This window comes from Rhipicephalus microplus, chromosome 2, assembly GCF_043290135.1.
Source record: "Rhipicephalus microplus isolate Deutch F79 chromosome 2, USDA_Rmic, whole genome shotgun sequence".
NCBI lineage: Eukaryota > Metazoa > Arthropoda > Arachnida > Ixodida > Ixodidae > Rhipicephalus > Rhipicephalus microplus.
In genome coordinates, this window is record NC_134701.1 from 161,386,468 (window position 1) to 161,509,249 (window position 122,782).

General features: G+C 46.2%; 2 protein-coding genes and 4 non-coding genes across 6 annotated transcripts; 5 read left to right on the forward strand and 1 right to left on the reverse strand.

The window, feature by feature from the left end:
- Positions 1–2,027: 2,027 nt before the first annotated feature.
- On the reverse strand, positions 2,028–59,301 carry OstDelta (oligosaccharide transferase delta subunit). Its single transcript, XM_075886994.1, has 18 exons — positions 59,146–59,301; positions 56,896–57,095; positions 55,251–55,343; positions 53,826–53,934; positions 52,134–52,197; positions 50,874–50,988; positions 49,283–49,372; positions 48,238–48,345; positions 47,129–47,325; positions 43,427–43,544; positions 41,269–41,360; positions 40,261–40,465; positions 40,045–40,149; positions 39,158–39,241; positions 37,855–37,950; positions 11,709–11,784; positions 4,818–4,957; positions 2,028–2,432 (listed from the first exon to the last, which is right to left on the reverse strand). Exons 1-17 carry the CDS (start codon positions 59,165–59,167, stop codon positions 4,824–4,826), a joined length of 1,908 nt encoding a protein of 635 aa, XP_075743109.1. The 5' UTR covers positions 59,168–59,301; the 3' UTR covers positions 2,028–2,432; positions 4,818–4,823.
- A 130-nt stretch (positions 59,302–59,431) lies between these two features.
- On the forward strand, positions 59,432–92,492 carry LOC119170632 (protein N-lysine methyltransferase METTL21D). The gene is made up of 4 exons (XM_075886995.1): positions 59,432–59,782; positions 82,286–82,469; positions 86,379–86,498; positions 92,349–92,492. The coding sequence occupies exons 1-4, from the start codon at positions 59,553–59,555 to the stop codon at positions 92,451–92,453; spliced, it is 639 nt and encodes a 212-aa protein (XP_075743110.1). The 5' UTR covers positions 59,432–59,552; the 3' UTR covers positions 92,454–92,492.
- On the forward strand, positions 59,832–59,903 carry TRNAD-GUC (transfer RNA aspartic acid (anticodon GUC)). The gene has a single exon. It is a non-coding gene; the product is annotated as a tRNA-Asp (tRNA).
- On the forward strand, positions 60,552–60,623 carry TRNAD-GUC (transfer RNA aspartic acid (anticodon GUC)). The gene has a single exon. It is a non-coding gene; the product is annotated as a tRNA-Asp (tRNA).
- Positions 61,095–61,166, forward strand: TRNAD-GUC (transfer RNA aspartic acid (anticodon GUC)). The gene has a single exon. It is a non-coding gene; the product is annotated as a tRNA-Asp (tRNA).
- Positions 73,860–73,931, forward strand: TRNAD-GUC (transfer RNA aspartic acid (anticodon GUC)). Its single transcript has one exon. It is a non-coding gene; the product is annotated as a tRNA-Asp (tRNA).
- Positions 92,493–122,782: the final 30,290 nt, after the last annotated feature.

Genomic DNA, 122,782 nt, shown 5'->3' on the forward strand with positions numbered 1-122,782 from the left:
CCGTATCAGATTTATTCCGTGCAGTATGCCCGAAGTACACCCAGCTCGTTAAAACTGTAAAAAACTTGTCGACTACAGTTGTTTAGAACTTTATAGATGGACTACCGATAACTCTTTGTGGTGCCTTTCACGTAGAGGTACAATGGTTGGCAGCGAGCTGTCTCTTACAATGACCACTAAGGCGCACATGAAGATGCTCTTTTTTTTTATATACATAGCGAAACTAGTTCGTGGAGCACGTGTTCTTAACTACTTGCCTGTTTCAAGTAGAGCTGGTTATCGAATTTAGATCGCTCAAGATTTGCGTTAATCATGCTTCAGCTACATGGCGTCAATTTCTTCCGCCTGAAAACGTATTTTATTCGGACAATTGTATGCGCTTGCTAGACAAATGGCAGGGCTGCGTGCGCCAGGTTAGAGCAATCAATGTTTCAGAAAAGTAGTACGTCTTGTTGAATGTATCGCAGCTTTATTTTTTGTCCCAACACTTCACCGATTCCCATCCTCCCAGAGCACACGCCGTTTATAGATTAGGAGTTTCCCAAGCGGCTTGCAATGCTACATGTTACAGCAGTTTATTTCCAAAGTGTTATCCTCTTCGTGGTATTAATTCCTGCTCCAGTGTTCCTTGAAATTACCTAGGGAATGCCACACATTTAGCCTAGACTCAGTGTACTATCATCACTAGCATCAAGAAAGACAAAGAAAATACTTGCCTTTTTCCAAGGAGGTTTAAAAAAAAATTGCTAGACTGGAAGCTCCCACAATGCTTTGCCAGCAATAGTGAAGCCGGCTTTTACCCTTCGAAAACCTCGAAAGCATGCTACTTTCTGGTGGTGCTCAAATAGACATCAAGTGGCCTTCACCTGTTAGCCTAAAGGCTATGTTAATTATAAATTAAAAGATGTTTGTTTCTAATATAGTAACCCACAGAGACAAGCCCCGTGACTTAATATCTAATATAATTTGCCCTAAATTCAAGGCATACAAAAGAAAACTAGTAATACAAGTAAGCACTTTGAGCAGTATTTGCCCAAAAAATGTTGCCATGTTAAACTCATTGGGCGTGTGAGGAAAATGCTCCTTCTCAATCGTTGAACACCATCAGCTCATCATGCCCCTAGTAAGATGGCTGTTGCAGCTGCCATCTAATGGTGCGTATGGCTTCACTCGAGGGCGATAATTTCCTCTCTTCCGGTTTTTGTTAAATCTTCTTGCCTTTCCTAACGTAGAGCGCCAGGTGCAGGAGAGTCTTCCAACTCAACAAGTGGCATGGTTTCTGCTCATCTTTTGTGTAGTGCATTCAGTTCAGTATGTCTGTGAACATTGCCAGCCCATTTTATTTGCAACAGAGCCACAGTACATGCATTTTATGGCAATGTCATTCCATGACGATATTCCGACAGCAAAGTGGTGCCCTTATGCCTATCTGGTATGACGGCACATTGTCTGGGTGCTGTCAACGCAAACCAATGTGCACTTTGACTCTGTTCTAAAAGTAATAGTCAATTTTCTTTTCCTTTTTTTTTATTGAAATAGAGGAACGACTGTCCGCATCACTTTTGTGAGAGTGTTATGTTTTTTTTGCACGTGGTTCACCAAATGGCCCTTCAGCATGTATTAAAAAAAGAACATATCCCAGTGAAATAACGTTTTTCGTTGCCCATGACTTATTTCAGAGCATTACAAGTGAGAAATCTGGGTGCGACTCTGTTCACTTGGTCAGCTATTTCCATGATGGCTATAAGGCAGTACTTCATTAAGACTCCCTCCACCCGACAGTGTTATACATCATGTATTGTTTTCAAAGCATGCTGCAGCAGAACACCTACACTTGAAAACTGGACATTGTAAGAATATCACCACAAGCTATTTATTTGTTCACTGGAAAGCTTACGTGTGTTATGCCAAAGAGGCAAACATAGTTGAAAAGTTTGTTAAAAAACTCAGTTTGCTGTCGACTAGTCAGTGACAAGCGATGCACTATTGAAGCTACAGACACTTGAACAAAAAAAAAAAGGCAGAGGTTGTATTGTCTGAAAAAACTTTTTATTACAGGTCTTCAACATGGCAGACAGATAGTGTGAGTGAAAAAAAAATTTAGAAAAAAAAAACCATGAGCTTTCTAAATCAGTTTACTAAGCGGCCACAGAGGCATGAAATAAAACAGGAAAAACAACCAAATACAAAGTAACAAAAACATTTGCAAGAGTGTTCCAGCGATGAAGCGCACTGTCACTCACCGTACTACTATACAAGCTCATAAAGAAATGGCACAGCCATACACTCATGAAAACAGAGACCCATGGAATGAAAAATGTCCTTGCACGCGACACATGCAGCTCCCCACCTGCACACTATAAAGTAAGAAAAAAAAAAAGGAATGATGCCTTCCCTGTCCCTTGCTTCCGATGACTTCCATTTATTATGATCTGCAAAGAGAAAAAGAAAGCGAGAAAAAGTGAAATGAGAAGCCGACGCAACTTTTGAATGGCGATACATTTTGACCCAAGTTGCAACAACTGCTGCTGCCCTTTGACAGAGCCGCTGCGGTGCTTTCGTAGACCACTCAGAGTTTCTCTTTGTAGCATCATCACAATTTCTCAAAGTGGTACTGCCACGAAAATTTGAGCAGTTTTTTTTCCGGCATGAAATGAAAAAAAAAAAAAATCAAGGGCTAAATGTGTGAGTGCGCCCTTAACAAGTAATTACAGTGCGATTTCGAAAGCTAGTTTCGGTTCCTACAGTACCCCGCCGTGACAACATAGTATGAGCTTCTCATGCACTCACATAAAATATCGAGACGTTTCCACAGCTGCTCCGCACTGTGGCTCCGCTGGTGGCACACAAGTGGCCATTTTGAAAGTTTTGGTGCCTGACATCACCACAACTAGCCAGAGTGCAGCGTGAAGTGACCACTATTCGTACTGTAGCCCGACGTCAAGCTATTCTCAACGTTGGTGTGTCTCGAGAAAATAAACTTGAAAATACCAAAATAAAATATCTCACCAGCATGTGCTCAGAATCACATTACTAAATTCCTAAATCATGACTACATGATTAGTAAGCCAGTGCACAACAACGCATCGGCACGTTGCTGCTTAACTGAAATTGTCTCGAAATGAACCTCTGTGCATGAAGATTCTTATGTGCTAGATTTAGAATAATGAGGTATTGGATTGGTTCAGTACTCGATGAATGGCTGGCACTTAGCAATATTATTACAAATTTAAAGTTCGAATGCAAATAGTGCATTCACAAGCTGCCAACACTTCACTGTAACTCATACCAGCATGTGCTCCATGAAAAGTGTTCAAAAGCATGGCATTGAGAACCATTCTTTTGAATATATCACATAGAGAGGTCAGGTAATTAAATTCTTTTCATTTATAGAATTTGATATTGTTACATTCTGCATGTTTCAGCCGAGAGCAATTAACATCAAAGGACACAGCGTTGTGCTGACACAAAGCAGCTGGTTTAATGCCTCGTACAGATTATTAACGCAGAATACATTTTCAATTTTGTGGATTGGATATGGTTACAAAAAGATTCATGCAACTTTCCTTTTTCTTTTTTTTTTTTTAATTTAGGCAAGACAACAGTGACCAGTATATAGATTTACAGCTATAAGAGATGGAAATGGTCCATTTTGAGATAAGAAATGGAAATGATCCAATACACGTCACAAAAAGTGACCTATATTTGGTACATAGTTTCTGAATTCACGATATTCACGACAGCACTAATCTGTGTACCACTGGCTAAGCTTGCTGCTCGAGTGAACGTGTGCTACCGGAAGCATGGCAAAGTGCAGCTAAAAAGCAATCTTGCACGAGGAAGCATGATAAAAAAACGAGTACAGCCAATGTTTTAGGTCGCTTTAACTAGAAATGTGTGAGGGAGCCCAGCTGGCATGGCACAGAGGCAATCAACTTTCCTCCAAACAACTGTTTGCCGAGTTGGAACCGAAAACTCAATTTGGTTAATAGCATGTCATGCTCTTCATAATAATACCATTGCTGTTGCAAGTTTTGATAGTATAAAGAATGAAGTCGCTACAAGCAGTGGCACGCTTCAGTAGAGATAGAGAACGAAAGGAAGACAGGGAGGCTAACTAAGATTTGTCTGATTTACTACCCTACATGAGGGAAAGGGTGAAAGAAAAAGCGCAAGTGTCGACGCATTCAATGTATTTTGATGGATGTACAGCGCTTGAGTGTATTAGAAAAAAATATGTATGCCCACACAGAAAGAAAGAATGCTATTACACAGGCGGAGCAGGTTTTTATACACTTAAAACACGTGAAAGGACATCGCAACAGGGAATGTGGCACATGCAGAGTGCCACCGAACAGTGATAGAAAGTAGATAAGTTTTCAAAAACATAATGAATTTATTTATTCACTTATTTATCTGCAAGAACATGACACAGGCAGCACTCATGCAGTTCTCACTTCCATTTGTAATGCAAAAGCCCCAGGAAACAGATAGCATTTTTCATCGACCGCAAAAAAAAGTGACAGTATTTGTACTGCCCCTTTTGCTTTCTGTGTCTGCGCGTCCCCGTACCCCCCTCTCCCCTACCTACTTCCCTTAACTAAGCACTGGAAATGCATCAAAGTTCAGTGTTCCAGCTAGTCTTGCAATCTACCTAAAGTCCAGCATCCTATAGCTAAAGACAACCACCGAGTCACTTTTCTACAATAACTGCAGAAGGACTCGCATTAGCTTTCCCAGCTAATGAGCTGCGAGGCCATCTTCCCGGCACACACCACCAGTAATACAGTGCACATAAATCGCAGAGGCGTCCTCACCTAGCTCTACTTCTTCTGCGTGAGCTGTGTGAGCATGCCATGGCCCGAGATGAAGGTGACTGTGCCCAGCCCGGCCAGGTACTTGAGTGTTGTGAACATGTTGAGCCGTAGCCAGAAGCAACAAAACAGGCCGAAGATGGCTGTGGAGCAAGAAAGAAGACAAGTCGTACAACAGCATCGTATCCACAGAGGAGAGGCACTCCAAGAATGTCTCACCTACAACTCAAATATTTAAACACTAACATTAGGGTGTTGAACAAAGTGAATTGCTCTCAGTCTAACTCTAAACAGTAGGCTTGGGTGAATATTCGAGCACTTTGAATATTCAAACAAATACTACAGTATTCGAATTCGCTTCAATTGAAATTTATAGGATTGCAAATTTGTAAGCATTCCAAATTAACGAATAAACAAAAATAAACCACATGTAACCTCCTGTAAAGATTTCACTACAGTGAATGAGTGATACACCGTGATTACACCCATCCAGGAGAAATCAGCACTACCGCAAAGCCTTACTTCTAGGTTAAACAAGCATGCTACCCTTGCGTCTATGCATCAATTCTTAAGTTTAAAGACTTGTTATACCGGCTTATATGCTCTAAGTATAGTAAATTTTAAACAGTAACATATTTTACAGGTTATCACTTGCGTTCTACTGAAAGTCAAACCCTGCTACTATTCAAAGTTGCTTCCACTTACTTTCCTTGGCCCATCATTTGCACACGCCTCGTTTGATATATATTGTTATGGTTAGATTGAGTTTAACTATGTTTATTTACAGGAGAGATCAGGCGACGATCGGCGATGATGGCGAACATAGGCCGAACCAAGTAACTTCCTCTTCCTCTACTTTTGTCCCCAAAACATGGCCCGGCTCATACCGTATCATTCTCCGGTTCGCAGACGAAGCCCGCTGGGTGAGCCGAATCATTGGCGTAGTGTGGGATGGAACTGCTTGAGACGAGCTACATGCGCCAACTGTGTTTGACTTGACCGACGACCAGCTGACGTCAAGCGTGCCACCACATAGGTCAAGTCACTCAGGCGATTTACGATAACGAATGGACCGACATAGTGGGCTAAAAATTTCTGGCATAAGCCACGTTTCCGCTGAGAGGTCCACAACCCCACGAGGTCCCCTTTTTCGAATGAAACGGTGTCGTGGCGTTGATCATACCTCTCCTTGGAGCGATCTTGCGATGCCAGTGTACGAATATGGGCAAGTTGGTGGGCTTCTTCAGCTCGGCACAGTGTATGAGCAACTGAATCGTCCGTATGGAGCTCGAATGGAAGTATCGTATCGAGGCAGCTGCACGATGGTTGAGCGTAGAGTAGGTAGAACGGAGTGAAGTCCGTGGTTTCGTGCTTCGCTGTATTATAAGCATAGGTGATGAATGGCAAAATGTCATCCCAGTTCCTGTGATTTGAGAATACATACATAGCCAGCATATTAGTAAGCGTGCGGTTTGTGCGTTCCACAAGGCCATTCGTCTGGGATGATATGACGTTGAATGGCAAAACTGCGAAGTGCAGAGACGAAGCAATTCCTCTACAGTGTCGGCGACGAACTGGCGACCGCGACCACTGATGATGACACGAGGTGGACCATGGCGAAGAACGATGGATCGTAACAGGAAGGAGGCGACGGAATCCACTGTGGAAGATGATATCGCGGCAGTTTCTGCATATCTGGTAAGGTGATTGACGCAGACTATGATCCAGCGATTGTTTTTGCAAGACCGCGGAAATGGTCCTAGCAGGTCGATACCAACTTATTCGAAAGGTGTTGTGGGCGGCGTTATCAGGTGAAGGAGGCCATGCGGACTGCTTGTAGGACGTTTGTGGCGCTGGCATTTGTCGCAACTGGAGACATATTGCTTCGTACATTGTCGCATTTTAGGCCAGTAGAAGCGCTCTTGAGTTCGATGCAAAGTGCGGATGAATCTAAGATGGCCAGACGTCGGGTCATCATGAAATGAAGGACGTCGTACCGCAGGCTTTGGGGAACCACTAGCAAATACCGCGCTCCATTTGCCGAGAAATTCACTTTGTACAACAGTTCATCGCGAAGACAAAAGCGACCACTGCCCTTGGGGCTTCTGACAGTGGCGAATAAAGAGTCTAAAGTCAAGTCATTGCGCTGTTTCCGCTGGAACATGGTGACATCAGGAAATGCGCGTGAAACAGTTGCAAAGCATATGCTAAACGTGTGTATTGTCATCAGTCATAGACAAAGGAAGGCGAGAAAGACAATCTGCGTCGGTATGATGCCGTCCACTTTTGTATGCAACATAAAGTCGAATTCCTGGAGGCGTAGAGCCCAGCGTGCAAGGCGTCCAGAAGGGTCTCGGAGAGTAACGAGCCAGCATAGGGAATGATGGTCTGTTACAATCGTGAAAGGACGCCCATACAGGTAACAACGAAACTTCTGAATAGCAAATACGGCTGCCAAGCATTCTTGTTCGGTCACAGTGTAATTTTTTTCAGCCTTGCTGAGGGAGCGACTTGTATAGGCAACGACATGCTCTCTGTCATTATGATGCTGAACAAGAACGCCTCCAATGCCAATACCGCTTGCGTCGCTGTGTACTTCCGTAGGAGCAGGTGGGTCAAAATGACGGAGAATCGGCTCTGATGTCACCAGAAATTTGAGTTGACATAACGCAGCGTCACATTCAGATGTCCACTTGAATGCACTGTCTTTTTGCAAGAGGCTGGTCGATGGGTACATGGTGTCTGCAAATTTAGGCACAAAGTGGCGAAAATAAGAACATAACCCGAGAAAGCTGAGAAGTTCTTTTACAGACGTAGGTGGCTTACAGGCGCTGACCGCTTCAATTTTCCGGGGGTCAGGCCTGACCCCATCTTTGTCTACCAAATGGCCAAGTATCAAGGCCTGCCGTTCACCAAACGACACTTCTTGGAGTTCAAGACCAAGCCAGCCTTTCCCACACAGTCCAGGATTGGGCCCAAACGAACGTTATGTTCTTCGAATGTGCGGCCAAAGATGACGTCGTCCAGATAGCACAAACAGATCTCCCATTACAGTACGCGAAGAATCGAGTCCATAAACCTTTCAAAAGTTGCGGGGGCATTGCATAGCCCAAATGGCATCACATTGAACTGATATAGTCCATCCGGTGTTACAAATGCAGTTTTCTCTTTGTCAGCAGGGTGTATGGGGATCTGCCAATATCCTGATTGTAGATCCAGTGAAGAAAAGTATGCAGCAGAATTTAGACAGTCAATTACGTTGTTGATCCGAGGCAGGGGATATACATCCTTTTTAGTCAAGGCATTCAATCGTCTATAATCAACGCAAAACCTCCAGGAACCATCTTTTTTGCGAACCAAAATCACAGGTGCTGCCCACGGGCTGCATAACTCTTCAATAACGCCCTTCTGCAACATGTCCTGAACTTGTTAAGCTATAACTTTCCGCTCGGATGACGAGACCCTGTAAGGCTTTTGCCGAACCGGATGAGCAAAGCCTGTGTCGATGGCATGCTGTGGTCGAGAGCATGGTAAAGACAGTCGCTTACCCTTTTTGCCGAAGTCAAACACTGACCCGTGTCGTTGTAATAGTTGGACCAATTGTTGTTGTTCATGTGACCATAGCGTCTTGCTAACCATGCTCAAAATGTGGGACTCGGGGAAGGTACTTCGTTTAGAGGTGCCCACGCGTTTCTCACTTTCCTCGTCGTTGATGGCGACAATAGAATTTTCCGTGACACCATGAAACAGTGCGAGCTTCATTCCTCGAGGAAGGATAATCAGTGCAGATGAAGAATTAAGTGCCCACAAAAACGCGCAGCCATTAGTAATTGAAATAATCGAATGAGGCACTATTACATCTTTCTTTGCACACTGAACCATGAGAGGTTGAACAACGGCATCAGACTGATACTGCAGCTATTGGAGTAGATACGGCTACTGAACTCATAGACCATGGTGGTAATGTCAGCTCTCAGGAAACAATCAGTAAGTCTTCCGGGGACAGCTGCTGCTTAACTAAGGCGGGAAGGGCATCACCACCGCTAACAGAAACTTCACCCGTGCCGCAGTCGACGAAAGCGCCACGCTCCTGGAAGAAGTCAATGCCGAGAATAACATCATGTGTGCACTGCTTCAGAATCTCGAACTCAGTTGGGAACGTTTTTCCCGCCAAAAACACATTAACGGCACATACTCCTACGGGTTGAAGTATGTCCCCGCCCACGCCACGAAATCTACCAGAATCCTGATAGGAAAACATAACTTTGCGGCCTAAGCTATCTTTAAACGAACTGCTCATAACAGAAACTATGGCACCAGTATTCACTAAAGCCGTTGCACACAATCCGTCTATTGACACACATATCCGGCTTTTGTCCATCGTAACTGGCGGAGGTATACGAGGTGAATCCTGTTGTGCGACCTCACCTCCATTGGCTGCGCTGGCTAGTTTCCCGGCGGTGGTGGTGGGGACCGCCGCCGTAAAGGTGAAGGAGAGCGATGCGTTTGGCCAGGCGGAGGTGTCAAGCTACGGTCAGAAGCGGGGGAGGTTCCACGCCAGCTCCCTTGTCGTAGGGTGCTATTGGGATACGTGGACCACCAAGGATCGTCACAATAATTGTGGCCACTGCGAGGAGGTCTTGACAATGGCTCGTATCTCGATGTCATCTCTCTGCCGACGGCAGAACCGAGTAATGTGTCCCGGACCACCACAGCTGTGGCACACAGGAGGTTGACGATATGCATTTTGGAAAGTATCGCGAGGGCGTGGTGACAAAGGAGCGTATTCGTTCGGGTTCTGATAGTCGGCGGCCAGCTGTCGAGGGTAACTGAAGCGGCGCTGCTGCCTTGTGTCTTGGTAGTGACTGCGCTGCGGCCTCGGTGGTGTGCCAGAAACGTAGTCGTACTCCTCGATGCCTGCTGCAGCAATGGCAACAGGATGCTGATGCTGGTCTGGAACCGGCAAGGGTGTGGCTTCACAAGGCATCGCGCGAGTGTGTCGACTGAGTTCTTCACGCATGATCTCGCGTATTGTAGATGCAAGATCAGAAGGTGCGTAGTTAGTTGTCAAGACTCGCTACCGTGGTCACATTAGGTAATCGACCAAATTTAGGAGCAATACGCCTCATCTTCAGCGTCTCAAACGTGCGACAGTGCCATATGACATCAGCTACTGTACCAATGCTGTCTTTGCCGATAAGAAAGTGATAAACATCCTCTGTGATGCCCTTCAACAGGTGGCCGACTCTGTCCTCCTCGGACATGCAAGAGTTAGCGGTCTTGCATAGTTTTAAGATCGCTTCGATGTACATTGCGCACGTTTCGCCTGGGACCTGGGCTGTTTGCAGCAGCGTTTGTTCGGCTTGCTTCCTGTTTGCCACGGTGTCCCCGAAACACTCCTTGATTTCGGACACGAAGCGTTCCCACGTTGTGAGGGCGTCCTCATGGTTCTCATACCATGTGAGCGCAGTGTCCCTCAAGAAAAACACCACGTTAGTCAACTGAGTTGGCGCGTCTCAAGAGTAGTAGTTGCTCACACGCTTGTAATGTTTGATCCACTCGTCCACGTCCTCGCCAGATTTGCCCCCGAAAGGACGGGGCTCAATCAGATGCTGACACTGCCAAAGACCAGCCGCGGATGAGGTCAGTAGTAAAGGTGTCGCTGGAACTAGTGGTGCAGTGCCGTCAGCTGCGGGGTTCAGGGTTCCGTCTTCACCGTGAAACATTTCAACCACCAGCGGTAACGGGGGCAGCCCAGCAATGCGGCGATTTCGGCGTAGCTCAGGTTGTTGCAGAACCGTGTTGCTTGGTTAGGTACCCTGCACCTCCACCATAAAACTGTTACGGTTAGATTGAGTTTAACTATGTTTATTTACAAAAGAGATCAGGCGACGATTGGCGATAATGGCGAACATAGGCCGAACCAAGTAACTTCCTCTTCCCCAAAACGTGGCCCAGCTCATACTGTATCAATGTGTATATATATATATATATATATATATATATATATATATATATATATATATATATATATATATATATATATATATATATTGTGCAGGGGTTAGTTGGGTCATCACAAATACTTTCATTATCTTAAGCATACATTTCAAATTCTATTCGAAATTATTAACCAAAGCCACCATCCGCTTTGAAACTAAAATTTGTTATTGGCACAAGCCTACTAAAAACAGCAATGTTGACGGAATTCAGGCACCTGCCACATATTTATCGCAACATGAACAGTTGAACTGATGTGATGTCTAATGCCATCAGAAGGAATAGAATGGTTTATAAAAACTAGGTACGGTAACACACTACTATGCTTATAGTCTGCATTACCACGTGATAACTTTACTGCACAGTACAGGCACACACAAGTGGCATCGTAATTTTAGCTTGAGGTGCAATTAGACAAGGTTACAATTCAAACGTTGGAGGTTCAGCCCCAGCTGGGGCAAGTTATCTTTCCGTCCACACAACTTTCTTCACATTTACACTACAACTACTTCTAATAATGCCCCCTATACTTTGCTTGGCATTATATTGCCTGTTGGTTCTCATTATTATTGTACCAAATAGCAATGTAGAATTTGCACCTTAAAAGCAAGGTTTGGGCAGTTGCATTAAAGCAACGCTACTTCTCCAGTGAGGTTGCACTAAAAAAGATTCGCACGTTCTTATATGCGGTAATACGCACAGGTAATGCGCGCACACATTCTTTTCTTTCTTTCTAAGGGATGTAAATGCGGATGCAAGCAAAACACGAGGGGCAGGTCCTGACACAAAAGCACTGCACGAATTATTAATCATATGTCTTGCATGTGGGACACAGTCATAGCCTAATTCCATGCAGCAAAAGCTGGCCTTCTATGTAAATGATAGAACACTCACCTGCCAAACCCAGGTGAAACACGATGGTGCTCAGACTGAAGGGGAAGTTGGACAAGTTCACTCCGATGCGTATCCACTGCGCAAGGAATGGGAGAGGAAATGAACACATAGGAACACACTGTGTAATGCGGTGTCAGTTACAGGCACACTGTGACACAAAGCTAACAAGTCCTCTGTGCTGTAGTCTACTGGGGATCAGGTCGAAAAGCTGCGGTAGCTCGTTGCCCAGCAGTCTCTGCAGTTCACTTTGTTCTCGCAAATAAGAAAATCCTGAACGTGGATCATACGAAGAGCATCTCACAAGATATTTTTTTTTATGCATAACTATCCTAATAAAGCTTGCTGCATAAACTGGGCTCCGACTACAGCATTTTCCTTTGGAACAGGTTACCAGTTAAAACAGACCAGAGTTGACTACAAGCTTATAGCGTATGATTATGTGCACCATGTTACAAACCACAGTTTAATAAAAGTCACCACAGCATGAGTTTTGGCCAATCACACAACTTTTTCTATAATTAGAAAAACAAAACAGGAACATTGATACAAACATGTCTTCTGTGCTTCATTGAGTGCTGTATTAGTGTGAGCATGACAAGCGAATGACTCTTCATTCTCTTTAGATATTATCATCACCTTTACATCTTCATCATCTGTAAATATCATCACCAGTGTGATTTAGCTCGAGCCTGGCTGAACAAACCGGTTCCTCACAAGTGGTGCACGGTGCTTCTCGTTCCCCAAGTCCTCTCGCCCATTCTCGCTGAAGCTCCGCTCGGGTCGTTGCGTACGACTCCCTGCCATGGCCGCCCAAGAAAATCCTGGCCCATTCAACGTCGCCGTACTACTTCAGCCACCGCCACCCGCTCTGCCCAACAACATTTGCCTCTGTAATCCACCTGCATTTACCGGTCTCCGAGATGACGATGTAGAAAACTGTATCAACTACGACCTCGTCAGCGATTTGAACAGGTGGGACAATCCACATAAGTTGCGCAGCATCCCATTTTACTTGTCCGATGTTGCCAAAACTTGGTTCTGGAACCGCCACCGGATCTCCCCGGCTGGGACACTTTCGCGCAGCAACTTCGTCAAGATTTCGGTGCTCCTACAGTTCGCGCTGAGGCAGCAAGGAAGAAGCTCGCTGAGCCCACGCAGCTGCCAGGTGAATCTTACACCTCGTATATTGAGGATGTACTTGCACTGTGCAAGTGTGTTAACTCCATCATGTCTCAGAACGACCAAATACGCCGCATTATTAAAGGCATCAACAACGTCGCCTTGAACGCCCTCACCACGCAAAATCCTACCACCACCCAGGACGTGATAACCATCTTCCAGGGACTTAACGAGCTTCAGTCTCTTCGCCTCTGCTACGATGCCACCGACATTCGTTTCCCTGTACCCCTCGACTTGCGTGCGCTTATTCCCGGCATCGTTCGTAAAAAGCTTCAAGGGCGCTGCTCTTCCTGAGCTGCGGAAGTTACTCTCCATTTTGCAAAAGATGGCTTGCGAGACCTGATTAGGCAAGAGATCGCGTTCGCATCGCGTCCGACCTTTTCCAACGGTCCTTGCATGTGCCAGACGCCCACGCACGCCGAAATTGTTGCGCTCTCTGCCGCATCCACCATTTCTGTGCCTACACCAGGAGACCATACCCCTGTGGCTTTGTTGTCACCCCAGTGTGTGCACCGCCTTACTACGCCCCTCAGCGCCCTCCTCGGCCTATCTGTTACATCTCGTCATCACATCTTCGCATTTTTTCGTGAGTGCATGAGATGGAATTTCTTGTCTTTTGCACTTGCTTCAATATCTTGTCATATTTGCAAGATGTTTCAGCGCGCGAACAAAGGAAAAAGCACAGGGTAGACAGAAAGAGCGCTGACTTCCAACTAACTTTATTTCACAGAGTGGCAAGAATATATACTGCTAAAAAAGGATGATAACAGAGCATGAAGGTAAAATGCACCCTAATCTACACATCAGTAACAAAACACGTGTGACAGGTCCTCTATTGCCTCAAAGCCGAGCTAGGTAATCACGTTCAGCCTGTGATAAAGAAATCGATGATGTGCTTACACATTTATCTCCTAGCAAGTGTATTTTTTCGGCTTCAATAATTTCTCGGGTAAGCTGATCCCAGTGCCTTGCCAATATGGAGCACTGATCAAAGAGAGGGGTGCACCCACAATCTCGGCAATGAATGCCAAGATGCCCTTGTACCACATTATGCACATTGTTTCGGTGTTCTCGGAGGCGGTCATTTATGCACCTGCCGGTTTGCCCGACAAAGATGCACCCACACGTCAGTGGAATCAAGTAAACGACTCCCACTGCGCATGGGACGTAGCGTGTCCTGTGCGCGACAGAGCACGAGGCAGAATTTGCACGAGGTGCATTGACCCGTTTGCAAAGCCTCTGCAATTTTTCCGGGGCAGAAAAAACCACAAAAACGTTGGCGTCTCGAGCAATCTTTTTTAGCCTGTGTGATACGTCGTGCACGTAAGGCAGTACGACAGGCCGGCTCTTTTTGCCACTGTTTCGCTTATCCGGTTTGTCGCCTCGCTTCAAGACAGTGACCAGCTTTTCCGCCACCGAAACGAGAACATGCGCGGGGTAACCAGCTTTGGTAAGCCGCTCTACTTGTAGAGCAAAGCTGTGGTGTACCATGTGGGGGCATGACTTCTTTAAGGGGAGACGCGGGTCGAAAAGTCGCGTTTTTTTTCCAAATTTCACCTTTTCTGTTTTTTTGTTGCTTTATCATCTTTATACATTATATTTTGACATCTGAAAATATCACAGCGAAATAAGCATCAGAAGTCAGTGAAAAACGCGTCTGAGTGAGCGGCAGTGACGCGCGGCATCACGAAATTTACACAAAACGGGCTGCTGTTCGCGTGCTCGCGGGGCCGCGAAGAGAGCTGTCCGCCATATTGCGGCCGCTGGCTCGTGTAGAGTTGTCCTTACCATGACCTACTACACTCCTGACCTGCCCAGAGAGCACCTCTTCCAGCGCCCACGTTCTAGTTCATACCTTCTGCCGCTAGGGCCGTCACCTACGAGCGGCGTGGCGCTAGGCAGCACCTGTTCGCTGTCGTCTGCTTCAGCCATCGCTGTGGCAGTGCAAATCGTTCTTATTGTGCATGAATTGTGTATGAATGTGTAAAATATGGCAAATAAAGCGATATGATTCCTCGTCAGAGTTGGCTGCATTCGTGTGGACGTTTGAAGCAGAAATAGAACCGTAAAAAAAGCACACAAAGGGTCACAGTGGCAAGCAGACGGGAACTTTTCTACAAATGAAGGAAAATTTATTATGAAAATATTTCTTGAATGAAAACGTAGTCCAACGAGATAAAAAAACTATTGTTAGGCATTCATTGTTCACACTGAATCACGATGGTTCCAGACGATACGCATACACAAATTGCAGAAGATACGCAGAAACACAGTAGGTCGTGTGCAGAAACTTGCAGACGGCAGATAGCTGCAGTAGTCAGCTCTAATAGTGGCCGCGTGCAGTTTTTTTTTTTTAGATGAGCTGACACCTCAAATGTAAGTATGGTGTATTGCTGCGTGCCATATTGCAAATCGGAACAAGGCAAACAAAGTAAAGTAAGTTTTCACGAGTTTCCTGCCACAGACATACGGGAAGAATGGATCGAGGCAATTGGAAGAAAAGGTGAGTCTTGTGTTTTTGAGAGTCGTTTCAATTCAGAACGAGTTGCAAGCTAGCAAGAAGCACCAGGGTGCTTTAGTAAACTTTATTTCCGTGTGTTATGCTAATTCACTGAGCTAAAAAACATGAAAGCTTTTTTAAAGTACCGCGGCTAATATGGCAGGCTCCACAAATAGTGCCAAGAAATTTAAATATAGCACACAAGAAAAAAGTAAATATACGAAATCTGTAAATTATGTAAAAATGCGTAGCGGTGGGTTGCGAGGGGTTCGAGCACCCTTCCCGAAGGCTGCCTCAACAAATGCCGCCGAAATCCATAAAAAAATTAATGATATGAAATATTTACGTGCTGCCTCCACAGTTTGTCTCTCTGTGTGTGTGTGTGTGTGTGTGTGTGTGTGTGTGTGTGTGTGTGTGTGTGTGTGTGTGTGTGTGTGTGTGTGTGTTTAGCGATGGACAACTCTTGAACACTGGGTGTCACTGAAGTTAGCGACCGAATTTGGTCAAATGTATTTCTCATCTCAAACCTCTATCTTCCCATACAGCTTTGTTCGTTTCTGTATAAGCTTACTTAAGGTAATTAGAAACGTTACGCCGGTAACGAAATGTGGCGATTAACTGTTCACTCTATATAGGGCTGGCAGGCGGTCGGGTATAATGACATAATTGAAGTCCTTCGTGCAATGAGCCCATCGGCTCTGTGAGGGTTAAGAGACCCAGCCGGTGAAACCGAAATGAGGAACCTGGAATAATCAGCGACAGATACTCTATTTATGTGCGTGCTGCATCTGAGATTACATCATGCATGACAAAGATTCGTTTTGGAGAATGCAAAAGAACAAAAACCACTGAAGTCATCGTCGTCAACGGCGGAGTCATTGTACAGGTTAGAGGTTTGCGCTCTAAACCAAGACCAAGGCGCTCAAGTGCGCCTCGGTTTCGGCTCTGTCGTATTGGGTCGCGCTTCGTTACTGAGCAGCCATTAGGAAATTCAGCTTTGTTATGAAACCTTGTATAGCCAATGAGCTCTTCGAATAAAGGGCTTCAAGTATGCCACTGGACTCGACCACGTACCATCACTAAACATCAATCGACGAATGTAGTCATCTAAAAAGACATTTACAAAGGCTGCGAGAAAATATGAAAATGCACTAAATGGGTATACAGGTACTTCCCCAGAATAAAATCGTGGCTATGCTTTTTCTTAACCTCCCCATTTGGCTTGTTACATTTTGGAAAAATTAATTACAAAAAAGGTGTTATGGACTGTTATTTTGCAATCTTGCTAGCCATGCGTATACGCCTTTACCTTTGATGAAGGTTCAGGAAAGCATCGCTGGGAGCCCAGCGACCGGTCGAAGGTATGCAGCCTGCATTTTACCGCTGAAGATTACAGAACAGTGACGAAAAGGAAGATGTTGAAGCCCACAGCCGTGCCTTCCTTATTTCCCGCTTCTCCTGATCCACGTGGGCAAGATCCAATGCCGCGGAAAAAGCGGCTAAAACGAACGCAGGGGGAAACAACGCTGGCACCCATACAAGTAAAAATACTGTAAGTAAAACTTGAAGTCTAACACAACAACGGATAAGAATAATGTTAGCAGTATTCCCTTATGCGTTTAGCGGGACAATATATCTGTCATGCTTCGCTATTTTTTCGGCTTAACAGGGGAACGTCCAACGCAGATTCTTCTCAAGAAGAGCGAGCATCAGCGGAGCCTGGGGAAGTATATAGTTCTGAAAACCCAATTGAAACTGCACAAGAGGCCGAGTGGTTGCATTTTCCATCAAGTCAGGACAACATGGAGGACTGTAGTTCAGTTATACAAGGGGAACACCAGAAGAGGCCAGTGCGGCGCTCCATGACGTCGCAAACGTCGATCGGTTTGAAGAAGATGCGCTCCCTGGTCGCGGCAACTAAGACGTTGCGGCGGAAGTGCAGCAGGCTGAAAGAAATGAACAGTAATTTGCATTCACAGCTAGAGAAGCTAAAGAAAGATTTTTTCGAGATGAAAGCCCTCGCCGAGGCGAATGGCGCTCTAACGCTGCAGGTACGCAGTTACGTCAGTGGACGAATGTTATATTAATCCTTTTATATTCGCACTTAATTTTAAATGACTCTGAACATAATAACAATTTAGGAGTAAGTCAATTCTATCAACATCACCCGTACTACGAGAGGACGTCCGGTGAGCGAAGGAATTCTCGAAACTATAAGAGATTGTAAAGGTGGCGATGCTACCCTTAAGTTCTCGCGCATCGGCTAGCAGTGACGTCATACTTTGACGGCCTCAGGTAATGTCTAAGACTGCTGTGTTAGTAGATGCAAGGTCTGAAGTAGCAAGTTTCAAAGAAATGTTCTCAGCCAATGCGGCCAAGTACACAAGGAGCGACGCAACATAAAGCGACGTGCACGTGTCGAAGATTGTTCGCCAAACTCAGAACATTAAACCTAGTCTTAATTTTTTCTGTTCTAATAGTCGTATGATCGGAACAGGAACGATAGAGAATTATCAGGTACTCATTTATCAGTCTATTAACTTAGTGTCCCTATACTTTTTTGTAAGAAACGTCAGAAAGGGGAGGATGGAAGCTTGCAGTAAAAAACCTGTGAACAGGGGTTGTTCCCATTCTTTAATCGCTGTTTACACACACACAAACACTGAAAATAATCATGAACCAACTCGCTTAATCAGTAGTTTTAGCAAAGTTGTTTCGAGGCGGCGTTTCGACAAGCAGGCTTGTTTTCTGAAAGACTGAAATACAATTATAGCCTTAAGGATGACAAGTCCGCTGTCATGATGTCTGCTCGAGAGAAACTCTGTTTATAGATTTTCTTCTTCATATAAATTTACGTGACATTTTAGTGTACGCCGATGCTGGCAATCTTTCTGGTCATACGAAGGTGTAGGCCTGACATAAGGACACGGAATAAAAGAAGGTTGGTGGGTAAGCGCGCACATGAGCAAGTGTTTAAGATACGAAGGTCGGTGTGTACCCCCTTGCGTGATTGGCGCACCCCGAGTTTATTCCTTTATCCTGCGAACAACGAGTTCAAATTTCTGTCGTCGCAAACAATTAGGGACATTGGACTGACAACTGGAAAGACAGTAATTTGCAAGCTGTGTTGTGTTGGTGCTATGGGCCGATCGGTTTATGCTCGTACAGGAAGCCACGCTTGACGCACATGTGATGTCTGCCTTATAAACTTGAGCGAGCAGCATTGCATTCAAAAAGGAAGGAATGGTTTGGAAAGTGTAAGTGAACAGTTTCCGCTAGTCCGTATGTGTGAGTCGGTGGCCGGTTACTGAACATGACGCAAGTCTGAAGTTGCGCAATTCATTAATGTAGCATAGCTGCAATTGAATGTCCACGTGGTGACATGAAACATCTATTATTGTCTTAAGAGTAAACGCATATCTTTTCTCGCGATTATGAATTGTTGAATAAGGAATGATGCCAAATGCAAGGTTTCGACAATCAGGTGCACTATTCTTTGTCAGGACAGCAACAGCCTCCTTTAGTAGCGTGTGTGTGAACGTTTGCTCACTCTCCCACAACATCTAAACTTGTCTTGACAAGGGCAAGTCCAGTACGTAAATGTCGAATTGTTGGATGCGCCGGCATTCCCTGCTCTACGATGTTTCAGCGGGTCAAGCTTCCATTCTCCCCTGCACTTCCGCTTTCTTCCAGTATGTTATCTTGCGCGTGATTTACGCATTTCAACTGCCCTTTCATCATCAGGAAATGCTGGACGAGAACGACAAGAAGGCTGAATTTTTGAAGGAGCAATTGCAATGCCTGCGTGAGAAAAATCACCGTTGGAAAGAGGTGACCATCAGGCAGGCCATAATGTGGCAAGCTAAATCACCCTGCGGGTACGAAATGTTGCGGAGGTCTGGGTGCCTCACCCTTCCAAGTCGCATGACACTGAAGCGTTACATTGGCTACTGTACTGGAGCAGTTGTTTCGTCGCTAATGAAGCAAAGGCTGCACACGGAAAGCACACACTTGTCCGAACGGGTACGTTACTTCGATCAGAATTATTTACAATATGCACGCGAATAACGAAGGAAGCAGCGCACGCGGCAGTGTTTGACTGATCAAAATACATGCTAGTATAGCCGAATGAAAAGTGATTTAAAGTGAATAAACAGGGACCAGACCTGTGGCAAGGATTACTCGAACGTAAGATGTATTGTTTAAGAGTATACGGCAGTGCGCTATGTTTGCTCTAAACCCTAATCATTTCTGTTAAATTATGGGTCATGTACGGAACAACAAAGAAGGTTATTTATATAATTAACTGTCTCCGCCGATATATAACGCATGTCTGTTAACAGTGAATTCCCCCCCCCCCCCATTTTTTTTGTTAGGAAAAAATGGGCTCTTTGATTGTGGATGAAATGTCTTTAAAGCAAGCACTGACGTACGAAAAAAAAGGAGACAAAGTCCATGGCCTAGTCGAAATGGGAGGCCTAGAAAAAGAAGTGGGCATTCAGAACGAGCTGGCCACACACCTTCTCGCCTTTGTATTTGTAGGCTTATCAACGCACTACACGTAAGTGAATCATCACTTTGTCTATCACTATACGTTTCGCTGTGACTGAAAGACTAACCCCACCTATAGATATAAAAAGAAAACGTTGTCTTTAATTAACCAATGATGTGCTATTCCGCGACCAGGGCTGAAAGTCTGGGGAGGGGCAGGGGGAGTCGTCTTCTATTTTTTAAGGAGGGCTCCCCCCCCCCTTTCCCCCGGCAAGTCAACTTTAGCATTGTGCACTTATTTGACAAGCACTCGAGATGAGCAATTGGCTCTCCTCCTCTCTCCAACGGAGTGAGATTTTAAGCCCAGCTGACACCGACGCTACAGAATACTGCTAATTTTTATCTTTTTCAGGCTACCCGTGGGATATTATTTCACGCAGTCAGTAAAAGGAGACCACCTGCATCAACTAACACTTGAAGTAATTAAGTCCATCGAAGAAGCAGGATTCCAAGTGGTCCGACTTGTAGCTGACAACCACGCTTCGAACAAAAAGATGTTCACCATGTTAGGGAATGGTCGTATGATGCCAGTTGTGCCGTAAGTTGCTAAGTATATATTTTTGCTCTCAGCTCGCATTAAGCTGTGCGCAATGCCTAGTGTAAATATTTTTTTATATGTATTCGCAGTGTGCCCTCAATGTATGCATGGATCGAATCCCAGCTGCGGCTGCTGCTTTTCCGATGGAGGCGGAAATGTTGTAGGCCCGCGTTCTCAGATTTGGGTGCACGTTAAAGAACCCCAGGTGGTCGAAATTTCCGGAGCCCTCCACTACGGCGTCTCTCAAAATCATATGGTGGTTTTGGGACGTTAAACCCCACATATCTATCAATCAATGTATGCACGCGCATGCATGCCGTGTTTGAGTGAAAAAAAAAACAAAAGACTTGGTCGCACAAAAAAAAAAGCCTGTATCAGCATCAGAGCCCCCCCCCCCCCCTTCTTTTTTTTTAATCAGCGCTGCCATATAAGAAAGCCGTGTCCATAACAAGATTGCTATCAACAGTACAATCGCTGTAAATAGCCCGTCTTTACAAATCAATTGACGTTACGCGTTTGCGTAATGTATGCGCACCTGCATGCGACTGTATGAATGGGTGAGTATACTTAAAGTTTCGGAAGATTTAAGGTGTAGGTAATCTCAATAAAACACACACACAGACCTGCAGGATCATGGCATGAGTGGAGAAATTTTATAATAAGGTAATAATTAACAACGCACACGTCCTTCGAATGGCTAACATTTACATTACTTTGGTAAAAAACAGAAAACCGTATATGCAACTAATTATTCACACCGCAAACGCCGCCTTTCTCCAATTTATTTATTCATTTTTTTTTGTTGTTGTTGCAGACATCCAATGGATATGAATCGGAGGCTCTTCCTTTCTTTTGACCACTGCCACATCCTGAAAAATCTCCGCAACCAGATGTTGTCCACCAAACGCGTTCTGTTCAACAATGGGCATTACTACAGCCCCAGGTATTTGAGAAAGTTGCTGGACATAACAGAAAAACAGTCGTCGTTCAAGCTTGTTCGGAACCTTACGCAGAAGCACGTTTACCCGACGAACTTCGAGAAATTAAGCGTGAAGAGGGCCGTTGAAGTGTTCTCTCCACAGGCATGTATAAGAAAAGGTGTAAACCCATTTAGCGTTAGTGTCACACACTCCCAGATTCTCTGTATTCCTTGTAGACATCACAATGCGTGACGCACACAGGTCATGCAGGAAATGCCTTTTCGTTAGCTGTAAATTATGTATGCTTCCTGCAACCTGTATTACACAAAAAAATACATCTAATTGAGCTAGAATCATGCTCGCAGTTTTCTATCAGTAGTGACGTTTATACTTCTCAAATTCTTTGGCGCGCTCGGGCAAACTTTTATGCGCTAATATTACGCCACAACTCATTTTACATCATATTACGTCAAGTGAATGTTCATGCAGAAGCAGAAAAAATTTTGCAGCTTTTCGTTCAAATGAAGCAGTACAAAAACTGCCTTTTAATAGTAATTCACCGCAAACGATACGTGAATATTCATGTTAGTTTCTGGTTTATTTGTTTGTAGAACCCAAACGGAAGCAAATGGTGAAAATGTAATTCAATACGTATATAACTGCTAACATATTTATCAGTATGGTCACATAAAAACATGCACATGAGCTGCTGCTACTGCTGCTGCTAACAGCGCATGGTTATCTGAACATACAATTTCCCTTTCTTAACGAATGTACCTGCGCGTATTGCTTACCACACAATAATTACGTATCATTAGAGCTTCTATAAATATATGTTCACTAACACAAACTCACTTAAAAGTGCACGTTATTGATGACTGCAGTGCCACTTGTAACTCGTCTCACTTGCTGTATACGAACGTCCAAGCTTAGAAACCTCTCTCTAAATAATTCCGATCATTTTTAATATGTCGCGTCTCCTTGGTTTCTAGGTGACATCGGCCTTACGATACCTCTTACAATACGGCCGCAGATTTGGCATTTTCGGGTTTGAAGACTGCCTGCCAACCATCGAGCTGATGGAAATGATATTTAAATGGTTCACCATACACAACATAAGAAATACAACCTTCCACGTAGTAAGCCGGGACCAAAACAGGATGCCGTTCAGTTCCCCAGATGATGACAGGTACATTCCATTTATCCCGCTAGGTTTCATATTTTCTACAATAAACTGCTTTATTTTCAGGTTGATATGGCTGGAGCAGGAATTTCTGCCCTTTTTCGCAGCATGGAAAGCCGCGGCACCACATAAGAGGGCATTCATATCTCTTGAAACATACGAAGCTCTCCAACTGACCACAATGTCCACAGTACAGTGCACACAATTTCTCATCCGTTCAGGTTTCCTATACGTGTTGACTGCCAAATTCTCCAGTGACCCTGTCGAAGCACTTTTTTCCACCATCAGACAGCTTCAAGGAAGCAACGATCAGACAGACGCCCGTGCTGCGCTTTCATCACTGCAGAAAGTCCTCGTGATGGGAATGATGCACTCATCACCAAGCGGCAGTACAGAGCAAACAACGTCTCCTCTTGGATCGCCCAGTGCAAGGCAGGCGTCGTGCTCCACAGCAGTAAAGCAAGCCGGACAACCTCTGGAAATGCACTCGCTAGTAAACCAGAATCAAGGGTCGTCAGGCGAGTGCGCGGCATCGACATCTGCTACTATAACCCAGACGATGCGGCCACATCTAGAAGCCCTGCAGACTTGCCGTGGTGCGCTTTTCATATCTCGTTGATTCCGTGTAATGGAATGATTTACATTATTTAAAAATTATTACACACCGTCCAACAATTCCCCACTATACGATATTATGCATATATTATAAACTCTGCGCTGCTTACTGTGTTACATGCAAGCCGCGTGAGGCAGCGTTTGCGTCAGTGCACGATGTAGATGAAAACATGCTTCTCAATCAGTTATACTGTGTATGTATGTAACGATAAGTCCATGGTACAAGCAGGTACTATGGCTTACATTTAAAAATATAACATGCTTTCACCAGGCGCCCACACAACTCGACTAACCGACGTCCCTTTCCCGCAATCGGGGAAGAAATTTTCGGCGGTTTTGAATCGCTGTCATAACTGGCACACAGATGATGGCATGGCTCGTTTGCGTTCGCCTTACTCTCTTGAGATGCTGTCCCTTCCTAATCCCGTCGTCTTTCTCTTGCTTCTTCTCCTAGATTTTTTTTTATTTTTAAACATTTCTCCCTCAGTTTTTTTTATGTTGTTGTTTATACTATTCTCCGGACTTCTTCCCTCCTGTCGTGACAAGCTATAAATCGACGCGGAAAATGTGTAAATATTATTATACCTTGAAAAAGACGGGGCTCTCCCGACGCAAACGTCGGCTGAATGAACAGTTATCTTGATGATATGTGGGGTTTAACGTTCCAAAACCACCATATTATTATGAGAGACACCGTAGTGAAGGGCTCCAGAAATTTCGACCACCTGGGGTTCTTTAACGTGCGCCCAAATCTGAGAACGCGGGCCTACGGCATTTTCACCTCCATCGAAAGTGCAGCCGCCGAAGCCGGGATTCGGTCCCGCGACCTGCGGGTCAGCAGCCGAGTACCTTAGCCACTAGACCACCGCGGTGGGGCAACAGTTGTTATCTGAAAGCGCATTAACATCCATATATATATATATATATATATATATATATATATATATATACATATATATATATATATATATATATATATATTTCTCATATTTTGTATACGGACACGTGTCGGTTTAATCATGCATGCTTATCTATATACTGATAAAATTCTTGCACACTTTTCATTTCTACCTTCCCACAGGTGCCCCACAGCCAGGCATAAGGGCCAGCACGCTTGGCCTTATAGCGGGCTTCCTGGTGAAAGCAGCTGAGGATTGCATTACTTGCGACGACTGCATCGGCAAAATCAAGGCTCCCAGCTCATCTGGACCAGCTACTGCTGTGATATTTAATTTAGACAGGGGAGGGCTTTCATACCCAACGATCTCATTTCTTTCCTTTGTGAGCACTCTAGAAAGGGCCGCGGAAGCATTTGCGCCATTGGCCATTTCCAAAAAGAGGCCGATGGCACTTTTTGTGCAAACTGTGCTACCTGCAGTGGCCTTGAACCCTCTTTTCAGCCATAAAGGCGCTACTAGCGAGCACCGAGAAGCCATGGCGCGGCTAGTGTTGCAAAAATTTAGCCGTCCTTTCTTCTCAAACTACGTGCGGGACAAAACAGCCAAAGAAGGAAAGAGAAAGAGAATAGCCGAAAAGCCAAAATCTCGCAAGATTTTAAAAGTTTAGTTGCATGCCTCCATTGTATCATGTACGCGCCCAGAACCTTGCTAGCACATTTTATTGAACTATGACCCAAATGCACGCAGCTCTGTACGCGTACATATGTTTTTCTTTATTGCAGACACAAGCCGTCACTGTGTGCCAGCAAGTAGGATATTCTTCGAAAGTGCAGAAACTTTGTTTGAAACATCAGCTTTAACTGGCATATTGTGGCACGCATAAGTAAAGCGACAAATGTGTTTTGTTTCATTTTGAAGTGCTGTAACATTGCTCGAATCACACGCATACACTCGCCAAATTCTTTTAGCAGAAACCTTGATATCACTTTGAGGGATCTGCTTTTCATTGACAAACGAGTATAATGGCACATTTTCAGCATGTGTACGCGCCCCAACTGCGGGTGTCGCCCTTGGGCGCTATCAATCAAACATAACCACTAGTACAACAAAGGCGGTACTATTCCGCCCTAAAAATAAGTCTGTTAATGAAAACATACATTTCAAGTATGGCGATACTATTATTGAGTTAGTAAATTGTATAAAAATTCTTGGAGTTACATTTTCGAGCAATATGCTTTGAAACGATCGCATTTACAGTGTGCTGGGTCAGTTATCTCGCGTAGAGGGCACGGTGTACAGTGGCAAAACTGTTCTACTATACAAGGTAAAATTCTTACTTTATAAATGACTGTTCTGTTGGCATCTTGCTTATTGTTTCTTGGTATGAAGGACTACGACTAACACGCGCTTACAAAAACTGTACCTGATGCAAAAGACGTATATTAGAATAATTTTTTACTGGTCGTATGATGCTCGCAGAAGTGAATTGTTTCAACAGGCTGGAATACCACCCCTACATCGTCTCTACGATTTTAAGTTAGCATTGGTGGTCAGGCGTCAATTTCAAGAAAGTCGACATTATTTGTACGACCTCTCGAAACTGCAGCCAAATAATTTGTTCGAAACATGACATAAAGAAACATGGAAAATAAAAACTTCGAGAACAAACTACTCCACAGATAGGTTGTTCTACACAGTTTCTACGTTAATTGATAAATATGTGAAAGCTGGCATAGATTTCTTACTCTGTACCCGAACTCAATTGCACGATATACACATGTATAGTTTTCAAGATTTCTTTGCAGTTGCTACATTGTTATCATGGTTGCTATTTTTATTTTTAGAATTTGAACTTGATATTTTTGTAATTGTTGCTTAGATAACATTGCTAACTGTTTGCCAGTGCTGTCGTGCTAAAGGCGTCTGTGGGCCTATGTCAAGCTGCCTCTTTCGAAGAGCAGCTTTTACCTGCCGCTGTCCTTCATCAAACTATTGATGAAAAATAAAACATTATTATTATTATTATTATTATTATTATTATTATTATTATTATTATTATTATTAACTATGCTCGACAAGATGATGATAATGATGACGATAAAAACTTTATTGGGGTCGCAATGTGTTGCCCTCGATAGGCACATCACTGCCTTTACCATATCGTCTCATCGCACGGACATATAAAATCATAGAAACGCGCATCGGCCAGCGCTCCCCGTTCCAGCAGACAAACTCCCGTAGCGAAATTTGACGCACAATTTTTGTTGTGTAGGTCACAGTAAGAGTTAAAGCTTCAATTCCTGTGTCTCTCCTTGATATGCGTCCGTGGGCGTATGTGCATTATTCTCTTCTATCAATTGACTACAAGTGTAACACCTGTCCAGGGCGAGTGTCCAAGGTAAGTGCTCAACAGGGGCACTGCGTTTCACCTGACGCGTCCTAAACAACCTAAAATCAGTTTGATATTCTATTACCAATGAGTACATTATTAGTCAAAAGCTTTATGAATACTAAATTGAAGTTTTTTTAGGCTGGAATGGCAAAAACAACCATGCAGCAAGACATTTCTACGCAAATATACAGCTTTAGAAGTCAATCAACCAGTATAGCCTAACTACTAAAATGTAACACATAGCACACGTTAGCCTTTTCAGCAAAAAACAATCACACGTATAGGCAGTTTGTCACAGAAGCAGACGCATGGTATCAGTCCGTCGCCCTCCTGCCGGCCGCACAGTAGCAGACGAACAGGTTATAGGTAGCGCCACCTACGGCGAGCGATTGAACGAGAGCGGGGACACGCGCTCCCATAGGAACCCCGCTATCTGAACAGGTCAGGAGTGTAGTAGGTCATGGTCCTTACTCTCCACGATCCCGGGGGGTTCGCCGCTAGGGGGCCAACGTGAGCGGATGCCTGCAACGTCGGCTCCGGCAAACGGTACGTGCTACTCTTTACCAACCTTTCCTGCGGTCACTAGCCTGTTCGAACAGCGACATAAGGGTCTGAGGAAGACAGAGACGACGCCCATTCCGGGCAAGCTCCGACGTTCTGTGTGCAACAATTAGTGAACCGAGACGCTGAGCATCCGAGCTAAGCCTCTCTGAGACTCCGCTCCTTCGTCGACACTGGCAGCAACGCCTCCCGTTATTATGGAAGTAACGGTTGAGGGCCACACCATCTCCGCTGAAGAGCTCCAGGCAGGCAATTGGACACCAGTTCTCTACAAAGCCTATGCGTCTCGACCAGCCTGTTCACAGAAACCACTTTCGCAACCCAACGCTACCGTCAAGGAGACCAACCCGAACGCCATGCGCGTCGAAGCAGCTGCAACTGGAAGAGGCAAGACGCCAACCCACCTACCACCTGCTACCAAGGAGACGCGCATCATTGTAAAACGCAGCAAGCAACTGCCGCCACTCCCACCGAACGCTATTCGCGTCGTTGTTCGTCCGCGAGGTCAACTGCGACTCCTAGATGTCCCAACGCCTCGACTTATGAAGGCAGTGCAGGCCGCACTTCAAACCACTCTGCCCGATGATTTCTGCCTGCGCATACACCCCACTAATAATACATTCACGGCAGCTACAACACACTCCGCCGCAGCCGAGCTCCTAAAGACGCTGACTTCACTCACCATTGGTGGCCATGCTTACCCCTGCATGGCTTACGTGGCACCCCCACCAGGAGCTACAAGAGGGGTCATCTCAAACGCCTTTGACGACGAGACGCCAACCCAGCTGTACGAAGACCTGGTCAAACGGAATCCTGAATACTCTATACTCGCAGCCCGACGAATGGGGAAGACGCACTCCATTCTCATCACCTTCGACGCCAATGAGGTGCCACATTCCATTAAATACATGGGAGCCATTCACCGCTGTACTCCATACCGCGGAAGTCCGGATGCTTGTACGAACTGCAGACTACCGGGCCATCGTCACGACGTATGCCCAAGCCCCAAGACTAATCTTTGCCCACGCTGTGGCAGCCAACACTCACCCCAGGAACCTCCTTGCACGCCTAAGTGCATTCTGTGCGAGGGCCCTCATCTTACCGGCACTGGTTCATGCAAAGGACGCAACCTTCACCAGCCACGCAAAACGACAAAGCAACCTCAAACGCAGCGACAAGAACCGGTTCCACACGGGGACAACTTCCCCCAGTTGTCAGCGGGACCCACTCAGCCCAGCCAACTCAGCCAACCCAAGCAAGCCTGGACCGAGCCGCTTAAACAAGATTGGGGCCCTCCCCGTTCGCCCTGCAAGAACGCACTATCATCAACAGTGACTTCCAGTCTGCAAGACGCTCTGGCCAAGTCTCGGGAGGAGGCAGCGGCAGCCAAAGCAGAAGCTCAAGCAGCCCGAGCTGAAGCCGCTGCCCTTCGAGAACACATCGCGAAGCTGGAGACCCAGATAAGTACTCTCGCCACAAGCCATGCCACTCCACCTACCCCAACTCCTACTACATCCCAAACTCCTGCGCACAACCCACCCAACACCTCTAGCATGTCTTTCCCACCCAGCCATGTCAACGCGACATCCTGCTCTGATTCGCTTGAGTTAGATATCGACACGGCCTTTCCTCGGCACACAAATCAGGACATTACCCCGCGTCCCTCAACACACAGCTCACTAGCCGATATTCCAACCACGCTTGAGTCTTTTACTGCTCGTTTTGAGGCAAAATTGCAGGAAGGTATCACCAGCATCAATCAGGAATGCACAACGCTCCAAGATGCGGTAATCCGTGTAACAACAGACAATGCAGCACTTAATCATCGTCTTGATGCTTTAGCTCAAACATTAACTGACCGCTACAACAATCTTGAATCACAGCTCAATTTGTTCGCAACATGCCTTGCAAAACGGGATCTCACCCCAAGTAAACGCAAGAAGCCCAAAGCAACTGAAGGGCAAGACAATCCACTCCCTGACGTCACTAACGACTCCCAACCTTGCGCGGCGGCTACGCCCCTTCTCAATTCTCATGATGGCAGCTCTAAACCGTAATCTGACACTCTGGCAGTGGAACTGCCGAGGTTTTGGCCAGAAGCGTCATGTTGTCCACCAACTGCTATCTTGCGCTGCGGGACCCGATATCCTTGCCCTACAAGAACCCTCCAACCCCCTAACCTTACCCGGCTATACTTCTATTACACCCACATCCCCTACACCCTCTCGGGTGGCGTTTCTAATTAATCGCTCAATCACCACCATCTCCCACTGTTTAGCAGTCCAAGACATTGATCACCTCTTAATTGAGCTTGTGCCGCAACATGCCAGAGCTAAAAGCCTCTTCATCCTGAATGTATACAGCAGCCCTAAGTGCTTACAGGGCAACTTCCAGCGCCTCTTTACGCTCGCGAAACGCATAGCCAATAAGTGCCCCCTACTCGTCGTGGGAGATTTCAATGCCCCACATACAGCCTGGGGTTATCCGCGCGACACACCAAAAGGACGTCGGGTGTGGTTAGCAGCGCAGCAAGCCGGCCTCTCACTGCTCACCGATTCTGCCTTTCCGACACGCATAGGGAATAGTGTCTGCAAGGACACTACACCAGATCTCTCGTTCGCACATCGCCTCCCTCATGCCACATGGTGCAACACACAAGAGAATTTGGGTAGTGACCATTACATTATCGAAATTCTCTTAAATATGCAACTACCCCGCAGGGTTCTCAGAGGTTCCACTTTTACCAACTGGGATTTTTTCCGCACTTATAGGGCAACACGCACCCACGCGAGGGCACACCGTCGCAGTGCAGCCAAGAGGGCCCGGGTGGAAGAGTCCTGCCGCACCAGCCGGGAAGGGAAAACCTACGGTGCTGGAGAGTTTTAGACAACTGATATTCCCTCTGGACATGTGTGTATGTGTTCAGCACAAGTTTCGTGCTACTGCGTTTTTCATTTTTGTAAATACAGACTTTCAAACTTTCAAACGCGTTTTTCTCATTTCGCAATTTTGGCCAATTTGCATTTTTTGCGGGAAGTGTTTCGGGCACTTAGAATGGTCATACGACGACGAAATTTGGCACACACATTGAGGAGAGTGCGTAGGGTGCCGATATCTACTTGAATCAGCACAACCTATCAGCTGTAAATATCTATTAATAAATTTAATGGTGGTCGAGTGGAAAAAAAAGGGTAGTTTGCTACACAGATGTTTTTTTCATAGTTTCAAAGTTGGAGCACAATTTCTAGCTAGATATCGGCACTCTATGGCTAATAGGGAGCAAAAGGAGCCATTGAACAACTCTCTGCATGAACATTTAGTATGCGTGAAAGTTCCCGGAAAACTTATCAAGTTTCACCATTACTTGAAACACAACTCCCAAACTATTGCACTTATGTAAAAACTGATTACAGATTTGGAATCAGGAGGAAAAACTGCATCAGTGGTCCAATTTCTGAAGCTCTAAGTTGAATAACAAAAAAAAAGTGCTTTCGAGGAGCGTCTCCCCTTAAGGCATTGACAAGGCAGAGGTTAGCGATGCCCCGCTTGACCAATTTAGAGTGAGCTGAGCTGAAAGGCAGAAGAGGCTTGCCGCTCCTTGGCTCATACATCCAGCAAACATGTCGGGAGTCTAATAAAAGCTTCAAATCTAGAAACTTCAGGTTGTTATCAGTGGGTGATTCATGGGTTAGAACTAGTGGTTTCAGGCACTCTCGGAAAACAGTCAACACGTCAGAGGAAACGGTCTGAAAGTTTTGACTATCGCATTTCAACAACACTAAGTAATCATCAACAAAACGGCAAACTTTAAAAACTACAGAGTCGTCAAGCTTGTTTGACAAGACACGATCATGATGTGCTAGAAATATGTCACTAAGAATGGGTGCCAAACATGAACCAATACATATTCCACTTTTTTGTAAGTAGTTTTTGTCCTCCCATGATACAAAGGTGGCCTTCAAATAAAAACCGAGTAATTCTAATAAGCTGCTGTTGTGAATTCCAGTACGCGTTTGAAACGCTGATGATCCTAACCTGTCTATGGATTCCTCTACACATTTAAGTAGTTGGTCATGCGGCAAAGAGTAATACAAGTCCTTAATATCCACAGACATTGCCTGGAGTCCTGTGTTAGTTCGTCCAATAATGTTAATAACAGCGTCAGAGTTCTTGACCAAAAAAGGATCGTCTATTGTTATGTGTTTTAGCTTTTCCTGCAAGAAAAGTGCTACAGACTTTTGCCAGGTCCCCTTTTCTGTTACAATGACCCGCAATGGGCAGTCAATTTTGTGAGTTTTCGCAGAAAAGAACAGGTCAAGGCTAAGCTTTTTGCAACTATCTATCGCCTTCGAAAGCTTCTGAAACCCCAGGGCCCCGGTAAGAGTTTTTGCACGCTTCTTAAGCTTATCCAGACCAATCTCATCATTCTCGTTGAAAAGAGACTGCATTGCATGCATAGCTTTCACTTTAAACATTGAACGAGGAAGAACCGCAAAACCACCCTCCTTGTCAGCCGGCAGAAGTGACAAGGAATGTGCCTTTAGGTACGCGACAGTGCTTCCTGTATTGACAAATTTGTTCGAAGGCTTACATCTCGAGAGCATCTGCACGCCTTGGGCAACACATCTAACACATTCAGAGTCAGGAGCACGACGGGCGACTTGCCTGACAAGAGTGAGGAGCTCGTGCGGTGTTCTTGAAGGTGCCACCGCGTACTTTGGTCCGAGGCATAGGGTGTGCTCCTGACTCTGAATGTGATAGATGTGTTGCCCAAGGCGTACAGGTGCTATCGAGATGTAAGCCTTCGAACAAATTTGTCAATACAGGAAGCACTGTCGCGTACCTAAAGGCACATTCCTTGTCACTTCTGCCGGCTGACAAGGAGGGTGGTTTTGCGGTTCTTCCTCGTTCAATGTTTAAAGTGAAAGCTATGCATGCAATGCAGTCTCTTTTCAACGAGAATGATGAGATTGGTCTGGATAAGCTTAAGAAGCGTGCAAAAACTCTTACCGGGGCCCTGGGGTTTCAGAAGCTTTCGAAGGCGATAGATAGTTGCAAAAAGCTTAGCCTTGACCTGTTCTTTTCTGCGAAAACTCACAAAATTGACTGCCCATTGCGGGTCATTGTAACAAAAAGGGGGACCTGGCAAAAGTCTGTAGCACTTTTCTTGCAGGAAAAGCTAAAACACATAACAATAGACGATCCTTTTTTGGTCAAGAACTCTGACGCTGTTATTAACATTATTGGACGAACTAACACAGGACTCCAGGCAATGTCTGTGGATATTAAGGACTTGTATTACTCTTTGCCGCATGACCAACTACTTAAATGTGTAGAGGAATCCATAGACAGGTTAGGATCATCAGCGTTTCAAACGCGTACTGGAATTCACAACAGCAGCTTATTAGAATTACTCGGTTTTTATTTGAAGGCCACCTTTGTATCATGGGAGGACAAAAACTACTTACAAAAAAGTGGAATATGTATTGGTTCATGTTTGGCACCCATCCTTAGTGACATATTTCTAGCACATCATGATCGTGTCTTGTCAAACAAGCTTGACGACTCTGTAGTTTTTAAAGTTTGCCGTTTTGTTGATGATTACTTAGTGTTGTTGAAATGCGATAGTCAAAACTTTCAGACCGTTTCCTCTGACGTGTTGACTGTTTTCCGAGAGTGCCTGAAACCACTAGTTCTAACCCATGAATCACCCACTGATAACAACCTGAAGTTTCTAGATTTGAAGCTTTTATTAGACTCCCGACATGTTTGCTGGATGTATGAGCCAAGGAGCGGCAAGCCTCTTCTACCTTTCAGCTCAGCTCACTCTAAATTGGTCAAGCGGGGCATCGCTAACCTCTGCCTTGTCAATGCCTTAAAGAAGTCATGCCCCCACATGGTACACCACAGCTTTGCTCTACAAGTAGAGCGGCTTACCAAAGCTGGTTACCCCGCGCATGTTCTCGTTTCGGTGGCGGAAAAGCTGGTCACTGTCTTCAAGCGAGGCGACAAACCGGATAAGCGAAACAGTGGCAAAAAGAGCCGGCCTGTCGTACTGCCTTACGTGCACGACGTATCACACAGGCTAAAAAAGATTGCTCGAGACGCCAACGTTTTTGTGGTTTTTTCTGCCCTGGAAAAATTGCAGAGGCTTTGCAAACGGGTCAATGCACCTTGTGCAAATTCTGCCTCGTGCTCTGTCGCGCACAGGACACGCTACGTCCCATGCGCAGTGGGAGTCGTTTACTTTATTCCACTGACGTGTGGGTGCATCTATGTCGGGCAAACCGGCAGGTGCATAAATGACCGCCTCCGAGAACACCGAAACAATGTGCACAATGTGGTACAAGGGCATTTTGGCATTCATTGCCGAGATTGTGGGTGCACCCCTCTCTTTGATCAGTGCTCCATATTGGCAAGGCACAGGGATCAGCTTACCCGAGAAATTATTGAAGCCGAAAAAATACACTTGCTAGGAGATAAATGTGTAAGCACATCATCGATTTCTTTATCACAGGCTGAACGTGATTACCTAGCTCGGCTTTGAGGCAATAGAGGACCTGTCACACGTGTTTTGTTACTGATGTGTAGATTAGGGTGCATTTTACCTTCATGCTCTGTTATCATCCTTTTTTAGCAGTATATATTCTTGCCACTCTGTGAAATAAAGTTAGTTGGAAGTCAGCGCTCTTTCTGTCTACCCTGTCCTTTTTCCTTTGTTCGCGCGCTGAAACATCTTGCAAATATGACTACGCACCAACTAGCCCAAGTTTCCACTCTTGTCAATATCTTGTCATCAGCGCCTCCTGCATCTAAACGTCACCGAGCTTGAACACGATGAACGCATCCGCCTTGTCACCACGTCAGATTATGTACTTCGGCCATACATCGAAGAAATTGTAAGTGTTAATTGCACTGACATTGTGGATGGTGACGTACTTATTCTCCCTTACGGCCATACCATAATAGGTGCGTTGTGATCACACCAGGGGTTATTCGCTTTTTAAGTGGGTTTACCTACCTTGCCGCCTTAAATCAAACCCCCGAATCTGTACTGCTTCCTTGTGGCTCAACAGTATCCTGCGCGGTCAACAGTGAGCCTGTTGCGATTGTTACTATTCAGAACAACAACACTAACAATGTCCTAAAGTCACCATCACTGCCATTTAATGCCTCTTCCACACCTGTGTCAGCAACGATAAACACTCACTTAACACCTGCTCAAACTGAAGATTTGCTCGTCCTGTTGAATAGATGCCATTCTCTATTTGACGTGAATGCGCCCATTCTCAGCATGACTACCACCACTACTCACAGGATCCAGACTGATGGCTCTTATATTGTACATCGGCATCCATATCGCGTGTCTCAGGCAGAATGCAAGATCATCAAGGAAAACATATCAGACATGCTACGACGCGACATCATACGTCCTTCCTCGAGTCCCTGGTCATCCCCAGTTGTTCTCGTTCAAAATAAAGGTGGAACAGTTAGTTTCTGCATCGATTACCATGCGTTAAACAAAAAAACGCGCAAGGATGTTTATCCTCTCCCTCGGATCGACGACGGACGGGATTTATTACATGGCGCCGATAATTTTTCTAGCCTCGACCTTAGGTCAGGCTACTGACAGATATCAATGTCAGAGTCGGATAAAGAGAAGACCGCCTTTTCAACGCCAGATGGGTTGTACGAGTAATGTGATGCCTTTTGGACTCTGTAATGCACCCGCCACTTTATAACGCATGATAGACGGAGCTTTGCGTCGTTTGAAACGGAGAATGTGTTTGTGCTATCTCGATAACATAGTAGTGTTTTCATCCACATTCTCGCAGCATCTACAGCACCTTAACGAAGTCTTCACATGCCTTGAAAAAGCCGGCCGGCCTACAGCTTAACACCAAGAAATGTACCTTTGCTAGCAAGACAATCAAGGTTCTCAGCAACCTTGTCAGCAAAGAAGGAATTCGGCCGGACCTTGAGAAGCTTGTCGCCATCCTCGACTTTCCTCGTCCTCTACGTCAAAAGGAACTGCGCAGCTTTCTTGGGTTAGCTTCTTACTTCCGGCGCTTCATACGCGGCACTGCGGAACTTTCGTCTCCGCTCCATCAACTCATCGCAAGTAACGTCACTTTTGTTTGGTCCGAACACAGAGAAAGGGCTTTTACGGCATTGAAGCAAGCCCTTTAGTTGGATCCGGTACTGTGCCACTTGGATCCAAGCGCACCCACCATCCTCCACACCGACGCTAGTAGTTATGGCCTAGGTGTGGCACTCTTGCAGAGCGACAACCACTCACGCGAACGCGTTGTTGCTTACGCAAGTCGTGTTCTTACCGCTGCAAAAAATAATTACACTATCAGCGAGCAGGAGTGCCTTGCTGTTGTTTGGACAGTGCAAAAATTTTGACCATATCTTCACGGCCGTCACTTTATCAACTTTACCGACCATAACCCCCTATGCTGGCTTTCATCGTTGAAAAACTTATCGGGTCGCCACGATCGCTGGGTGCTTCACTTGCAGGAGTAAAATTTCGATGTCGCCTACAGATCTGAAAAAAAAAAAAAAAAAAAAGCATCAAGATGCTGATGCTCTATCGCGCTGTCCTTCGCCCAGCGGAGGCCACTCACCATCACTACAAAACGGCACCACCTCTCCAATCGCAGTGCTAAGTTCACCACCCGGCACCCAATCCGTCCTTGTTTCACCACCTGTCGACCCATACTGCCGCACTATTGTTGACCGCATGATCGGCTCTACTTCTCCTCTAAACACTCGACTCCGTCGACAACTTAAACAATTTAAGGTTGTCGGGGGCGCTTTATACCGCTACATTTACCACATCAATGGCAACAAATGGGTACCCGTCATCACATGTTCTCTGCAACGTGAAGTTCTGGAACCTTTCATGATGAGCCAATAGCCGGTCATCTAGGCTATCACAAGAATTACGACAAAATAAGAAGTCCATGTTTTTGGCCTGGTCTCTCTTCAGCCGTTGCCAAGTACGTCGCCTCCTGTGTCCATTGCGAACGGCAAAAACGACCAACAACTGCTTCGGCTGGCTTAATGCATCCTCTTCCTTGTCCAGCCTTGCCTTTTGAAGTCATCGGAATCGCCTTGTATGGCCCTCTTCCTATATCATCGAATGAAAATCGTTGGATTGTCACTACCGTCGAACACCTTACCAGCTAAGCAGAAACAGCTTCTATACAATCTGGAACCGCCACTGAGGACGCCGATTTTTTTCCTTTGCCACATCCTTTTGCGCCATGGAGCCCCATGCGTTCTCCTGAATGATCGTGGCAGTCTTTCTCTCTTCTATTGTCAACGAAGTTTTGCGTGCCTCTAACACTGTTCACAAGACCATTTTTAGTTACCACCCGCAGACCAACGGATTGACTGAACGCTTTCATCGGACCATCTCAAATATGATCGCGATGTACATTCACTCTAACCACACGAACTAGGATGCAATCTTACACTTCGTGAGATTCGCTTAAAATATGGTTGCTCAACGAACTACTGGTTTTTCTCCATTTTTTTTTCTCGCCCATGGTCGCTCGCCGAGCTTCGCTTTGGACGTCTCTTTCCTTTCGGTCCCTGCACCCTCGACAGCTCCTTTCTCTGAAGTATTTTTATCTCGTCTCGCAAACTGCCGTCACCTGGCCCCCATTAACACAAGCCTTTTTCAAGACACTTGAAAGTCTCACTACGACTTGTTTCGCCATGTTGTGACTTTTATTTCCCTGGTGACGAAGATCTTCTATGGACTCCACTGTGCATCCCCGGCCTATGCGAAAAATTCATCAGTCGCTTTATTGGGCCGTACACGGTGTTCGAACAGACATCTCCTGTCAATTACCACGTTTCTCCTCTTAGCACTAATCCTGATCATCGTTGCCGAAGGACAGAGATAGTGCGGGTATCTCGTTTAAAGCCTTATACGCGCCGCATTTCACAATACTCTCAGGCGACCAAGTGGCCGCTTCCACCGCGCGGGGGAGTTAGTGTGAGCGCGACAAGCGAATGACTCTTCATTCTATTTACATATCATCACCTGTACATCTACGTCATCTGTAAATACCACCAGTGTGATTTGGCTCGAGCCTGGCTGAATAAACCGGTTCCTCGCAATATACGTATATGAATGTGTATTTCTGCAAATAAACCAGCTGTAAGTGGCACTCTGCCTTTTGTTCTCTCTTGCGATTCTTTTCTTTGGTGCCTTTAAAATCAATTATAGCATGACTTGGTGCAGACTATGAAGCATGAACACGAAAGATGATTTTGCTCTCAAAAGGCCTTTTTTGTTAATGCCGGTGCCCATGCTGAATAGTTACCTTGTGGAGGTGCTCATAGTCCCTGCAAAGTCACTCTGGCATCATGGCACTCATGTGTCAAAGTTAGTTTAAACGCCGCAGAGTGAGAATTGATGCTGTTCGTGTTATATTGTTTGTGTGCAATATGTTCTCTGTATGTTTTATGGGCATTAAATTCTATACTTGGCATTTTAGCACAGTTATTTGTTCAATTTGGCTGGCAAGCTTGTCATTATGTAGAAGCTGTTAATGTTCATGTTCATTGTACAACAGCATTAACTCCATTTGTTTCAAGAGCGAGTCTCGTGAGACCCCCTCCTCCTAACTTCTTGCTGTTTGTAATGGTCAGAGCTATGAATCATTGCATTCTTGAATCCTTAAATTGCAAACAAGAAAGGCAATGGGCTTTCACTAGTACTGCTACTAGATGCTTGTAATGGAGAGTCTTGATGGTGAGGAAGGCCGCAAAAAAAAGGACAGGCTTACCAGCACAATCAGCAGCAGTAGGGGAACCAGGACCAGGCCGCAAAATGCGTTCGAGAGTAACACCGGCGGACGCTTCTCCTGCTCCCTGAACAGATGCTGCGCGAGAAAAGAAGGACGATGAAACACGCAGGCTCACCATGCTAAAAAAAAGGTGCACCGCTAAGGGATCACCTGGTGCCCCGACAATCATCATTCATCTTCAAGCAATTCCCAACCCTCTTTATTTCTTTTATCCCAACAGATATGGGTCTTCCATGCCACGAATGGCATGCGCTTAAAGAGACACTACAGAAAAACAATGAACTAGTTCAGACTGACAAACATAGCTCTCAAAATTGTGCTGCTGTTAATTTTACCACCACAAGTAGAAAAGAAAATCCAGGCAAACCCTCACTTTTAAATCTTGCACCAATATAAATTATTTCATGCAACGTTGCTTCAACAGAACTTAAGTCTCTGGTCCCCTCAAAGGTCAATGCACCTCATTTTTGCTGATTGGGAATGACACAGGCCCTAGCAGATCCCATCAAAATAAATGACACCACCACAGCGATTGGTGCATGACCTCCAATGTGGCACTGCCACCCGCATTTTCTCGTTTACATGAAACAAGTGCTGCGATACTCGTACTATGAAAGATTCATTTAAACACACAAGACAAATGGTTTTCTTCTTTAGTGCCCTGTCAACATGCTCCAAATAGAGACGCACAAGTGCTTTCGTATTTCATCTCCGTAAAGATACAGCCACTGGGGCTGTCAACTGGACACGCAAGCTTGAGCTCATCAGCTGAACACCGCAGCAACCGAGCGAACATGGCAGGTAGAATTGTAAAAACGCATGCAGTATTAGCTCTCATCGTTTATTAGGTACAGCGCTCGCAAAACGAAATGCAACACCATAGGACTAAGCTTAACAAGTGGTACGCAAAAATTGCTCAAGGTAACTACATCATGTCACTTTGAATGCAGCTGCTGAAGATGACGTTGTGTGACATAATAATAGGCTAACACAACACAAACTGATTATAGAGGAAATGAATATAGATGCAACACTTAATCTTAAACTCACGTGCTTTAGTCTGGCATTTGTTCAGTTTACTCTTATACTATTTGCAGTCAGCCATATTTTTAAACCCTGAAGACGAAATAGTGATAAAAATAAAAGTACATCTCACAACCATCATAACTGCATGTCCCATAACGAGCACAGCGAGCGCTCATGCAGGAAAAAAAGTGGCGATGGCCAGACAAGACACAGGAGTGCGCAACAAGAGAAGCCAGATGCGAAAAGCTTTACCAACCTTGATTTCTGGCTTTGGAGCATACACGTCAACAGTAGGTTTCGGGGGCGATGGGTTTGGCGGCAGGGTTAGCTGCAAGGAAGCCTGGAGAAAAAGAGAAGACGCTGCAATGCGACCATAATGCCACTGCTGGCAAAAATTTTGCTATTGCTATCAATCGCTGAGGCCTGAAGACGCTAAACCACTTCGCAAACATGAATAGAGTACACACAAAAGCCCACATAAGTGCACTTAGCCTAATAATAAGCCGACGTGACCTAACGACAAATTTTGCCTGTGAGCAAAGCTTGTATGACTTACGGACCCGGACACACAGTTTGCGCAATATGGAAGCCAGAGAGGCCTAATCAGAGTGGTTTGGGGGTCCGACAAACCACAGTACTGACCACACACCACCGGAGTACAAGTTATTGTGACTCGAATCAGTGCAAATCCTACGACACTGTGACATCTTAGTATTGTTTAAAATACCTGCTTATCCCCACAGAGGACACATTAAAAAAGGACTTTCCAACCATCCTTGCTTGTCACTTGCACTTAAAAAACTGGTCAAATAGTCTTGGTTTTTATTCTTCTGTCTCTCGCAAAAAATTGTCATAACGCAAGAAAAGCTTCATATAACGGCTAAAGCAGGCTTCTACATGTAATATACAATGTACCATCTCAGGCTGCTAATTACCACAAAAATGCATGCTACATTCAAGAATTTATGTTCTACTGATGAAACACAACTTCTAATGCCATGTTACATCACTTTGCTGCAAAGGAAACGCACTATCGTTTAAGAAAAAAGAAACAGTTTTCATTTTTTTCGAGTAAAGATGGCAACACACAGCTGGTGATGAAATTAACTCACACAGTTAAACAATGACCACTCTGCAACTCACCAGGTGCCATTTGAAAGGGTTGGCAATCACTGCATCACCAATGATAAGTGATAAGTCGTACTTTCCAGAGAGGTAGCCCATGTCCTTCGCCTTCTGGAACAAGTCCTGAAAGAGGGCAAGGAACAGGGGCACTTGAGCAAGCAGCGGCGCTCCTACTGACGCAAGCTATGTCGCAGATCATTAGCCAGACAGGCTTGCACAGATGACCGCCCCTACCAGGTCAAAGCGGTAGACAACGCTCGTGTCTGGCTCGGCCAGGAAGACAATCTCGCGCTTGGTCTCTACATGGTAGAGGTGCACGAAGACCTGGTGCGCCGACATGATGTCCCCGTTGGAGACATCCTTGAGCGAAAACTTCATCACCAGCTTCTGGTGGTGGTCCGCCTCCACGACCTGGCCCATCTTGCTACGGAAAGCCACCCTGCGTGTACACGTATAACGAAATGGTCTTCACGCTCTCCGATCACAATGTCAGAAAAGAATGGGGGGCGAATGGTAGTCAATGCTTTTCTTGTTGACCCTCTGTGTACTGCTGAAGATGCGGATGCTTGATAATCAAACCAGTGTACTTATTGGCCCTAGATTAGCCGCACATCCTACTGCTGTACGCAATGTTTCAGAAAGCATCGCATGGCATTTTTGCGGGTTGTCTAGCACAGGATTCTCCACAGTAGTCGAGAAGTGCATCGGAAAGTGCTCTTTATCTGTTCATGGCACACATGGCCCGACATGACAAGGTGCCAAACTATGCCGGTAGCTAAAAAAATTCATTCTGGCTTGCACTGTCCTGAACAAGAAGACTACTCAACAACAGCAGCATAGCCATGTAGGAGTACAATGTCCTAGAGCTTCCCACATTGCCTTCCATTCATTTTTGCACCCCTTTACACATATATACTTACATGGAGTAGCAAACTGGTCTTTTAATGCAACAGAAGAACCCAAGGAAGGTAAGGCAATGATAAGGGATCTCTACGCAACATACACATACATTGGAGTATAAAGCTGCCATCATTAAAAAAATTGAACGAAACTGTTAGATTGATCGCAGAGTAAGAAACAAAACCCATAACAATGGCCAAAAGTTTAAGCACACTAACCAGCCTGCCAGTGCATTACTGTTTCATTACCAAACCGCGCTATAAGCCGATGTTCTTCAGTGCAGCGAGGACAAGTGCACAGCATTGAACTGAAAAACAAACAGTACATCCAATTGCTACTCACGGAGTCATCTGAGGAGCAGCTGTCTGGTCCCGGTCAGCAGTGCCAAGCTCGAGTCCAACCACTTCCACATCAGTCAGCACTTTCACGCCGAGCTGAGAGAAGACGTACAAGAGATCGTTCAGCTTTTACGAAACACTAGTGCTAAAGCAGCACAATTGTCAAAAAGTTTGTCGGTGCAGTCCACAATGCCCAAATACAGTCATTGCCTGTGGGGGACAAAACACTCAGTTTATGAAAAAAGCGTGTATTTGACATTCTGAGGATAATAAACACTCTGCATTATTGATACCACAGTCAAACATAGCTGTGGTAAAGTTGTATTCGATAAAAAAAAAACCTCTTTATTATAATCAGATGATAATGTAGTTGTTACACACACCAATATTGGGAAAATAAAATAGGAATTTTTAAATTTACAAATTTCACTTTCCGTATATCTAGTTACCTTTAAGGCAAAAATGTAGCAAGAAAATAGCATGGCTATTGGGTAAAGTTTGCTGAGCCAGAAGTTGACCTCGAAACATCAACTGTTGCAAGATCCAGGTCTGACTTCATCAGTGAATTTAGCCCTTGTGGCATATCTAAGTAAACAAGGTTAATCTGCAATGAGCATATATATATATTACAGTAGAACCCCTTTATAAGAGACACTGAGAGAAATAAGGATGAGAGACACCAGTGTGCCTAAAGTAAAATACAGGTTGATATGAAAGTGCATACGAGGTACACTGCTTATAAGAGACATCTCATATAAAAGACAAGAACTGCTGCCCAGGGCGTGCCTCTCATTCAGGGGTGTAATTGTAAAAGGATGACAAAAAACTGGCAGAAATTAGGGAAAAGACAGAAGTTTAAAGAGATGAATAATTTATCAACACGGGGCATCACTGGAGCAGATGTTTCGACAAACGACTTGCCTTCTTCAAAGCTTGAAGTCCCCTTGTTGAAACGCCAGCTCCAGCATGTGTTCACGAATTCTCTACTGAAACACTCAACATGCTGTCTTTCAGTTATGCATAACTGGCTTGCAGGCTGCAGGTCGCAGGATCGAATCCCGGCTGCGGTGGCTGCATTTCCGATGGAGGCGGAAATGTTGTAGGCACGTGCACTCAGATTTGGGTGCACGTTAAAGAACCCCAGGTGGTCGAAATTTCCGGAGCCCTCTACTACGGCGTCTCTCATAGTCATATGGTGGTTTTGGCACGTTAAACCACGCATGCCTATCTATCTGGCTTGCAAGCTTATGTGTCTGTCTGAAAGCATCTTAGATGGCAAAAAAAGTGACAGATGCAATTGCTTTGATGCACACTAGTACATTACCATATTTACACGATTGTAAGTCGGCTCGAATGTAGGTCAACCACAGAAAATGGCACAACATAAAAAAAAAGAGAGGAGCACGAGCACATTTTACATATAAAAAAATATTTTGACACATCGTCAAGCCACCGATGTGTGAAGATGGCTTCACGCCAGTAGTTGGAAACTGTGCAGGAAAGCTAGCTTTGCAAAAATACGCGGAGATTATTTATAGAAAGACTTCACAAACAGAACTCATTCTTGACTCTAGGTCGATCCCCCAACATTGAACGATCAAATTAAAAAAAAAAATCAAAGGTTCGACCTACATACATGTAAACACGGTATTTTTCAGTCTATTGAATGAGCACGGTTATGAAGTTTCGTAGCAGAATGACCAATGACCACTATCTATACTTGTCCTGAACAAAAATTGGTCTCACCTCGAACCAATAACGACTAAACTCGTCAAAGTTGTGTTTTTCGACACTAGATGGCCACACTTTTACATGTATTGCAAGTTGTGTCTAAGCTCTCGTTTAATTGCAATCTTTCGTTGCATTTCCATGCAGTGAAGCCATCTTGGAGCCACCTTTTGTATTCAATTAGTAAAATAAAGAAACCTCATTAAATAAAAAAGAATCGTATTCTTTTATAATATTAAGAAAAAAGCTTTAAAATTTGAGTGAGAAATGTTCTAGTAAGTTTGGTACAGTTATCTTTTTTTTTTACGGGAGCACAAGGTTAAAATACAACACTGTAGACATTTGTGACATAAATTAATAATCGACAGCAAACTACGAACGAAGAGTTCCCTTTAACAGTGGTCAACACTTCAAAGCAAACAAACGCCGCTCACCTCAGCATCAGTGTTTCCAACAAGACGACTGTCAGCCTTGACAGGAACAGCGTTAATAGATAGCTGGTAGAAGCCCCGACGTGGCTTGTTCGACACAAAGTTGAACACATAGAGAGACCTGGAAAAAAGATGAACAGTGCTTTCTTGCAGGTACTGTGTCACATAAACTCAAAACATACGCAGGTATCTCACAAATGAACGTAATGTATTTTTCGCATGGGCTTTTAGAACAGGCCTTTGCTTTGCAGTGGGCGTAGTCAGGCTGCTTCTGCTGCTAATGATAATGTAATCTGAGGAAAATGCTTTCCATGTGGGAACGTAGACGTGATCGTTTCCTACAGGAAGCCTATTCATCCCAAGACAGTGGTCGGTCGCATGGTAAAACAACAACACACATTTTACAACTCGTTGAAAAACTGCCAGTACATTCACTATGGCAGGAATAGGCTCATAATCCAGAGCTGGGCACTGGAGATTGGACTGAAGGGTTTACACTAAATGTTTACACAAATTGGTATGTTGAGCAACAGTTCAGTCTAGTGGAGGCTTGTTCAGCTGGACGGCATGGAAAATACTGCTGATAGACATCTTCTGTCTCTCTCCTCAAATTCTGTTTAACATGTACAAAAAGGAAGAAATGATTCAGCAGCCTATGTACACATTTGCACCAAACAAAGCATAAAAGTTCCGCTTGTCAGTTTATTGGCTTAAAAAGTCAAGTCCAACTACGTTGAATTCGGCTTAATTGAACTATCCTTTTCAAACAACTATTTTTTAACACAAAAATGCTTTGACATCAGTGCATAAGAAATTTTAAGGTTACATCAAACAAAAAAAAGCCGGTACAAGATGTATCTGTACGAAATGCCCCGAGAAGTTGGCTTTCCCTCACTAAGCGGTACTTTCTCCGTGCATTTGAAAGAGTGAGCAGTGTGCGATCAGGACAGCCGTATCGACACTACATTTTCTCAACTACAGCCCACCCCTGCATATAAAATTCTCCGTCAACTACAAGCAACACAAAAGTTAATAAAAAATTATCTCCACGTATGCTTTCCCCACATCATTGTAAAATAGTTCCGTGAATCAAACTTGTACACTGCAATATGCATCAAAAATATGGGGAATTCTTTGAAAGTTTTATATAGAATTATGACACACCTAATCAATTTGGTGAGTTGATTTATTGGTGAGTTCAATACAGTTGAACCCCTTTATAAAAGACATGCACTGAAGAAGAATTCTTATCTTTTATAATACTTATGGCTATCACAAGCAGGGTATCCTGTTTACGTCTTCTCGTGAACACCTATTTCTATGTAGGCCCACTGGGGCCTCTCATATCCAGTTGTTCCCTTCATCAGCGTCTCCTATGGAGGAGTTTGACTTTACAAGGGGGTTTCACTGTACAATCTTTAAAATCTCAGCTATTGAATGGCAGGCTCGTAGCCAGCAATTCTTCCGGGGAGGGGGGGGGGGGAGAATAGCTGAAGGCTTTCACTATATTTGAGAAAAACACCTTTTTTCATTATTTCTTTTCCGAAAAATACCCCCGGAGGCGAGGGGGGGGGGGGGGCTAAGGCAATCCCTTGGCTACAGGCTTGAAAGATGGTGTCAAGACCCTTTTTCTCATACGGCCAAAGCACCATCTGGCCACAACTGGTCGTAAAGTGGAACCCTGATTATACAGCTTTTAGGGGACCCCACAAAAGTCGTATAACCCGGGCGTCGTGTAATCTAAAAGCTAAGATTACAGACCGCGACACTCAGCCTTGCCCGAAAAACGGGTACAGACTGCCTGAATAAGTTAACGGCACGACCTTCTGCCCCTGCAATGAGAGTAGATTAAATTATTGTTGCCAGTGGTAGCTAACGGCAGCAATAATTAGTTGAAAGAAGTGCGAGCAAATCTTTCTTCTCAGCCTTAAAGGGCCACTCACCAGACCCCATACCGAATTTCAGTTGAACAGTGGGAGTTGTTGGGTGTCCAATGAGGCAGTGGGAGTTGTTGGGTGTCCAATGAGGAACATTTTGCCACAAAATTTTTCGAATCAGATCATCACGTGCGGAGAAAACAAGATTCTTGAAGCGGCGCGAAACGAGGATGAGAGGAGACGAGCTCGAAACCCTTGCCACTCCTTTGCATAGCCTTCGCAAGCCAAATCTCTTCCCCACCCTCTCCGGCATCCGACCATGAGGTGACGTGCGCATGACCTGCCCAAACAAGTCCAACCCCAGAGCACACGAGAAGCGTTGCTTTGTTGACCAGCGTTATTTTGTGGTCTTCTGCCCGTTTCTGCGGGATGATTTGGAAACGCTGGCTTAGACGCGGTAGAGTAGATGAGCACAATGAGTGCACGAACGCGTAGGAGCGTTCCACGGCGGTCGTCTGCTGAATGCGCTGACCGCGGGGACCCAAACGCATGCGAAACGCTGGCACATTAGCCCCGCATCTAGTAGCATTTCAGGGGAAAAAATTAAAGAAAACGCGCACAGTTTTTTATTGCGTCTCGTAATTTTTTCAAGTTTTATTAATCTCTTAAAGCAACAAATACATAAACTATGCATGTTGTGTTAAATAATTTTCGCCATATCACGTGCCACTGTTTGCAACGTCGGAGCAGAGTCGTCTACGTAGAGGACCAACGTCATTGCATTGCCGTGTATGTAGGGCCATTCATACGCCCTCGCCATGCCCTCATTCTCTAGAAGTGCGCCGGCAGAGGGGATGGGGAGCAGCATTTATCTTGAAATTTGACCCATTTCCGCAGCGCATAGCGTAGCAAATTTTGGCAGGCGTGATCATGAACGCCTTGTCTACGCATTGCGCTTGTCAGCTCAAAATTGTTAGAACCTGGTGAGTGGCCCCTTAAAAACAATCAAATCCAACACACGTCTTTCTACCAAAAAATAGAGTCTGAAAATTGCCTGCGCGTGAAAACGAAACCGAAACAGTGTTCCCGTGAGCCTCCCATCAGACGAGTCGGACGCAATGCCATCGCTATCGCGTAGTGGCGACGGATAACGAGTTTATGCACGATGCAATCATGTGCAACTGAGCTGTGCATGTTGTAATTTGTTGCCTTGTGAAGCGCAACTGGTGGTTTCCCGCTGTTGTTGTGAACGTTGACGTCAAGTGAAAGTAATTTTGCATCGCGTGCCCTTATTGCCCTTACGGGTGCGCAAACGAGTGACTGCAAGTGTGACAGAAGCAGAGAATCAGTTATATGTCAACCAGGAAATGTTTCCACGAACCGAAAATGTGAAAATATTAGCTTTTTGATCAGCTGAACCTACTCTACGTGGACAGAGCTTGACTAGGTAACGACCCTGGATACGTATGCACACAACTGAGGCGTATGTAAAAGTGCATGAACTTCCGGGAGAATAAATTTTCCATTCGATGAAGATGACTACTTATCCTGTAGTCCTCATTGGGGTACGCAAGCTCATATTTTGCACTCGTGGATATTTGGTCAACATGCGATTCGAGTAAAGGTAGTTTTTTCTTTCCGACGAAATCTGAAAGTCTTCGTAAGATGTGCGGTCGGTGTAAAACTGCATCTTATAACTAAGGTTTTTATATACATTGTTTCTATGGGAATTTCGCGGGACCAAACCAGTTCGTCATAAAATGCAGATCATTGTGAAACTGGGGGACGTATAATCGAAGTTCCACTATAGTGACAATGCACTACTTACGGGTCCTCCTTGGCCGGGGCGAACGGTTTCCTCTCCATCACAACTTGGCTGTCAAGCAGACGAACGGCCTTGTTTAGCAGCACAGAGAGGGGACCCAGAGGCGAGCCCAGGACGTCCGTCACTTGCACAACAACGGTGGGCGAGGCCTTGCTCAGGGCGCCAGAGCCAGACAGGCTGGTTGCCACGGGAACGTGGTACTGAAATATGCAAGAAGCACATGCAGGCAACCACTTGCATAGTATTTGAAATTAACAGCTATCACAAACGAGCGGTGTCCCATAATACCTAGTCTTGTACGATTTGTAGGCTTACACGGGACAACAGACCTTCTTTCATGCGGCACAGTTGCTATGTAATAATGATGAACGCACACATTTTGGGTACCTGCAGTGGTATTCTCAAACAGTCCATTTGGCAGACTGTCCACTTCAACTGCTGTTGATTGGCCGAAGCTTGACGAGCTGCATGCCCTCTCTCTGTTAGTCTTCCGCAATGTCGTTGTGACTTGATCGAACTTTCACAACTCTCCGCACTAACGAGAGGCACAGAAGGTGTTTCAATGTGGTGAACACAGCCTCCAGAGATCCGAGCATGGCCTTGTGAATCTTGGAAGGTGTACGTTAACTCACAATTCCATGATCACATTAGCCCTCAAATTCGATTTAACGCAAGTTCCCATTCAGTGCACCCACGCTATTAAGTCATGGTCTTTAAGACTTTCTGCAGCATCAGGTGAGATAGGCACACTCACTAGGAAAACTATTCCAGAGTAGCTGCTCTTCTTTTAGGATGAAACCTCGAATGTAATGGCTCATTTCTGTGGACACCACATGAACACAACTAGGCCGAAGATAGCTACTTTAAATTGGAATATGCATATCTTACTTGGTAAGCAGCCACACATCTAAAAGAATACACAAAATCATTTATTAATGCATGCGTTGCTTCAATGGAGAGGGGCATTTATCACTTGGATTATTTGAGTAAAGTTTTCTGTAAACACGTTCGAAAACATCCCGAGATCCAAGTCATGCACAGGTTCGCTGCAAAATGGCAAGACAAGACGATGCATTGAACTTTTATGTTTTCTTAATGAGATCATCAGTTACCGAGTTTGTTGCGAGGAGCTTGAGCACGTCGTACAGAAGGGCCGCTCCCTTGACCGGCTGGACGTTTTTGCGGGACAGCAGGTAGTTGGCAAACTTCAGCACTTGCTCCTGGATATGGAAAAAAAATTAAACAGCTGGGCTGCAACACCAGGGGATTCACAACATACCATAAGGCAACCGTGCTACCATGCAAACACTACCTTAGCAATGATTCAAAAATGAAACGGTAGTTCTCTTCAAGAAATGCGTCTGCATAACTGTTGTGTGATCTAGAGATATGATCCCAAGTGATAACTTTCAGAAGTGTGAATGAATGTGCATATTTGGACGTTGTGGTAAATCAGAAAAAAAGGGGAGGAGAAACTGGGAAAGCAAACTTTTCGCTAAGTTGATACTCAGTCTGTTAAAATGCTGTGACAGCAGATGCTCACATATATTACAGCTAGACATGCACTGCACTGATCATTGCGTTACCGAAAAAGAGTTGCTAAATGTGACTGACCGTGAAAACAGATGCAACGCATCAATACCCTGCTGTACAAAAACCTTAGTCTTTAATTGAAATGCTGACTTTCCTTCGTTTTTGAAATTTACGTAGTAGTGGTGAAAAACCTTTCAACATTTGTACCTTTAGGTACTTCTATCGTACCTAACACACTTAACAGAGTAAAATTAAACAATAATAATAAATTTAGAATCAAAACAGCACCAGACATTCAACGTGTCAGCCTTGTTAAGTTATGCACCAACTCCCCCTCCCTCACTTAGTGTCTTAACCCAGGATGCAACTTGCAAATCTCCTCTGGTTGCCAGATTTGTGCACATGCTACCTAGCTTCTGCCACAAAAGCCTGCAACACAGCATTGAAGTCTCCAAACACTGCTTGGTCAGACAGCACAGTATTTAAATAGACACAGCTGGCCATGACAGTATGATACCGCAACAAAAGCAGTCTGGATTGCTCGGCCTCAGCTGAAGGCATTAGGAAGCACAGCAAATCAATCGCTTCAATACTATCATATCAAAAAACACTAGAAATACCCACCTTGGTGACGGTCGGAGCCTTCTTGGCAGCTTCGGCAAGACGATAAACGCCGCTCAGGATTGTAGCAGTGACACTGAGGCCTCCCTCAAACTGCGCACACAAAAAGAGCGCAAAAGTCAAGCCTCAAAACAAAAATGAGCAAGTTCATCAAGTGAAAGCAGCACAATGGGCCCCTGCACGGAAACATGGGCAGTTAATTTTGTTTCATGCACCCCGTAGAAAATTTATCACTAAAATAAACACCTATCGCTATAAAATTTATACACACACAGAACTTATTGCTTGCTCTTGCACATAAATCCTACCTTTAGGTAATCCAGCCATATGTAATTTCAACTTTGCCAATCATTTTCTCTTAGTCTGTTGCCTTGCGTGTACAGTAACCACAAATATGTACATGACAGCAGATAAACCAAGCATTGCACTGCACAGCTTCTTCACGACCTCGAATGCATTACACTGCAGCGTGTCCCCATTATGGCATACAACGGACCACTGCATGCATGCTGGGCGGACAAACTTAGGGCATACTTGTCCATTGGACAAGAATGGTACACTTGGCACAGTGTTTGATTGGTCAACGTTGTTGACAGCAGCCCACTTCAGTCCCTGAGCTTTGCAGCATATAGTCTCAATGATTTCCCCCTCCTTTCAGAGTAAGCTAACAAATCAACCTCTCAGACACTTTGCCTTGAAGGCAACATGAGGGTTGTTACAACTACTAGAGCCATTGCAAGTGGTGGCCACTGATCAGTTGCATTCCGATGTTCAAGCCTGTCAATTGTCTTAAATTGTATAATGAGGAGAGTGGAGAAGCGAGGAAAGAGAGCATTTATCCAGTAATACATGTCATCCACATAATGTTTAACACATTTTATTTTCTTCACCGTAATCAATGAAAATAATAGTAAAATCCCTCTATAAGATACACAATATTAATGAGAACTAACAGACAATAATGCCAGGAAAGGTATAGGGGCTGTTAGTAGAAGTACTTGTAATGTAAATGTGAAAAAATGAAAATGGACGTAAAGACAACTTGCCACCAGTTGGATTCAAACGTGCATCCTCTGAATAAAGCTTCTGATGCTCTACCACTCAGCTATGGTGGCGGTCGTCCCTCCGTCCACATATACTTTATAAAGTGGACGGATGCATGACCACCACCATAGGTCAGTGTTAGAGCATCGGAAGCGTTAGTATTCGAAGGACGCAGGTTCGAATGCAGCCGGTAGAAAGTTGTCTTTTCGTGCACTTTTGTTTCTTCACAATTACATTACAATAACGTCTACAGTCGAGCCCGCTTACAAAAAACCTGAGCGTGATGCGGGATACGTTCGCTGTATCTCGAAGTTCATAGTAAATGAAACACAGGTTTAAAAAAATTTGAGTGAAAACACACATCTTTCCTTCAAAAAAAGTCTGTTATGCATGTGTTTCGAAGAGCAGGAGGAGTAAGAATGGTCTTGAGTTTATTTAAAGCGGCGGCGTGCTCTTCGCCGAAGCCCGTAGCTGCCTGAAGCTATTAATGCATCCAATTGCTACAAGCATGCTTGTGGGCACTGACATCCTCGTGAGTAGGCGTGCTAACCTGAAGGAGGTCGCTGCCCACTTCGTCAGCTTGCACAATGGCATCCTCGATGCGGTCCGTGAATGGGGTGAGGTTTCCACCCAAGACTGAAGCCACGTGGAATGCATAGCCCAGGCTGCATACGTAGAATGTAAATGCAATAAGGAAATGCAAAGCATTTCAAAGAGGAGAATACCATATACACTTAACTAAGGGCCACACTCGTGTAATGGCAGCTCACCCCCCAACTTGGCAGTTCATATTAAAAAAAGAAAAAAAAAATCTCGCCAGTATATGGCAGCGACGTGGGCTCGTCGAGTCTCGCGTACTGTGCACATCATGGGAGCCACGAAATGGCAATAGCTGTCCTGCGGCTTTGTCATGCGGTGCTATTTGTGGGCTTTGGGCGTGCGACACTACCTGGGAGATCTTGTCGCTTTTCTTGCCAGCACCACCAATCCGTAGTGCCACCGTTCTTTTTGATGACTGCCAAATAGCACAACCGCTTGTGATGTCGAAGAAGAGAATGTTTAACCATGTTTAAGCACCTTTCTTTTTACCTGAATCGAAAATTGAACAAAAATTTTGCGCTTCCATGGAAAAGCGGCACCCCTTCGAAATTGTGGAAAAAAAAGTGCAACCCTTACACGAGCATATGCAGTGCATCTTGTTGTACTAAAACGCAGTGGTTTGGTATGCATTGTTGGGTTTGATTGTGAAGAATGATTGTAATCTCCAGTTCTCTTAAGCCCTGCGCTCTGTTTTCCATACTGCCCACTCTCCGTACCTCAGTTGACAGGTTCCTATTCTGCCTCGTTTCAGGTCTTTTATAAATTATCTGTCTTAAGACAAGATCAAACCAGAATCACTTCCAGAAAAGCCTGGTCGGCTAGTGTTGCAAGCACCTACACTACATATGATGACAAAGCAGTTCCAATGGTCTTTTGCTATTTTGACAAGTAACACTCGGAACAATTTCAGATCTCAAAAAAGTGAACAGATAAAAATAAAAAACTAAATGCCCATAATGGTGCCATTTTCGGCATCACAAGGACGTATAAGCACATCTTGTATAAAAAAATGTGTCTAAACCAGCTGTTGCTGGCCTTTGTGAACAATGAACAAGCTCTTCTATCTGTTTAACCGAGAGATCACTAGGAGTCTGTCAATTGATGGTCGAGTGTCTTAGTTACAACGAAAACATGTCCATATGATCGGTACTTTAAAGGCACCGAACGGCACACACGTTACTGCATAAGGCGAGCCAGGAGCATCACTTACTTGACCATGTTGTCGTCTTTCTTGAGGGCGGAAAGCAGAAGCTGGCTGACCTTCGAAGAGTCCACTTTAAAGAACGGAAAGATATATCAGCATGAACAGGTAGTCAGTAAGGTGTCTCGTACATTACTGTACACGTGAGCAGAATTTGCCACGGTGCCTTTCATATGCAGTCTCAAATGCCTTCCATTAGACTTGAGCATTTCAATGACTGAGCAAGTTTGTGAACTTATACTTAGCAAAGAATCTAGAAAGCTAAATTACAATTTGTAATTTTTCTGCAAGTGCACATCAGCTAACCTGCTTAGTTGAAACGGTACTTGCAATTAGTAATAAAGCTTGACAACACAAATAAATTTTACTTTGTCTTTTTCTTTTAGTAAGTGCTCCTAAAAATATATACAAGTTTCGCAGAAATTGCCAGTTTCCTACCAGCTCGTGCTCTGCGGAAAGGAGATTTTTTTATTTAAGAAATTTGTACCGAGACCAGCACCAGCTTTCATTTTATCACAAATGCTTTCCCAAAAGTGCCACTTGCATTCGCTGTGTCTAACTAGGATATCACCGACTCCACATTGTCCTGCTTTTTGAAGGAAATATTATTTGAAGGAAAACTGTATTATCCCTTTTATTGAGTCACGATTGAGCCACTGCGTACAAAAATCCCCAATGTCGCCACTAACCGCACAGTGAAGGGTCTTAAATGAAACAGTATGCACCAGATAAACAGTGCTGTATATTATTCAACTAGAATAAATATTCGAACCCTTTGAATATTTGAATAAGTAGTAACATATTCAAATTCACCTATATTCAAATTTATATTACTGGAAATACCGAAGTATTCTTAATGAGTGAATCACTACGCATTGATCCACATTTAATTCCCCTGTAAAGATGGTTTCACTGCAGTACAGGGGTGCTATCCTACAAATACACGTTTTCAAAAAAAAAAAAAAAATCTGCACTGCCGCAAAGCTTAATTGCAAAGTTAAAAGGAATACATTACCCTCCCCCATTAATTAATCTCTTTTTAAGCTTAAATGCTTGTTATACTGGCTTATATGTTATAATTATAATGAATTTTAGAAAACAATGTATTTTGGAGATTATCACTTACATTCTACCTGAATTGTAATTTTGCTCCTTTTTAAATGTCATTTTCACAAGCCTGCCTTCAATATAAAAAAAGATATTGCGTAGGTTAGTTGGACCATGACAAATATGCCTATTTTTCTTTATAATGCGTGATATATACTATTAGAATTTAATTAAAAGTGATTCAACCAAAACGACTATTTGCTACGAATTTGCTTCTAGCCTAAAATTTATCATTTGCACGAGCCTACATATTTTCAATTGTGTGCGAACACCAGAGATCTTTCTCAAATGTACTGTGACATGAGCACAAATATCAGATAGACTGGACACATCCTATTCAGACTATGACACTTGAAGTGCCACTATCGCCAAGTTTTTAAGTATATTACTTTTTTTTTTTTGTTGGTTGATGATGAGATTGCTAGATGAAAAAGCAACTCATTATTTCATGCTTTTGGAAGTATTGCACCTGTCCTTACAGCGTAACAGCACTGCTGGTGTCACATGAGAAATATGCAATTCCGTGCTCAACCTCGTAGCATGCAAGTGACACTGTACTATGACTATGCAACTTCGGATGGATCTAGGACTGACCTGATACACCGAGAGCTTTCAGTGCCAAAACTGCGTGATAAAGCTGCACTACGGAGGAGTCCTCCTTCAATGCAGCCTGCAGCGTTGCCTTGCCCTCTGGAATGTCCAGCTGTAACAGTGAACGAGAAAAACGTACTTTAACTGGCATCATGAGAAACAAATGGCATGATTCAACATATTTCAATCAATCAATCAATAAGTCAATCAAATGTTTATTTAATTAGAACAGTATAATTACAGTGTGAAGGAAATGCATCAGAGAATCCCAAGAGGACCATACCAGAAACCTCTGAACGTATTTATTAGATACAAGTTATAAAATATTCACGCAAGAATATAAAAACCTACAAAAGAAATTGGTACAAGAGTTCATTACACACAAAAAAAATGTAGAAGACATAAATTATCAAACTTTACAAGTATGTACATAAAACCGATTTGTAATGGCACAAATATCCGATAAATAAATACAAACTGTCCCCACGTGGGAGCCGCTCGCAGTGTCGCCTTAAGAGGTGGCTCTTCTCTAGATGTTTAAATATAGTTCTTTGTACTGTACAACACCATGATTCCGATTGAGAGTGGAAATATGAAAGGAAAGCCACCATGAAGAGTGACAATGCATTGCTATTAAATATTCATTACAAAAATAAATTAAGAAAAAAAGGAACGACAGCCCCTTATGCCCCCTATTTGCAGTCATTCATGTTAACTATTTAATGTGCAATCACGGCCCTTCTCCAGGAAGAGGTTGCATTAGATGCACCGATGAGTACTTCCACGTGTCAGATACTGCAAGCTATAGTATGAAAATGCCAACATCATTCGAGCAAGCGCCATGCAAAAAATTAAGCTGAGCTGTGCTGCCAAGGAAGCTGGTTTATACGACAAAGGAAGCAAACAGGACACTAATGTAATTACACAGGGCTTTACTCGCCAAAATTGCATTACATTTATAAGGCACACCTTATTGGTAGGACTTCGAATTAATTTTGGTCCATCTGGTGTTCTGTCGCGTGCACCTAAATCGAGGTTCTTGCATTTCATTCTTAAAGAAATGTTCACACCATGGCCAGTACCGAATCCATGTCCTCTAGCGTAGCTAAGGAACACCTTGAGTTGTCACAATGGGTCAACACGAGCACTATAGCAGGAACTGTTGTGATAAGGCATTCGAAAACAATCAATTGAAAATGCTAGCTAGTCACAAAATTTCTTCTCCCTTGTGATTTTATATGATTTCCCATATCGAACAATAAAATACATTTGCCAGTATGAGCTGGTCTGTCCTCAGTCCAGTGGCTTAGCTCAACACTGCACTGCTTAGTAGTACTTTGAATTGATCCAATCCACTATTCACATAATTTATTGTATTTGACCATCAAGTGAAATACCTACGAAACTTTCATCAGCGAGAAAACTTACGGGGCAGTTGCCAACAACTTTGCTGCCAGATGCCGCATGGTAGAGGGCCTCAAGGTTCTTTTGATCAACAGTTTTCAAGACTTTGCAGTAATCCTGCAACACAAAAGACAAAAAGATGGAGCAGCGCCATTTGCTTCCTGTAAAATTAAAAACATTTACAGGATGCTCTTCGATGTATTGACAACTGGTGTGAAAAATGGGACATGAAAATTAATTTTGATAAAACTGTTTGTATGACAATTTCAAATAAAAAACCCCCTTTAACTATAAATACACAATAAACAATAGAGAAATTAAGAGTTCTAATGAGTTTAAATACTTAGGTGTTACTATATCCAGCAGTTTAAAGTGGGACAATCATATTGACAACATTACAGGACTGGCGAAGCGAAAGCTGGGTTTTCTGAGAAGGAAACTCCGTAATGCAACGCCCTCTGTTAAATTGTTGGCGTATAAGACTATTGTTAGACCAACGCTGGAGTACGCAGCTATCATCTGGGATCCGCATACTAAAACTGAAATCAACAAACTTGAACGAGTACAAAGATTGGCCGCGAGGTTTATTTATTCAAATTACATGAGAACACAGTCTGTATCACTTTTGCTTGCTAGGGCTGACCTTTAATCGTTAGCTACACGTAGAAAAATAGCTCGCTTAAAATTTATTTATGACCTGTATCATAAGAACTACAAGCTGGATCCCAGTGCATACCTGCGCCCCCCCAGGACGAGTGTCAGCTCGTACCAATCACTCATTTTCTGTCCAAGCTTATGTACCGCGGGTGGATGTATTTAAGTTTTCGTTTCTGGTGCGATCTATTGTTGACTGGAATGCGCTTCCTCCCGAGGTACTTACAGGATGTAGATCCTCACAGGATTTTCAACGACGGCTGGACTTGTTTTTTGCCTAACATTGTTTGTGTATTGTTCACCTGTTCACCTCCCACCCCTGCTACAGCCGGCAAGGGCTAGCAATATTGTAAATAAATAAACATTTACAGCGATGTGACCAGCGAGAACAAGAGCCATAATTCAATTGAGGCTATGTCTTTGGATTGATAAGGCTCAGTCAAATAATGAACAGCCAGAAGTTCAGTTCTTTTCATACACTTGTACCAAAGTCCAGCTTCTATACCTGCGACAGTGATGCTTCCTATAGCAACGAATAAAAGTTAGCATGAGCAATTATATTAGTCCAATCTTTTCTGAAAAAGCATTAAAAATGAAAAAGGAGGGTTCCTCATTTGTACAGCTGTACGAAATGGCAAACAAGCTTTCATTGCTTGCCTGGTTTAAACTGCATCATAATATGCAAATTAGCACGTACAGCAAAGAAAATAAAAGACAGGCAACGTGCCTTCCAGGAGTCCATGTACAAGAGGCTTTCACGTGAGCAGTACATAACAATAAAGCATCAGGATGAAGTTACGAGGTTGGAAGCTGTCCGATTTTCTTGTCAACTGTTAAAATGTCACCCAAGCAGACAACATGGGCATCCGGTGTCTACACATACGATGCAAATCCCTTACAAAAATTCCAAAAAGGCAATACACCTTCGCTAATTTTTCTCCCTGGTTCAGCTTCTAGCAGACAAATATCACGCCGCCGCATTATGTAACACAGCGCATTCCCAAGGTTAACTTGCCTGAGGGTTTGTAATCTTTTCACCCAGAAGGCTCAATCCATACGCTGCATAGTGCGCCGATGGCAAGTCTGCCAGGGCCTTGGGCGACGTGAAGAGGCTCTTGAGGCGGGCTTTGTCTTCGGGACCAAAATATGTAGAGAGCGACAGGGCACTGCATAGCTGGGCCCCCAGCACAGCTGCCAGGAGAAGCCTAAGTAATGCTGCAACAGGAAAAGGGGCACAGTATGCACAGGAACCAGTCGCAAGCTGTACTGGTTAATGCTCATTGCAGCTTCACTGAGCGGCTGCAATGACACTGAGAAAAATAATACGGAAACCTTTTATGCCGTAATCGAGTGCTACTGTTATTGCCCTGGATATCTAATCGAATTTGCCGGGATTCAACATTTCCCCTTTTTTAATAATTAACAAAGACAGCGCTGCATGTTGCAGTAGCATAGCCTGCTGTTTTGTAGTAATTACTACTGCTCAATCCTATTCTAGTTTTATCTATTATTTCTCTCGAAAAGCTGATCTCGATGATAACTTCTATGAAACGTCGCTCTGTCTAAGCACGAGAAGTCATGGCTACAAAGCATCACTTCTAGTAGTTAACAAAGTAGTTGTTGAACCGCTGGAAATTCTCATTACCAAGGATCGCCAGAGAGATGCCGATATTACGAATGCCAAATAAGCCAAATGATTCCACTTGCACAAAATATTGCTCACAAACATAAGCATGTGTAAAGCTTTTCTATCACTAAACTGAACAAAGCAAAGTCTGCGAATCTGATAGTGTGGTGAGAAACAACCACAGTCTAAAGGTAAAATATTTATAATATGGCTCAATTATGTCCCTGTGGTCGTCACGTTTGAGCACAATTAGAAACTGTGAATGTGACATTGTACGAGAAGTATCAGTATGCACGCTTATTATGAGACATTACACTGATAAGTACTCAAGGCACTACTGTTGCACTGTTATGGCATTATTGTTTGCAAGTGTAGAACTGAAAAGGTCATCATACAAAATGCAGGCTGTAAGAAATGCCACAATAGTTTTTTTTTTTTCATATTTCCTTCCATAGAGCACCACAGTCCAGATCCAGGAATTGGTTATCAGGCACTGCACTGTTAGCTGCTCAAGACACTAAAACTACACTGTTATGATCAGAGAAATTCTGGTAAAACTGCTAAGACAACAGCCAATGTGCATAAGTGAAATTGGGCCACCACTTTTTTTTCATGTAGGTAGCAACCATGACCTTAAAGTCAAGACCGGGATAGAAACGAGCATATCGAAAGTCACAGCTGAACGCATGCATACAATTGAAGGTTTCATAGGCCCCGAAAGGCTAAGCGCTAGATGCAGGTGGGACGACGTGTAAGAAATTCTTTAAATGGCGAGTCACTACTCGCACGTATGCAAGGCATGCACCAGAACATTCACTACAAAACATGAGTCCGGATAATGACTCGTGCAACTTTAGTTTAGTGTTTGCGCAGGTGAGAAAGTAAAACAATCCGTAACAACGCGATAGACTCATTCGCGCAATCTTATCAATCTCAGTTCTGCGTAACGCTTTCAAGTTTAGCGAAATCCAAGTGCCTTTAGGCTGGTTCTCTTGTGAACTGCAGCCTTCACTCATCATATACTTTCAGTAAGAAATCGAACTATTAACGCCGTTTTACGGTTTTCGTACCCCGAACGGCGACGTAAACGTACTTGCACTCGCAAGACGCAGACGCCCGACACTGCGCTGTGATTTAACCGGCTTGATAGGTAAAGTTTGAACGTTCTGTCTAGAGCATTACAAATGTGTGGGGTATGACATAACGATATAGTTAACGTGCTCGACAAACGCGTAGCGCCAACATGTCAGGATATTCAGTGCCGGTTATCTAGTATCAGGAACGAGTACCTAAGCTAAAGAAGAGCTTAACCGCCAGGCGCTGAAGATCTCGCAACAGATTTCGTTAAATCCAGTAAATGATGAAAGACAGTTTGACCAAATGAAAGTGGTTACTAGAAACGGTGAAGTTGTGAAGGAGGGAGGGGGGGGGGGGGGGACACGACACACACCGGCAAGTGATTCTCGCGATGCATAACGCCACGTGTCAATACCGGCGAAAAATAGTTTATCGCCGACCGGCGCGACGCCGAAACAAGTGCATTACGGATCCGCGATCTTTCACGATGCCTGCCGCAAACGCGGGACCCAACGTAAGGCACTTTTCGGGCACGAAAGTAGAAGTTTCAAACAAACTTACACGCACACTCGCCTCGCCTCATCGTCGTCTGAAAACCGAAGAGACCCCTCGCGTTAGTTTATGTTGACACAGCAAGCGGCTCTCAGCCGTTAGCCGCAGCACACGTAGTTTACACGTCAGCTGCTTCGGCCTCAGCCGCGAAACAGTAGCCAACGCTTTTTTGCGAGCCACGCTTTACCGCAGCACATCGAAAATTTCGAGAACTGCGACAAAGTTTCTTCGTGATAAACCTTCTAATAAACGTACGGGTTTGTTTCAAAGAAAACCGGTTACTAGGGCTCTTTGTTACCGCGGATACCCGTATGGCCTAAGTACGTGCGCGCCAAGTTTCAGGTCATCTGAGTGATATAAGCGACATCAAACACGGTGTTGCATGATTTTGTTCGTTTATTTCTTCGTTGTACCCGATGAACGCGTCCACGTTCGTACGCACTGTGCATTTAGACTCAACGGATGTCGAGCTCGCCATACATCAGTGGATGGAAGGAGACGTGGGTTGCGTCGTGTGGGACGGCGCGCTCGTGCTGGGTAAATACATCGACCACAAGAACTGTGTTGGCGAGTGGGATGCGAAGAAAAATGTTCTGGAGTTGGGCTCGGGAACAGGCATCGTCGGCATCGTTAGTGCTAGCTTTGGGTGAGTGTGTATGTAGTTCTTAAAAGACTTAAAAGACCGAATCCGTCAGTCCTCGTTAGTATAGTGGTCAGTATCCCCGCCTGTCACGCGGGAGACCGGGGTTCGATTCCCCGACGGGGAGGATTTTTTTTACAGCCAATCATAGGTTTTGTATGGTATTAGGTTGTACGGTGTTGGAATTCGTTTTGAACTACTACTGCAGTATGGAAGCTTGGGCTAGTTGGTATGACATGACGATAGTTATAGCGCGAGAACAAAACGACGACACAGAGACGTGTCCTTCTTGTCTCTAGAACAAAACGACGACACAGAGACGTGTCCTTCTTGTCTCTGTCGTCGTTTTGTTCTCGCGCTATAACTATCGTCATACTACTGCAGATTACGACATGTGCAGCTTCAAGATTATACGCAAGAAGCATACAGCGTCTGAAACGTCATATTTGTGAATATTTATGTCAGGCCCTACAGGTTACAAGTGCCTACGAATTGCTATATCTGAAAAAAAAAAAAAATGCGGTTTGGCGTCAGAATGCCAAACCGCATCTTTCTTCGTTTCCCCTTCTTTCGTTTCACCTGGCTAGACTTTGTGTTACGGAGCGTAGCGTCAAGCATCCCAAGTCTGTTCTGCATATTGCTTTAAGATACCTCCTATTGGGAAAGCTTGTTCAGCACGGTGTGATGAACCCATTTTTTGCTTATTCTCTGTAAAGAAAAAAAAAAACGCTCTGGTGGCCTGATGAGATTTTCAGTAATTGATCTGAAGCTGTAGTCCTCGTTAGTATAGTGGTCAGTATCCCCGCCTGTCACGCGGGAGACCGGGGTTCGATTCCCCGACGGGAAGAACTTTTTTTTTTTTTTTTACAGCCAATCATAGGTTTTGTATGGTATTAGGTTGTACGATGTTGGAATTCGTTTTGAACTACTACTGCAGATTACGACATGTGCAGCTTCAAGATTATGCGCAAGAAACATACAGCGTCTGAAACGTCATATTTGTGAATATTTATGGCAGGCCCTACAGGTTACAAGTGCCTACAAATTGCTATATCTGAAAAAAAAAAAAAAAAAATGCGGTTTGGCGTCAGAATGCGAAGAACACCCCCTTCTTTCGTTTCACCTGGGTAGACTTTGTGTTACGGAGCGTAGCGTCAAGCATCCCAAGTCTGTTCTACATATTGCTTTAGGGTACCTGCTATTGGGAAAGCTTGTTCAGCATGGTGTAATGAGCCCATTTTTTGCTTATTCGCTGTAAAGAAAAAAAAAACGCTCTGGTGGCTTGATGAAATTTTCAGTAATTGAGTTGAAGCTGTAGTCCTCGTTAGTATAGTGGTCAGTATCCCCGCCTGTCACGCGGGAGACCGGGGTTCGATTCCCCGACGGGGAGGTTTTTTTTTTTTTCTTTTTCTTTTTTTTTTTTTTGATCGCGACATTATTGTGAGACACGTAGTGTGGTTGCATCGCTACGCGGCCTGCCTTAGCAGAGCTTCCATCACATCTCCTAAAACTTAGCTTCGCGACACGCTACTTGCTACGCAGCCAAGGCCGGTCACTTCTTTCTCTACGTAGACAACTCTGCTCTGACTTCAGTGGCACGTGACATAGCGAAACTTATTTAACACAGCATGCGTAGTTTATGTAATTTGTTGCTTGAAATATTAATAAAGCTTTATAAATAATGAGACGCAGTAAGGGAATGTGAGCAAGAACCGTCACCGCGCGATCGTAGCATTCGATGCGGGTCAATTGAGCTGGAGTCTGACAGTTGAGCGTTCTCGGAATGTGAACGCGTCCTTGTTTTCTCGTTGGCAGGCCCACACGTAAGAAATGCATTCCTCATAATTTCGTTCCCCTTAATTTCATTCTTCATTCATCGAATCACCGAAGTCTAGTTTACCTGTACGTGTTCGTATTAAAAGTTCTTGTGAACGTCTGTAGCACTACGATCGCTTGTAACTGAAGTGCATACCAGGGGCGTAGTCAAAGGAAACAAGTGTATACTTAAGGGCTCGTTTTTTCGTGTTCAGACACAATATTGCTACGTAGCTAACATATCAGCGTTCGATGCTCTACTACTGAGCTACCGCAACAGCTGTCCCCCCAGTCACTTTATTGGGTGTCTATGTGAATTTAAACGTGGGAGTAGAGCATCGAACGCGTTATTCGGATCCTGCCTACGGCAAGTTATCTTTTCACCCAGTTTTCTTTCTTAATCTTTCTTAACATTTACATTCAATTGGCCTAATAACATCCCCTATATATATTCGTGCGCTATATATATATATATATATATATATATATATATATATATATATATATATATATATATATATATATATATATATATATATATATATATATATATATATATATATATATATATTGTGAGGAGGTGAGGAGGTTTATTAGCCGTTATAGACAGCGACGATACAGCGTCAAGAACCGTCCAGCGATCGGCACAGCAACGAACCGAAGCACGAGCCGAGAGAGCCAGGCGTTGCCGATGCTGCTCGCTGCAGGCACATCTTCTTCCTCACAATCGCCCCCGCTGAAAAAGGAGCCATCCTGGCGACTTAAGAAGTTTCAGGCAAAGGCTCATGGTAAGGTTTCATCACTACAAAACTGCGCGAAAAATCGACAAGAAACAGAGAAGGCACACACACAAGCGCAGACTAGCAACTGACAGTTTATTGAAAGAAAACACTTATATACCTAAAGAAAAACTATGACGTGAAAGATTAGAAGTTGGCAGTGAGATAATCAATCTCTAGTTGGTGCAAAGTCACCGAAGGCCTCGCAACACACGTGTCGCACCAACTAGAGATTGATTATCTCACTGCCAACTTCTAATCTTTCACGTCATAGTTTTTCTTTAGGTATATAAGTGTTTTCTTTCAATAAACTGTCAGTTGCTAGTCTGCGCTTGTGTGTGTGCCTTCTCTGTTTCTTGTCGATTTTTTCGCGCAGTTTTGTAGTGATGATTTACCAACTCGCCCAGCGTTCAGTACTCGTAAGGTTTCAGTCGGGAAACATGGACGATGTCACGTGCACGCCGGCGCATGTCGTCCGATCGGGAAACTGGTTCAATTAGGAAATTAACCGGAGAGGTTTTCTCCAAAACGGTGTAAGGCCCCTCGTACCGCGGGACAAGTTTCGAGGAGAGTCCCGGTGTTTGGTATGGGATGGCAAGCCACACAAGAGACCCTGGGGCATAGTTGGGATCCGGAAGAGAGGTGCTACAAGTTTCTTTCTGGCGTTGTTGTTCTTCCGAGGTGAACGCACGGGCGAGCTGGCGGCACTCTTCGGCTTGTCTAGCAGCATCGGAGATAGGTGGACACTCGGAAGCATCAGGACGGTACGGAAGTAGGGTATCAATTGTATGGGAAGGCTCACGTCCGTAAAGAAGAAAGAAAGGTGAGAATCCCGTGGTGGATTGTATTGCGGTGTTATATGCGAACGTGACGTATGGGAGAACACGGTCCCAGTTGCTGTGATCAGATGCCACGTACATTGAGAGCATATCACCTAGCGTGCGGTTGAACCGTTCCGTTAGTCCGTTAGTCTGCGGGTGGTATGCTGTCGTTTTCCGATGAATGACGTGGCATTCCGAAAGCAGAGTTTTGACGACCTCGGAAAGAAAAGCGCGGCCTCTGTCACTAAGGAGCTCTCGAGGTGCACCATGTCGAAGAATAAAGCGTTGCAAAATGAAAGAGGCGACATCCTGAGCTGTAGCGCTCGGCAAAGCGGCTGTTTCGGCGTAGCGTGTCAGGTGGTCGACCGCCACTATAATCCACCGATTACCATCTGGTGTCAATGGAAGGGGACCGTAGAGGTCAACGCCGACGCGATCAAATGGCTTGGCAGGGCATGGAAGTGGCTGCAATGCGCCAGTCGCACGTGGCAGTGTTGATTTACGTCGCTGGCAGTCAGGACAGCACTGCACAAATTTACGTACAAAATTGTACATGCCGCGCCAGTAATAGCGATGGCGAAGGCGTTCATATGTTTTGAACACTCCGGCGTGGCCACATTGCGGATCGTCGTGAAGGGAGGCGCATACTTGCGATCGTAAAGTGCGTGGAATGACCAGCAACCACCGGCGGCCATCGGGAGCGTAGTTGCGTCGATGAAGAAGTTGATCACGGATGGCGAAATGGAGAGCTTGACGTCGGAGGGATCGAGATACTGGAAAGTGGGGCGTGTCAGATAAATATTCGATAAGAGAGGCGATCCACGGGTCACGACGTTGTTCGGTGGCAATTGATTCAAGATTTAACGATGACAAGTACTGGAGGCACGTGTTTGCGCACGTTGGATCTGGTGGCAAAGGTGAGCGGGACAGGGCATCAGCGTCAGAGTGTTTGCGTCCGCAGCGGCATACGACGCGAATGTCGTACTCCTGGATGCGGAGTGCCCATCGCGCAAGGCGGCCAGAAGGGTCTTTCAATGTGGAGAGCCAGCAAAGCGCGTGGTGATCAGTCACTAGATCGAACGGGCGGCCGTATAAGTACGGCCGGAACTTTCCAAGCGCCCACACCAGAGCCAAACACTCTTTTTCTGTCACGCTGTAATTAGTTTCGGCTTTCGTCAGAGTGCGGCTAGCGTAGGCTACAACGTATTCTGAATAGCCGGGCTTTCGTTGAGCGAGCACCGCGCCTAGCCCGACGCCGCTGGCGTCGGTGTGCACTTCGGTAGGAGCCGTCGGGTCGAAGTGGCGAAGAATAGGTGGGGAAGTAAGCAGACGGCGCAGAGTAGCGAAGGCAACGTCACATGCAGGGGACCAGGAGGTGAGGTTCACGTCACCGCGAAGAAGCTGGGTTAACGGTGACATGATAGATGCAAAATTGCGAACAAAGCGCCGGAAATAGGAGCATAGGCCTACAAAACTGCGAAGTTCTTTCATGGTCGTCGGCTTGGGAAATTCTGCGACTGCTCGAAGTTTTGCTGGGTCTGGTAATACGCCGTGCTTGGACACGATGTGGCCTAGGATGACGAGCTCCCGTGCAGCGAAGCGGCATTTTTTTAGGTTAAGCTGCAGACCAGCGTTGGTCAGACAACTCAAAACGTGCCTGAGGCGAAGGAGGTGCGTAGGAAAGTCATGGGAGAAAACCACGACATCGTCGAGGTAACACAGGCACATATTCCATTTGAGGCCACGTAGCGTATTATCCATAAGACGTTCAAACGTGGCAGGCGCGTTACAAAGCCCAAAGGGCATGACGTTAAATTCATATAGTCCGTCTGGTGTAATAAATGCCGTTTTTTTGGCGATCGGCTTCTGCCATTGGGACCTGCCAGTAGCCAGACCGCAAATCTAGCGACGAGAAAAATTCCGCTCCGTGAAGGGTGTCAATGGCGTCATCAATGCGCGGCAAAGGATAGACGTCCTTGCGGGTTATCTTGTTCAAACGACGATAGTCCACGCAAAATCGGATAGATCCGTCTTTCTTACGCACCAGGACGACGGGAGACGCCCAGGGACTGTGAGATGGTCGAATGACGTCCCTACGAAGCATATCTTCGACTTGATCGTTGATGACGCGGCGCTCTTCAGCGGAGACACGGTATGGTCTTTGACGCAGTGGCTGGTGTAGGCCGGTGTCAACATGATGTTTGACTTGTGATGTGCGGCCCAGTTGAGGTTGCGACACATCGAACGAACTCCTGAACTCATGGAGAAGATCCAGCAGGTCGGCATGTTCGGTGGGAGTGAGAGTGTCGGCGATGGCGCTGGAAAACGTATCATTGGACGACTCCCCAAGTGCTGACAGTGCTTTTGGGTGGTCGCAGTAGTCGTCCGGGACATCAAACAAAAACGAAGGGTCGAGATCCTGCACGCGGCCGAGACATTCCCCCGCAAGCAATGTGACAGGTGTGGAAAGCGGATTGCTTACGAACATGTTGCTTCTTCCGGCGGCAAGGTCAATTGTTGCGAAAGGCAGCGGCAAAGCTCGACGACATTTGAAGATATCAGAAGGCATAAAAAGAACTGTAGCGTCAGTGTAGGCGTTGCATGAAACGGGAACAAGGGCGAAATTTTCAGGCGGAATATCGGTATCTTCAAAAACGAGCAACTTCGGCGGCTGATGAGGAGCGTCCAGTAATGGGACATCACACAAGGGCGAAAACTCAACTTCGGCGCGTGCGCAGTCAATGACGGCATTATGGCGGGATAGGAAGTCCCACCCGAGGATGACGTCATGCGAACAGACAGGAAGAACAATAAACTCCACGATGTAAAGAATGCCTTCAATGGAGACTCTTGCAGTGCAGGCTGCGAGAGGCGTTACTTGCTGTGCGCTTGCGGTGTGAAGCGACAGTCCCGAAAGCGGCGTCGTTACTTTGCGTAATAAACGGCAGAAATTAGCGGCAATAACAGAAACAGCGGCGCCAGTGTCCACAAGGGCGAAAGTACAATAACTTTCAACAGTTACTGCGACCACGTTAGCAGGAGAGGAGCGAGGGCTTAGACAGTTCGAAAACGGCGCAGTTCTTGCCTCTTGAACTGCGTTGCTTAGTTTTCCTGGTCGGAGGGTCCGGGCCGGCGACGCATGGGGGAGGGCGATCGCCGACGAGGAGAGGGTGCGCGTTGCGGCTGAAAGTCTAGGTGGTCAGTAGGCGCATGGCGAGGTGGCGAGACAGGCCCGTATTGGACGAAGGGTTGGCTGCCGGGATGCGATGACCGGGCATAGTTGCCGAACGTCTGAGGTCGACGGCGGCAGTAGCGAGCAACGTGTCCGGGAGTGAAGCAAGCGTAGCAAATCGGTCGGTTATCGGGCGTCCTCCAGGGATTGGCGACTGGTGCTGCCGCCCAAGGTGCCGTATAAGCAGCCGGGTGTGCAGGCTGTGAGCGCGTGGTGTAGGGTGGTTGCGGGAGCCTACGTACAGCGTCTGCATATGTGAGCGGCGCGGCTACGGGGTGCATCTCTTGCGAAAAGGCGACAGGCGGAGCCACAGGCTGCGTTGCATATGTTAGGGGCGCGGCCACAGGCTGAACGGCTGGCGGATAGGCGACAGGAGCGCCTACCGGCTGTGCGACACCCGGGCAGTGACCACGGCTTGATAGAGGTGGCTCGTAGTGCGCACGAGGAACAGCTTGTGCAACCTCTTCCGATATAGCCGTGCGAAGCGGGGCAGGTAGACGGGTGGTGGTCTCGTGAGTAAAGGGCACTAGGGAAAGTTGGCGGGCGACTTCCTCACGGACGAAGACTCGGACTTGCTGAAGCAATGGTGAATTGTCGGGCATGGAGTCAAAGCTGGACAGCGACTCACCACCAGGCTGAGGCTGCCTAGTCAGAGCGCGTTGCTTTTTCAACTCGTCGTAGCTCTGACACAAGCTGACGACTTCAGAAACTGTGCTTGGATTCCTTGCCAAAAGCATTTGAAATGCGCCGTCGTCGATGCCCTTCAGTATGTTTCTGACCTTGTCAGATTCGGGCATGGTGTCATTCACACGTCGACAAAGGTCGACGACGTCCTCAATATAACTGGTAAAGGTCTCGCCAGTCTGCTGAGAGCGGACGCGCAAGCGCTGTTCTGCCCTCTGCTTGCGGACAGCCGGGCGACCGAACACTTCAGCACATGACGTCTTGAAGACGCTCCATGTGGGGATGTTGTGTTTGTGGTTATTAAACCACAATTCGGCGACGCCAGTGAGATAAAATATCACGTGGCCCAGCTTGTCGGCTTCATCCCACTTATTGTTGGCGCTCACCAGTTCATAGTGCTCGAGCCAGTCTTCGACGTCGGTCCCATCCGCACCGCTGAAGACCTTCGGCTCCCGTAGTTTAGGATGGCCAGGGCAGTTGAACTGGAGCGAAGGCGTCGATGTAGTGGCGTTGGCAGTCATGACAGGTGGTAGCGTGCGGCTTCGCAGCTCCAGGGTGTAGCAACGGGGATTAACAGCACCTCCACCAAATGTGAGGAGGTTTATTAGCCGTTATAGACAGCGACGATACAGCGTCAAGAACCGTCCAGCGATCGGCACAGCAACGAACCGAAGCACGAGCCGAGAGAGCCAGGCGTTGCCGATGCTGCTCGCTGCAGGCACATCTTCTTCCTCACAATATATATATATATATATATATATATATATATATATATATATATATATATATATATATATATATATATATATATATTGAAAAAGGGTTTATTGGCGACTGTTGCGATGGTGGTCCTACGATGAAACACGATCGGACAAGAGCAACGGTCGAGCAGATGCCGGCGATGATCAGCACGAGCCGAGCGAGCGAAGCCAAGCACCCAGTACCCAAGCGGTGGCGATGTTGTTTGCCAACGATGCGTTTTCTTCTTCACAATTTGCCCCCGCCGAAAAAGAGCCATCCTGGCGACCTAAGAGTCTGGAGGCAGAGGGCTATGATATGGCTTAAGGCGGGCGATGTGGACGATGTCACGTCCACGCCGGCGCATGTCGTCAGATGGGGAAAGTGGCTCGATGAGAAAATTCACCGGCGAGGTTTGCTCCAAAACGCGGTATGGGCCCTCGTACTTTGGAACGAGTTTTGAGGATATGCCGGGGCTTTGGTAAGGAACAGCCAGCCATACAAGTGATCCCGAGGAATAGCTGGGGCTTTGTGAAGAGTCGGCGTTGTTTTCTTTCTGGCGCTGTTGTTCTTGCGACGTAAAGGTGCGTGCGAGTTCACGGCACTCTTCCGCATTACGGGCAGCTTCGGACACAGATGGGCATTCGGATGCGTCAGGATGGTATGGAAGGAGAGTGTCGATGGTGTGGGATGGTTCGCGTCCATAAAGAAGAAAGAAAGGTGAAAATCCAGTGGTAGACTGTGCCGCGGTGTTATATGCGAACGTGATGAATGGAAGAATGCGATCCCAGTTAGTATGATCGGATGTCACATACATGGCGAGCATATCGCCAAGGGTGCGGTTAAATCTTTCCGTGAGCCCGTTAGTTTGCGGGTGGTATGCAGTGGTCTTGCGATGAACAACATGGCATTGAGAAAGCAGAGACGTGACGACTTCTGATAGGAAGGCTCGACCTCGGTCGCTTAGTAGCTCTCGAGGTGCACCATGTCTTAGTATGAAGCGATGAAGGATGAAGGATGCTACGTCCCGCGCAGTGGCACTTGGAAGGGCGGCGGTCTCAGCGTAGCGTGTTAAATGGTCCACAGCGACTATGATCCACCGATTTTCATCTGATGTTGTCGGTAGAGGGCCATAGAGATCAATTCCGATCCGATCGAAAGGTTTGGCAGGGCACGGGAGCGGTTGAAGCGCACCGGACGAGTGGAAAGGCGGTGATTTGCGGCGTTGACAGTCAGGGCAGCCCATAACGAATTTTCGAACGAAATTATACATTCCGCGCCAGTAGAAGCGATGGCGAATGCGTTCGTAAGTTTTGAAAACTCCGGCATGACCACATTGGGGATCGTCGTGAAAGGAGGCGCAGATTTGTGATCGCAAGCTGCGCGGGACAACCAAGAGCCACTTACGACCTTCGGGGGCGTAGTTGCGTCGGTGTAGCAGCCGATCACGAATCGCGAAATGAGCAGCTTGACGTCGGAGAGATCGTGGTACCGCAGTGGTTGACGATCCAGAGAGACAGTTAAAAAGGGAAGCGATCCACGGGTCCTTGTGTTGTTCACCGGTAAAAGAGTCGAGGTCGAGAGATGCGACGGAGTTGGTACCAGTGGTTTCGCAGGCCGAGTCGGGAGGTAAAGGCGAACGCGACAGGGCGTCGGCGTCAGAATGCTTGCGTCCGCTGCGATAGATGACACGAATGTCGTACTCCTGAATTTGCAGTGCCCACCGAGCTAGGCGGCCAGAAGGATCTTTCAATGTGGCGAGCCAACAAAGTGCATGGTGGTCCGTTACCAGGTCGAATGGGCGACCGTACAAATAAGGGCGGAACTTGCGAAGCGCCCACACTAGCGCCAAGCACTCTTTTTCAGTGACGCTGTAATTGGCCTCAGCTTTAGTAAGTGTGCGACTCGCATAAGCGACGACGTATTCGGAGTACCCCGGCTTGCGTTGGGCGAGGACGGCGCCTAGACCAACCCCACTAGCGTCTGTGTGAACTTCCGTTGCAGCTGTTGGGTCGAAATGCCGAAGAATTGGAGGAGATGTTAGCAGACTACGGAGCGTGGCAAACGCGACGTCGCAGTCAGAAGACCAGGATGAAAGGTCTGCATCACCGCGTAGGAGGTTGGTCAGTGGTGACATGATCGACGCAAAATTTCGCACGAAGCGCCGGAAGTACGAGCATAGTCCGACAAAACTGCGTAATTCTTTCAGTGTAGTAGGTTTCGGGAACTCAGCGACTGCTCGCAGTTTTGCAGGGTCGGGTCGAACACCATCCTTGGACACGATGTGCCCTAAGATGGACAGCTCTCGCGCGGCGAAGCGGCACTTTTTAAGGTTCAGTTGGAGCCCAGCGTTGGTTAAACACGTCAGCACCAGTTGGAGCCGACGCAGATGTGTAGGAAAATCGGGAGAGAAAACGACAATGTCGTCGAGGTAGCATAGACACACAGACCACTTCAGTCCACGCAGTGTGTTGTCCATGAGTCGTTCAAACGTGGCAGGAGCATTACAAAGCCCAAATGGCATTACGTTAAATTCGTACAGGCCATCTGGTGTAATGAACGCAGTTTTCTGGCGATCAGCTTCTGCCATAGGAACCTGCCAGTATCCAGATCGTAAGTCTAAGGAGGAGAAGAATTCGGCTCCTTGGAGGCTGTCAAGGGCGTCGTCGATGCGCGGTAATGGATAGACGTCTTTCCGCGTCACCTTGTTTAATCGCCGGTAGTCGACGCAAAATCGAATCGATCCATCCTTCTTTCGAACTAGAACGACAGGAGATGCCCAAGGACTGTGCGATGGTTGAATAACGCGACGGCGTAGCATCTCTTCGACCTGGTCGTTGATGACGTGACGTTCTGCTGCAGAGACACGGTACGGTCTTTGACGCAATGGCTGGTGCGAACCGGTGTCAATGTAGTGGTGCACTGCGGAAGTCCGACCCAATTGCGGCTGAGAAACGTCGAATGAATTCGCGAAGTGCTGGAGAAGATTAAGAAGCTCGGCGCGTTCATGGGCACTTAAGGTGTCGGCGATGGAACTCGAGAAGGTGTCACTCGATGAGCATTCCAGTGGGGAAAGGGCATGAAGTTCGGTCGAGGCGCTACTGCACGATTCGTCTGGCATGTTAAGGAATAAAGAGGAATCGAGGTACTCCACTCGACCGAGACATTCGCCGGCAAGTAGCGTAAGCGGTGCAGAAAGGGGGTTGTGGACGAAAATATTGCTTCGGCCCCCAGTGACGTCGAGTGTAGCGAAAGGCAAGGAAACGGCTCTGCGGCTCATGAAAATGTCGGAAGGTGTAAACATTACTGTAGCGTCGTTATGGTCATCGCAGCAAACAGGGACAACGGCAAGAGAGGCTGGCGGAATTTCAGTGTCTTCACGTACGACGAGTTTTGGAGACCGCTCAAGGGTTTCGTGCAAAGGTTCGTCATACAGGTGCGAAAATTGAACTTCAGCGCGTGCGCAGTCGATGACGGCATGATGTTGTGACAGGAAGTCCCACCCGAGGATAACGTCATGCGAGCACACCGAAAGGACGATGAACTCGACAACGTACATAGAGCCTTGGATGAAAATGCGGGCTGTACAGGTGCCGAGAGGTCTGACTGGCTGTGCGCTAGCCGTACGAAGCGATAGTCCAGAGAGCGGCGTGGTCACTTTGCGGAGGGAGCGGCAGAGCTGGGCGGCTATAACAGAAACGGCAGCACCTGTGTCGATGAGGGCAAATGTAGAAACACCATCGACAGATATGGCGACGACGTTAGCAGGTGAAGTGCGAGGACTTGGGCATTTCGATGACGGCGCAGTTCTTGCCTCTGGAACTGCGGCGTTCAGTTTTCCCGGTTGGAGGAAGCGGGTCGGGGACGCATTGGGGACAGAGATCGCCTGCGAGGAGACGGCGAGCGGGAAGAGTGAGTCGGAGCTGGGCGCTGGGGTGACTGAGACCCGGGAAGATTAGTGTAGCCATACTGCGGTGAAGGATAGGGAGCAGGTAGGTGCGTGGGCGGCGGGTCATACGGTAACGGCCAAGTAGCGTTGTGTTGCGATTGGAAACGACGACGACAATATCGTGCCACGTGTCCTGGAGTACCGCAGGCGTAGCAGATTGGTCGATTGTCAGCAGTGCGCCAGGAATTGCTGACTCGCGGTGCAGCCCAAGGTGTCGAAAGAGGGGTAGAGTGGGGAGCAACTGCAGGCATGGGTGGCAAAAGCTGCTGGCGGGGTCTGCTGCGTACCACCTGGGCATAAGTAAGAGGCGCGGCCACGGGCTGCATAGCCGGCGCATGGGGAACAGTCACGGCCACAGGCTGCTGGTGGGCAGCGACGGGAACAGCCTGAGCTACCTCTTCGGCAATAACGTCGCGGAGTGGTGAGGGCAGACGAGAGGACGGCGGCTGCTGCGTGAAGGGAATCAACGACAGTTGCCGAGCTACTTCTTCACGCACGAAGTCTTTAATCTCTTGCAGGGTTGGTGCGTGGTCTGGAACGGAAGTGAGACTGGAGAGCGAGTCGGCGTGTGAGGAAAATGGCCGAGTCAGGGCGCGCTGCTTGCTCAACTCCTCGAAACTTTGACACAAAGTAACAAGTTCCGCAACGGTGGCAGGATTACGGGCGAGGAGCAGCTGATATGCACCGTCATTTATCCCTTTGAGGATGTGTTGAATCTTCTCCGACTCGGGCATGGTGGTGTTCAGTCGGTTGCAAAGTCCAATGATGTCTTCAATGTAGCTTGTGAAAGATTCCGTTGGTTTTTGTGCGCGAGTCCGCAAGCGTTGTTCGGCTCTGGACTTGCGGACAGCGGGTCGGCCAAAAACGTCAGCGAACAACGTTTTGAAGATGGACCACGTCGTAATGTCGTTTTTGTGGTTGTTATACCACATTTCGGCTACGTCAGTGAGGTAAAAGATGACGTAAGTCAATTTGTCCGCGTCATCCCACTTGTTGTTTGCGCTTACCAGTTCGTAGTTAGCGAACCAGTCTTCCACGTCAGTCTCATCAGCTCCGCTAAAGACTTTGGGCTCTCGCAAACGAAGAACGCCGGGGTTGCTGGGGGATGGAGTGGAAGAGCCAGGTTGCGCGTTGTTGGTAGCCATGATGGTAGGTAGCGTTCGGTTGCGCAGCTCCAGGTTGAGGCGACGGCGAATGGCAGCACCCAGGTTCAGGCGACGGGGAATGTCAGCACCCTCCACCAATTGAAAAAGGGTTTATTGGCGACTGTTGCGATGGTGGTCCTACGATGAAACACGATCGGACAAGAGCAACGGTCGAGCAGATGCCGGCGATGATCAGCACGAGCCGAGCGAGCGAAGCCAAGCACCCAGTACCCAAGCGGTGGCGATGTTGTTTGCCAACGATGCGTTTTCTTCTTCACAATATATATATATATATATATATATATATATATATATATATATATATATATATATATATATATATTCGTGCGCTACATGCAGAACGTCTGTTCACGTAAACTCCAGTAACTCGTAAATCGCGGACTGTCGTAAAACGTGGGGGTCGAGAGCACGTCATATACGAGGGCAAAATGTGGGATTTGGGTGCAAGTACATTTTGACTACCTATGGTACTCAACTGTGTGGTACTCAACAGACTCAGCTGTGTAGTGCGATCCATGATCAAATCGTGAAATTTACGGGTCAAACCGCGTGAAAACGCGTAGTGTCACTTATGCGACGACTTAATGGCGTAAGTCGTATTCTTATAATAATAATAATAATAATAATAATAATAATAATAATAATAATAATAATAATAATAATAATAATAATAATGTCCAAGAAATACGGAGGTGCACGACAACAAGCCTGTCGCACTCTCGCAAGAACTACGGCTTTCAGAAAGATTTTATACGGCGCACCCATATGCTCATTCTCTTCAACTGATATCCAAAATTTAGAATGCTTTCATTATTATTATTTTAGTTATTATTAATCTTTTACTTTTGACTGAGACCAGTGTGTCAGTAATTATGTTGGTAATTGCCGTAAATCGGCGGTCCTCGTTAGTATAGTGGTCAGTATCCCCGCCTGTCACGCGGGAGACCGGGGTTCGATTCCCCGACGGGGAGTAATTTTTTTTTTATTCTAGTTCATTTTCGTTTTAGTTATGTAATGCGTAGTCTACCTCGGGTTTCCATAGGCTTACTGACGGCGAATAATAAGTACTACGCAACTACAGAATAGGCCCAAGAGCAGTAGCAACGTCGCCTCCAGATGTTCTTTTTTTTGTCTCACTGCATCGTCACTAATGCAGGCAGCCCCAAATTAACGCACCGGTCATGTCCGTGAGAAAACAAGCTTGGACGAAAAAAAAAAAGAAGGAAATGAATAAATAAAAAGCGATGGTGTGCTTCCCACAACCGTGGGTAGGCAGGCATATCGCTTGTACGCAGAATGTGAGAGAGCACTGCAATCGTGGTGCGGCAAGCGGGCATGTCTGTCGTAACTTTGTACTTCGCGGGATCTGCAGTGAGTAGAAATTAGGGCTCTAATAATGAACAGATACAAAGTTACAAACTGTCTAATCATATGTTCTGCAAGGGTGCACGTTAAAGAACCCCAGGTGGTCGAAATTCCCGGAGCCCTCCACTACGGAGTCCTCCACTACATAATCATATGGCGGTCTTGGGACGTTAAACCCCACATATCAATCAATCAATATATTCTGCAAACCGAGCTACAATAGTTCTCTATGGAAGTTTTGGATAGTCTCGCTGCTTCAAAAGTTAGTTACCTAATCATGTGTAAATAGGCTTTTAGGATGAAAAAAAAAAGAATAATGACAATGTGACTTGCTCCCTTCGATAGTAAGCAACATGTATTTCATCGCGTGGTCACCGAGCGCGTCGGCATATTTTTCAGCCCTGACTATTAGGTAGCCAGGGAAACCAGTATATACAATTATTACACCACGAATCAAAATACTCCCCAATTTCACAGTATTCACGAACTTTCTTATGTACGTCGCCCCATGGCCGCAGTTATTATATATGCCTTCAAACACTTCTCCACCTCGAAAACTCGTGGCGACGCTATAGTTTGAGCCATGCAATCCCTACCTCTGACCCTCATATACCGGCTAAACAGGAAACTTGAGCCAAGGCCGTACCCAGAAATTTGTTTCGGGGGGGGGGGGGCAATTTCATTGTTGCGGGGAGAGCACCCCCTTAAAATGGTCATTTCCTGCTCTGTATGCCATGGCGGAAAAAATTGGGGGGGGGGGGGGGGGGGCACGGGCCCGGTGGCGTATTTGGAATTGCTGGCCCCGCATCGCACGAAAGAGGGAAAAGAAAGGGTGCGAGGAGGATGCCAGTGCCAGTCTCAGGATTCCTCGCGCGCTATTGGTTCGCCTCTGCAGGTGACGTGCTGGTGACGCGCGCGCTGGTAACGCAGCGACACCGACTAAACTTGCACACCTGCACCTCATTTTCCCTACCGCTGAGGATAACGCAGCGACACCGACTAAACTTGCACACCTGCACCTCATTTTCCCTACCGCTGAGGATGGGGCCCTTGCCACCCCTACCCTTGCTTCTGGACTGCTGCTTCTGTTGATGACGACCGTGCCACTGCTCAATTAATCTTTCCTCTTCTTTCCACTTTTCTCCCTTTTCCCTTCCCCGCAGGCACTGCGCCGTGCTCCCGACCGGGTTGCAGAAATTAGGTGCCTTTTCTCATCTTCTAACCACTACCACCACCACCACCTCATTTTCAGCCATGCTCCCCGCTCTGCCATAGACCTTCTCCGGCTAAGCGGCGCAGCCCCCGCCATAATCCGTAATAACGAGGGACGGGGTCTGGGTAACACAATAAGGAAGCGAAGAAAAGACTTCAGTTGCATGGGTGGTTGAGCTGCCTATTCAGACGCCGCGGAAGCCTCGGAGAGGGCATTGTTAACTCCCCCAAGATTGTCCGCTTCGTGGTCATTTGAAGCAAAGACATGGGGTGAATTGAAGCACCCTCGCCCCTGAGGACCACTGAGGACGGGCCCCTTGCCACCCCTACCCTTGCTTCAAGGCACTGCGCCGTGCTCCCGACTGGGTTGCAGAAATTAGGTGCCTTTTCTCATCTTCTAACCACTACGGGATCGCTCGCAGGATTTCAAGCTGGACGGTTGTGCCCTCGCGATCTCCGATGTCAGCGTAGCTCCCGCCGACTGGTTCGCCCTCCGCGGTCTCCTGACGCCGTGCAGCTCTCGCATTGTGGCGCCCCGCCCTTGGACTGCTTCGACCGGATCCCTACTTTCCTATCTCCTTCTTTTCCCGTCGCTTGCCTGTCTTCTTCTCCATCTATTTTCCTTCTATTCTTTTTATCCCTCCTTCCCCCCACCCCCATAAGGCACTGCGCTGTGTCGCCTGAAGGCAGACAGAAATTAGGTGCCTTTTTCCTCTTCATTCTAACCACTACCACCACCACCACTACCACCGCCACCCTTGCTTCCAGAAGGCTGTTCGTGCTGATGACGACCGTGCCACTGCTCACTTAATCTTTTTCTCTTCTTTCCACTCTTCTCCCTTTTCCCTTCCCCGCAGGCACTGCGCCGTGCTCCCGACCGGGTTGCAGAAATTAGGCGCCTTTTCTCATCTTCTAACCACTACCACCACCCCTTCGGTGCCTTGGATGGATCGCTACCATGCGGCGAGGGCGCGAGCGAGTGAATTTCGATAAGATGGCGATAGCACGGTGATGGTTTCAATGAGCGAAGAGGTTCCGACTGTCAACGGGAAGTGCCTCCGCTACGCCTTCAGCACAGACAGCAGCAATGCAATTAATACGACGTGGATCGTCGTACTAGCTGCCTTGCTGTAGCCGGCGAGACACTCGTGCGCATCCGTCCGTGCAGAGGTCGACGAGGAGGCACTTCACGTCAGATGGGCCGGCCGAACTGGCGTCTTATTCCGCACGTAAATGTGCGCGAGGCTTCCATGTCATTCGGAACTGCGTCGTTCACTGAAACACGCTTCACGTCTGATGTGTTGGCGTCTAATTCAGACGTGAGAGTCTGGGCGTCTGCCATTACAGTCGGAATCGCGTTTCTGCAGGGGCAGTTGGAATCGGTATGGTGTGTGACAGAAGTGCGATGCATGTGATTGAACGTTAGATGATAATTTCGAACTTTAATTCGCACATGAGCGTCGACCATGCCAGCAGTGGCGCGTACGATGCAGTGGTTGATTGAATAAAACAAAACAAAAAAGTCATTTTCTACAACTCTTGCGGGTAGCATGGTTTGGCTCAGCTCTTACAAGGAGAGGGATGCAGAAAGGGAAGCACGTCCCCTACAGAGAGGAACCAATAGCGCGCGAGCAATCCTGATGCTGGCGCTGGCGCCTCTTCGCACTCTTTCTTCCAAATACGCGGCTTGGTGTGCCATCCCCTGGCTACGCTCCTGCTCTGAGCGAATAAAGTAGACAGCATAACTTCATCACCTTTGTTCATATTTGCCTGTGCGATCAATATGTGCTAGTTAAAATAAGGAAACGTTTTCTTCTAATATATATGCCACCTTGAACCATAAACCTTATTGCACTCATCAGCATTTCTTCGATCACCTTTCGGGTAGGGTTCGGAATAGCTAATGGACTTAGCTAGCCTACATGTATTTCAGAGTGTGAGAAATGTCAAAATATTTACATATTCTACTGGAACACGACATTAGTGCACATTTTAATATAAGTTGTTTATTGCATGAGGGTACCGAAAAAGAAAACGAACGTTGAAATTGTGATAAACTGATTTTACGGTGGCAGTTAATGCTCTTAATTTTGTTGTTTTTGTTCTTGGGATGTGTCGGGACATTAGCAACGGCCAATAAAAGTCTATGTTCTTCACTCACCAGAAACTAAAATGCGTGTGGTTATTTGACTCTTTCATGTGAACTCAATGCTAAATGACATTATCCATTGCATGCCTAATGGATGTCTGATCACCCATTAGGAGTGCAATAAGTCGCCATTAAACACTCAAGGTTCACTTTCATAAGAGCGATTCCCTCCCCCAAGTTCCCGGTTTTCAAGGCGTAAATAAGGCTGGAATAAACAGTTTATGGAACGCATCATCAGGGATTCTGGGCAGCCGTTATTAAAGGAAACTTGGAGGGCGCTTCATTTTCGCGATCAAGAGCAAAACGCGATGGCGTAATCGGGCTCATTGCGCATCGCTTTTTCAACTGCTATTGGACGCGAGGGCCTCCAATAGAGAGGCCAGCGTTGCGATCATATTGACGTCACAGATGGGATGCGTGCGCTCGCCTTGCATTGTCTCCCCATGGCTGCACCGGTTCTTAGTCGCTATTTTACTATTTACTATGCTGATTAGATGCGAGAGTGCCACTGGGGGCACCGATTCGTACTTGGTGCACCCAAATCTGAGCACACGGGCCTACAACATTTCCGCCTCCATCGGAAAACCCCAGGTTGTCGAAATTTCCGGAGCACTCCACTACGGCGTCTGTCGTAATCATGCGGTGGTTTTGGGATGTTAAACCCCACAAATCAATCAATCAATCAGTTAGCTTGCTCGTATTATCAGGTCTTACCGCTTCATTAAGCACTGGGCTTCAAAACAAAGGGAAGCACACCTGGTGTCCACAGCAAAAGCGCAGGAAGTGCGGTGTTCTAGCAAAACACACAACGCGGCATCCTGTGAGTGTGTCATCACGTAGGTGGCGCCACAGTATGTCCTCGAGGCCAATAGCCTAGCTTCGGTACTCGGTGCATGCCTCAACGGTGCCGCAAGGAAACGCGAGCGAATGTGTAACATTGGCCGTTATTAGCTATCCTAGATTTTTTTTTTCTTTTGCGAATAATTGAAGGGTCCATACGCATCCGTGAGGCAGCACGCGTACCTATACGTCAGCTGCTCCTTTTGTTGGTGCTTTTTGCAGAAGATGATGATCAGACAAGTCTGAGCGCTTTGTAAATGGATGGGTCATTGAACTACCCACTCGTTGCTTTGAGGTCTGGCGCGTTCATACACGAAGAACTGTAAATTTTAGTGTTTGTTTTTGTTTGTTGGACGCAATTTAATGAAATAGAGAGGTAAAATTTATTAATTTCCGGCAGATTGTTTGGCTGGGCTCCTAGCTAGTACACTAAGCTAGGAGCTAACAGAGACAGCGTCTCCCGGCAGCTTCATTCGCCTGCTTAATCGCCCAGAGTTGCTTGTCCAGACTCAAACTGAGCAGCTCAGTCTGCCAGTGCGCCTGAACTAACAGAAAATGTTGCCAAGGAAAGTATAGGTGATGTTATCAAAGGTAAATTTAAAGGGGCACTGACACAAAATATCGCGGCCGAGATAGCCTGTGGGGTCGATTCCCAGGAACATTCGTTTATCATCTGCAAAATATCAACAGCGAATATCGCTGGGAAGGTATTTTGAAATAATTTTGAAGTTTGCGTGAGCCTTCGATTCTATCGTGCCATTGACATCCTCGAAGGTGACTCTTAGAGGACCTGACGATACTTAAAGCGCGAGAACAGGACGACGACAAAGAGACAAGAAGGACACGAAAGACAAGAGGTGTCCTTCGTGTCCTCCTTGTCTCTTTGTCGTCGTTCTGTTCTCGCGCTATAACTATCGGCATGTCATACCAACTAGCCCAAGCTGCCACACTTAGAAGACCCCCTACTTCCCATTCGTCACCACGCTGCAATCAACAAAACAAGTTATGATGACGTCATAGCTGCCATTTTTCTTTCCCCACGTTTGTTCCCGCAGTTTATATTTCTCGGCGACTGGTTGCGAGTGCATGGTCGTGACGCACGCTTAGAAAGTTTTGTGTTTGGTGACATTGCAGTCTCGTTTCCTATTCGAAAGTGATTCTTGATGCGGAGTGAGCGGAAGTGTGTCACAGTTCTGTGTGCTGACGTGGTCAAGAGCTGCACACGCTAGGTGGCGACAGTTGCACCCAGTTTTTGGAGCTCTCTCAAATTGAACGGAAATTGGTTGATAACGATGGTCCTGTTATTATGCACCTGTCGCGTGCTGCATCAAACGATGTGTCGTGTCATGACTGACAGGCCCCCAGAAACACATCCCATCAGCAATACGCGAGGCCAATGCTTTTGTGTCAGTATTCCTTTAATGCGAATGCGAAGAAAGAAAAGTGGACAAATAGATTAGTTGCCGCCGGCTGTGGCCGAACCTGCGACATTCGAAGAACACGTCCGATGCTCTACCTCTGAAGTGTGGTAGTTTGGGCTATAGTTGGTATGACGACCCTTCTTGTCTCTGTCGTCGTTCTCTTCTCGCGCTACAACTATCGTCTGCTGACGATGTGTCCTTCGTCTCCTTCTTGGCTCTTTGTCGTAGTTCTGTTCTCGCGCTATACCTATCGTCATGTCATACCAACTAGCCCAAGCTCCACACTCCTACCTCTGAGCTACGGCGGCGGACATCCCCCTGTCCATCTTGAATATAAACGTGGGAGCGTCAGTCAGCGCCGCCAGTAGCCATTACTGTTATTTTACGCTTTTATTTTTGCTTGTTGGCGTAACGTAACGCGTGATCTTATTACAATCTGGTAGCTGACAAATCATGAATGAAGGAATAAACTTTCCTTCCTCCATGTGACCAATAATCTCTCGCATACCACCCGAAGGCATCAAGGCTGCCGGAATGAGACCCTCGCTATAAGTGGAGGAAAGAATTACGTGTAAAATTAAAGCTCGTTTTCTTTGTTAGACAAAATATTAGTGATAATTAACAGACGCTGACGCAAACGAAGTATTGCGGATGTTATTGGGTGTTTTTAGTCTGTCCGGTATTTCGGTAACAAAAAAGGCGGGCGTACTACCAAATAATGTGCCCCATGGCTGTAACCACGTCACGTGGCGCCATCTATGTAACAACGAAGACAACTAAAAACAAGAAAACACGCATTTTACTTAGAAGTGTGGCAGCTTGGGCTAGTTGGTATGGCATAACGATAGTTATAGCGCGAGAACAAAACGACGACACACCTTCTTGTCTCTGTGTTGTCGTTTTGTTCTCGCGCTATAACTATCGTCACGCATTTTACGACTCCTGAGATTCCAACAGCGTAACTGACTAACCCTACAGCATTGATTACCTGAGTAAATCTCTCGAAAACATTGCCGAATCGACACAAACAATTTGCTGTCGAAGGTTAAGACCATGAATCTCAAGCAAATGAAAGCATTTATTCGAAGCTAGCGAGCTACAGAGAGCGCGACGGCCACTCGATGAATTCGAGGTGGACGGCAATCGATTTCAGCGGCGCGGCCATGTTTTACAGGCGCGTGCATGCGCAGTTCACGCCCGGTATTCCATTCGGGTACACGCTAAGTTTGATTAGACAGGCTGAAAACTTCTATTATAAAAACCACGACTTCGCGTACGTGTTTTTGACGTCCATTACATGACGTTCATGTGCGCTCCCCCCCAATGAGGAAAGTTGGGGGGAGCTAAGCCCCCAACTTATATATATATATATATATATATATATATATATATATATATATATATATATATATATATATATATATATATATATATATATATATATATATATATATATATATATATACTCACGCTGGAATATATATGTATATATCCTGGCGCACGAGTGAGGTTGTTTGTCCCTCCCCCACTCGCCAAAGAGTTGGAATGGAAGTCTGTTTTTGTTTTGTTTTATTTTACTACATCACTTTCATAGAGTTCTTTTTTTTTTCAGAAGCAGTTACAGGCGTAGTGTGGCTTTGTAGTAGAATGCCTGCTTGCCACGCAAACGGCCAGGGTTCGATTCTCATTCGAAGCGCGCGCTTTTATCATTTATTTTATTTCCATCTTCCTCGATGTTATGGTTACTGACTAGGTGGTGATGTTTCGCTGAGAACCAATGACACCGACGCCAGAATTTCTGCGTAACGAGCTTTATCGCATTAAACCGTGCATGTGAAAATGCCGCCCTACAAACAATGACGCCACATATCCGACTGGATAGATATACAAGGCAGACTTGACGGCCCGTTTATGTGACAGAAGCCGGTGTCCCCGTTTCCCCCCGGCTGCAAACCTTGATTGATATGTGGGGTTTAACGTCCCAAAACCACTATATAATTGTGAGAGACGCCGTAGTGGAGGGCTCCGGAAATTTAGACCACCTGGGGTTCTTTAACGTGCACCCAAATCTGAGCACACGGGCCTACAACATTTCCGCCTTTATCGGAAATGCAGCCGCCGCAGCCGGGATTCGAACCCGCGCCCTGCGGGTCAGCAGCCGAGTACCTTAGCCACTAGAACACCGCGGCGGGGCCCGGCTGCAAACCCTGTGCGCGCAACTATGTACATAATGCCCACGAGAATTCTCTCTCATCGCGCCAACAAATACTATACATCTCTCTCCCCAGTGTTTATTCGGTGCTCCAAAAAATATTCTGTGCTTGATTTCGGTTCGCAGGAACGACGTCCTGCTCACCGATCTCCCGCAGTTCGTGCCGCTGCTGGAGAAGAACCTCGAGGAAAACCGTGACCGCCTCAGGGGAAAGGCTTCCGTCCGTACGCTAGAGTGGGGCGCCCCATATCACAATGACATGGTGGCCCCCGACGTCATGCTGATAAGCGAATGCGTCTACTACGAAAAGGTAACGAGTGGCAGAAATGCATGATCTCACACGCTTCCCGATAGCGGGGCAAGCAAAGTTAATTTACTACCTTTCCTCCTCTCTCTCTTAGGTTACCTTTCTTTATATTTCTTCTCTGCGAAATCAGGGCGTCGATGAAGTATATATAAACATCCTGGAAGAAATCTACAGGGGATCAACTGCTACCATAGTGCTTCATAAAGAGCAACACAATACCAATCAGGAAGGGTGTAAGGCAGGGGGACACAATCTCCCCATTGCTATTTACCGCGTGCTTACAGGAGGTTTTCAGAAGCCTAGAATGGGAACAGTTAGGGATAAGAGTTAATGGAGAGTACCTTAGTAACCTGCGCTTCGCCGATGACATTGCATTGCTGAGTAACTCAGGAGACGAATTGCAACTCACGATTACGGAATTAGAGAAGGAGAGCAGAAAGGTGGGTCTTAAAATTAATCTGCAGAAAACGAAAGTAATGTGCAACGACCTCGGAAAAGAGCAGCGCTTCGAGATAGGTAATAGTGCACTTCAAGTTGTAAAAGACTGTCTACTTAGGGCAGGTAATAACCGCGGAGCCGAACCACGAAATTGAAGTGACTAGAAGAATGAGAATGGGGTGGAGCACATTTGGCAAGCACTCTTAAAGTATGACAGGTAGATTGCCACTATCCCTCAAGAGGAAGGCATATAACAGCGGTATTTTGCCGGTACTTAGCTACGGAGCAGAAACCTGGAGACTTACAAAGAGGGTTCAGCTTAAATTGAGGACGACGCAGCGAGCAATGGAAAGAAAAATGGTAGGTGTAACCTTAAGAGACAAGAAGAGAGCAGAGTGGATTAGGGAACAAACGGGGGTTAAGTGTATCATAGTTGAAATCAAGAAGAAGAAATGGACATGGGCCGGGCATGTAGCGCGTAGACAGGATAGCCCCTGGTCTTTAAGGGTAACTGACTGAATTCCCAGAGAAGGCAAGCGGGTTAGGGGGAGACAGAAGGTTAGGTGGGCAGACGATATTAAGAAGTTTGCGGGCATAAATTGGCAGCAGCAAACACAGGGCCGGGTTAACTGGCGGAACATGGGAGAGGCCTTTGTCCTCTCCCACGTATTCGTGAAATCATTTTACCCTTCCGTACTAATTTTGGTTTACCCCAAGGGGGATCACGAGAGCACCGAGACGTAGGCGGCTAGCTAGCTGGCTAGAGTTGCGATCGGCGAACCACCTTTTGCCGCGGGCGCCGGGACGGAAGAGAGGCTCACCATGTAGGAGCTCGAAGGCGTCCGGCTGTTTTTCATGTTGTGGGAGGTGCGTAGTTGCAATTACTCGACGGAGCACTGCTGTCACAGAGGCCAGCGCGGAAATGCGACTTGTGGCGCCTTTGTGCCCCAGGAAAGACCACAACGCGGAGTTCCCGCCGAAGACGGATGTCGGACCACCACGCCGTGCGTCTCTGGCTGTTAGGCCGCCGGCACTCAAATCAACGCCAGATGTACAGGCACATGCCATTGTAGTTGCCATAGAAGTGCGGCAGCTTGGGCTAGTTGGTATGACATGACGATAGTTTTAGCGCGAGAACAGAACGACGACAAAGAGACAAGAAGGACATGAAGGACACGAACGCTAATGCAGAAGGTAAAGGTGCGCGCACGGCAAATGGAGACTGCGATGAGGGTTATGAGGACTGATTGATGAAGAGAAACACACGAAAAAAAGCCCGAATAACTAGAAATTTAACTTGGAAGTGTGGCAGCTTGGGCTAGTTGGTATGACATGACGATAGTTATAGCTCGAGAACAGAACGACGACAAAGGGACAAGAAGGACACGAGCGCTAATGCAGAAGGTAAAGGTGCACGCACGGCAAATAGGCCTGCGACCGCCGTCAGATAGCAGGAGTCGCCGGGCTGAGCATCGAGATGACGAATTCATCACATCACATACTTGTTGGGAGCGTGATTCGCCGGATGAGACAGCGTCGCCGGAACCATACATGTGTTTGGGTTATGTATGTTGGGGGCGGTGCCGGCATAATGACCCTCGGAAGTGCGGTAGGACCTATTATTGTACAGTGCGGTCCAGACCCATTTCCCCAATCTAGAGATATGGGGAGAGAGTACTCTTATAATGAGCCACCGAGCGCCTTCAAGAGAGCTCTCGCCATATACATCTGTAAATAAATCCTCTGTTAAGTTCACCTTCCTGCGGCCTCGGCGTCTTCATCCCGGATATCTGGTGCCTGCAAAGGCCGATCGCAACACTAGCTACATACCCGGAAGCGGGTATGTGCCACTGGTATGCGGGTGTGTACCACAAGGGTGCCAATGAATCACTGCGACTGTTCCATTTGCTTACAATGGTGCACGATCGTTCTTGAGCTTTAGCAGCTAGACGAGGGGTGGTGCAAAATGTGCAATTTTCTTCCTAAAGCAACACCAGCAGGCGCGCCCTCTCTCTGAGCTACACCAACGCTACTTCACTCCCCCCTCCCACCTCCACCACGCGCCGTATTGCATGACGGTTTTGCACTCCCAAGGCAAAACCTGCCGACGTCCATGCGATCGTTCGCAGCTACCCAAGATACGGCGAGCGAACAATATTTTGTGTTGCTTGTTATGAACTTATAAATTAGGAGTCCACCTGAAATAGTTGTAAGCGCCGTACATAAGAAGGCGTCCGAGCTTTTATTTATATTTACTTTTCTAAGAAAGAAGGCGACGCCTCACTGTTGAGGAAGTGTTACGTATAAAACGTGCTTCCGCTGCACGATTTTTTCGACTACACTCGTGTGAGGTAGGCTAAGGAGATACCCGGCCCACATGTCTCTTCATGTTGTGAAGCAGAGCAATACTTGAGACAAAGAATGAGTCGCATTCAAGCACACACTGTCGTCTGTTGCGTCTCAACATGAGCCAACCGGCCTCAAGTTTCCACGCTTCTTTTGATGTTGGACAGCCACTCCGGTGGCATTTTGGTTGGCACACGACCAGCCCTTGCCCACTTCTTCTACTCGCTGCGAATAGTACGCAATCGCAACGCATCGTGAGAGCCGACGTTAACTTTGACGTCATGCGCTCTCTCACGACTGACGCCGACTCTCAAGATGCTTCGCCGCATTACAACCCTTTGTACAGGGAAGCTAGCTTCTCGTCGACGCTGTCGACCTTTTTTTAATGTGTGCGCGCTCAAGTGTGTGTGTGTGTGTGTGTGTGTGTGTGTGTGTGTGTGTGTGTGTGTGTGTGTTCGACATTGATGGGTAGTGCCCAACAGTGTGGAAAAAAGGGATGCGCATTTCGCGGTTTTGCTTACCCAGGCTTAAGTTTTCTGCTGTATTCATTTAGGCTTCGTCTTTTCTTGCTTTGCGTCACTGTGTCTATTGTTCCTCGAGTGCTAGGCAACCCACAAGAATTAGCAAACCTCGCCATTTTTTGCGCTGCCGACGCTGATTGATTTGTTGTTTACGTCGTGTTGTCTCTTTTTTGCCTTATTGTTATTTGTCTCATTGTTCTTTCTTGTTAATGCTGTTTTGTTTCTCTGTAAGCCGGGGGGGGGAGGTAAGCAGAAATTTTGGGGGGGTGGAGGGGCGCCCCCTCTATCTGATGTGGGGGGCCCAGATCGGCAGATGTGGTGCAGTGTCATTTCGTGGTCTCTATGCCATGGGAAAAAGGGTGGGGGAAAGGGGCGAGGGGCAGTGGCCAGGTGTACCGGCCCCTGAATAGAGCCCAGCTGTGAGAGCGCGTGTGTCGTTTTTTTATACTTTTGGGCCGCTTGTATAACTCAGACCCACACTCTAGTTCAGTCTTTGATCTTCTCCTTGTAAAGAGATACTAAGCCTGCACCTCATCGGAGCAACATAAGCTAAAACAAATGGCCTTAATACCGTCGTGAGTATATATTGTTTTTGTTTTTTTCGCAGGCTGTTGACCCGCTGCTGAAGACCATGACAGAGTTGTGCGGCCCGACCACGGAGATACTCGTGTCTTACGAGGACAGGGACAACGAAGCCAACTCGGCGGCAGTCGCCCGCTTCCTGCGGGTGCGTGTTGGCTATCGTCACCAAGTCCTTATGCTCTTTTTTTCTCGGTGGTATCAGGCTACACGCAGCTGACCGGAGTTAGATTTAAACGCTGCTTCGGTTAGCTAACTAGTGCAGAATGGGAATAACAACGTACGCACGTTGCATGACGCGTTTATGCGTACACCCTTGCAGCAGCGCGGGATGTGGTAGCTTTTAATATTCTCGTAAGATATGCCGACGATGCGCAAGCGCGCAGAACATCTTGAACTGCGAATGCCGTCTAATAAATAGAGAGTTTTGAATTTAGCGCGCGCAACGGCCGTGTGCACGCAAATGGCGAGAGAGAGAGCAAGACTGCGCATGCGCTGAACCTATAGAGAGATGCGTGCGTTCAAGCGCTCAAGAGATGCGCACGCTAGATGTCGCCGCTTACGTTGCGCCCGCTGCGGCCGTTGCGTACCTCACCGGCGGCTGTCTCGCGATATGTCGACGGCTGCGAACGTCAAAAACATGGTTACTGCGAGGAAAAAAAAAAAAAACGCGTCTAACAGTTATTGCAGTTCATTTCTTTGCTTATAGATGGCGCTAAGCAGCACTCCAATTCAAGGCTGTTTACGCCGAAGCACATTCCGCGTTTGGGTTGTTGCGTACGGTGAACTAAAGTGCCAACCACTGGCACGCGTATGCTCGCGTATACGCGTCAAAAGCGTCAAATGCGCCTCTCGGCGTCGGCTTCGGAGGGGCATACGCGAGCAGGCGCGAGGGATCAAGACGGGCTTGATATTTCGCCTCGCGTACGCTACGTCACCACGCGTACAGCGGCGCCAACCAACCAGAGGCCGCTATGACTCCGAATGCTGTGCCAAATGGCCGCCGCTTCAAAGGCACAGCCGAGTGCTGAAAGCAAGCATGAAAACTACTCCAAACGTTCCTGAATGACCGCTTCGTAATCTAGAACGACAACGAAACGACGAACGACTGCGAGTGCTACCAGCGTGACGTGGTTTCGTGCCGAGTTCGAGCGACACCGACAAATCCAGCGAATGCCGGCCGGCTATGCTAGCGCCGGTCCCGTGTGCGATCGTCGGCCGAGCGAAAGGAGCATGTCGGTGTTCTTGTGCTTTGATCTGTGACTTTTTGTGCTAAAAACGAGTGTAAACAGACTTCGAGGTTCGAAGTTTTGAGCGTGAGCCCTCGCCTACCGCGGAGGCAATTCAGATCGGTGTCATCTGCATCCAGTGCAGGCCTCTACCATCTAGTTCGTATGAACCAGCACATGCGAGGCACATCGGCTGAAAAAACTCTACGGTAGTTTCCGTCGCAACATACACGCCATATACGACGCCCGAAATATCGCGTAGTTCATACGGAGGAGTTTTTATCTGCACTGTGTTTGTTTTCAACATCGGTATTCATCATCGCTGAAAACGAACCTCGCACTAGCCAACACATTTCCGTGATGTGAAAACGTACGAACTTATATAAGTGTATTCGCGAATTGTATCACGCGGAAACATTCGTTGGCTTCGGTGCTAATCGTTTTCGTGTGTTGCCAAGCTAATAACAAGCGTGCGCTGGTTGGTAGCAGTGACATGTGACTTCGTGTCGGGTACCAGCGACGCTGACACATTGAGCTGTCAGCGGTCTCATTTCCGTTCACGTACAAGACAGAAACTCGAGCGTGCGTTGCTCTGGTGATCGAAAAAGAAAGTTGCATGATTAAGTGCTGCTGGTATTGCGTGCTCTTTCACTTCTCGCTTCTTCTGCTTCTCTGCCATGCTCACTAGCACATACGTTGTTTGGAGTCATTCTAACACACACATTCTTAATTTATAGTTCATTCTGATACTTATAGCTATAGGCATACAATGGCGCTTCTCCGTCGTTTTACAGTTTACTATAACATAAAGCGCGTTCTGTTTACAGCTGGACAGATAACTGAAAACCTTGTGAGAAGCACCTGATTTGAAATCAGCTGCACGATGACGCGATTGTTGGAAGAGAAGATCACCACATGTATGCACAGAATGAATAAAGGTGCACTAGTATGGTACTGCACTTTGTATAGAAGAAATGCAAAAAGTTCCTCATGTGACTTATGAGACCTTTCAGAGCTGTGCATGTATTTATCTGTTCCTCCAGACTGTAATGAGTTGAAGATATTCGATGGTTCCGAACATTGAATATTTGTATGTGTTTTCAAGGAGTCCTTCATTTCTGTTCAGTTTTTTAGTATATGCATTAACTTGGATTATATATATGCATGCACTTAAGCATATTCAGTTTTGTTCTGTTGGAAAACTTGCCAAAACTTCTGTATGGTGCTCTGGTGCAATCCTTTGATCGGTATCTGTCCCATCAAAAAGTTTTGGCATGCTTTATTGCATTATAGGGTATTTTGACAATTGATGACATGTGAAAGCCACAGTGCTTGGCTGTAATCTCAAAACCAATGTCTGTCTCATCAAGAAGGGTCCGATGCATTTTGTAGATGTTAAAGGATATTTAAACTACCAGCAAAGTGCTGAAGTCTTCAACACAGCACTGATCCGCAATCACCACCCAGCTTAGAAGTCATTCGCAGAGCTCTCTAACACGTTTAAATAAAGTTATCAAACACTGGATTGATCTACTTGATTTGATTCCTAATACCAGTGTGTCTAACTTTTTGGAGGCACTTGTATTATATTAATGTCCTATTTCTTTCATTTATTAGAGGGGTGCACTCAAAGGTAGTGATATTGGTTTACCATGGCACACTTAATGTGATATTACTGTTTATATCCTTTCATTTTGTATATATGTACGCCACTTTTGCAGTAGCCTCACAGCGAGCAGCCGTATTTGAAAATAAATACATATACCATCCGAAAGTGTTCCACGCTGTGCTCAGTTCCAATCTGGTCACTAATATCTGTTGAATCATGATGTGTCAGGTGTGTTTCATTGCATTGGAGAACATTTTGACTGCCTTCCATGAAGGGTTCAGTTCCAGTATTATGACCGATATCTGTGACTTCATGAAGAGTTGGGCGTCATTTGTCGTTTTAGAGAATACTTTGACTGAAGACAACGTCCAGAAGTCTTCCATACAGGGTTCAGTTCCAATATTATGACCGATGTCTGTGACTTCATGAACAGTTGGGTGTCGTCTATCGTTTTAGAGAATACTTTGACTGAAGACAACGTCCAGAAGTCTCTTGAATTAAAGTTTCAGTTCTAATATTATGACCGATATCTGTGACTTCATGAACAGTTGGGTGTTGTTTGTCATTTTAGAGAATACTTTGACTAAAGACAACGTCCAGAAGTCTTGCATTAAGGTTTCAGTTCTAATATTAGGACCGATATCTGTGACTTCATGAACAGTTGGGTGTCGTCTGCCGTTTTAGAGAATAGTTTGACTGAAGACAACGTCCAGAAGTCTTGCATTAAGGTTTCAGTTCCAATATCATGACTGATATCTGTGACTTCATGAACAGTTGGGTGTCATTTGTCATTTTAGAGAGTAATTTGACTAAAGACAACGTTCAGAAGTCTTGCATTAAGGTTTCAGTTCTAATAATATGACCAATATCTGTGACTTCATGAACAGTTGGGTGTCGTTTGTCATTTTAGAGAATAGTTTGACTAAAGACAACGTCCAGAAGTCTTGCATTAGGGTTTCAGTTCTAATATTATGACCGATATCTGCGACTTCATGAACAGTTCGGTGTCATCTGTCGTTTTAGAGAATAGTTTGACTAAAGACAACGTCCAGAAGGCTTGCATTAAGGTTTCGTTCTAATATTATGACCGATATCTGTGACTTCATGAACAGTTGGGTGTCATTTGTCGTTTTAGAGAATACTTTGACTAAAGACAACGCGCAGAATTCTTCCATACAGGAGTCAGTTGCAATATTATGACCGATATCTGTCACATCATGAAGTGTGAGGCACAGTTAGTTGCATTAGAGCACATTTCGACTAGAAAATGCCCGAAGGCATTCTACGCAGTATTTGGTTCCTATCTTATGGCCAATATCAGTTGTATCAATAAGAACCACGTGTGCTTTGTTGCATTAGAGGATATTTCGAACACACACATCATCCGAAAGCCTGCTACTCTGGCCTCAATTGTAGTCTTATGACTGCCTTAAATCTGTCAGATCATGAAGTTGCAGGCGTGATTATTAAGTTGACTGATATAAAATATGTTGTGTAAATATACTGAAGGTACCAGCATATGCAAGATATTGTTAGTCACTTTGGTAGTGCAGGTATAGAAATCCAATGGTTTGTGAACCTGATCAGGAGGGCAGCCACGCCTCATTCACCGCAGAGAGGAGGGGGGGGGGAGAACTCAATGTCAACTCCCATGTATTAACATAATAGGGAGGGGGTGCTAAGTCAGCCCTGGGGAGGGGCACTGGGACAAACTTTTTCCCCTCCCCCCCTCCTTAAGGAGAATCCTGCACACGCCTATGATAGACGTACAGTATGCTAGACGCGAATGTTCATTCGCGGGAGCGGCGCACGCACCGATGTTGATTTCTGGTGCATACCACTGTAGTTACTTTGGGCACTTAAATGTCAATTACTTCTAAAATAGTCTAAACTGTGGTGGTTGAAGCACTATCAACTTGTTAACGTGTTCTCATATCCTCTAAAACATACATTCCCGCTCCAGTTGAGAACGTGCCGTTCTGTGCTGAACTTGGACAGTTCTAAGCCAAAAGATCAAGCAACAGCCTTGGAAGCGTGGGCGTCAACGCGGTCGACGCGTGCCAGTGGTTGCGCGCCCTTTTCCTCCACAGGCGCGACTAGACGCTTTTGATGCGTAGGCGCATGCATACGCGTGCCAGTGGTTGGCACTTCACGCTGCGCGCGACGGCCTCAGCCGTTACGTATATACCCCACGCGCCGCGCGTTGTGTTCCTTAGGCGCTGCGCGCGCTAAACTAAAACTTTGTAAATAATAAGTAGCAAACAACGCAACAGAAAGTGAATCTGTCGAGAACACTTGCACTTGGCGGCGCATGGCACGCATGCGCATATAATATTGATCATTTAACCGATATTATGCGTTGTACGGCGCTGTTTATACTTAAATATAAGATATACTGAAATATAAGCAGCTCATCAGACGGCGCTCACTGCTCGCAGTTCAAAGTGTTTTGTGCACTTGCGCATCGTCGCAAGATCTCGTTACTTCACCAGAATATCCGAAGCTACCATATCTCTCGCTGAGTTTTCGCTTGATAATGTTGAAAAATTGCAAGGGTGTTCATGGTTAGTTATAGTCGGATTCGACTTGTGAAGTCTAGAGTGGCCCCGCCCAGCTTTCCGAAGCCTGACAGCTCATCGCTTCCGCTACTAAAGAAATAGTCCCTCTCGTGCACTCGGCATCTTTCTTGGAAGGCGGAGTCACCGGCCGTCCACCTGATGACGTCAGTCTGGAGTATCCGCCTATTCGTGCATGCTTGTGTGCATCCGCTTTTGTGGAGGCAATAGCGCGTACCTCTGAGGTAGTTTCCTACCATAGTTAGTTAGTTAGTTTAGTTAGTTCGTTAGTTAGTAAGCAAGCCGTTCCACTATATCAGGCACAATTCAAGAAAGAAAACAGAAAATTCATTCCTTAGGTTGACATTAAATCAAGGCAGTGTTCCGCTCGGGTGGGAAGTATTTTCTAATTTTTTTATTGTTTTACTATATGTTACTATTTTTGCTGTGGTTTATTCCGGTTTATTCACGAATAGGAGATCGTATACCGTTGCGAAATGTGGGTTGAGGAGGCCGAGATAGACATCGCCTTCGAAATGCTACAATTCTTCACAAGTTGTCGAATACTGACGATTCATTTTTTTTATTTCTGTCTGGGCACACAGGGTTGCCGGCAACACTTCCTCGTCGAAGAGGTGCCCAGGAAGGAGCAGCACCCCGATTTCTCCAGCCACGACATTCACATCTTGAGGCTGAGACCCATTAAGTGAAAAAAAGAAAGAAAATAAATGAAACACAGCTTGCGTTAATTCTGCGTGCGTGTTTACTAAGTGTCTTAATAAGCGTTATTAATGTTACTAAAACAACAAGGTCTTATTTATATAAATACGTTTATTTAATTTTTGTTATAATTGGCCTTATTTTCCCTCCATTATACAACTCCATTTGTTCTGATTATCCCCTAAATGTAGGAATTATGCGGTGCTCACCTCACACATGTAATCAATCATTTCTTCCCAAACCTCACAGGACTGGAACAAACTTCCAGGATAAATCACGTCCATTGTTCACTATTCTCATTTTTGTTGCATTTTAAACTCAAGTGTACTGCATTTATGCAACTAACAAATTATGTGATTGTTTTTTTTTCGAACTCTCCGATTCGTCTTTGTTTATTTGAGAGTTTTACTGTTGCTTGTATAATGGTGTAATTATGCTATTTCACAAACTGTCTGATCCTTGCTTGTATATTGATGGCTTGTATTGTTATTTTGTGGCTAACATTGTATTTTGAAGGACAACGTCTGTATTGTATATTTTTTTTAATACCACCCGCCGCGGTGGTCTAGTGGCTAAGGTACTCTGCCGCTGACCCGCAGGTCACGTGATCGAGTACCAGCCGCGGCGGCCGCATTTTCGATGGAGGCTAAAATGCTGTAGGCCCGTGTGCTCGGGTTTGGATGCACGTTAAAGAACAGCTCCACGTGGTCGGAATTTCCGAAGTCCTCCACTACGGCGTCTCTTATAACCATATAGTGGTTTTGGGACGTTAAACCCCAACTATTATTATATTTTTTAAATACCATTCCGCACTCTATAAAGTATGTGGTCCTGAGGATAATTCCAATAAATACAAAAATATTTGTTCTTTGTATTTTCAATATCTTTCCGTCAACTTCTTTTTAACGTTTAAGGACCCTGCTTCGACGCACGGGCAACCCACGCGCGCTTTTTGCGCGCCTGGTACGAGATAGATGGTCCTGGTTCAAGTTAAATGTTATACTGGGTGCATATGACAACATAAGTTTACTTGTAGTAAGGGTCAATTAATTGACAGTATAGTTGGCGAAGAAGAGAGCAGAGTACCAGGGAACAAACGAGTGTTATTGTCGAAATTAAGATGAAGAAATGGTCACGTTGCGCAAAGACAAGATAAACGCTGGTCATTAGGGATCACGGAGTGGATTGCAGGCAATCGGGTGAGGGGAGACAGAAATTTAGGCGGGCAGATGAAATTCGGAAGTTTGCAGGTATAAAGTGGCAGCAGCAATACAGAAGCGAATTGACTGGCGGGGCATGGAAGAGGCATTTGTCCTGCAGTGGGCGTAGTCAGGCTAATGATGATGATAGTTAGCGAATATCAATTGTACGTGTCTATTGAAATAACAGATGGTTGTCTTGTGAGGAGCTGTAAGACCCCTCTATATTTCAAAGGTAGCTTGAACCGTTGTGCAAAAAGAAAAGGGCGAATTTCCTCCCCGCCTCTACGTCTCTGTCCTTTTCGTCATCCTTTTGTGTTCTCCCATTGGGCAAAACCCTTCGCGTGACAAGTTATCCCGGATGACCCATCTGCTCTCCATCGCCGCTTGCGATATCGCCGAAAGACGATGCCATTATCGGGCGTAGAAGCACCGACACACGTGCGTGCTGTACTACAGCGCAGGATTTTACAGCTTTTTAAGGTTTCCAAGGCGCCATCGACTGCAGCGGGATGCCAACATGTTGCACTGTTGGCTACTCGAGCAGCGTTGCCAAGGAAGACAAGCTATTTTGTGTTCCTCGTGGAAAGGGAAACCTCAAACTGCGAGCAATATGGGTTCATCGCACCAGGAGAAATAACTTCACTTGTTGCGTTTCCAAGCAAGTACGAGTGAGCGCTTCAACGCGCCACACGCAGGCTGGAGCCAGGCGGGCCTTGCCAGACTCGCCCGATAATGGCGGCCGACCGTGATGTGCAAGCAGGAAACTGCGCTGTGAGGAGGAGTTCGCGCTACCTTTGAAATATAGAGGGACCTTATGCAGCTGCGGATCGTTGCGCTACCTGGTGGAGTGGATCTCAACCACGCGCTTCTTGCTATGTAGCCTCTGCAATCTGACTTGGCAGCGAGACTAACCGCTAATTTAACCCAAGGAATACGCTGGAACACACGAGCGCCGATGTGCTATAGTGCCACTGCCACTACAAGACACCTACGTTAATGGTTAGGGTCGTCTCCATTTTTTTATCGGTTCTACGTTTCTTGAGTCCACATTGTTGCTGAATTTTCAAGGTACCGTAACTAGCCCAACAGAAATACTATTCTAGCACTGAAAATGTCACGGGGTTGGGACGTCATAACCAGAATTTTGGGGACATTATGTCGATGTATCGGGCTGACTTTGCGCGCCCCCTCTTTGGTGACTAGGAGGAGCCCCCACCCCGTTCGCACGCTTATGCACATTAAGAGTTACTGTGTATGCTACCTTTAGGTACCAGAACTGTGTAACTATCTGCTAACGGTCGCTAACAACCATGCATTGCAGAGAAGCTGACACTTGGACCATTTTTTTCTTATTTCTCGACACCGACGCTGCAGCGAACTAAATTAACACTAGTCGTCGACGGTCAATGTTTATTGCTGGTTTCCGACACGCGAGACCTGGGCTGTGTTCCAATAGTTGGACAGCACGTAGACAGTCTACGCAGACTGCTTAAGGCGCGTTTACACTAGAGCGACACGACACTGACATGACCCCGACGAAGACACGAGGCAGACGCAAACCATCGGCCGACGAGCCACCCGCCGACGAAGTCGCCAGACCCCATCACACTAGGCCGACGACGCCTCAAAAGACAACATTTCATCGTAGTGTGTGGTGACCTCACTACTCACCGTAGCGGATGATCACCGCGGGTTCAGTCTTAGCGAGCCAGAGGGCCGCTAAGCCTGACCCGTTCTCCGTCACCTGCTCACGTGTAGCGCACCGCTCCGAGCGCGCTCAACTAACATTCGTAATGTTGGTAGACTGTCGCGCCGTTTGGAGGAATTCAGGAGCGTCCTCTCAAGGATGACCAGTAGGCAGACGCTTCCTTGTTCAAAGGCGCTAGCCTCAGTGTTAACGCGTTTGCACGAGACGAAGACAAACCACTTTGTATGTTGCGTGCATCAGTGAATATACCGGACCGTCCCTGACAGGACAAATCTCATTTGTTCTTGTGAGAGGCAAAGTTTTCGTGAAAATACGTGGCAACTCGCGCTTTCGACTATAGCCCGCAGAGTACACACATCAGCTTCGCGAGATTTTCTGCAGCCACGTTGGATAGTTAAATGTTATTGTGTAACTTTTGCACTTGAAACTCACCTTGTTGTACGTGCGTATAGCATTCGTCGGAGCTTTTGTAGTGCATAAATCCCATGACATTCATTGCAAGCGAAAAGTAGCGCACGCTCATGATTTGCGCTTACAAAGTTCGGCCTACGCTGCGCCGCTTGTTTTTCACGCTCGTTGATAGATGGCAGCACACAGTAAACGATTCCTTTCTTGTCTGGTATCAGAGTGAAATGTTCTCCGCACTCCCAGATAAACGTGGTTCCTCAGATTACTTTCAGCAGTGATGTCCAAAGAAACCGTCTTGACGTCGAGAAATTTTCAGTGGACGTAGATGGTTGTCAACAGGCTGAGAGTGACAGCGACTATAAACGATCAGCTGCTAGCTCAGAAGCAGCGAGTTGCACTTCCCGTCCCGTCGTGCGTTAATGTTTTTTTTTTCACGCTCGTGAGTCACTTTAATTGTATTTATTGTATAATATCGTTCAGCGAGCAGAAAATAAAGAAACGTGGTTTTTATTGTGCATTGCATGTAGCCCAATTACAGTGATTATTACAAAACGCCGCATGCCGCCAAATACGCTCGAGCTCGACCAGCGAAGCGAAATGGTTAGAGCGGTGAAATATGCAGTTACGATCGACTACAGCCCACGCTTCCTGCACTTCATCGGTGCCGTCCGAACGACTTTGTTGTTCGACAAATTTTCATAATTCTGACGTTGCGAAAAGCGTGCGCGCGTATTCGTTTCGATCGCGCTGATGGAACCCGCAATATCTGAGTGCAGCGAATTGCGTACTGTTGGAGTCTGATCATGGCTGTGACACAAGCGCTATTAATGGGAAGCTAAATGATCGTGTTCCGTTGAATAAGCAGCTGCATGATGCTTACAGCGCAAGTAATGACGACGGCGTAATATGTTTGCAAACCATCGCTACAGTAAACATTCGGTCATGTGCAGCCGCGACGGCGCGCTATACTCGCTAGTGGCCTGCTATTGCGGCAAATTCGCAAGGCAGACTCAGCCCAAATTATCTCGGAGTGCCGTTCAGTTCATACGTGAAATCTAGTTCGCGCAGTTTTCTGTAGCACGCACAGGATTACGCAAATCATTGTTGATATACACGGGCGATCAGCTGACACGACCACCATTCGCACAGCGGCAAGAAATGAGGTAGCGAACATCCAGCAGTTCCTATAGTTTGGGAAATAACTTTGGTTCGATATACATTCATTTAACGATCAAGAGTTCATCCGGCGAAAGCGGTACGTGCGTGCGTCCTATCTTTTCCTACGCGAGTTCACGGGTTGATCATCTCTCCGCAGCCATCTTGGATTGCACGGCGCACCACCTATAGGCCGTGGGCATAGCGAATAGCGTTTAGGCGGCGCGGCAAAAGAGATTAACAGCAGTACACAAACACTTTATTGCCTTTGGCGGCTCCCCGGATTCTCGCGTCCCTCGCGAGATTCCGGGGAGGTCCCTCGCGTCTACGCTGCGCACTCTCACGATGGCCACTGGGGCTGGTCGCGAAAGTTATGGGCCAACTTCGTACGCGTAGGCCTACAGCACGTGCGGCTTCGCGTAGTGCGACCACTTCAAGCACTAGGCACCACTGCTGGCTTAGCGTACGGTACCGAAGCTAACACTCGGGTAAACACGCCGCCAAGAATGCCTAGGCACCCACGCAGGCTACAGTCCGGCGATTCCCAAAGGGGACGCGGACGAAGGAAAACCGCGTGCTTACCGGGCGCTGGCCAACAGAGAAGAGACCTTTCTGGCGCGCAAGTGTCTCGGCCTCGCTGGTTCTCGCAGCCCCCCAAAACACGCGCCACGCCCGCGCGTGGCGCCATCTATCGCCACGCGCCGTTACCAGAGCACGAAAAAAGAAAAGGAGAGCGGCCGTACGGCTATAGTACGGCGGAATGCCCGCGAAACGGTCGCGGGCGCACCTCAGATCCCCACAAGAGGAACACGATGACAGACCGAGAACCCCAGCAAAACGCATCCGTAGACCTGTCGTCAGCGTGTCTTCGGGAGATCGTCGGCTGAGCGCACGGAGGAAGGAAAAGGTAAAGAGAGGCCCTGACGTCACTCGTTGTGAAGCCGCGATGAAGCCGGAAGTCGGCCATATTGAGTAGGCAAATTCTCCTCTCTTGTTTACATATGAATGCGAAGCAGAAGGCGCGACTCCCTCTCCGGCTCGGAAAGCACGTGGGCTGCGCAGCGCGTGTGTCGTGACGATCCGAAACTAATGGAACTGGGCTCATCACTCAGAGCCAGCGGGACACCTTCAGCGAAATCGCTTCGTCTGAGTAATAACAAAGAGTAACAGCTCGCTGACAACGAAGCAACTACGAGAGAACGCGCGCTAGATGCACTGACAACGGCGAGTGCTTCACGTCATTAATTCAGCAACTGTACAGACAACACGATCGGTCGTGCGCCTTCTACGGTTGCATTCCGCCACGCGACTGACGCAGCGTCCTGCCACTGTGTCCGTGTTCCGCGTGAAACTCACCTGCGTCAGCATTCTGCGACCGTGGTGACTTTGAGCACGGTGCTAGTGACAGTTGAACGTGGTTGCTGTTACGTTGAGATTACATGCAATGCTGGTGGAGAGTGTACCAAGCGGAACAGAAAAGGTGTTTTACTACGCACATGCAAGTTGTTACTGTACACACACAACACAAAACTACGTATGTGCACATGCTCCTCACGGCGTCTTGCTGGGCTCAACAGCGTCGTCCGTTGTCACAAGCAGGAGCACTGCTCAACCGTCACTGACCTGCAAGGCGTTCGTCGTCATTCAGCTTCGTCATGGTGCCCAACGCCATTTCGCTGAACACTAACTGCTTCATCCGCCGCACGACACATGGATATGCACTTGTTCTACGCACTGTTGAAACCCCGTGATGGACAGAGATTTGTAAACGTTGTTAAGAGTAATGTAACAGCCAGACGAACACTGCGTAACCAATAACGCGGCGCAGAGCACAGATATTGTCCACCACGGCTCAGAACGAGACCTGGGGAGGCACACATTCCGCCGCCAGCCGCGGCCGCTCACTGCTAGACCAGCTTCACTGCGCAGCACGTAACCATAGCAACGCCGCCATTGTGCCTAGTGAATATGGCCGCCATGATGTCATTTCCGCCACATTTTTTACGCCCTGCGCCGGCTGGGCGTGCCCTCTCCTTACCTTTTTCCTTCCTCCATGGCTGAGCGAAATGCCTGCTTCAAACGACCACAAAGTGGGTAATCTTGGGGGGAATTAACAATGCCCTCTCCGTGGCTTCCAGGGCATTAATAGGCAGCTCGAGCACCCACTGGAAGTATTTTCTTTGCTACCGTATTGTGTCTCCGCGACCCCGTCTCTCGTTACCATAGATTATGGCGGAGGCTGCGCTGCTTAGCCGGAGAGGGACAATGGCAGAGCGAAGAGCATGACTGAAAATGAGGTGCAGGTGTGCGAGTTTAGTCAGTGTTGCTGCATGTGCATCCTATGTGACTACAGAATTGGCCAACGCAATATTCTGAGCACGACAAGGCGGAAGCGGGGTCCTCGAGAGACCATCAGGGGACTGTTTGTGTCTTTGCAGTGTACATAAGCCGACGACAAAACAAAAGAAACTCCTAAAGACAGCCCCGCAGACCGAAACCGGTGTATTGTCTCTTCAGTGTAAACGCGCCTTTAGAAGACAGCACCGAGACCATGCTGTCCGAAAATCGCACACGTCTGGACGGCTTTTACGCGACGAGGCGCCACCTCGCGTCGAGAGGAGAAAGCCAAAATAAACAAACATAACAGCAGCATTTTCTGGCTTATTTCGTGTTGAAATTTAAAAAAAAATAAACGTTACTCCCATTGAGTGTCTGGAGAATTCGTCTGCTTGCGTGCAGACGATTATTCCGGCGAGACCCGGGGTGCTATTCTGGACATTCTCTAATTCCGCCATATTGTCAAATTTCGTAATGGCGGCATTTTAAGCCAATCAGAGAGGTAGTAGCAGCTCACTTGGCCAATTAGCATCGATCAATGGTGGAATCTGACAACATGGCGGAATACGACAATGTCCAGTAGAGTGAGCTAGAATTAGGTCACTCTATTGACCAGAATAGGTCCGTTCGATTCGCCTGCACCACGTGAACCAGTTCACGAGGTGCTGCACCTTGCCATTCGTTTCAGCGGTGCAGCATTGACGACCGCTGAACCCTGCCATTCGTTTCGAAAGGTGCAGGATAGGTGCAGCACCGGTTCATGATTTTCCTGCACCTCCTTCGCTGACGGTGCCGGCTTGGTGCAGGCGCACGTGCAGCTGAGCAGACGACGCAGCACTTAGACGTAGGTGGCTTAGGCGCCGTACCCGCCTCTACAAATGCGGTGTGTTTTGCCAAGATGTTTGCGCCTCATAAACTGTCCGCATGTTCGATTTGCCATCGGTCAGTGTTTGCTGAACGGTGCAAATTAAGCGAAAAGAAATAAGGCCTGCACCTTGTCGGCACATCGTCATTCGTTTCGGGTGTCGTGCTGTGCCTGCATGGCTGAACTCACGCTGCACAATTTCTGAACTTCGCGTGCACAGCCGTGAATTGGTTCCGACCGGTGCAGGTGAATCGAACGGACCTAATAGCACCCTCGATCTATCTGGGCGATTCGCTGAGCCGCCATCTTGTTTAGACAGCAAAGTAGCCTGCATCGTATCTGTCTACGAAGCGGTCTTCTCGGGAGCTGTCTATTTTGCCGGCTACGTGAGAATTGAAATGGGACTTCTACGTTGAGTATTGGAACACACCCATGTTAATCGGCGACACGGTAGGCACGTCGCTTGCAAAAACTGAGTACGACTTAAGCGCGTAGCTGTGGTTGCTAGCCAAACCTATGCGCAACTCTGCTACATAAAAGTAGCATGTACTCTTGGGAACATTACACTGTACTCGGGCCACGCTGGTTGGTAGGGCACATGAACACTGCGTGCGTGTCACTTGTTTGTGATGAGCGTAGCTTCAAATAATCACATTCACGCTAACGACAAATCACCCGAAGCGGGACGAAAACACGAGATTCACATGAACGCACTGCACGAAGCAAATGACGCCGTTGCTAGGCATCCAGACGGTACATGTAAGCATCGTAATGACAGGAGTAAAACTGTCGACGTCCTCGCGGCTCGCTTGTCACTTGGGGCGCCTGAGGCGTAGCCTAGGAGATTGCTGAACACGTTAAAATACTTCCGATGTCTAATGGCCGGGGACTCGCCGATGAGCCTATCTTTTCGCTCGAAATAGAATAACTTCTACATAACGGACGCGATTCATATACCTCGCTAAAAATACTCATGCGTACCAACATCTCTAAGTTGAAACTTGGTGTGACTGCTCCTTTAAAAATCGATTGCACACCTACCGCGCGACTGAGAGATGCGGAGCCCCTCACAACGTCATCAACGCGACGCAAGTGTAAACAATATACCTCACGAGCTTGTGTTGGCTACTTGCTCGGAACGTGCGCTACCTGCGATTTATTCCTTCGTGCCTGCGGCTATGCGAGTGCTGGGCATGACACTGGTGGCTTCTTTTAGGGGCGAAGCTCCTTAGGGCGTGGGCTGTGCGTCCCCTGTAGCCTGTATGTAGCCACCTCTAGTTTAGTTCTTGCAGTGTTCACTAGATGGCGGTACCGTCCCCTGTATGTAGGAGGAGGTCGGACGTGTTTTTGGAGAGCTCCGGAATGACAGCTACAGATAAGTGTTTTTGCATGTTTCCAGCTTGCCTCTGTATGTAGCGTTATGAGAACGTAAGGCGCTAGCGTAAAGCTTGATTAGGTCTAGTACGGTGTACGTTTTTTTTTTTTTTAGTATTCTGTACTGTGTCTTTTTTTTTTTTTTGCTCCAGCCACCACGTGGCTGAGGCCTGCGCGTAGACCGACCACGTGCATGCGCAGGTGCTGTGAAGTGTAGCGTATTTATGTATTATTGTGGTTCTTTTTGGCTTAGACCAGTGTATTTTAGTACAGTTTTCTAACACGTGGGCATCGGTAAACTGAGCTAGCCATGGTCAAAAAGACCGTAAAGTGTTCAGAGTGCGGGGTAGGGCGGAAGGTGGAAATTAGTGCGGAAGAGAAAGCAGAAGATGACGCCAAGTGTAGACAGTGCGAGTTCGAGGAGAAAATGAAAAATATGATGGCGGTCCAGAGTGGGCTCATGGAGAAAATCGCAGAGCTGGAGAATGCATTGGCGAAGGAGCGAGAGAAAACGTCAGCCATGGAGGAAAGGCTCCGGGCAGCCGAGAAGGGCCTATCGAAGGTCGTGAAGGGGAACGAAGACGCAGGTGACGGCGGAAGCATTATGGCGACGACCCCCCGTGCGGGAGAGATGAGGGAAACAGGCATGACAAAGGCAGATACATTGGCCACAGGGCCCAGCTACCGGGAAGTAGTTTTGAGGGAGGGAGGGAGCAAACCAGCAGCCGTGACTCACGCTAGTCACCTAGTCAGCAGCCAGGTGCAGGTTTCAGAAGGAATGTCTGAACAGGTCATCATCGCCGGTGACTCAAATTTAGTCCGATGCGCAGCGGCAATCAAAGAAAGGGTGAAAGGCGACAAGAGAGTTGCGATAGGGACGTTCCCAGGACAAACGCTGGGGACAGTAATGAGTCAAGCGGGTGAACAACTCGCAGCTAAAGCTAACAATCGTAACCTCGTTGTAATTGCGGGAGGGTTAAATGACGTCCTGAAAAAAGAATCGTCAGGACTAGCGACGACCTTGGCGAAAGGGGTGGATGACATGCGCACCGTGTCCCCCCAGGTGCAAATTGTAGTATGCACAGTACCGGAAGTACCAGTACGCAACGTCAACCTGCAAAGAGCGGTTGTCGACGCAAACAAAGAGATATGGCGAATTAGTCGAGAGAAGGGTTTCGAGGTAGTGGATTTAAACAGGGAAGTGCACAGGTGGGGTGGATTCCAAAGAGACAAGATTCATTTCGATAAGAGGCTTGGACACGAGGTGGGCTGGCGACTGGCAGGACGCGCAGTAGCTTTTTTTGGGGGGCTCACGGGCCCTTCGGAGTCCGGGGTAGCTCGTAACAGGGAAAACAACCAGGAGGACGCTTTGACAGGTAGAATTGCGAAAAACCAGAAAAAAGGTAAAAGAAAAAGGAAAAAGGCGCGTGTTGCAATTAGTTACATAAACATGCAGGGTGGCAGAAAGAAGGCAAAATGGTTAGAGATTGAGCAGCAGTTAAACAAAGAACAGATAGGCGTGTATGCGGTTACAGAAACACACCTTAGAGACTTGGAAGAGCCACCACATATTAAAAATTATGTTTGGGAAGGGTGTAACAGGACCACATCGGAAAGGAAAGGTGGGGGTGTAGGAATGCTAATTCACCGCGGAGCCAAATGGGTTAGAGTGAAACAGACGTGTTCAGAGCACCTCTGGGTTCTGGGCACAGTAGGTGGAAAGGAAACGTGGCTAGGGGTAGCCTACTTGTGGACGGGGAATAACTGCAGAGAAAAGAGTCAGGAGATAGTGGATTGCATGAGTGCGGATATTAAGGAATTTGGTAATGGGGCCGAAATCATCCTTCTAGGGGACATGAATGCCCACATACATGACCTTGACGGATATTCAGACACCAATGGGAAGTTATTACTAGATCTTTGCGAGCAACATAGTCTGGAGATAGTTAACACGGGGCCTAAATGTGACGGCCAGATCACATGGTAAGTCGGAAACAAGCAATCAAGTATTGATTATTGTCTCATGACTGAAGGAATTTACCACAAACTGACAGAAATGAGGATAGACGAGGAAGGCATTAACAGCTTGGGTAGTGATCATAAACGAATAACATTACAAATGGGATACGAAACTAAAAATATGAGCATGGAATCAAAGTCTGGCAGCTCGTATTTAAATGACAAACAAATAATAAATATAGCCGCAAGAGTCAAGGAAGAAGTAGGCGAAATATCAGGCAAGGACTGGGAGTATAGTGAGCTGTTACATCTAATGACGAAGGAGATAGGGAAAGAGAAGAAAACTGTTTGCTGGAAAGGAAAAAGGAAGCCAAAAAGTTGGTGGAACAAGGAAATCCGGGAGGCGATCGAGAAGCGACGCGAAGCATCACGGGAGCATAGAAAGGCAAAAAAGGAGAAGCGGCCGCAGGACGAAGTCAAAAAAATATGGGAAATATATTTGGAGAAAAAATCCCTTGTACAGAAATTGGTAGAGGCAAAAATTAAAGGTGAAAGTGAACGCTGGATGACAGAGATACACGAAAAAAAGGAGGCCGCGCCTAGGATTTTTTGGAGCCACATAAAGGCGCTAGGTAGGAAGTCTGTCACAACGCAACAACATATTCTAGATGAAGGAGGAAATCAATTGGAAGGGTACGAAGCGCTAGGTTACATCCAAAAGGTAACAGCCGATTCGTTTCAAAAGAGCGTCCAGGGGATCTCCCCGGTGAGTAAAAGTGTGGCGGAGAAAGCAACAGAGGAAGAGCTAGTACTTGATAATTTCAACTGGAAAAAGGCCGAAGAAAAAATTCCAAAGCGCACTGCCGCGGGTTTAGATGGGATTCCCGTTAGCCTCATTAACGAACTAGGACATAACACTAAAGAAGCATTGTTAAAAGCAGTAGAAAAAAGCTTAAAGGACGGACAAATACCGGACAGTTGGCGACAAAGTAGAATGAACTTAATCTATAAAGGCAAGGGAGAAAAGGACAAGATTCGCTCGTATAGACCACTAACCATTACATCGGTACTATACAGGTTGGCGATGCAAGCAGTAAAAATGAAAATAGAAACATGGGCCGAACATAACGAAATTTTGGGAGAACTTCAGAACGGATTTCGAGTCGACAGGCGGTTAGACGATAACCTGTTTGTTCTCACTCAGTGTATAGAAATATCTAAAATAGAGAATAGGCCCTTGTACGTGGCTTTTCTAGACATCACTGGGGCATACGACAACGTTAATCAGGAAATTTTGTGGGATATATTGAAAGGAATGGGCATGGGCGACGACTGTATACAGCTTTTGAGGGAGATATACCGAGAAAATACAGTTTGCATAGAGTGGGAAGGAATGCGTAGCAAAGAGAACGTTGAGGTCAGCAGGGGTCTGAGACAGGGATGTCCTTTGTCCCCACTGTTATTCATGCTGTACATGGTGAGTATGGAAAAAGCGCTAGAAGGTAGCAACATTGGTTTTAATCTGTCACACAAACAGGGCGGCATGATGATTGAGCAGAAGCTTCCAGGTTTATTTTATGCGGACGATATCGTCTTATTTGCGGACAGTCGAGATGATATACAGAAGCTGGCGAATATATGCGGAAGGGAAGGTGAAGCTCTTGGACTAGGATTCAGTGTAACGAAGTGTGGATTGATGGTATTCAATGATCCCTGTGATCAGACGGTGTCCATACAAGGCCAAGAAATACCGAGGGTAAGTGAATACAAGTACCTTGGAGTATGGGTAAATGAGAGTGATAGATACATGGAGGTACAGGAAAAAGCCTCGGCAGCAAAAGGAAAGAGGAATGCGGCAATAATGAAGCACAGAGCGTTGTGGGGATACAATAGGTATGAGGTGCTTCGAGGTCTGTGGAAGGGTGTAATGGTTCCAGGGCTTACTTTTGGGAACTCAGTGGTGTGCATGAGGGCAGAGGTGCAATCGGGAATGGATGTAAATCAAAGGACTGTGGGACGCCTCGCGTTGGGTGCTCACGGGAAGACGACAAACGAGGCTGTAAAGGGCGATATGGGGTGGGCAGGTTTTGAGGCGAGGGAAGCGCAGAGCAAAATAAGGTTCGAAGAAAGGCTAAGAAATATGAAGGAGAGTAGATGGGCAGAGAAGGTGTTCCGTTATTTGTATAGGAAGAGCGTGGACACACAGTGGAGAAAAAGAACTAGAAGACTCACTAGTAAATATACGGCTGGTATTGTGAGCCATATGTCAACAAAGAGCGTTAAGGGAAAAGTCAGGGAGGCGGAGAGGATTTACTGGATGGCAGCTATGGAGAAAAAACCGGCTCTGAGTAACTACCGAAAGGCCAAAATGAAATAAGGAGGGAGGCATTTTACGATAATTCAAGGGGAAGCGCTTTACTGTTTGAAGCGAGATCGGGTTGCCTTGGAACGCGTAGTTATAAAGCAAGATTCAGTAAAGAAGAAGAACAATGCACATGCTGCGGGAAAGATAAGGAAACGGCGGAGCATGTTCTGATTGAATGTGGAGATATCCACCCAGGTGTACGTTTGGGCACGAGCCTACAGGAAGCCTTGGGTTTTAGGGACAACAATGGAAAGCTGAAAACACCCGCGATTGAAATAAGTAAGAGACGGTTAGAGTATTGGTGGCAGAAAATTAGAGAGAAAGGACAAAAATAAATATTGGAAAAATAAAATATGGACAGTGTGCCGTAAATGGCAGAGAACTTAAGCTGAAAATTTACTTTTTTTTCCATTAAGATAGAATTTATCGAAGTAGAGGCATTAGGCCAACATAAAAAAAAGGAGAAAAAAAGGTGTTTTTTTTTTTTTTTGTCGAGCCTGGTGGCATACTTGTCACCACCCCGTTATAAAGGGGACGCTCATAGCATCCATCCATCCATGTAGCCACCTCTAGTTTAGTTCTTGCAGTGTTCACTAGATGGCGGTACCGTCTCCTGTATGTAGCCACCTATGGTTTAGTTCTTGTAGTGTTTACTAGATGGTGGTACTTGTAGCTGATGATGAAAAGATGCAAGATGTTATAAACTAGAAAGCGGTACTTGTAGTTGATGAAAGACGCGAGATCTTATAAAATAGGAATGATGTCACATATGGCACGTGTCATTGGTTGAAGGCAATCGTTCGATTTAGTGCGGCGACGTACGCTAGAGGGAGCGTTGTAATAAAATCCGTTCGCTGTTGGCGCGCGCTCGGAGTCGCCGGATGGATAAGGCTGCACAGCGGAGAGAGCGCAAGGCGGCAGCAGCGCGCGCTCGCAGATAGAATCCCGATGTGCGAGCGCGCGAGGCAAGGGACATCGCAAGCCATCCATCGTCTAAGAACAAATAAAAGTTGATTTGTGTATATACACACACAGCGTTTCTCACGTCTCTACATGATGATCGACTGGGCGAATCACACGGAAGATTTACAGTTTACCGATGAATCCCTCCGGAGCTTCGCCCATTCATCATCATTCACCCCGTGAATATGCCGTAATTTTTTTTTCGCCAAAATGGCGAACTTGAGATACCCGCAACGAGCTAAAGTTACGCGTGGTGGCAATATGGCAAATTTTTGGCGACTTTCGGTTAATGTCTTGTGTGAAGTATTCGTTCTATGCTGAGTGTCTTCCCAACGAATCAGCGACAAATTTTCTTTTTTTTTTTTCTCTTAGTCTCAGACCCACCCACCGCCTGCAGAAGGCGCATTTAACGCGCAATTCAGTACGTCCGTCCCATTTCTCGCGCGTACCTCCTGAATTCATAGATCCCATGAAGGTGTACAGGTACGACTACCAGCGAAGTCTCAACAAAATTTAGCTCAGCGGATAGCTGCTCGCGCACCGCTAACTTTTTTAGGCTCTAAAGTATCGCATGTGAAATGGCTGCATCGCGGTTACTCCGCGTGCTCCGATCATAGCTCCAACTGTTTCGATTAGCTTGCCTTCACTGTTGCAGCACCCCCTCATTAAGTATGTAGTATTTTTTTATTAGCGTACTTTTCGGTCAGATCAAGAAGTCAGCTTCTCCGCGCAGCCTTCAGAAACTGCACAGAGGCAAACGTGCAGCGGAATCTTAGCCGCATACGGACGTCGCGAAGGTTGTGCAGCAGTTTCGAGGAAGTTATTTCTGTTGATATTTAGTTAGGCTGTTCGATTATTGGACATACAATTCCACAGCAATGAAATTATTCAATTTCATTCCGCTGGAAGGCTGCGAACGCCGTCCCTTTGCAGCGACTGCTTCGTTCTGTGTACGCAACAACTGCAACCGATTACACCACAAGCTTTTGGTTCGAGACTATAGCAATCAGAAACACTGCTGGTGTATGCCTTCTCTAAGCGCTCGTCATTGGAGCCATAAGGATCTTCAGAACTCTGATCTCAAATGCTGAAGCGGGAAGTCTTCTCATGTAACCTCGGCTAATACAGAATAAAAAAGAAGCTGGACCTTCTGGAGCCCATCTCAGGTATAAAATGTGGCTTTTGTCTGCAGCAAAAGGCGTTGACAAAGTACGTCGTTCTGCAGGACGTTCTTCACCAAATGACCGCAAATTATCCTGGTGCTTCCAGCATTTACCAGTAGTGTCTCTCAATTCCGTGAAACGCGGGAAGTGAATCGGGGTCACGTCCAAAATTCACGGTGATGCCGTGAATTTAAGACCATTACTGGGCAGCCCTGTGCAGGCATATGTCCACTACACTCCAGCAACCCTTCGCCCGGCGAGTTTCCATAATTTACAAGTCGGTCCTGAATTCCTGCCGTGTTGGGCATTGGATAATATGCTGACATACTGCAGATTATTGCACGTACCATTTGCAATCGCGCGAAGTAAACATGAATTTTAATCCTTTTACGTGTGCTAGCTGCGCTTAGAAGACATAATGACGCCACCTGGGGTTAACTTTCTCTGATGGCGATTCCGCGTGGAGTGTAAATTTCGGTCAACTTGGAGGACCAATAATGTGAACTTACGCATTCGGTCAGCTGGTCTGGCTGTTGACGGCTATCCACGTTTAAGTATGCGAACGGAGCGTGCGCAGGCGCGCACATTTGTGGCCTAACCACACGTAAGCGTTACAACACGTCAGCGCATGGCGCACCCTCTTCCAAAATTTGCTTAAACCAATGCAAATAACTATTTTGCCGAAAACAAGCAGCAGGCGCCGCGGACGCCATCCCGAGTCTCGCCACCGCTGTGATTGGTCGAACTTCCATGACGTCACTGTCAAAAAAAAAAAAAGGCGAGGACAGCTGACTGCGCTCGCCGGCCGTGTTTATCTGTTGAGGCGCTGCGCCGTGCTCCCTACAGACTCGCTCGCTGGATTCCGTGCCGACCAGTTGTGCCCTCGCGATCTCCTACGACAGTGCAGCTCTGGCCGACTGGGTTGGTCCTACGCCACCTCCTGACGCCTCTCCCCGACGACGACAGCATAGCTCTGGCCGGCTGGATTAGCCCTACGCCGTCTTCTGTCGCCGACAAGAGCTCTCGCCAGTAGTGCCCCGTCCGCGGACTCCTGCAACTGTGTCCATCTTTCCTGTCTTCTCCTTACTTACGTCGTTCGCTGTCCCTGCGCCTCGCTCTCTCTACCTTTTAATCCTCTCCATTTAGTCCCTTCTCTACCCCCATCCATCGTGAGCTACTGTCGCGGTGTCCTCCCCCTGAGAGACAGTTACGAGCTACGGGGCTCGCGTTTCTCTTTTCATTTAAAATCACCCCTCCCCCCCCCCCCCTACCGGGCGGCACAAATTAGGTGCCTTTTCCTCTTCTAACAACCACCACCACAACCACCATCTGTTGAAATCTGGCAGTTGATGTATGGCGAACTGTGAAAGTCTGACCGAGTTTACTGTACATCCAAACATGTTCGAGCCGGTCGCCACTTTAACGGGCGACGACTGAAACAGCGCAGCAAAGCGAGTCCCAACTAGCCATCTTCACCCGCGTCGGAAACAGACTGGCATATAAGATGCATGCCAGTGCTTAATTTCACGGTAGTGAACTGTTACAAGTGATACGTCGCTTATCAGTGGATACCGAATTCGATAAGAAACAGCAGCATCGGCACTCGCTTTTAGCCTATTGGCACGGCCCGCACGACGCGCGGTTAGCGTGTAGAAACATCAGCTGCTCAAGGATTTCACAGCTCAGAGTGCAGCGTTGTCAATGCAGTCAGTATCGTACTTTGCAGCGGGCAAGGCGCACGCGATGAATCGGTATGCTATACCGAGAAAAAAAAAAAAAGAGTCAGACGAGTGCCGCTCTTGTCGTAGTGGTGACATGTGCTCTGAACTGCGCTGAAAATTGCGCAAGAATAGTTTGGCTCATATATTGCAATTGTTTTTTTACAATACAGCCAAGTTTTCTAAATTCTGCCCAGTACTACATTGGTGATGTGTTAGAATACAAACTGTGTAATAGCTGCGCTAGAAGCATGCCACTGACGTGTAGAATAGCTGATTTCGAATATGCGTACTAATATCTTTGTACACGTGTTTTCGCTATAGGTGCTAATGCACGCACTGCATGCAAATGGGGAAAGAGTGCTGCTGCTGCCTCGAAATTTGGCAGATTTGTGACCACCACAGCGCGCTTCATTTCGTAGGTTTGAAGTATTTTATTTTAACTGCAACGGCCCATTTTGCAGCCATTTTCTGATCCCGAGAAAACTTGTGAAGAGCAACCTCATCCCGACCTAGAGGTGTGCGCCGAGGCGATTTCAACCGGCGGCGGCGTGGGGGTCGTTCAGAGTCGGCGGCGGCGGCGTTGTCGGCGCACGCCGGTTATTTCATCGGCGGCGGCGTGCGGCCAATTTTCATCGGCGGCGGCGGCGCGGAAACTGAAACTAAAAATTCAAAAGGTTCTTTGCCAGAGGTTACTGAATTAGTTGAAATTCAGGAATTTTCATCCATATAGCACTAATGACACTACACAGATGTGTCGACATCACGATGAATGCAAAGCGTTTTGTAAAATAGTTTTTAGTTCGCTTTCATTAATAAAAACGCGTATTTCAATCTATGTCCATGTTCTACCACGACTGTGCAGCACTTTGCTTGTTTTTTTTTTAAATTTAAGATGCTGCAGTTTGTTTCTGTTGTTGGCTACGTCATACTTCATGAAACCTTCTTTCATTGAACATTGAGCAAGCACCGACGCACGTCACTCAGTTCGCTTTTTCCGGATTGGATCTCACTTTTACGTTGTACGCTGCACGAAAAAAAGCAGCACCTCTGCTACGAGTTTTCTTATTGCAATTGCAGGAAACCGCTCTTTTGAGTATCTGTAATGCCTTGAATGTTACTTTCCTTTAAACGAATTGAAATACCTACTTTTCACAATATGAGAATGTTTTATGTAGCAGTATAAGATGCGGAAGAAAACAAGTCTGCGCATTTTGTCAACTAGTCCTCACCGTTGCGTTCACTGAATGAAATGTAGACATAAGCGTGGTGCAAAAGGGGCACTTGACCCCTTCAAGCCGCACCAGCACTTGCTACCCACTCTAGCGACAGCAACACGACCACCTCCCTCAGCCATGATGCAAGTTGAAAGAAGGGTTTGCTTACCCCCAAGACGAAAACCTGTCGATGGCCATATGTGAAGATGAGAGCAAATGCAATATTTTCTCAGATGCACAGTCCATACTGGTCATGACCTGGACGCCCGTTGACCACGCCTGCAGAGAACGTTGACTCCCCGACCCCTTTGTGCTCGGTGAGGGGAGGGGGACACTCTTGCAAGTGGGCCCCATCAAAATTTCTCTTAAAAACGTAACAAATAAGAATGCTTGATAAGTATGTATAAAACATTCAACTTTTTAATGCTTTTTTTTTGTAGCGTGTACACGTTCTCAATACCCATCAGGTGTGTGAGACAGTTGAAATCGCTACTGCCACTCTCGACTGGTTCCGGAAAAGACTCAATAGAAGAATGCAATTACGAGTGCTGGGAACCTACGTTCGTTTGTCAATTTGATTTCTAGGCATGATTTTATTTTCTTATATAAACGAAAATAAAACTTGCAAAATATTAAAACAAAATGGCTGCAATTGCAAGATGTGTGTCCCCCATCAGGATTTTTCTAGACTTACGCGTCCGCAAGCCACATCTGGTGTCACAAACTTGCAAGTGTCCCCCCTCCTCCCTACGACATCTCCCAATACCCCCCCCCCCTCCCCAATAAAAAGGCACCAATGTAGGCCTTCGTGATTGCCTACTGGCGCGCGGCGGGCCATTTCGGTTGCTATGACCAACAGTACCGATTTCGGCATGCTTTATTGAAGGTGCTGAAGGATCAAGAAAAGGCCCATTGTTGTAAATTTTTTGAGAGTTCAATGATAGCTTCTTTGTGAATACCGTAGATTATCGAACCTCACTTTGTGTATAATGCTCCAATAAAAAAAATGGTTTCACCCTGGGTCATGCAGAGTCAGAAGCCATCACATGGGCAGGCATCATTAAGCCTCTATATAACAATGCTAAGGTTCAGCACATTTGTGCAAATGATTCTCGTTAATTGAACATTGAGTATAATCCTTGCTTGGGTTAGTATGTGTGAAACATAAATTTGAAATTCAAAAATTCTCATGGTGGGTTTCTGCAGCAAAGACACAATGATTAAAACTGATGATTCCGGAGCTACGGCAGAGGTAACATTCGTTATGTTTTTTTCGGTTACGGTAATGCGTTACCTTTTTTATGTATATATAGAACGTGGAGCCGTGAAACGTTCCCTTTTTTTATTAGAGTAACGAGTAACGTATTTAGTTACTTTTTACTGTAACGGATACAACCTTAAATATATAGACTTACAGGAGTGATGTCGGCCCACACCGTCAGTTGCGGTCTATAGGCTGGCTGTAAACATTACATAGATATATTCCTTTCATCCAGCACGTGATAGTGAAGGTTCGCTCGACCATTGATGTTCTCGACCTTTGAGGAATACACAACAGCTTCTCAATAATATGCATATCATCCAACCGAAGCGTGTACTTCGTTTCGCTAAAATTTACAGTCAACGTGAGTGCTGTCGTCACGCCGTATGTTTTAGGTAGAAACGCGTGGCTACCCGCTGACGGTTCTGTATGAAAATAACATCCACAGTGGAGCCTGTTGCATCTGCTGAAATTTTATCGCACCATTATTATACTGCCACTTCGCTTGTATTTTTATGTCACTGTCTTGCGCAAAGACACCGCCATTGTGGTTTAGTAGCTAAGGTACTTGGCTGCTGACCCGCAGGTCGCGCGATCGAATCCCGCCTGTGGCGGCTGCATTTTCGATAGAAGCTAGAATGTTGTAGGCCCATGTGTTCAGATTTGATGCATGTTAAAGAACCCCAGGTTGTCATAATTTCTTGAGTCCTCCACTTCGGCATCTCTCATAATCATTTGGTGATTTTGAAACGTTAAACACCTCATATTAATTAATTAGCTTGCGCAAAGCACGCTTGGCAGTCTGGGAAAATTCTAGATTATTTTAGAATATTCTGATAAGCTTGAGACACCTACAATATGGACGATGTTCGATGCCACGTGTATATATGGCGACGTACCTTCGCGCAGATCATATTACCGACGACCAATGCTCTGATCACAGCTATCTGCATAAAGCGTGAATTTCTAGTACTTTGTACTTTTCTAGGTACATGTTCACGAAATAAAAAGTGTCGTCTTGAGCAACCCAAGTACCATATTCCTTGCCATCGCAACCACGTGGCAATAAGGTAAGTAAGATGAGGACGGTGAAATGATTGATACAAAACAGTGAGATGGGGCGTAAGTGCACGGCCAAGTTTTATTGAAGATGCGTATACCACAAGCTATTTTCTTCTATAGAACCAATATAATGTGGATTTGTTAAATTACTGTGAAGTTGAATGTCAAGAAAGGAAGAACACGAACTTGGAAAGAGACAGTGGAGACGAAAAGTGATAGGTATCGACGTAAAGTTTGATCGGTCATTCCACGCCAAACGTCCAAGGCGTTTTGGCAGCTACCTCAGGTGTATTCGAAAAATGTCGGGATGATTTACTCCATTGAAAGCAGTCTATTGCGAAAATGTTTTGCAGAGAAAAATATTTTTGGTCACCTGTATGTGACCAAAATACCGGCTATAGGCTGGGCCCTATATCGAGTTCTAAGATAAAAGCACATTTACTGAGCGAGTCTATGTAGGCTCCATTTATTTTGCCGACCCATGGTTCCGAATATTCAAAACCTACTAGTTTGTTAACGGAAACTTCCCCGGACTTGGAATGATCTTCTATTTTTGACAGTGTTCAGTTTTCATTTATGCTCGTCTGACGCGACTTCTTTCGGGGGGAGGGGGAATCCTGTAACGTAAGAAGGTAGCGATGGTTAGGAGTTCGTAGTAGAGGCAGAGGAGGAAGAAGTCAGAACGGAATAAACATGGGGTATGAGCCACGCCACGTCTCCCGCATCTAGCGTCACACACACACACACACACACACACACACACACACACACACACACACACACACACACACACACACACACACACACACACACACACACACATGTATATATATATATATATATATATATATATATATATATATATATATATATATATATATATATATATATATATATATATATATATATATATATATATATATATATATATATATATTAGCTTTCAACATAGAAAAACAAGTTATTTCTACTGCCTCTAAATATTATTATTAAAGAGAAACTTAGCATTACATGCAATTTCCGCGACAGGCACATGCGCGCTGATAGAACTATATACAATAAGTACCATATGAATTGGCTGCTGTAAATACCTGTGCTATTTTGAAATTTGGTGATACTATGCTGGTATATACATTCGCCCACGCTTGTAATTTGGTCATTGTGAGGAATGCTGTATTATAAAATTTTTGTCATTACTTCAATGTACGAATAGAAGTGGAGATGGTGGTAAAGAAAAGGACTGCCCCAGTGGCTTTCGCAGTACTTCATTAGGCAAAATATCTTCTCTTTTCATCTTGCTGTGTAATCTCCTATAGCCTTCTCATGACTCTCGGCTAAGCTTTGTTTTGTGCTCGGTAGCTCAGGATGAGGTGAGTTTCCGCGAACCTTACCTGCCTTCCAAACCAGTTACTGCATGCAAGCTTCCCCTGAATGGATGAATCTGTGGTTGAAGAAAAGGAAAAAGACGCTATCTTTCCTTGCGAGAGCAGGGCTCAGTGGTTTGAAGGGAGGGGGGGGGGGGGGGGAGTGGAGAAAAGAGTTTAGAAGTAGGAAGGAGGAGAAGGTTTGGAAGAACGTGACGGCCATGGCTGCCTGAGCAGAAAGAGAATAGGGGCCGTTGGCAGGGCAGTCCGAGTCGTACGACTTGGAAATGTGGAGCTGCAATCATGTACGCACATACCTATGGCCATTCCCACAAGAAAAAAAAAAATGTCCTAGATCATCTTTCTTGGGCAAGAATACAGAAAACTAGCTAAACGAGAAAACTAAAATAAATAAACAACCGATAATCCAATCACCGATTGTCACCACAGCTGCGGAAGGAAGGAAAAACCTAATCCGTGACCTCGGCACCAGCGGCTACACAGAGGCATTTATTCGCAGAACACCGTGTATAAGAAAAGTCACGGGAAACACGACACCAATGGCACTGCAACGACGCCGCATGTCGACCCAACTTGAGCGCAGGGAACAGCGAACGGAGCACAATGGCAGAACACTGCTACACTACTCGCAACATGTTTGCCCCATACCAGTCCCGAAGGCACGGTGTAGAGCTCGTTGCGATTTGTAGTCTTTCTGCATTCCTTGAAGAGCACAAAGAGCGCGAAAGATTGGGTACGAGAAACTTGAGCGTGGAAAACGACCTTGCCATCAAGCCTTTTGCAGTGTGGACTGGAAAAACGCAATGATGGGTGAGGGACGACAGGAAGTTCTTATGCGCTTCAAAGATGACTATGAATGGAAAAGTGTTTAAATAGGAATTAAAAAAATCTACAAAAACAGGGGCGTTGGTATGTTGTGTCGGTACAACAGAACTGCAGGCCTGTTGGAAAAAGATGGCAGCAAGATCTCATGAAGAGACTCGAGAATTAAAAATCTCTCTGATTGCCAAGAGGTAAAAGAATTCTTCGACCCCGTTTCAGCTTGAATAAATTTATTTCCGCGAGTGATGAAGGATCACGTACGGCATGAACGGTGCTTTTCTGCCTCCTTCCTTCTTGAAATATGGCCGCGAGAAATTTCATGGTACCCTAAATTACGCAGCCGCTGTTTAATTGGTAGCAAATGACATGACAAAAGCCCATGGTCTGTGACATCGTACATTTTAACAAAACTTGAAATCCAGTCAGATGGCGCATTGCTGTCGGGAAATTTTTAGCGCAAACTAATGCTTCCTCACGACGTTCACAAGCACCCATCCTGTCTCTCTCGTTCTTCTTAACGTCTTGTTTAGTGCTCACAACTTTCCCAATTGCCACATTTATTCAAGAAAAAACTGAAGTGGCATCTGAGGGCACAAGCAGTTCAGCGCAATATAGAATGAGAACGAGTGCTCGATTGTTCACGAATCGTGCTGCTTTCTCGTCTTTGAAGCCACATTAATAATGAATCTGGAGCTTAGCACTTCTTCTCCGTTGATTAGGTACATAATCATAGATCAAGCTTAGAATAGATTCCGATGTCACGTAATAAAGGTGACCAGGAGTGACACATGTGTCACAACAATCTGCAGAACCCAATTTCATCCCTTCGTACCGTCATGCTCGTTTAATACAAACGTTTGTAGATTGGATTACAGAAGCAACATTAAAAGACCGAGAAATATTTAATTCCTCCGTTCATTAGTAACGTACTTCGTTATGTATTCTGTTCTCTGGGAGCAGATCACGTGATGAATTAACATAAAGTGCTGTTTCTATTTCACCACAGTCAGCGAACGGTGTACTCTACAAACACATCACCTACATTAAACTTCGTGTCAGCACAATGCATACAATCCTAAATTACATCGCCAAAAAAAAAAAAATACGGGTTTCACGGAAATAATTTCGTAATGCTTCGTTATATATTCAAACGTCAAATTTGAAAATAGCACCACCGTGAACAGGTTTAACTCCATGGCCAAATTTCACTGCAAAAAGCGCTTGAATAACTGCACCTTCCAAGTATGCAATATACATTGCATGAGGTTTTAGATGTGTGGTGACATCATTAGTTCAGATTACATTGTTTTAGCGTAGAGTTTGCTTTTTAGTCACGTTTGCTATGCTTTTTAATGTTAATATTTCACCTCATCGGTCATGTAGTGACGGTCATTTCATTTCCACATCCTTAAATGAGAGTTATGAATAGCTGATATCCAAGCATTTTTTAAATATATATGACTGGTGTTTATCAAAGGACCTAGAATGAGTTCCTGAGAGGGAGAGATATGAACAGTTTTATCATTTGAAAAATAAAGTTTTTGGATTTACAAGCCGAAACGTCAATATAACAACAAGGCACGCCATAGCTCTAGTCAACAATATATGCGAACCCTACCCAGGTGCATTTAAACCACGTGCAGCTCTTCGCTTACCGGGAAGTGATACCAACCTGTGCGACAAAAGCAAAGAAATGTTGCATGGCAGAGAAGTCGCAGATATGAACTAACTGAATAGTATTTGAGGGACCATGTTTAATTAACAAGTAATCATGTGTTGGTTTATAATTGCAACTTCTCCGCCACCAAGCATACCTTTTTTTATTTTCGCGGATTCTTTGCTTGATCGTTGTGCTCGATCAATTTATAAATCTTCGGGTGTAATTAACGAGGTGCTTGACACGTCGGTATCCTTTTACAGTGTCACAAGATATCCACGTGGTGCACTCTAAAGGTATTGGAATTCCTCGTTGACTAAAGCTAATACTTGCACGGAAATAATTTGAATTAGTACTTAGAGAGCTGGATATGCTGTCTAGATGTTTCTCGCGCCCGCTCAGCTTGCACTTAATGCTAGGATGCATTGCTTATGGTATAAGCCAACCACCTTCATATAAACACATGCGAGGACTGGGATCAGTAGAACGCCATTTCAAAATGAGTTAACTCACTAAAAACAAAAAAAAAAACTTTCTTTGAAAAAACTTACAATTGGTACACAGGGCAAGCTGCTAGCAAATGCGCTATTAGTATATTTCTGTCTGGACACATCAATGTTAAATTTAGAACCTAATGCAGCGCACCATTGGCTCAACATCTTTCTGCAGAACGCCAGTCTAGATGGTGATGGTCTACAAGTCCTTCAATTAGCAGAAGTGGTCTCTTACAATATGCATTACTTCTCCAAATGTGTCAGGCGTATAGTCTGCTATGCAGCCCCCTAGCATAGGTTTAATTGAAGGACTCATTGAAGAAGCGATCCAAACTAGTTTTCTTTTTGTATCAGCACCAAATAGCACATCGGCACTACTGCCACGTGCTCCACATAGCACCACTCAGTTAATAAACAAAAGCCATGATGAAAAATAGCAATGGGCAAAGTGCATGGTTTAACCCAACACCCTCAAGACTGGATGGTTTCGTTACACCGGCCGTACAGACAACAGCATAGTGGATTTCACTTGCCGTCTTCGCGCTCACGATGATCAAGAGTTGCAATTTGGAACATCTGTGCACCGGGCCCCAGTGCATAAACCGGATTTTCAGCAAAAATATGTCACTTCTTTCAATCAAAATATGCCGGAGGGAAAATTCCTGGTGATAGAATGCTTAATACTCTGTAGGAAATCCTGTCACTGCGTTGATATGGCTTATCGTACGCCATTCTATAGAAGCAGCAGCGGGGCTTAACACTCATAAACCATGGAAAAGCGCAGACAGAGAACAAGTACTCCCACGTGTGAACTTAGTTTAAAAAATATTGGAGCGATTTTCTTTTTTTTTTTGGAGTATCATTTCCAGAAGTCATGCGCGGCGAATAAATATTTGTAGTACTTTAACCCAAATATATGCGCGTAACAACCGCCTCATACCTCGGCTATATATTGAAAATATACTAGAATTACAAGACTTTAAAAAAAAGTTATCGCATACACTGCACGCCTTTTTATAATAGATACACGTTACCTACGTCATTGCGACCACTACCAGTCCCTCTCGGAGTGAAACTGTGCGTGCTTATGAGCGTGTGTCTGTAGAAGATGTTAAGATCGGCCTCCCTGGCTGGGCGCCGCTTGGACGCGGGGGACGATTGCAGCTAAGCCTGCCCTGATTTGTTCCGGATCAACGCTCTCGAGGTGCGCCAAAAGCGGTGGCGACCCGAAAGTCATACTTCGAATTCTTTAGGGCTGTTGGCTTGCCTCGTCAAAAACTCTTTGGACACGCCTGACTGACTGACGGCCTAGGAAGTGCTGTTTGAAATCGAGGCTGCTTGATTTGTTCGACGTGCCAAGAGGCACGCGAGCACAACAAGATCTCAAAAAAAAAAAAAAAGGAATGGCAAAAACGAAATGAGCGAGAAAAGCAGCCTGTGAACGTGAGTTCTTGGTTGAAAAACTAACCTTACAGAAAAGCTGCCTAGCAGATTATTGCAAACTGCCCACTGTTTTCTCCTGCAGATAATTTTAGGAAAACTAGGGCGTAAAGCGTGACCACCGAGACGCTCTGAACCAGCCCTGAGAAGCTCCCATCACGCTTCCATGATGCTACCATCAACATATAGCTACCTTTAGTTTGTAAATAGTGTATATAAACGTTCCTTTATCGGCCCCGGCTACTCTGCTCGACTTCTACCCGAGACTTGGCTAGCTCCTTCGAATACATCACGAGCAAGCAAAAGGGCACGGAGTTGTACAGGCAAATATGTGCGACATCAAATAGCTTTTATTCATTCTCCGCTGCATTCGCCCGCTCGTGTCCGCAGATAACGTTCCAGTTTTTATAGCGAAGACACACCGTTGATTGCGGTCACGTCATTCAATATCAATTAAACAGCGGTTGCATTATTTATTTGCAAATTGCTTCACCATAAAGTATGGTGAAGTAATTTATTACTTGGCCACCTGAGGAGCTTTTTAACTTGACTTACTTTTTTATCAAGACCTGAATATAAAGTTAAGATTTATTTGGTTAATTCTGAGCATTACCTTCGCAACAGAAGTACATCACCACTGTCCACAACAATTCTTATTCATCTTTCACAGTGCCAGTAGGTCCGTTTAAGTTACGTGATGAAAACATGTTTGCTGGACTACGTCATATATGACATGTCGCTCAAGTGTCTGTCTCCGCATTATTGACAAATCCAGCCGTCTTTTGTAAACTTTTTGCTGGCAAGGTTTTTTTAAATTTTATTTTGTTCTTTTTAAAACTGGTGGCCTCAGACAAGCTTATTACGCCTCTGCTCACCACTTATATAGCGTTGTTACACGTGGCGCCTGGGCCGACGGGGGAGAGCGGCGTTCTTTGTTCGTCAAACAATTCACCGAAGGGCTGCCAGCCTTTTGTCCGCCGTGTTTTGTACATCTTAGCCGGGAAGTGAGGTGGTATTCCGACACCATAAGACGTTCGACGAGACGACCACAGTGGTTTCTTGGTGTCACAGGTGCAGTGTGGTGGCCACGCCCCAATCAAAGACCTTGACTTGAGCGAGTGTGAGCGGCACCGTCAGAAATAGTGTGTGTCCCCTGTGATTCAACAGCTCATTCTGGGCCCATTCCTTGATTTAGTCAAAACGCACACTTTATAATGAGCCACCCAGCTCATTCGCAAGAGATCTCTCGCCCTGTCTGTACGGAATGTAATAAATCCTCTGTTAAGTTTGCCATCCTACTCCTGAGTGCACATGCGTTTTCTTTTCTGTCTCTCTACACCCTCTTCCGTGCCCCTATTTCTCCACCCCCAGTGCTGGGCAGAAAAGCGGATGCCAAGATCTGGTTAATCCCCCAGCCTTCCTTTCTCTCTCTTGCCATCTTACTGCCTTGTCCTCTTCATCCCGGATATCTGATGCCTGAATTAAAAGGCATCAAATATTTTCTGCAGCATGTTGAGACGCTGCATATGAGTGGTAATCCTCGAAAATTATCAATTTTAACACCACGGACAGGTGATGATATACCCTGAGTAGGTTCGAGCATGTATTATGCCTCGACGCTTCTAATCTTTATTAAACTTCTCCGTTTCGATTTCATCCTTCGGGGCTTTGTGTAGTTCACCTGACGCGCTGCATTCGTGCTGCACTGCTACCATTTCATTTCTTCTGTGTATACGCCCTTTTTCGGGCACGATCATAGGCTGCCATCTTGGACTGATTATTATGCCGTTTTGCATCCATATGAATATTCGAATAGTGCTACGGTGAACTCGCACGCATCAATACCCTGGGCCAGTACATTCAACGTTGTATGACCAAAATCATTGCTAATTACGACATAGAAAACCAGCAAAATTGATTCTAAGCCTAAGATGACAGCGTCTATGCATTACTGTAACTGTTACATTTATTTTTTTGTCAATTTGTCCAATATGTCATTTCATTCAGCGGCCGCCGAACTTGTGCCGCTGTTCATAGTGGTACTCTCGGTCTCTGAAGCTGGATGAAGATAACTAAGAGGCCTGTTTTTTACTGGCTACATAAATGTGAAACGAAGCTATAAATCAAGATGAAAAAGAAAAAGACAAATCTGTAAAAATTCGGTACTGGTGCATAAATGGCGCGCCGATTGCGCCGATGAAAAACGTCGGCGGCAGCGGCGGTGGCGGCGGCGCGCCGATCAGTTCGCGTCGGCGGCGGCGGCGCACACCTCTATCCCGACCATAAGTGCTGCGGAAGCCATAGGCCGTGCAGTAACTCAGCATCGCCAGTCCCCTCAGCCTTGCAAAAAAAACACAACTAGTGAATGTCGGATGCGAAAATCTCTAATTAGAAGAAGAAAACACTGCAACGGCAAGAATAACCTACGAACTGGCAGAACTGATGCTTCGCCAGGCAGCAGATCACAGCAGAAACAAGGCACAACCGCGAAGTAAACCGGCCGAGCTGACCGAGCAACGCCGACGGCCAGGCACATAGTTGCCCGTCGGGCGGCGGCTCGACCCCACGTGTCTATCTCTCCCGTGCTTCGCCCCTGCGCGTATGCCAAGGGGGGGGGGGGGTTCTCTCGGTCAAAGTTTGCTCCTCATAGCGCTGTTCAAACCCGAGAAAAAAACGAAAGAGCCAGACGAGTGCCACTCTTCCCGCAGTGATGCTATGTCCTCTAAACTGCGCTCAAAATAGCACAAAGAGACGATAGTTATAGCGCGAGAACAAAACGACGACACAGAGACAAGGACACGAAAGTCGTTTTGTTCTCGCGCTATAACTATCATCATGCCATACCAACTAGCCCAAGCTGCCACACTTCTAAGCACAAAGAGAGTTTGGCTAAAAAATATATATATACGTAGACATGTTGTAAGTGGTCGCGGATACCGAATTTGCAATAAATTCGCGAATTCAAAACCTCTCTCGTATCACTTTAAGACCCGACCCGACGTACGTGTTACAGCGCATGAACGTGTGGCTTTCTGACGCGGCGCCGCGCCCTCTACCCATAAAGAGAGGTCGCGGCTTCTCCGGGCCTCTCCCCTATGGTCACAGCTCCACGTCAGGCCTCCCGCTGACGCGCACCTGTGGTCAGGCCTATGGTGTTGGACCGGGCGACTGTTGACGTGCCCGAAAGAGTTGGCGCAAGCGCGCGCCGAACGGAGGATAGAGTGCATGAAAAAGGTGAAGAGGCCAGGTTCTTTGAGTAGAGCAGCCTGCTACGCGGGGGCACAGCTAGTGTCGTCACTCTTTTCCTTACCCTCAACTGAGAGTGCGCTGCACTGCTGTAGTCCCTGTTAAAGGGGTACTGACGAATTTTCGCAATTGTCGCTTCATTTTTAAAATGTAAGGCCAAGCCCTCAAGAGCACTGGAAGCGTACTGGTAGGCATTATAGTGCGCCCTTAAAAATTGATTAGATGTTTTTAACATATAGTTACAGTTCCTACTGCAACCATAGTCGCAACATATGCGGCGCAAGATGTCACGAAGGAGCGGCCATTCTGCATGCTTTTGGTACCCGACGTCATCACAACCGATGCATGAAGTCTGTAGAATGTCTATTGTAACCTGAAGTCACGCTATTGTTGGTGTCGGTAAATACCAAAATGTCAGCATTTGCTGAGCTCTGCACTTCGTTAGATTAGTCGTTGTAAACGGGAGATTTACAGCGAAACAAAATCTGCTTCAAAAAACGGTGTCACTACTCTACAAA

Excerpts from the sequence above, each read along its gene's own strand:
- OstDelta (XM_075886994.1), bottom strand. The coding sequence starts at position 59,167 with ATGAGGCGAGGCGAGTGTGCGT. Across the intron at positions 50,989-52,133 it reads AAAGACGACAACATGGTCAA|CCTGGGCTATGCATTCCACG; the intron begins GTAAGTGATGCT and ends CTACGTATGCAG. Across the intron at positions 41,361-43,426 it reads TTGGAAACACTGATGCTGAG|CTCGGCGTGAAAGTGCTGAC; the intron begins GTGAGCGGCGTT and ends GTCTTCTCTCAG.
- LOC119170632 (XM_075886995.1), top strand. The coding sequence starts at position 59,553 with ATGAACGCGTCCACGTTCGTACGCACTGTGCATTTAGACTCAACGGAT. Across the intron at positions 59,783-82,285 it reads ATCGTTAGTGCTAGCTTTGG|GAACGACGTCCTGCTCACCG; the intron begins GTGAGTGTGTAT and ends TTCGGTTCGCAG. Across the intron at positions 86,499-92,348 it reads CAGTCGCCCGCTTCCTGCGG|GGTTGCCGGCAACACTTCCT; the intron begins GTGCGTGTTGGC and ends CTGGGCACACAG.